Source organism: Podarcis cretensis (genome assembly GCF_951804945.1).
Source record: "Podarcis cretensis genome assembly, chromosome: 6".
Classification (NCBI taxonomy): Eukaryota; Metazoa; Chordata; class Lepidosauria; order Squamata; family Lacertidae; genus Podarcis; species Podarcis cretensis.
This window is the reverse complement of record NC_137175.1, coordinates 42,642,353-42,760,708: the sequence shown is the minus strand read 5'-3', so window position 1 is coordinate 42,760,708 and position 118,356 is coordinate 42,642,353. Positions and strand designations below refer to the sequence as shown.

The window sequence follows — 118,356 nt, the reverse complement described above, 5'->3', positions numbered from 1 at the left end:
CCCATTACCTTCAGTAGCTTAGGGCCCCATCAAACCTAAATCCACCCCGGACGGTGGGCTTGCAGGGTTGGCAATGCCTCCAGTTAAATGCAAATGGCATATATGGGGGGGGGGGCACGACGACACTGAATAGGAATGTTGAAAAAGTAACGTTTGAAGCCATAAGATACTGCTTTGGGGTGGTTTTAGAAACACTTCGCTTGTCACAGTAAATGCTAAAAAAACAAACCTACTGTTATGTACTGAGTTGAATAGGATCCAAACTGCAGCAGTCTGATTGGTCCTAGAACAATAGGATCCAAATTGCAGCAGTCTGATTGGTCCTAGAGCAATGCAGCAGTATGATTGGTTGTCAGGAACCACCCAATCATGCTCCAGATATAAGTGAATCCACAACCTGATTGGCTTACAGTAGAATTCCAGAATTAGCCAATCATGTGCAGCCCATTGTGTAAATAATGTATATAAAGCAGATACTTTGAGGGGACATCCATTCATTCCTCCTCACCACTATGAGCTGAATAAAGAGCATGAAATCACTTTGCAACTCTGGGTATATTTCACCTACAATCTAAGACCAGAGGTCAGCAAACTTTTTCAGCAGGGGACCAGTGCACTGTCTCTCAGACCTTGTGGGGGGGGGACTATATTTTTTGGGAAAAGAATGAACAAATTCCTATGCCCCACAAATAACCCAGAGATGCATTTTAAATAAAAGGACACATTCCACTCATGTAAAAGCACACAGATTCCTGAACCGTCTGTGGGCCGGATTTAGGAGGCAATTGGGCCAGATCCGGCCCCTGGGCCTTAGTTTGCCTACCCATGATCAAAGAAATTTGCCTCCATGAGGAGAACAAACCTTTCCGTGCAGAGCAAAGCTAACCATAATTGCTTGAAAGTATATCCTACTGAATTCAAAAGAGTTTACGCCCAGGTATGCGATATTAGGATTGCAGCAGTAACCTCCTTCCCTTTAGAGTTGCTCCTAGAAAGAGAAACAAGGCATCTTGTGACATCTTGAAGAATAACATATTTGTTGTGATATGAGCTTTTGTGGGCTCTTTCATCTTTTGCTGCAACAGACTTAATACGCCTTGTCTTCTGAAGTTGTCATTGTAAGGATGAGCCCATTTATATTGAGACCCTACCTGCCCATGGATGGGGCGCAGGTGGTGCTGTGGGTTAAACCACAGAGCCTAGGACTTGCCAATGAAAAGGTTGGCGGTTCGAATCCCCGTGACGGGGTGAGCTCCCGTTGCTCGGTCCCAGCTCCTGCCCACCTATCAGTTCGAAAGCACGTCAAAGTGCAAGTAGATAAATAGCATTTCCGTGCACTGCTCTGGTTCGCCAGAAGTGGCTTAGTCATGCTGGCCACATGAACCAGAAGCTGTACGCCGGCTCCCTCGGCCAATAAAGCGAGATGAGCGCCGCAACCCCAGAGTTGGTCACGACTGGACCTAATGGTCAGGGGTCCCTTTACCTCACCTGCCCATGGACTCTCTCGCCCGAGTGGTGCATGCTCTGGTTATCTCCCGCTTGGACTACTGCAATGCGCTCTATGTCACCTTTGAAGGTAACTCGGAAAATACAACTAATCCAGAATGTGGCAGCTAGGCTGGTGACCGGGATCAGCCGCCAAAACCATATAATACCGGTCCTGAAAGACCTACATTGGCTCCCAATACATTTCTAAACACAATTCAAAGTGTTGGTGCTGACCTTTAAAACCCTAAATAGCCCATACCTGAAGGAGCATCTCCACTCCCATTGTTCTCACTGAGATCCAGCACCGAGGACTGACCCCTGCCCAAACACATAACAATACTAACCTTCATTTAATGTGGAGAGTTATTTTTCTGTTTGCCTGAGGATCTGTGTAATGTGGTGGGCTTGAATGTTCTATTCTATCTCCAAAGTTCTTACAGCAAAATACTTCTTACATTTTAAAACTTATTAGGGATCAACCGGAGAAGAGTTTTCTGTAACAAACTGAGCCTGACCAATTACAGGGAATTCTTACTTGTAGTCCTTAAATAATTTCATTGCTCTACTTGGTAATTCATATTATTAATTATCTGAAACATTTTGAAAAGCTACTTAAAATAAGGTTACCAGACGTCCCCGTTTCCCGGAGACAGTCCCCAGATTTACAAATCAGTCCCCATACAAAATCCATTGAGGTTGAAAAGTGTCCCCGGATTCATTGAAAAAAATCTGGTAACCTTAACTTAAAAGCTATTATAAAAAGTTTACTATAGTAATGAATAGCTCTCAGAATGATTTCTTACTTCCTGCATTTAGACCTGGATAAAATCCAAAAAGCACTTCAAGTATGAGAAAAGGAAAATGCAAACATTCAGTTATCTCAAAATATAAAACTGAATGTTTGGAGAGTCCTGCAATGTAAATAGAAACTCTAGTTACAAGTAATTGATTCATGGCAAATCACAACATAATTCTCAAAATTCATAGACTAATAAGGAAACCATCTCCTTTGTTTAATTAGAGCAATTGCTTTCAGCAGTCCTAGATGACAGATGCAGACAAATTCCGTACAATTCTCTAACCAACTGAGCCATCCTGTCAGGTCTCCCCTTTATATTTGTGAAAAAAATACTACAGAGGATCCCATATTTTTCAACTCTTTTATTTTTGGAAGTCGACATGTATGTCACTTTATATGAAGTTGTTCTGATTTGCAAAACAACTTTGAAACAGAAATGTAGTACAGCAAACAGCTGTATTTCTTACCATGTTAACAAAAAAACAATAAGCAAATGTATTTTTATATGCATGTGACAGATTATCTGGTAAAATTAATCCTTTTTGGATTCTTGTTCTCTGGACAAATTGATTTATACTGGATGTAAAAATGAAAACCAATTGTAACTGGAATTTTGTAATCTGGAAACATCTCCCCCCCCCCTTTTTTTTTTTTTTTTACTGGTATGCCTTTATTGGTTAATTGTATTTCAGTTAATGGCCAAACAAATAAACTTTGATTGATTGATGAGACAAATTTAACCTCCAAATGATTTAAGTTCTTTGATTCTCCCTTCAAAGGCTGAAGTAGCTAGGAACATGATGCTTCTTGTAAATTGCTATTTAAAGAAAAATGAAGAAAAATCCACATATTAGTTAAACCAGATCCTTTCTCATCCTTGCTGACCAAATGCATGCTAATTTGGAAATTAAAAAGGTAAAGGGACCCCTGACCATTTGGTTCAGTCATGGCCGACTCTGGGGTTGCGGCGCTCATCTCGCTTTATTGGCCGAGGGAGCCAGCGTACAGCTTCCGGGTCATGTGGCCAACATGACTAAGCCGCTTCTGGTGAACCAGAGCAGCGCACGGAAATGCTGTTTACCTTCCCGCTGGAGCGGTACCTACCGTATTTATCTACTTGCACTTTGATGTGCTTTCGAACTACTAGGTGGGCAGGAAATTTGGAAGTTAGCTGGGTTCATATTTCAACAGCTGTCTAGAAAAATGGAACAAACTGCAAGATGGAACTTGAAAAATCCTAACTGCCTTCATTATTAACACATGATGCACATACAGCACCAAGAGGCTTCCCCACTCTCACATTTTTGATGAAAATCACAACACAATATAGGAGGGAAGGTAGATGCAAAGGAAAATATCACATAAGAAGAGCTTTGCTGGATTGGACCAAAGGCTTATCTGTATAATTCAGCATCCTGAGTGCAGAAGCATTCTTCCTACTTGTGATTCCCAGCAATGATTATTCAGATTTCTCCTGATTTGTAGGAGAAATATGGCTGTCAAGGGAAGAACAGGCTTTGCATAGCAAGGATTGTGAGATGGTACAAAACAATAAGACACATTATTCATTACATTTATCTCACCTCTGATCCTAGTGCTCAAATTCAGATTATTATAAAATGAACCTCATATTTCTCTGTGTTTTTCTTTAAAAAAGCAGCAATAGTAAAACTAATCATAGTCACTGAGACAAGCTTTGTGAAAAAATGCAACATTATTGAACCGAGGGAGTCTATTCGGATCCCCGTGAATATGCATTCTGGATAATTTGGTTTATAAAAGCAATATTATCTGCCTAGACACATACCCATCTTCTGGGTAGAGGATGTGGCTCTTCACATTTCCCATACAATAAAAAATGACCTCCTTTATTCCTGCTCCTTTTTTAATGACCTTCAGTGCCCTTTGGCCATTATGATCTCACATGAGCTGAAAGGATGATTTGTGCAAAAATTACCCACACCGTTAAATTGGATTTTTGTGTGACAGCTCAAGTTTTCTTATTTCCTGCAGGGAATTTAGAGGCAACGTCTTATTTCTCCCAGTCGTAAGTCATAAGATCATCTCAACTCATTGGTTCAAATGCTGCAACCAATTCACACAAACAAAGCCCAACCCTATGTATGTTTACTCAGAAGTAAGGCACACTGATTTCAGCAGGATCACAGCTTTATGCACCATAATGTACTTCTTGTGCATGATGCCCAACTGAATCATTTGAATGTGTAGAGACGTGTTCTCAGAAGTTCTTTTTCAAAAGAACAGAAATTGGACTATTCGTCTGCGGATGTGTTTTTCTGCTTGTTGAAGAAATGGTAAGCAGTTTGTGCAGGGAGCTGGTTACTGGATGAATATACAACCCAGCACTGAGCATGTACATCACCAATTTTGCAATTTATCTATATTGCTGTTTGGTGCAACACTGTACCCAATACATGAAAATTAATGGAAGAGAGATCTAGTCACAACTGTGAGCTATGATATCTAAAAATCACTTTTGTGTTTCAAAGGCAATATACCTCTGAATAGTAGGAGTGGGTGTGTGGAAACCATGGATAAGAGCTGTTGCCTTTGTTCCTTGTTTGTGGGCTTCCCAGAAGGATCTGTTGGAAAAAGGATGCTGCACTAGGTCAGATCTGGCAGAAATATTATATTCTTATGATGTACTGAATCCTGCTTATTGAAATAATAGCTTCTTGGTATTCATGTTCACCAGGTCACTGTGTGAGCCAGAAGCGGTAAGGCCTCAAGGGGGAGCCACTATTACTTTTGTCCTTCTCTTCTGTTGGATTGTAGAGGTTCAAGCCCCCATTTTCTTTCTAAGCAAGAAGATGAAAACTGCCACCTCACCATTGCAGCACACTCAGCTTGCATAGCCAGGATCGGTCCGGGTCCCCGGTTCTTAATCTCCAAATGCTATGTACAGAACAAAGATCCAGTCATTGTCATCTCAGAGTTATTTCAGGGTTGTCGTCCTGAGACAACAACCACTGACTACACAGGCATGGAATTCATTGAGCCTTTCTTACGTCAATAGATGTCTTTATGGCAGCACATCCCCTACCACCCTGCACACACCAGAGATAAACCAGAGATTGCTTAGGTATTTACTAAATCCTAGAGGAAAGTGAGATAAGCTATTGGACAATGATCTTGCCAGAGGCTGTGGACTTTCTTTCAGCTTGTTCTAGTTCTCTGATTCACTGTGTAAACATGTTTAGAACCACTAGGGGCTGATGTGAGTTCAGGGGTTAGTAGCCCAGAATATGAGATGCTGGTGGCGCTGTGGTCTAAACCAGTGTTTCCCAACCTTAGGCCTCCAGCTGTTTTTGGACTACAACTCCCATCATCCCTAGCTAGCAAGACCAGTGGTTAGAGATGATGGGAATTGTAGTTCAAAAACAGCTGGAGGCCCAAGGTTGGGAAACACTGGTCTAAACCACTGAGCATCTTGGGCTTGCTGATCGGAAGGTTGGTGGTTCAAATCCCCGCTACAGGGTGAGCTCCCGTTGCTCAGTCCCAGCTCCTGCCAACCTAGCAGTTCAGAAAGTGCAAGTAGATAAATAGGTACCGCTCCAGCAGGAAGGTAAACTGCGTTTCTGTACACTGCTCTGGTTTCGGTGTTCCGTTGTGCCAGAAGCGGCTTAGTCATGCTGGCCACATGACCCAGAAAAACAGTCTGCAGACAAACGCCGGCTCCCTCGGCCTGTAAAGCGAGATGAGTGGTGCAACTCCAGAGTCATCTGCGACTGGACTTAACTGTCAGGGGTCCTTTACCTTTACAGTACCTTTAGCCCAAGATAACTGGATGTGTTGGTGACTGGTTGGAAACCCAGGATAACTGATCTTATGTTGCTTTTGCTACCTTCTTCATATGCTCTCATCTATAGCTGTAGTTTCTTTCAGCCTTTCAGACATTGCTCATGGCCAGCCCATCCCCCTCATCAGTCTTCTTGCGCCCCTGGGAATCCCTGTGGCAAGATGTTGAAAAATAAACAAAGAAAAAGACCTGCATATTAGTGCATGCTCATTATGAAAGTATGATCCATTTGAGCATTCATTCAGCATGGTGATAGCTCTTAGAGGCAAAGGAAGTAGAACTTATTCCATCAGATGACAATAAGGCTGTGGGCACGCTATACCTTTAAAGCACATTGTTTCTCTCAAAGCATGCTGGGCACTGTAATTTGTTAAGAGTAGCTGGGAATTGTAACTCTGTGGGAAGTAAACTACACTGTCCAGAATTCTTTGAGGGGAAGAATGTGTTTTGAATGTGCTTTGAATGTATAGTTTGTACACAGCCTTTAAGAAATATCAGTATTTTGTTTCCTTTGCGTTCCCATTTAAGTAGCTAGTGATACTTGGTATAAATACTCTCAGTAAGAGGCACTTATTGTTCAATGCTTTTTATCATATTGTTTGTGAAGCCTCTACATTATAATCTAAAAGCACATTTTTTCTCTCTGAGACCTAAAGAGCAGACAATGGGTAGAATTTTGCCTCTGTCTGGAAAGCTATTATCATATGAAGGTACTGAATAAAACCATTTAAAATGCAACATGAGTTAAGAACACTTGGGCCCATTGATTTAAGATTTAAATCCGAAAAACATTTAGTAGTAATTCCTATTGAACTCAGAGGGACTTACCTCTGAGTAAGTATGCTTAAGATTTCACTGTATAAGTGCTTAACTCTCTGTTGAATTGAGAGCTCTTGTTTGGACCTCAGAGTGCTTCACCCAAGGGCATGCATGGTTTGGAGCTGTTTAGCTAAGACTCCTTAGATACGTGTCCTCTTGAAAACAGACATGCTTGCAACCCCTAGACTCTCTTGGTGGTGGATATGTCTCATTTGCCCATCTGCTCCTCCTGTTAAATTTATGGCATGTAGGAAAGGAATCCAGACACAAGTTTAGGAAACCCTGCTACAGTATGTGGAACAGATTTGGCAGTTCCCAAATGATTACATAATATAAACTTAAGAAACACTATCTCCCTGAATCTTTATATGTATGGAGATGGAAAGAAAATGGGTATGTCGGAATAGAAGAGGTGGGATCTAAATTTTGGGTTTTACCTACTGGGACAGCTGCATGATCTGAAAGAGAATGTTCTGTTGAGTGATATTGCCCTCAAATGTATTTGGTCATAGGGCTGGGAGAGGGTAAAATCGCATTCTATAACACCCTACCTCTTCCCCATAGCTGATCATTTAGACTAATAACAACTAGTTAATCCTCAGTGGGGCACCTTAGATCAGTTTTATGGGATATGAAAATAGTTTCTCATTGGCAAACATGGATGTAGGTGAGGTCAAGCACTCCAGAAAAACAAAACAAAACAGGAGGCCAGGTATTATCGACACTTGCCTGTACAATTGCCCTAGATTTTTCCTGTATAACAAAATCAATGCTAAGGAGCTCCAAGCAGGAGCCTTTTGTATTAAATTTAATGAAGTGAATGTCCCCAAGGCCCTTTCATAGGAGGTTATCTCTGTCAACCTGGTAAAGTACCCTGCTGTCTCAATGCCTTAAATTTAAAAGTGAATTATGCAGCAGGCACATTAAGGCTTCAGCCTTCATGCAGACTAATGAATATGCTTATAAAGCTATATTAGAGCTATGCATGTAAAAATAACTCTTTACAGAAATAGTCAAGCCAATGAGACCACCTACTAGAACACATCTGTTCTGTGCTGACATAACTTGCACTACTCAGAAACAGGAAATGCTTTAAAATAAGATGAGAGGAGCTTATGTATCCATCATGGTTCATTTTCATCAGAGCTCTTTCCTTTGGATGAAACAGGTCATTCTGCGGTCTGTTGAAGCAGTTTTCTCAGTGAATCAATCAATTTATGTGAAAGCACTGAAACCTCATATTATGGCCACAGGATGATATGAAGCCCTTAATTAGTTTTCCCCTGATCAAATTGCTGCCAAAAGCACTTGGGCTTCCACTTCAGGGGAAAAATAAGTAAGATAAGCTGAGAATTTCCCAGCTGGTATGACTGACGCTCCTGCTGAAGCCCTGGCCAACTGCTGGAGCATTTGGATGGCTCAGGCCATTGATATGATCGCTGCTAAGCACCCTCTCCTGCTTCATGGAGCCCACTTGGCTCCCTGATATACTCCAGAGCTAAGACAAGGAAATAAGCTAGAAGATGGCTTAAATGTGAGTGAAGGAAAACTAGTCGAGTGCAACAAAACACTGGTGAGGGCTCATCATTGGGCCTACCTAGTGGCAGTTGAAGGCACCAAAGAAGATATTCTCCATTGAATTGTCATTGTGCCAACTGAGTTGTAAATTGTTTTACTCTGTCTCTGCTGCTTTTATGTCATTTTTACTGACATATTTTTAATTATTTTATTTTAATATATTGCATTTTGCACACTGCCTAGGCAATTATATTGATGGGCAGCCAAATACAATCGAATAATTATGATAATAAAAATACATCTTTTAATTGCAAAATGTTTTGCTACCCTATCCAGACATTCCTCCCTTTATCTCTTTTGATTCTCTGCTGAAACAACCTGCTTCTCCTTGGTGCACGGTGGGACCAGCCCTGATTGAATCACTTTACAGTGATGGCCGTTCACAGACCAATTAAATTTGTTTCAATGACTTTCACGGGACTAAGATGGCTTATATCAAAGCAGTCTGATTTAAATTATTTATGCATTAGGCTTTTTTGTGTGGTTTGTTCTGTGGAGCCAATATGGCACAGTACCATTGCAAAGAAATAAAAATAAATACATGACCATATTTACACAACTAGGATCCCATGGATTTAGCATTTAATGGTTTTTATGGTGAAGGTTCAGATCTTCTGAAAATATTAGCAGTCTATCTACCTGTATGGACTACAATAAGGGTGGAAACCTCACATACGCAGATCAGAGGTAGTCAGACATTCTGATGCAGTGATGGCCAGAGTGACTGCACTGGGCAGAGCCACAGATGTATTGCATTTGATAAGTGAGTGCGGCAAGTCCATTCAGCTATTTTTCTTTTCAGTTACACTCCTATAATAAATGTTTATTTTTCCAAATCTTGGATAAGTAAGTTTACACTAACACATTTGACATTGCAGTGGTCAAAATGCCACTATACCATATTTGGTCAAAATGGCTGTTTTCAGTATAGCGTTAGTATTGAACTACTACAGTGGTGTGGTGACCTGAACAGCTAATTATGCAATTACATACCATGGTGGGTCACGACTCTGCAAGGAAATGGAATTTATTGCCAATGCCACATCATAAATGCCCTTCACCCCAGTTCTGCACAGTGGCTCATCACATAATCAAGGCTATGGTTCTCAAGCCACCTTCTCTAAACTTACTTCATTGAATTATATTGCATTTTTCTAGAATGTGTAGTTTAGCACAGCAGCCCATGGGGCTTAATCAAAATTAAAAAGATAGTGTGGGAGTACTAGACTTGGTCTTCTGTTCTGAACTCATCATCAGCCTCAAACAATAGTCTGAAGTTATTGATTATAATGTGCTACCATTTTCTGCCTGGACCACAAAGCTTGTGAGCATTTTAAAAGGCAGATCTATAGTTATAGCAATTCACAAATTTAGGGTCAGCAAAGGTTATCATCATGCTTAGGAGCAGAACAAGACTGCCTGGTACCCAAGGTTTTTGTTGCCGAAGCAGCAAATGCCTCTGTCATCACTGGATTCAGGTGTAGCCTTTGATGTCCTACAAATGTATCACAATATGCAAATGGAGTATCATTGTGTTTCAAATTATATACACCAACAAACACTGATATATGTCAAATAACAAAGAGGCAAATGAAAGGGTAACACAATTCCAAGAGGATGTTACTTACAGACAGAACACTGAGTCACATATTGCTGACACCTGCTTTTTTATTTTAGGCCTCCTTTGCATATGACCTTTTTCTTTTAGGATTGTATAGAGTAGGCTGGATCAGAGACAAAGTGGGAGATTGTAGGAAGTACATCATAGAGAGCCTACAATACATCACAGACTGCCCAGCTTTTAAAGAAAGGAATACCCACCCTTGTCCACTAGTGGGAGGAAACCCATGTATGCTGCCTTGAGCTTCTTGTTGGTGGGGGTGAGCACAGGATACAAATAAGATTTTCCCTTTTTTCCTTTTGCAAAGGCCAAATATTGTGTGGTTTTGACAAAGTCTGGGGACGAGTCTCTATTCTGCACAGATTCTGGTACATCGCAGTCTGACAGAGAGGGAGAGAGAGAGATTTCGAAAGCGGCAGTCTCGAGACAAAATGAAAGAGTGCGAGTTAGAGGCCTGTGTAAGGCTGAAAAACAAGTTTAGAAAATAGACTTCCGTCCTTTCCTAAAGGAGGAAAAGACGAAGAAGAAAAGAAAGGGGGAAGAAAGAGAAAACGCTTGGAATCTGTGCGTCCTCAGGAATCGAAAACATCGATGATGTCTGCGTGTCAGAAATGCACAGGCACAACAACAACGGTAATAAAGGCAATTGTGATGATGATAATAATAATAATAATAGTAGGAAGGAAATCAAGTTGATGAGGCTGCAACGTAGTCCTTGGGTGGAACCTGCTGACGGATTAAATGCAAAACCAGCCCCCGGCCCGGAGCGAGGTGGTGGGAGGAGTTCCCATGGCAATGGGAGAGGTGGCGCTTCTCCTCCTCCTGATGCATCACGGAGACCGTTCGCCACGTTCCCACAAGCAGCGCCGGGCGGGGGTCCTGCGAGGAGTCCCTACGCACGGCGGAAGCGCCTCGCCGATACAGCCACCGGCTCCTCGGCCTCCCGCTCCCCCCCACTCCCAGCCTCCGCAAGGCTGCGAGGACGGCGGCTGCCTGCACTGCAAAGCCGCAGCCCTGTGCAGCACCATTCCCCCATCGACAGCTCCCGGGAAGCGGGCGGGGGCCGGCACGGGGGCGAGGCGGGGAAAGCGGAGGGGCACCGGCCAACCAAGCCTGGAAAGTGCCCGGCGGGGACTGCCTCCTGCCGCTCTCCAGATCGGGCTCGGGCTCTGATTGGCCCTGCCCGGCTGTCAGTCAGACTATCAAGCCGGCTGGCTTAGATGGGTGGGTTAGGCTGAGGGATTTGCTCTTGAGCCTGGGCAGGAGCGGCGTGAAGTGGGTTCTCAGGGTGAGAGAGGGAGAGGGTGGGTCGGCCGGCGGCTGGCTGGCTGGCTGGCTGGCTGGCTGGCTGGGGAGATAGCAAGGCAGACAGAGAGCAGCTGTCCGGGACATTGAATGAAAGGGAGAAGACATGCACTCATCGGATGGGAATTTGCAGCCCTGCAAGGCGGCGCGGAGAGCCGAGGCTCTCGTTTGCTTTCCTAAACAGTGAGTAGCATTGCCAGGAGGGAGAGAAGGAGGGAGGGGGTGAGTATCAATCCATGGCATCTGCACACGCACCCCATCAAATTCCAGCCACTGCCTTTTGCAGATGTGGCTGCAGCCAAAGTTTTAATTTGGGGGAGGGGGTAGTGGTGCTAGTGGTAATGGTGGTGGTTCCACTCCTGCTTCTACCCAATGCAGTGAGTTTGGATGGAGGCATCTTCTCCCCAGCTCCTCCTCCCTATGGCCTGTCTGGCTCCCTGCATCTCACAGGTGAAATGAACTTCAGTCTTCAGTGGTGATCAAGCCTGTCTGGTCCTCTCCTCTCCTCTCTCTCTCCCCCCCTTCCCCATCTCTTTCCCTCTGTTTTTCATCTGTAAATGCTTTCAAGAAGCAGAAGGGCAAGCCCGACCTCTCACCCAGCATGAAGAGGTGCAAATCGGATGAGCTGCAGCAATCAGACGAAGACTCTGCTGGGGCTGAAGATGCCCCTGTCCTGTCCACCATGGATGCCAAGGCTGGGGATTCAGCTGCCGCCCTGTCAGATTTGGCTGCCTCCAATCCAAACCCTCCGCCCCATCCTGTTACCCGGAGTAAGCCTCCTGATTTAAAGGTAAGCTTTGGTAGGTCCATCTCCCTATTGAAAGAAAAAGAAAAGAAGGCATATTTTCATTTGTTTTGTTTTATTGCTGCTTGGAAGGCACATTCCAGTTTCCAACTGGCAGACATTTAAATTATTGACAGCTGCAAAAATATTACAGGTGCCACATTTATGAGCTGTCTTTTTGAAGGCATGTCAGTCAACCCAATGTTTACCAAATGGTAAAACTAGCCAACTTGCCTGGCAAGTTCCTGGTGTGAGAATTCCTTACACTCATATAAATAATATTGGTCCACCTTTAAGTCATCTTTGCCATATTCCTATTATACAGATAATTTTTTTTGTAATGCATCCCAGCACTGGTGCAGACAGTGTTGATTCAATCAGATTCAATGTTTTTTGAATACCTGTGTTGCACAATCATTTTTATTATAAATGTATTTGGACTCCAGGCCTAGAAGTGAGTCCTGTTGAATTCAGTTGGACTTACTCTTTGGTTGACAGATTGTGCTCTTAATAGTATCTAGCACATTTGATTGCGCTCTTAATAGTATCTAGTTTCAGATTTTGCCCAGTGGCTGTTCCATAAGAACTATGACTTACTGTTATTTGTTCTCTCTTTGTGTCAATTTATGCCCAGTTGTATGCCTTTGGCATAATGCCGTGAGGTGTCGTAACAGCCAATAGCATAACAGGGACATTTCACATGTTTATTTCTTTGCCAAAATGGTTCAGGCATGCAGCTTCGTCTCAGGCTTGCTAGAAGCCAAGTGTGAATGTCAGGAAATCGTTCATTCTGTTATAATTGTTGTATCTTGTTCTTTGGTTTCTCCCAAACCTTTAATATTGTACGTGGTCACAGGTAGGATGCTGGATCTTAAAGGGCCATTGGGGTGAACCAACACTTATATATATATATATATCCATTGCACGATACAATTCAAAGCTTCCTTTTACCTTACAATGTAGCCATGTAAATCTTTATGTGGTCGCAAAATGCATCTGAAGAAATCTTTATCAGTGATAAAATAGAACTTTTATACACAGCTATGACACAGACACATTATGCAAAATAGCTCTTCTGAGCAGTACTATGCGTTAAGGGTTGTGTGATGAGTATAATCTGTATGAATGGTTTATTGGCTTGCGGTTCAGGAATTTCCCAGCATTCACAGCTGCCTCCTCGTGTGTGTGCTGTTGAGTCACTTTGCTTCTGTAAAAATAGAGTGATATTTATTAACCTGTTTGGTAAAGCAGTTTAAAGTGTATAGACAAAGTGTGCAAAAGATTACACTCAAGTGGAAGTTCTAATGCTATGTTTTTGTAGACTTCTACATAGTGATTTAGTCACCTTTGGAAAGTAAGACTCCCCTCCAGACAACCAAGCAGGAAAAAAACATTTATATAGTGGGAGAAAGTTGTTCCTGTCGCTTTTCGATTTGGTCACTATTATGTCACAATGTTAGGCAACCTTCACCAGCCAGGTAACCTCCAAGTATTTTGGATTACCTATGTTGACATGTTTATGAGAGTTGTAGTCCAAAACATCTGGAAGGCATCAGTGAAGGCTGATCTTAGATATGCTTGTAATATCTGTGGACTTTTCTTCTAAAATTGCATGGCTGCAAGCTTTTTTTTGCTTGACCTCAACAGGAGATCCTTGCTGCTGTTCTAATAGAAATAATTCTGCAGAGGCAGCTTTGGAAGGCAATGGGAAGAATTGCTTATTTATTTAGTGATCAAATGTTTAATAGAAAAAGTAGTCTTCAAGTTGTTCACTTAAAATATAACTTTCAAAAATCAACAGAAATGAATATAAATATACAACAATCGAATGCAACCTTTAAGTAGCTGACTAAAACTATATCTCATAGGTAAAACTAAACTGTGCATAAAAAGTAGAAAGTTGCAAAATTAGGTAACAAAGTCCAGGAAAGTTTGGGTAAACATATTTGTATTTAAAAAACATTTAAAACTAGTTACTGCTGCCTCTGGAGAAAGTGTGAGTGTGACCACTGAGAAAGCCCTCTTCCATGTTGTCACCAGGTGACAATTTGTTGGTTGTAGAACAACCAGCAGGGTTTCCTTGGAGATGCTTAAATTTTGACTTGGTCTGTACCACGGAATACAGTTCGCTAAGCCCACTGATCCCAAATCATTTAGGGCTTTAAAATGTCAACAGCAAAATCATGAACCTGGCTTGGTAGCTAATAGCCAGCCAGTGCACACCTTGCATCACTGTTGTAACACGTGCAGAGGTGAATTCCCCCTTGAGCCTTCTAGCAGCTACATTTTGCACTAGCTGCAGCTTCCAAATTGGATGCAAGGGCAGAACACCTGCTCTGAGTGCAGAAAGCCCCTGGTTCAGTTCCTTGCACCTGCAGTTAAAAGGATCAAGCAGCAGGTAATGGGAAAGGCCTCTCTCCCTGAGACCCTAGAGAGCCACTGCCAGCCAGAGCTGTGGACAGGAGGGGCAAATAGATTGACCGGTATAATGTCAGTCCTGCTTAATATACAACCACACTTACCATAGTTTGCGTCAGTGTAATTCTCCTTGTGTTAGGCTGATCAGTAGAGGCCTCTCTTACTATTCAGGCTGCGGCAACTGAAGCAATTTGGCTACAGTGGGTCTTTGTTGAGCTGAAGCAGGACTTAGTGCCCTGAACATAACCTGTTGAATACACAGCAGTCACCCATTGCAGCAGCCACTAAGGAGATCAACAAGGAATGTTCATCTCCTCTGATAGGATTAAACACATTTACAGTCAGAAAATGGCCCCTGCTCACTCCCCTGGGATGCTTTTTCTTTGGCTGTACTAAGTCCAGAGAGCAAGAGCATCCACAGGTGATGCAATATATAGATTAGAGTTGGCTGCTGTTTAGGAGGCTATTTAGTAAGTTTCACTGCAGACCTTTTATTGCTTCTTGGAATGGGAGAGGCACAAATGGCATTTTAGGGAGTATCAGGAAATTTCAAATAGTGCTGTGCTAGACTTAATGTACTAGGAATAGCAGTGGCATCAAAGAAAAACAAAAGGAACAATTTCCTTCCAATTCCAGTATTTAACTGGAACATGGAACAAACTATGACCAGAAGGGATATGGAATGCTAATTATTTATTATGCCTTTTTCTTGAAAAGAACAAGATAAGAGACCAAAATGAGTGTGTTTTTTCAGAATCCCATTATATGCTAATGCATGAAAAAATGTTCTCCTCCGTTGATAACATAATGGTCAGTAATAACAATTAGCACTTAGCAATAATTGCACTTAGTATGTGTGGTGTTTTCCTTTTCCTTTCTTTTTTTTTGCCATGCTTTGCAAAAATGAAGAAGCATCTGGGTTCTCCATTTTATAGTATGAAACAATAATGTAGTGAAGCAGGAAACACAGATGGCTGTAACTCATTGTCTTCAGAAGAACTGTGTTAGTTTACACAAGCTAAAAAGTAGAGCTGAATTACCAAAAGTGCAGCCATTCACCCAGGCCCAATTTTTAATATCAGGGTAGCCAATCTATTAATGATTGAATATTGATTATATTTGATTTTGCAATTTTTCATAATTTCATGGTTCGAATGCCTGATGGAACTAAAAAGGAATGCTGTTTGCATTTTTATTTCAAGCAAACATAAAACAATAAATAAGCAATATATTTTACAATACAGAGCAGAGTAAGAAAAGCAAAGACATATGTAAATATCAAAATATAATAATAAATAATTATCTCCCTGGCTGAGACTAGGGTTACCGTATATGTCGTAACCAAATACTTGAATACACTGGAAGAACAGGTTGGTTATATTCTGTTTTGTTTGTATAAGAGATAGAACCATACTGTATTGTGAAAAATGCATCATGTGTGCTTTGTCCTCTGGCTACCTTAAATTCGTGTTACTCCTCACCCCCCCAATAGGGTTAAGTGTCCTACTTTACTATACAAAAAAGAAAGATTGCATAAATTAAAAGTTTTCCAAAATGTAATACTGGTAGCAGAGGACCTACTAAGAATTGTGTGATGAGTTCCTGATTTGTAATATCTAAAAACATTTTAGAAAGGTAGCTATGGAGATAATGGGACCAGCTGATCAGTAAGGAGAACAATTTCAGCAAAACCTGTCACCCCCCAAACTGCCCCCAAATTTGGGGCAGTTCCACCACAGGTGTTGATAGGAGCCTATAATTCCACACCCCTTCTAACACAGAGGGGACAAATCTTGCACACAAAAGAGAACTGTCTTGAGATTTTGGAACTCTGTCTTTTGATATCAAGCAAGTACCTTCACTGTATTTTCTTCGGCGCATGCTGAAAACATTCTTGTTTAGACAACCCTACCCAGATGCTCACAAAGTTGTAAATTTTAATCTGTTTTATGATTTTAACTATTTGTATGTTTTAAAATATTTTTCAAAAGTTTTTTTGTTTTGTTTTATCTTTTTGTATACTTTGTTGAGGTTTTGGTTTACAGTCAATTTTATGAAATAAATAAATTAAGTACCAGCCATGGACCAATTTCAAATACAGCTTCCTAATTTGCACAGATAAGGACTTTAAGGTACCGGTAGCTTTGGACTAGTTTTTCCTCCAAATTTCATCATTGGTTACCATATCCTAATTCTGCTCTCACCAAGTTTATTGAGCCAGATTGCACTTAAATGAAGCCAGGGGCATACTTTGGTATTTCAGTTTTCAGTGGCGCCCTGTGTAAGGCCAAAATTCAGTGCTCCCCCCACCCCTCACCTTCTGTTTTGCTCAGTTCACTGCGTCAGAGTTGCAGCCCCGTGCAGCGTGCCATAGGCTTGGCAGTGGAACTAGTAGTGCTGCCCTGAAACCTGAGGAAGCTTCAAGCCAGATTTTGTATATAGTTGAAATGAATCCTTGAACCAAACCAAACATAGACGTTATAAAGCAGCCAGTTATCACCTGTAGTCTCCTTTCTATAGCTCCGAGCGCAGACAAATACAAAATGCCTTTTTAACGCTTTATTCTCTCCTATGTTAATACAACTCTTATAATCAATACTTCACTAAGTATTAAGCACAGAACTTCTTCCAATAATAATCTAACACCTTGAGCGAATAGTTGGTATACTATCCCAGCACAGCATCAATCCTAGTAACTGGTTGATAAACCAGTTAGTAGGTAGGAATGTTACCAAGGCAGGAGTTACAGTGCTTGGATTAGATGTAGTCCCTTTTTACATGTGTGCTATGTGTACACTAAAGATTTATCACTGGAGCTTTGTATGATTTTTCTCAGAATTACTCTCCTGGGCAGATATCATCATCATCATCATCATCATCATCAAATTTGTATATAAATTTGAAGTTTCTGAACTTGAGATATTGGATAACTGCTACCCAGTTGTGAATGTTCCTTTCATAGGCAAGGTAATAGAGAGGATGGTGAATGGCCAGCTGAATACATATCTGTATGAAGCCAATCATCTGGACTCATTTCCATCTAGTTTGAGGCTTGAATTTGATACTGAAACAGCCTTGGTTGGCCTTATTGATTAACTTTATTGAGAGGCAGGAGGAATGCTACCCTGTTGATTCTCCTAGACCAGCTCGGTGACTTTTAATACCATTCACTATGGTATCCATCTGGAGGGGCTCAGTTGATTGGGACATTGGGTGGGGGGGGCAAGTTTCGGTGGTTTGACTCCTACCTTCAATACTTCAACCAGAGGGTGCATTGTGGGACTTCTGCTCTGTCCCCCTGTGTCCCACAGGGTACTGTCTTGTTGCCCATGTTATTTATCATCTATTTCAGGGGTTCTCAGACCACAGCCCATAGATCACCAGTGGTCCAAGAGCTTCACTCAGGTGATCCATGTCTGTAGATTTGTGGTTGAAGATGGGAGAGAGCACATCCATTACACTGAATATCCATATTGGTTTTTAATTAATTCAAACCGTAATACAACATAAGAAATAAAACAAGCAATAAGAATACACTTAAAAACCATGCAGCGTTTAGCATGGTGGATTATAAATGCTAAGATAGGCAGAAAAATCGTTAAGTGGTTATTCTGCATCTTTCAAGTGGTCTGTGGGGGAGAAAGTTTGAGAACCACTTGGATCAGAATAGGTAACAGTGGGAAAGAATGGAAAGAAGTCTGACACACGGCTGTTTAACACTTTATAACAGGGATGGAGAAACCATACCTCTCCAGATGTTGTTCAGCTCCAATCAGCCAGAATAGCCAAAGGTCAGTGATGATGGTGATGGTACTCCAGCAACATTTGGAGGGCCATAGGTTCCCCATCCCTGTTTTACAGCTCACAATGATGAGAGTGAACAAGTAAGTCTGCATTCCTACTTTCTGCTGCAAGTTGTAGCTTGCATTTTGAGATGCATGTGCTGCAGAAGTGGACAGGACTGACAAGTCTCCCTCCATGCAGCCAGCTCCAGGGGGTGGCAGGATCAGGCATTTGCCAAAAGCTCATGACCAGCAAAGCACTTAAAATCCACATGTCAGCATTCAAGAGATGCATAGGTCTGCTTTCAGCATATTAAACTTTGCTCTGGAAAGCAGAAGCATGGGACTATTCATGCATCCATTTTCTCCAAAAGTGGAATCCCACGGAGGCTCATTCATACAACTCCTTTTGTTAAATTCTGCCCAGGGTGCCCTTTTAACTGACATATTGGGAACTGAGCCTGGACCTTCATTCATAGATCTCTCTATTTCAGCATTGTATCAATAGCTCCACATTCACCTCCTTGGTTAAAGCTGGGTTTGATCTGTTAATTTAATAACAAAGGTGCTGTTGTAAAAATATGCACCCTCTTTGTTGCAAAACATTCAGACTTTAATTGATCTGCTGGATCCTTAGCAGGAAAGAATCTGTTCTCCTGTGATTGGGGAGGAGAGAGTACAGGGTTGCGTACATACCTTTATCCAAATAAAAGTTCAAATCATCTGGTGATGAGCAAGCCTTTTAGAGCAGAAATGGACTAGGAAAAAGTCCTGGCAAGCCACAACAGCAGATGGATGACCTAATTCTGCCTAAGATTGGATGGGCAGCAGTTATAAGCTCAGCAACAGGATGCCTGAGTTCATAATAAATTCAGTGTCATAAATAAATGCACACCCCTTCACTTTACTAAAGGGAGAATTGAAAGTCCTATGGAGAATTGGTTTCTAACTGCTGGCCAAGCTTTTACTGATCTGCTGTCAATATAATTTTTTGGCAACCTTCTCCCAGATGTTGTGACATATCCCAATTTTTCCCAGTAGCATCTCCCAGAGATTAAAAAACACATTGCTAATAGCAGGCCACAAGTTCATTTGGGATTTCTGCAACTAAAAATATGCACCTTGCAGAATCCTTAGAGTGAAGATCTGGGCATGAAGCATTGAGTGATTCCACAAAGTGAACCTTTGTTGCCAGCTTGAGGCAAAGTGCTTCTAGAAAGCAAACAAATATTCCCATTTTTACATGCCTGCTAATTTTGCTAGGAGTGGGGATAGTTTAAAGAAAAGATGGAGGACCTTTTTCCTATGAAGGTCCATTTAACTCACTGGAAAAGGCAACCAGGAGTTAGAACTGCAGGTGGGCACACATCTGATGGAGAGTGGAGCGGCAGCCAAAAATAGTAGAAGTGCACAATATTGCATTACTCTCTCTGTTATCCCTTGATCTTCCTCTGTGTCACCCCATCTCTCTCTGCTTCCTCACCCGCTTCCATTACTCTGAAGAGCTGGAGGATGCTATGGGTTGCATGATGTTTGGTTGTGGATTTCCTGAAGTTTGGTTGTGGGCTGCAGGCTCCTGTTGACATAGCAGCCCCTGAGTCTCTGTAACCTTGTGTTTCCTTCTGTTATGGTCCTCCTTCCTCTTGACTGCTGCCCAGTGGCAGTGACCGTCTTAATTTTCATAGGAAGCTGCCTTATACCAGGCCAGACTGTCCATCTATCCAGCCCAGCACTGTCTCCTCTGGCCACCAGCATCATTCCCCCAGCATCTCACACCAGAGCCTTTCTTGCCACCTGCTCTCTGATCTGCTTGAATAGGAAATGCCAGAGGTTGTACATGGGACCTTCTGCAGTAGCAGCTGGCGGGGTGGCACAGGTTGGGACCCAATGCTCTCCTCACTTCCAATGGTCATAAATAGAGTTGTATTCCAGAAACATTTGGAGGGAGACTGGTTCCCTACCTCTGCCTTATGCAGTCACTGCCCAAACTCTAACACACCAACCATCACTCTATTTTTTCTTTATAAAGATTGAGTGCAGTCTTCTGAGTGAAAACTTAGTAAATGACAGCCTTGGGTCTCATTTTTCTTTTTCTTGTGTTTACAGGCATTCTGTCTTTGTAATAAATGAAGACCTGAATGTTTTAAGCTAGCAGATTTTTTTGGTGTGTTTTGGGTGTATTCTTCTCTTGCACATTTTGCTGAGTGTAACAGAATATAATTTAGTCCTTGGTGAAGTGCAAGTCAGGCTCCCTCCAAGCCCAGAGTGAGAACAGCGTTGCTTTCCTCATCTAAGCGTGACTGTACAGGTCCTGTTCTTTTACATAACTATGAATGTTTTGCATTGTAAGGTGCTGTCATAATTCTTTGCAAGCTGAGCACTTAAACTTTGTGCTGGGAAAATCTCCCCTGCAGTTAAATCATGGGCTCAGACAACTCTCCAGCATAGTAGCAGTATAGCTGTTCACCCTGTTTCCTGACACTGTTAAGGTGGGAACTGAGAGCCACATTAGACAGGATGCTAAATGCACCATTAGCAAGTCCCATTGGCACCAATGGAAGCTTTTTTTCTGGGCCTAATAGAAGCATTGGCGAGCGGGGGTGGGATTTTTGTTGGGATGGCGGTGAAGCAGGATGTCATGCTCCAGGAAATACCCTCAGGTGCTAGGGTCCCAATTGCAGGAGATACGAACCTTCACCAAAGGACTCACCAATGAGGGCAGGGTTGCAGATGCAGTATGTTTCAAACACATTAAGCTCAAACACAGAGGTTTAGTCTAGGTTCAAACATGACAGAATCATGCAAGAGTCCAATGTCAACATCACAGGAAGTTCAAGCAAGGTTCAACACTGCATAGCAGGAAGACTAGAATCAGGAACTAGAAGCCAAATAACAAGGATCCACAAATGTGTTGTTGCTCCTTGGCCTGGAGCCAAAGCTTTTCAACATAATTACATATATAAGTATTTTGTTTTGCACCCCACAAGAAGCCCAACTTCCATTTGGAAACAAAAGTAGCAAGTTTCTATTCCTATTGTTGCAGCAATAAACATATAAACCAGATGGTAAAAACTAAAATGCTGAAGGGCTTGCAGTGGACTAAAAGGGAACTCAATGTATCATTATACATTTTCAGTTTCCACAAATATTTTGCAGAAGCTGACTTAACCTTTTTCACATTTGAGTGGTTTGATTTTGGAATAGAATGTTGCAGAAATGCAGTCTTTTCACCATCTGCAATTTGGCATCTGCCATGTTGGTTAAAATAATGTGCCGGTTATGTTAATTATCAGCAGTCCATCAACTTGCAAATATATTGTGAATTTGGCACAAATGTGCAAACAAATTTCCTAACCTTGCTTTGTGAAAATAGGTGATCTCCTTTCCTTGCTTCGCTGTGCACTTCAAAACCTGAAGGGATAGCAAAGGAAAATCATCCCCAGAATGGTACTTGGATAGCTCTAAATTAAAATGCAGCATTGAATACCTATAGTTAACTGTGTTCAGCTTAGTTTTAAAACCATTTACCGTCTTTGTCTCTGGCACCATTCTGGAGATACTGTTTCAGGGTTCGACGTCTCTGAAGATTAGAAGCCTACTTCTGTCAGGAGACATTAACGTCTCGCCTTGTGGGATAGCTGGAGTGGGTGGATGTGACATTTGCCCTTTTTTACCCGTGAAGATTAGTATGTCCAGTGTCAGAGCTCTTGCATAGTATGCTTGAAATGTGTGTCCTGCGGGAGAATAAGCTATTGCCTTTCAGTCTTAGAAGGTCATTGTCAAGGTGAGCCAAGTCCCCTACGGGTTACCTGAATATATTTGCTGTCAGGCAGCATGAACAGTACCAGCTTGGGCTCTGGAATGACATGATTAGTGACCGCCCTGTAAAATCATTTATCAGCCACTGTCTGGTTTGCTATTGTGGGTTTCAGTCCTTTTCTTGCATGCTCAAACATTTGGTGCATGGAGTGTTGTGCTCTATAACTTATGCTAAATGTTAACTTTATCATTCTGCCGCCCTTATGATAACACAATGTTTGTAAGTGGACCCTTTGCAACACTTCATGCTTGCTGGCAACTCTTTCTTCTTGCCTCCTGCACTTGTTGTGGTGCTCACACAGAATTGTGCCATAATCACGATTATGATACTGTGTTGTACCGGATGCTAGTTTGATGGTCTTTTCTATTCATGTTATGGTTTAATATTTTACTACACCCTGCCTTGGGGTCACTTTCATGAGATCATGAGGGCAAAAATTACATTACATAAATAATCTTTAAACAATACTTTGCTAAACCTGTATGTGGGATTTCAAGACATGTAAATGTTCAGTGATGTTTAATAACCTTTCAGGAGGAATAGCACATGGATCTTGAAGAACCAGTTTTTCCAAGTGGATTTGTGTGAGTTAAACAAGTAAATTAATTAGATATAAAGGTCACAATTCCTCAGGACTTCAGATGGCAGATGTGTGCAGTTTCTTTCATTTCTGTTTGAGGTGACATTTAAGGAGGATAAAGGAAGGCATGCGTGCGAGCGTAGACACACGCACCATTTCAGGTCACATTTGATTTTGCTTCAAGAACTGTGGCCAACCTCATACTGGTTATAAACTGTTCAGTTGGCCTGAAGTCTGGCTTAAAGAAAGAGAATCACTGCATGGAGAGCGAGCAGAGGCCCTGAAGTTCCCCATCTACAGTGAGCACATGGAGGGCCGACTGAGCAAGCACACAGGTCATCTGCTCACAGTCTACCCCACTATGGTGAAATGTATTGCATTAGTGTTTAAATTGTAGTGTTTGTTGCATCTAGGCATATAAATTAGCTTATGGAAATTTTATTCAGATCTATGTCCTCTTTTTTGATTAATCATTTCTTCTTTTTTTGGTGATGTGTAAGGGACGCAGGTGGTGCTGTGGGTTAAACCACAGAGCCTAGGACTTGCCGATCAGAAGGTCGGGTCGGCGGTTCGAATCCCTGCGACGGGATGAGCTCCTGTTGCTCGGTCCCTGCTCCTGCCCACCTAGCAGTTCGAAAGCACGTCAAAGTGCAAGTAGATAAATAGGTACCGCTCCGGCGGGAAGGTAAACGGTGTTTCCATGTGCTGCTCTGGTTCGGCAGAAGTGGCTTCGTCATGCTGGCCACATGACCCGGAAGCTGTACGCCGGCTCCCTTGGCCAATAAAGCGAGATGAGCGCCGCAACCCCAGAGTCGGCCACGACTGGACCTAATGGTCAGGGGTCCCTTTACCTTATTAAATGTATCACACTGGTCCAAAGCAGGCGCCAGCGTGTAGACTTCAAGCCAAATGGAGGAGTTATCCATGAGAAGCAATAACCAACAAGAGAACATACAAACTGGGATAGGCTTGCCATTCCTAGCTGGTGGTGCTACACATCCTTTTCCACATTGAATTACATGGGCAGTTGTGTGTATGTGTGCTTTCATGGTTCTGCAGCTTGCAGCTATGGTGTGGTGCCTCTCTCCCCTCCAGAGGAGATTTGGGTGAGGTGTAGGGGGCATGCAGCGGGAGGAGAAGGGGGAGCCCTGTTGTGAAGGCTAGAGCCCTTTCCCTGGCGGAATGGGTTTGCTGAATAAGATAATATTCTCAGACTGCATTTGTAACACATATGAATCTGTGCCCTCTTCTGCAGCATAACTTCACTTTAGCTTCTGTCTGTCTTGGATTTGAGCAACAGTCATTCTATGCCAGCCATCTGCCATTTGCAAAGCAAATGTTGGATGATTCCAATAATAATAATAATAATAATAATAATAATAATAATAATAATACTTCAACAGTGAGTGCCCAAATGACATCACCTGTGCACAAAAAGGAGGTATCAGTAGGTTCAGGGGGGAAAACAAGGGAGCAACCCCCCCCCCAAAGCCCAGTGAGAATTTATCGTTTTCAGGGAGCATAGAATGCTAATGCTATCTGTAGGGGAGAGAACTGGAAAACTTAGTTGTTGGTGTAATGGAGTATCCTGGAAGAAGATGAAGACACGGCTGGCTAGCTGGCTGGCACTTTGAACAGGAGCACTCCACAATGAAACATTTTGTGACAGGTCCCACTTGTCTTGACTAGTTCCATTGGAAGCAGTGGGTCTTGAGTTAGTTGCAACTGACTTGTCACATTGGGTTCGGTGGGACTTATCTAGGACTCACGTTAGCTACATTTGGGCCCAGTGTGGTGTAGTGGTTAAAGTGCTGGACTAGAAGTTGGGAGGCCAGGGTTCAAATCTCCATGAAGCTTGCTGTGTGACTTTGGACCAACCACAATCTCTACCTCTATCTCTACTGATCTACCTCATAGGGTTGTTGTTGATAAAAAAAAGGATAATTATGAAAAATGTTGGTCAGAAGTTAAAAAGGATCTGGAAATATGGTCAAGGCTGAAACTTTCCTTGTTAGGCCGAATCGCTACTATTAAGATGAATGTATTGCCTAGAATGCTGTTTTTATTCCAGACGCTGCAGATTGTGGACAAGATGGACTGTTTCAAGAAGTGGCAGAAAGACATATCAAAATTTGTCTGGCAGGGCAAAAAGCCCAGAATTAAATTTAAGATTTTAACTGATGCAAAGGATAGAGGGGGGTTTGCCCTGCCGGACTTAAGACTCTACTATGAATCAGCAGCTTTTTGCTGGTTGAAACACTGGCTACTTCTTGAGAATACTGACATTTTGGATCTGGAAGGGTATGACAATAGTTTTGGTTGGCATGCATATTTATGGTACGACAAGGTAAAGGTGTATAAAAGTTTTAAAAACCATATTGTAAGGAAAGCATTGTATAACGTTTGGACTAGATACAAAGATTTGTTGGAAAGTAAAACCCCTAGGTGGGTGTCACCAATGGAAGCTAGGGAAGTAAAAAAGCTCAACATGGATTCTAAATGGCCAAAATATCATGAGATTATAGAATACGATGGTGAAAGGGTGAAACTTCAGAGTTATGAGAAACTAAAACCTAAGGTTCGAGATTGGTTGCATTACCATCAGATAAATGAGACGTTTAAACAGGACAGGAAAATAGGATTTCAGAAAGAGAAGTCAAAATTAGAAACAGAATTGTTGGAACCCAATACTAAGAATTTATCAAGAATGTATAACTTGCTGTTAAAATGGAATACACAGGATGAAACGGTGAAATCAGCTATGATTAAATGGGCACAAGATATAGGTCATGATATTATGTTTGCTGACTGGGAACAGTTATGGACCACCGGTATCAAATTTACTGCATGTAATGCTTTAAAAGAAAATATTATGAAAATGATCTACCGGTGGTACATGACCCCAGTCAAGCTAGCAAAGATTTATCATTTGCCTAATAATAAGTGTTGGAAATGTAATGAGACTGAAGGCACCTTCTACCACCTTTGGTGGACCTGCCCAAAGGTTAAAGCTTTCTGGGAAATGATCTATAATGAAATTAAGAAGGTCCTTAAGTGGACTTTTCCTAAGAAACCAGAGGCTTTCCTCTTGGGTATGGTGGGCCAAGTGGTGTTAAGGAAGGATAGGACTTTCTTTATGTATGCCACTACAGCAGCAAGAATTCTACTGGCAAAGTATTGGAAGACGCAAGAACTACCGACTCTGGAAGAATGGCAAACAAAGGTGATTGACTTTATGGGACTGGCTGAGATGACGGGCAGAATCCGGGACCAGGGGAAAGAGACAGTGGAAGAGGACTGGAAGAATTTCAAAATATATCTTAAAAATAACTGTAAAATTGAAGAATGTTAAGATGTCAGGGGGTAAGAAGTAAAGAATTGCAGCAGTAAACAAAAAAAACTTAAGAAATATTTACGAAAAGGAACTAAGACAATGGACTTAAGGGTTGCTAAAGAATTTTTAAACAAGGATGCAGGGATGGGGAGGTATGGGGAAGTCAAAGAAAAAAGGCTATGAACCGATGAGTATGAAGTTATATTGTGTTACACTGTTCTTTATTTTATGTGTGGAAAATTAATAAAAATTATTATAAAAAAAAAAAAAAATAAAGTGCTGGACTAGAAGTTGGGAGGCCAGGGTTCAAATCTCCATGAAGCTTGCTGTGTGACTTTGGACCAACCACAATCTCTACCTCTATCTCTACTGATCTACCTCATAGGGTTGTTGTTGATAAAAAAAAGGAAAAAAGGACAGCTTTGGGGTGAAAGATGGGTTATTAATTTAATAATAAACACACACACACACTTCATTTCTTTTCAACCAAGACTCTCGTTTGTACAGGAACGGCAAAGTGCTTTCACCTTTAAGTCATGGGGGAGGGGCTTACTGAAACAGTGATTTTTTTGAACTGAAGGTTGTATCTATGGCCGGAATCTTTCTTTTGATCTGGTAATTACCCAGAGCAAACACCACCACCACCTTTATCATTATTTACCAATGTTGGTTTCATGTCATAAATACAATATTTTGTTTGTCTGCCCCCCAGTGGTAAAAATCAGTATTTACTAGGTTGGGTCAAATTCTGCGTTTTGAATTTTTTCTGCTTTGCCATTATAATTATTTACTGTTGTTACATGAGAGTGTACATACATAAACCATGAAATTGCTGCCATAAGATCACTTCACGGCGACTTTACCGTGTCAAAAGTTATCATGAGTTTGGGCCTTGAGAGCAAGCCCTGTAAGCTGTTCCAATAAAAACACATTTAAATATGTACCTTGAAGTCCATTTTACAATTATTATTTTTAATTAGGTCAGTTATTTAGCCAGAACAATAAATTAGATTATCCAAAGGGACAGAAGGTTTAGGTGTCTGCCTCTACATATATGTAAAATATCTCTGTATATGTGTGCAATACACAGAAACAGACTCCTGCACTTTTGTCACTAGCAGTATGCATTGGTAATTTGTCTAAAATTTTCATTTGCATTGTTTGGAAATTGAGTCACGTTTCATACTTTGAAGGCTGTTATTGACTCACTCATGATTGAATAGGATGCAGTTTTATTATATATCAAGGCTTGGGGTTAATTATATTAACACAAAAAGTGCTGTGCTAGATCAGGTCAAAAGCCTATCTAGTCCTGCCCTCTGTTCTTCACAGTGGCTAAACAGATGCTTCTGGGAGGCCCATAAGTAAGTTCTTTGTGCAATAGCACTCTTGCCGCATGGGATTCAGAGGCATACTATCATTATCATGTCCTCCTTGTAATGTGTGGCATGTAATTATTGTTTTGAGGTGATGGGTGGTGGTTTTTATTTTATTTTAAATCATTGCTTTAATTAGGTTGCATCCAACAAAGTCATTGCACTCGCAAAGCAACTTTGGATCATGCAGTTGGACTTCCTCTTACTCTCCTCGCCACTACTCCTCTAAATCTGTTCCATTCATGCAGTGACTGTATTAGAGTCAACCAACGGTATTGCACTTTTGTATGTTCTGGCGAAGAGCAGGTCTTTTATTTATTTCTATACCTATTACATTTATATTCCCACTTTTCCTTCAAGGAGCTTCAAGGTGACCATGCATGACTTTCTCCCTCCCCATTTTATCCTTACAACCACCCTGTAAATTAAATTCTGCTGAGAGGCAATGACTGGCCCAAGGTCACCCAGTGAGCTTTGTGGTTGAGTGGAGATTTGAACCTTGGTCTCCCAGATCTTAGTCCAACACCTTAGCCACCACGCCAGTGGAACCAATCGGCAGGTTCTGGTGCTGCTCTGCTGATCTCCCAGAGCCTCTAGGTTCAGAAGCAGTATGCCACGAAATATCAGTTGCTGGGAACGAACGTCAGGGGAGGCCTGCTGCCTTCGTGGTCTACTTATGAGCTTCCGAGTAATAGTTAGCTGGCCACTTTGGGAAGCAGTAGGATGACCACTCATGCTTGTCAAACAAACAGACAAAAACAGAGAAAGGAAAAAAGAGGTCACAGATCTGCATACAATCCCCTATCCTAATTTATAAAAGGTAAAGGGACCCCTGACCATTATGTCCAGTCACGGACAACTCTGGGGTTGTGGCGCTCATCTCGCTCTATAGGCCGAGGGAGCCAGTGTTTGTCCGCAGACAGCTTTCGGATCATGCGGCCAGCATGACTAAGCTGCTTCTGGCGAACCAGAGTAGCACATGGAAACGCCGTTTACCTTCCCGCCAGAGTGGTACCTATTTATCTACTTGTACTTTGACGTGCTTTCGAACTGCTAGGTTGGCAGGAAGGTAAAGGGACCCCTGACCATTAGGTCCAGTCGTGACTGACTCTGGGGTTGTGCAAAAACAGAGAAAGGAAAAAAGAGGTCACAGATCTGCATACAATCCCCTATCCTAATTTATATGTATGTGCAAATGTGGAAAAAATGGCCATCATTTAAACAGAAATACTATATATCTCAGGGTTGTGGGTTCGAGTTCCACATTGGGCAAAAGGATTCTTGCATTGCAAGGGGTTGGACTAGATAGCCCTTGGGATCCCTTCCAACTCTACAGTTCTACGATTGGATATCTCACTATGGTAGAGAAGACTAAAGCCAATGCCCTCTTCGTGCCTACTCAGTTTTGCTGTCCATGTGTTGTCAGTGAGCAGCTTCAAAGCTCCTGCTCCTCTCTCTTTTTATGGAGGAAGATAACTGGACTTTGGGCGCATTTGGATGTGGGGAATCTGGCGCTAGTTTTCCTGATTATAATGCTAGGACTTATGTCCTATTTTCTGACATCCCTTTCACACTGCAGTACCTGTTATGCTATGGAAGTGGGGGGGGGGGTTGACTGACATGTTGCCCTATATTTTGTTCATACCAGTGGGCGTGGCTTGACACAGCAATAGATGTCATTGGGCAATGCTCCACATGTGCCTGATTCTGTTTCCACATAAAAACAGCAGGAATTAACTGTCTGCTGGTATACTGTTCCAAATTCCATCACTTTACTACCACAGTTTTCTAGGCTAAGGGGGCTACACATGGATTTGTCCCTGGAATCAAATAGCACAGAAATGAAGGCTAAACATGCACTATATTGCGTTCGTTTTTTGGGAGTGGCTTTTACATTGTGTGAAAGCTCAAATCTAATGTGGAAATTACCTGCTTGGGAAATGTCAGGGAAATGAAATAAATTGCTGTGTGAATGCAGCCTTGGACCAGACAGAGAACTGTTTCAAAAAGAAGACTATCCTCTGTGAAGTAGGACACACAGCCTCCCTAGAAACATGATGTTAGGCTTGGTAGACATTTGGCCTGACTGTGCAGGGCTTTTCTTACTTTCTTTTGAGAAATCCATAGATCAGAATAATTTGCCAGCGTACATTTGCATGATCTGGTTATGTCAGTTGTCATCTGTCCATTTTCTCCCAAAAGGAAACACGGAGAGAACGCAAGGCATGGCGTGATGCTGTGAAAATAGCCTATTTTTCCTTCCAGCCACTTTTTTCAAAAAATGTTTTTTTTAATGGTTATTTTTAAAATGTGGGAACCAGGCATTTTGGTTCCCATGAGCCTTTTTTTAAAGGGCAAACGAAGAATCTAAATCCATTCTGTACCATGATGCAGAAATCTGTGGGTTTTATAGTTCTTTTCTACCTTACGTGTGCTCCGTTTCCATAGAGACTCTATAAATAGAATAAACTTTAAATCATGATGGCCCAAAGCAGCAATTCAATACAGTAGGGTTTTTTCCCTTTTCTTTCTGGTAATCCTTTTCACAGGTGAAAATTGGTAAGATGTTCTGATTCTTAAAGTCAATTGGCTGATGAGGAAAGCTTGAGCCTCTTTGCCCTTCCCCTGTGCAACTTTAGTGGCTAGTAAATTATTCCTAACTTTTAATGAGAAGAAAGGAGGCCTAATGATTTGGGTACTGGTGGGAGTTGAGTGACTTGAGGCTAGTTTGCAGAAAACTACACATTAAATGTTCTTCACTTTTGATTAAACCATGGGCTACTGATGTGAGGCTTCCAGGAACCATGAGATCAAGTTGATGTCTGGGAAATGAATGTTTCTGCCCCTTCTCTGATACTTCAGTGGAGCTCAAACTAGGGTTCAGGCATAGAGAATGTGAATTGCATGGAAGGTTCAAGGTTCTTGTGTTGGTATACAAAGGGCTGAAAAACGAGTCCTGGCTCTTAAGCACTTCCTGAGCCCTTATTTCCCAGCAGAATTCTTGAGATCATCCAGAGGAGTGCTGTTAGTTGTGCCGTGTGTTCCAGAAGCCCAACTGGCCTCAAGTGGCTATCAGGCATGTGGTGTCACTAGTTCCCTGCTGTGGAATACTCCTCCTTCAGACATTTGGCAGGCATTCTCACTTTTGGCTTTCAGGCATCTCTTGAAGACTTTTAAAAAAGCAGACAGGCCTATTCAGTTGTTTAAAATGCCTCTTGATTAGCCAGTCATTTTAATGATTGCCCTACTGATGTTTTGTATAAATGCTTTTATTAACAAATAGATAAGCGCCCCCCCCAAAAAAAAAACAGTTCCAAGGAGGGAGAGGTTCCTGAGAGAGGAATTCCCTGGTTGCGACCGTGCAGAAAGGACTGACCCAGACTTAACATGTCTATTTAGGAGGACCACGTAGCTGGTCATTAGAAAAGACCTCTGTCTGAGACTGTGGAGAGCTACTGCCAGCCAGAATAAGCATAACTAGGCAAGATGGACCAATAGTCTGATCTGCTATATGGTGGATAGCTGTGTGGCAAGATGAGTTTTGCATTCGTAGGCAAACCAGAACACAGGTGGGCTGAAGATCCTCTGTGGTCTGCTTTGGGATTTATTAGATATTTGTTCCCTACCGCTTGCCCCATGTCGTGCCCATGTTGTGACATGGAGCACACAAGCCTTGAAAAAGCAATGTGATGTCCAGAGGTGCAATTTTCTTCAACAGTGCCTTGACATCTAAATCCACCCCTTTTTTGAAAGTTAGTAAAGGTAAAGGGACCCCTGACCATTAAGTCCAGTTGCGGATGACTCTGGGGTTGCGGCGCTCATCTAGCTTTACTGGCCGAGGGAGCCGGCATACAGCTTCCGGGTCATGTGGCCAGCATGACTAAGCTGCTTCTGTGAACCAGAGCTGTGCACAGAAATGCCGTTTACCTTCCCGCCAGAGCGGTACCTATTTATCTACTTGCACTTTGACGTGCTTTCGAACTGCTAGGTTAGCAGGAGCAGGGACTGAGCAACGGGAGCTCACCCCATCACGGGGATTTGAACCGCCAGTCTTCTGATCAGCAAGCCCTAGGCTCTGTGGTTTAAAAGGCTTTGAAAGGGAAGGCCTCTGGCCTGGAGCCTGACATCTCTCCAAGAGTTTTTTTAACCAGTGCATAGGCTGCACTGAGTGTGAGATCCTTGGAGGTAAATATGCTGCTCTTTTATTAGAATTGGGCCCAGTTGCTTTTGCTTCAGGGACTCCTGCCTTGGCTTCATTCTGTTTGCTTTGATGGAATGTGATGGAAGCTTGCACTTCTCATGCCAAGATTCACCTGCATGGTGGCCCTGATCCCACAAGAAAGCCCTGGTCTCAGGTCAGCTGCTATTCTTGCACCAGCAGTGGACTTTTGAGTCTTCAGCTGTTTTCCCAATACAAAATCATTAATTTAATTAGATGAGAGTGCTGATGCAGACTCCTTGTCAGTGGGCTGCTTAGATCACTTTTCTAAATGCTCTTCAAACTGCAGCTCCTGTAGGGTCACCGTTTGTCAGGTTTTTCAAAAGAACTCAGCATTGTTGGGCTTGTTACATATTAATGATTTCACATAACCAAGCTCAGCCTGGTTTATTAATAATGAAAGAGCATTACAGGTTAATCTTTCTGCGAGAAAAATAAAACAAGATATGAAGTAATGTATGGCCAAATACCATGTTCTCCTGGGAGAGGAGAATGTACAGAATGTCCTTGTTGTCATCCTTTAGAAGATCTGATCCCATAATTAGAGATGCATACAAATGAAATTAGAAAATTTCCCACATAGTGTATTCATGAAAAAAATAATCTTTAACTATGTTTGCATCCACTAACATTAGCTAAATCCTTTCTTTTATGGCCATGGACAACATGTAACATGGATTGGAAATCCCTTTTATTTCATCGCCTAGGGATCCTTGATCAATACATAGGAAAAACTTTTATCTACATTCCATGCATAACCAAACCATGCCCCATAAGCACCACAGACTAATGAATGGATTCGAAGCAGGCCAGGTTCAGGGAGTTGCAGGCTGTTAACTTTATCATTCTGCCGCCCTTATGATAACACAATGTTTGTAAGTGGACCCTTTGCAACACTTCATGCTTGCTGGCAACTCTTTCTTCTTGCCTCCTGCACTTGTTGTGGTGCTCACACAGAATTGTGCCATAATCACGATTATGATACTGTGTTGTACCGGATGCTAGTTTGATGGTCTTTTCTATTCATGTTATGGTTTAATATTTTACTACACCCTGTCTTGGGGTCACTTTCGTGAGATCATGAGGGAGTTGCAGGCTGGGAGCAGGCTCCACCACACACTTCTCTTCCACAGATCCACTTCTTTGGCACGTGCATTAAACACTCACAGATATGGGATGATATGGTGGGAAATTTGTCCTCTGCTCCAAAAATAGCAACAAGCTCATTTGAAATGGCAACTGACACAAGTTGCCACCCAGCAGTCTTTCTGGGGGACAATCTGTTGTTTAATTGCTTTGATATGTTGCAAGATATGGCAGGAGCAGGAAAATGTCCCAATCTTGAAGCAATGTCCCAAAAAGAAGTTTGTTCTGCTTATAAGCAAACTTTTATACGCATAAATATATATATATGTATACATATATATATGTATACACCCACCCACACATATATACATTTTTACTGCATAGGCGATAAATGCCTTAGACTTTTGTAGCCTATATTTTAATACAGTACAGTGGTTCCTCGGGATGCGAACGTGATCCATTCCGGAGCCCCGTTCGCATCCCGAAGTGAACGTAACCCGTGTCCGCGCATCTGCAGGTCACATTTCGGTGCTTTTGCGCATGCACGTGACGTCATTTTGATGGTCTGCGCATGCACACACGGCGAAACCTGGAAGTAATGCGCTCCATTACTTCCGGGTCGCCATGGAGCACAACTCGAATTTGCCTAACCAGAAGCGTATTCATCCCAAGGTATGACTGTAATAGCCAAATCTGATTCTCTCAAGATGTTGTTAGGCCACAACTCCCATCAGCCTCAGCCAGTCCGATGGTCAGGGATGATGGGAGCTGCAGTCCAACAACATCTGCAGGACACCACATTGGCTATCCAGGATGTAAGACCAGCATTTTGTCCCTTGTTCTGGCATTCTTTCCTGCCTCATATTACTTGGATTGTGGAGGAAACCCGAGCGGGCCACAACCAAGACTTTTAGCTGCTAAAGCCACATAAACTCTGAAGAAAGGAAAATCTCCTATTCAGTTTTCAATGATGATTTAATGAAGGAAGCTATGGTTTGCTTTTGCACTTACACATGAAATTTGGTTACATTGCCTGTAGCTTCTATAAGATGCATCTGGTTAGGCTTGACTTGAGTAACTGTAACCATAGCTTGCCTTGTGGTTTGGCAAAAGCAGCAGAGCACCCAACTCTCTTCTAGACTTTCTTCTCTGTCCCCCTCAGTCTAGTGAAGCTGTGACTTTGGCAAAAGCTTGTGCCAACTCATGGGACTCCTTAAAGCAGAGTTTGCAGGACAAATGGACAGGAGTTAATATCTATAGCTGGCAGGTTCAGTTGGGAGGGAGTATATCTTGTTAAAGCATATTTAAAAGGCCAGGAAGAAAAGCACCTGATATGGAGAATGCTTTTGCAAATTGAAGAGTTGTCAGCAAAAAGTGTGGCAACGACCATAGGACACCTGCCATACCAGTTACAGTTAGGGTGCAGATCAGGGGCAAAGAACCTGTGGCCCTCCAGATGATGCTGTACTCCCATGAGCCCCTGCTAGCATGGCCAGTGTTTGGGGATAGTGAGAATTGTAGCCCAGCAACATTTGGAGGGCCACAAAACTTCCCCACCTCTGCTGCAGATCTTAATGCAATATAGTGATCTCCTTTAAAACATCCAGTTGTGACAATGGATAGGGCATACTATGCCAGGCTTTTATTGTTGCCTAGGAATGATGAATAATCCTGATGTTTAGCACCCTTTCCACCCTTTAAGAAATATGTCTCGGGGCGGGGGGCACACACGACATTATCACCATTGTCACTGTGCTATTAAATGGTATCAGTGTGATTTCTCAGCCTTCCAGTTGCTTGGTATTGTATAATCATTGTAATCATTACCCCACATTGCTCACATCCATTGCCTCCTGCCCTGGCAAAAGTGCTCTGATAATGGTTCTTGCTGGATGCTAGCTGATGTAGGATCTTTTGGGAGGCCTGGGGAAGCAGTAAGTGTGTATAAGTGTGTACTGGTGGTGAATTGTGATAGTTCAACACACGGTGGTGGTGGTGGAACCTAGAGGTTAATCAGTGCTGAGATTGCTGGATCCCTAGGTTCATGGTCACAAAATGCAAAATATTGTACTCCAGATTGTTTTGTGTGGGCGAGCCTGGTCTTCAAAAATGCTACACCAGTTCGTAACAACAGAAGATGCAGCTGCAGGATTGTGGCAATATTGCGAGCTAATTTTTCCATCTGTGTTCTGTGCCGTCTGTGTTATGTAAGAGAAGCCCTGTGTAGCCCCTGTGCTTCCAACGCTTTTGTCTCTCTTCTCCATGCAGAAGATACAACAGCTGTCTGAGGGATCTATGTTTGGCCATGGCCTTAAGCATCTTTTCCATAGCCGCAGACGGTCCCGGGAACGGGAGCACCAGAATTCCCAGGAGTCATCGCAGCAGCAGCAGCAGCAGCAGCAGCACCATGGCATGTCTGACCACGACTCCCCAGATGAAAAAGAACGTTCCCCTGAGATGCACCGTGTCTCCTATGCCATGTCTCTCCACGACCTTCCAGCTCGGCCCACTGCCTTCAACAGGGTGTTGCAGCAGATCCGCTCCCGTCCTTCCATCAAGAGGGGGACCAGCTTGCACAGCGGCAGTCGGCGAGCCAAGAGTGGCTCCCTGGAACCCCAGAAAATCAGCCCGCACCTTGTCCGCAAAGCCCCCCAAGATAGCAGCCTGACAGCAATACTGCACCAACACCAAGGCCGGCCAAGATCTTCATCCACCACTGACACCGCTCTCCTTATGGCCGAGGGTGGTACCGTATACCTCCTGGCGGAAGAGTCAGACTGCCTCGCTGACAAGGTAAGACTGAAGGTCCAGAAACATGAGGTGTCCAGTAGTATTCTATGTTCCTGTTGCCTGCCTCTTTGATAGGGAATTCAAGGCCCTGGAATCTACTGAGTTTCAACATCTGTCTTTATCTAACAAGGTAAAGCAACTTGGCAGGGTTGCTTGGTGCCACCTGTAGGGTTTGTGAGAAGCACATAGGAATGGGTGACTCTGTCAATTTTAGGTTCTCTTGGTTTTCGTTTTTCTAATTTTTAGTTCATACTTCCACATCAGTTTGTGATTTTTTTTTGTCTTCATGAAAATTCAGCAGCATTTTTGTGTGAATTTCTCCAAACATACACATTTTCGTGTGTGCAGTTTTGCCTAATATACCCAGTTTTGCTGGGCAATTTTACCTCATAGAATGCATTTTGTATATGTTTCTTGGCTGGAGAGCTGCATGACATACTTTGGAGAACTGCAAATTTTGAAGGATGGTGGTGTTTTGGTTTTCATGTTGTTTTAGCAAGTGGAAAGTACGTAGGTCCAGCTTTAAATGAAAACTAAATAAAATTTATCACCAGAAGCACCTCCATGCTAAAGAGAGATACAGCATCCATCAGTTGCACCTAAAACAAATTGGGTGGAATTCATATCAAAAGGCTAAACCTTAGCTGAGCTTGGCCAGCATTGCTACAAATTAGCCTTCTGAAATTATTACAGTATTGCCAATTATCTCCATATGTCTGCTTGCCTGTCCTTTCATTAACAGAGTGTGAAAAGTTCTGTCATTCCCTAGATTAGGGTGGGCAGAGTTCAGGGTTGTAGGATGAGCTTTCTTTTTTAGCCAAACCCCACAATTTACTAGTCAGAACCAGCTGCAAAAGACATAGTTGGAATTCTATGCCTCTGAGCGCCTCCTGAGACTAGGAATTTATTTTTGGTACCAGATCTGAATTGAGCTCACAGTCCTTTAGGGCAAAATCCACTTTTGCTTATTAGCGGTTTTCATTGCAGCAGCTCAATTTAGGTAGGAAAAGTTGATTTGTTGTTAAACAGTTGGGAGTCATAAATGTTTTTTCTCAATCTACTACAGATCACCTAGAAAACTACCAGTAGATCCCAATCTACCTTCTGCCGGTACCTACTGTAGATTATCTAAAAAAGACTGGATTCTAGTCTGCATAGCTCTTTAGACCTCTCCCTGCAAAATTCACATTTATTGTGACCACAGAATTTTAGATTTCTATCTTGAGTATTCCACTAAGACAGGGATGGGGACCATTTGGCCCTCCAGATGTTGTTGCATTCCATCTCCCATCAGCCCCAGTTGGGGTGGTCAATGGTCAGGGATGATGGGAGTTGTAGTCCAACAACAGTTGCAGACCCAAGTTTGAGAAACATTGAATTCTAGAGGGCCACAGATTCTCCATCCTGGCACCAAGGCTGCTTTGACAGTGAGTCCCTGAATGCAGAGTCTCACCTTCATTGAATGAAAAAAGAACAGCTGAGAACGGTGAACAGTTGACTTGGATTCTGAGTGTAGGCAGTTGTCCTATATCTAGACTGCACCACTTAATGCTAATTCCTTGCACATAGAAAAATAGCATGTTAGGGAGAAGGGTAAACTAGAATCCTCCATGATACCTAGCTTTCTACGTGGTGGAGGGCATTGTAATGCATGGGCATTCATTTATGTGAGCCTGTTTCTGTATTTCCACATAGATTGGGCTGGCCTTTATCAGGAAGGTTGTAGCTATCACAGACTGCCCACTCTTGTAGCACATTGTGACTACACTGTTAATGTCAGACATCAGGGCAACTGCTTAATCTATGGGTGTGGATTTGCAGGGCTACAAAGGCAACATTGCATGTCCTACATTGTTTCCTACTTGCTGGTTTTCATGTTGTCTATTTTTAGCATTATGCTTCCTTCCTTGCTTGCCGTAGACTTGCTTTATGAATGACCTCACTAGTTGGCATCATGGTCAGTCATGCTGCCATTTGATGAGCTAGAACGCTATCCAGTAAGTCCATGAAATCTTTGTCATCTGCTGAAAGTGGATGATATCATTAGCTGTGGGTTTTCAGAATCTAGTCATTTAATGAAAATTCAAGTCAAGAGCAACTTGGAGTGGGAGCAACAACTTTAGCAGTTGTTCTACGCCATTGGTAGGCAAACTAAGGCCTGGGGGCTGGATCCAGCCCAACTGCCTTCGAAATCTGGTCCGTGGACGGGAATCAGCGTGTTTTTACATGAGTAGAATGTGTGTTTTTATTTAAAATGCATCTCTGGGTTATTTGTGGGGCATAGGAATTCGTTCATTCCTCCCCCCCCAAAAAATAGTATGCCCCCCCCAAGGTCTGAGGGACATTGGTCCGATCCCCTGCTGAAAAAGTTTGCTGACCCCTGCACACACACACACACACACACACACACACAGAGAGAGAGAGAGAGAGAGAGAGAGAGAGATCTCAAAAGTTTTCTGCCTGGCCTTGACAGCTGTTGTTGCAGGTAGTGCCTGATTCTGATTCTTTCAGCAGGTTTTTTTTTGTGATTGCTGCAAGCTCACAAATTCAGGAAGCTTTGCTCTCCCTCTGGATCATCTTAATTTTGCCTTAGTGATGATTTCATGTAGTTAAAACTGATTGGCTGAATAGTTCTGCCGCATCATCCCTCTCATTATGTGATCCCTGATTGGCTGTGATTGCCCATATGACTTTTTTGAGGGGCGGGGATAACTATGAAGCAGTAGCAGAAACAATGGAAGGCACAGGATTTTTAAAAACTGAATATTTGAACCATTTGCAGAGTTTTTTCTGTCCCTGTGAAAGCAGTTTCCAAGCCAGTAATCATGAAACATTTGGCACTGCTCTAATTAACTTCCCCCTTTATATAGATGTTGACAACATTACCACTACCACTGAACGCTATGATTAAAATAAAGTAAAAATATTTAAAATATGCAATTACAGAATTAATTGAATTAACAATGTATCGTGTCAGCCCATTGTGATATGTAACCTGGTACTAAAAGACAAACCCCCTAAAACAGAGTGCACCAGAAAGCCCTAGCTCTTTCTTGTCCCATTTTATGTGCATAAGACGAAGACTCCAAATTTTTTCTGCAGGTTCAGGAACAGAAATCTCAAAATGTTTACCATTTCTAACAGTAGCAAAATTATCTCCTGTCCTTATCTTCCTGCCTAAGAATCACAGTATTAAATAATGTTGCGCATGACCTTACTGAGAATCTGGTTAGACATGGTCTTGCTCTGGGGCTTAGAGCTTGGAGCTGTGCTCTTGTCATGGAGTTAGTTGAGAACTTCCAAAGGGACAAGCTTAACCACCAGGCCCATGCATAGCTTGCCTGTGATCCAGAGTTGGAGTCTTGTTAGAATAAAGTCATAAACTCAAACAAAAAGGCACCCAGTCCCTGGCAGGGCCCCCCAATCAGCTTGGCCCTCCAAGTCCCAGGGCAAGTGTACCTGGCTGAGTCCCCCTCTGACTTCTGCATGGGCTCGACAGCCATAAAGCCAAGCTATCCTGAGCATCTTTGTAAAGTTTCTCTTTTGGCCACAACAATACTGAGAGATATGAAACAGCAATTACCCATACCTGTGAGCTGAATTTTAATGCTGCGTAAGCAGCCCATCTTTACTGAGCAAACGTGTTGCTTTGGGTGCCTGGAAGATGCCTGGGCACGTCTCTGGGTGAAATGAAGGTGGCGGATGTGACTGTGAATATTTTCAGTGAGGGGATTTGGGGGAGTTTGTGAGGAGCTTTGCAAATCCTAAGTAAGGGCTTTTGCAGCTGCTAAGACCTTTCCACTAGGAGAACAATAAATTGCCTGGTTCCTTTGGGGTCAGCAGGATCAGGCTAATTCCATACTGAAGTCTTGGTATTTTCTTGTCGTTCTGTACATGCACTGTTTGTTGCTCTGTAGAAAACGTTTCCTATCAAGCAACTGCAAGTAGTAATCAAAGTGGAGGTCATGGGTACAGCTGCTTCTCATAAGAGAGGATCTTGAACGTTCCTTGGAAGATCATGCAGGCATTGCCCCTTGCACATTTGCCAGATGGAAATGTACATTGAAGGGGGGCTGGGATAGTGTTGGGTGAATTCCAATCCCTCACATTATTTTTAGCCCATTCTGAAGTCTGGGTCCTGTTGCTGTACCTGTGACATATGAGAACTCTGCTGTTGAGACTTGGCTTCTTTTTTAAAATGATGGCAGTATCAAGAGTGCCTCACCCCCCAAACACTCCTCTGGCATCCCAAATCCCCTTCTGCTGCTCACTCTGATTTATAGTGTATAAATTTCTTGTGTGTATGTGTGGGTGTCTGTACACATTAGTGTATGGTGGGGTAACTGGCTGCTGCTTATATGCTTACCTGACATACGCTTAGACCTTTCTCATTGTTTTGAACATATCTACATAGTTACAGCACCTGCACTGTGCAAAAGAGGTACAATCACATGTGTACTGATGTGTGCGCATGCACAAATGCACCCACACACAATCAAATGAGAGACAATATTTCATAGGTGGCAGGGGAACTACCTTTTCATAAATAGGCCGAAAAGTAGATGCCTTGGGTGAGAGCATTGGATCACACAGCCATCAGTACTTCATTGTGACTTGTTAGTAAGGACAGTGGGTGGAATACTCAGGGGTTTTCTTTTTCAGCCTCCCAAAGGTATTGGATCATTGGAACAAAGTTAATGCCAAGTGGTACAGTTTTAAGGTTTCTTTTTTAAAAAATTGATTTTGGCCAGCAAGCTAGCCATCTTGCAGGCAGCTACCTTCTCCATTTGGCAGCTCCCTTCTTCCTTCTGTCTTTGACTATGAGTGCTGTCATTTCAAAATGATAAGGGGCTTCTCTGGATATTTCTCTCACTAACTATGGGATCCCAGGTTTTAAGTCCCCCTTCTCCGAAGACAACATCCTCCAAATTGTTTAGCAGAGGTATCCTGATACCTTTTCCCCGCCCCTCTTTGGGCTGCCAGAGAACATATCCCTTCTCAGTGTCAGAAACAGAACCGATAAAGTCTTGATCCTCAATTCTCTCTTGCTTTGTATCTTACAAAACCAACAGCTGTGTCTCCTTGTAGACTGAGAGAGTGAGTATCGGGACTGGAGAGCTGCAGGCTCCTGCCAAAATGAATCTGAGCTTGGAATGACATCAAGGGTGCCAGCTTGCTTATTTGCCTGGGAGGGTTAGAGATAAGTGAGAGCTGCAATTTTAGCTGATTGCTTTAAAGATGGAAAGCCAGTTGCCTGGCAGAGAGAAACACACACACCAGGATTATTACTGTTGTTGCTGCCGCTGTCGCTGATTGCTATTGATGCATTAGGCAGGCATTCCAGACAGGCTCAGAGACTTAATGTGTGATGCTCCTGTGTTCCAGTAGTGTCTTGTCATGGTTACAGTGCCTTGTACAGGCTTATAGGCACATGGGTGCTTTTTAATGACCTATGGAGGGATATTCCCTTCCCCTCAATGACTTATGGTCTATCCTCTATGCAGAGCAATTGTGGAAGTATTTGGTACTTGCTAGGTTGACTGACTGACTGATTACATTTATATTCTACCTTTTTTCCAAGGAGCTCAAGGTGGCATGTATAGTTCTCCTCATTTTAACCTTACAACAGTCCTGTGAGGGAGGTGAGGCTGAGAGGCAGTGACTGGCCTCAGTGTAATAAAAACGTACCACTGAGCTATGGTCCTGGCCCTCTAAAACATAGTCCCATCATTTCTGCATATTGAGATTCCCGGCTGCATTGAGCCAAAGTTATTCAGTACTAAACTTAGCCAAGGGAGCTAGTTAGACAAGGAAAGAGACCTTAAATTGCAAATGTCTGTTATTTGGAATTAATTGCACAATTGCTTTTGCATGTTGCTCACAGAGAGACTGAAATTGAGCCATGCTGATTATTATTATTTTTGTCCACTTCATCTGTCTCGACCTCCCCCAGCCTGGTGCCCTCCAGATGTTTTGGACCACAACTCCCAGCCAGCACAGCCATGCTGTTGGGGGACTGCATTAGTAGTCCAAAACATAGGGGGGCACCAAGTTGGGGAAGGCTGTTGTACATGATACAGTGATGTGGACCCCAAGTAGTGAGCCAGCACCTTTCCTTGTGACCTCTCTTTTTCCAGCAGCCACACAGGAATAGCCGACAGCTCTCTTCACATTCTCATCTTTCTACATGTGGTCATCATGTGAACCATCAGGAGGAATTTGACGGTGTGCACTCGCTGCTGCAGTTGGGCGGCTGCTCTTGAGCATCAGCTGAAGGGTGGAGTGACGCAAACTCTGCACCATAAGGTTATGGCAGAGCAGCATTAAAGAGGCTGCTCCCAGCCGGCAGTGCCTTGCATCAGCCACTGACGTTATGGCTGAAGCCTCTGAACCTCTGAATGCTGAGTGCTGGGACTCGCAAGTGAGGAGAGAGCTCCCATAGGCATCTAGTTGGCTATTGTGAGAACAGAATGCTGGACTAGATGAAGCATCGGCCCCATCTAGCAGGTCCTTCTTACGCCTTACCTTTCCCATGCCTGAGATCTTTTCTCTGGAGATGCTGAGGGTCTGAATTGGGGCTTTTCTTTTGATGCCTGCAAAGCTGAAAAGGCCATTGAACTGCAGCCCATCCTACTTTCATCAGGATGGGCTTTTTTTTGTAGCTTCAGCTGCAGATGCCAAATACTTCCAAACTTCTATCAGCCTGACCTTCTGGAAGCCTTGGCTTATTAGAATTGTTTAGACATGCTGGCTTTCATGTTTATCTCACCTGAGTCCAAGAGCTGAGGGCAAGCTAACAAAAGAGAATTGATAAAGCCAATCGAGAAAGTAATTGCTGTCAACTTAACAAGAGCAGTGGAAACTACCACAAGGGGCAGTATTTAACCTGGATGAAAATAAGCTTTTCTCCAGTTGACTGGGAACAAATTGGTAGGCATCTGTGCACTCTCTCTCTCTCTCTGACACACTAAAGCTTTCTGGAATGGTAGCTATCTTGGTCTGTTCTACTTAAAAACAAGCAACTCCTCCCAATCCCTGTGTATGTTTATCTGACAATAACCCCATCAAACCCAGCAGGGCTTACTTCTGAGAGATCTGCATAGGATTGAGAATTCTAATCTGAGGTGAAGATTGAAGTCCAGTGGGTGGGGGAGACTTTGTTCTAGATTAGTTCATCCGGAGCACTTTTGTCTCTGCTCATCATCAGATATGGCTCCATCAACTATTGGAACATGGCCCCCAATGGATTACTCTAGAGGGAATGTGGCTCTCAGCAGAATAAAAGGTTGCCTAGCCCTAATATAAAGGATGAGGCAGGCTATACGTTTGAAAATAAAAATCCCGAATAGCAGTAAATTGTAAGGGAGATTCAGAAGTCTACAATGAAATTCTTGGGCAAGGTTCTTGAGCGGGTAGTTATGAACCAGATTCAGGCGTTTTTGGAGGAAACTGATTTACTAGAACCATTTCATCTGGGGGTTCAGCCCAGTTTGGAGACAGAAACTGCTTTGGTTGTCCCATCTGATTACCTGTGTTGGGAGAGAAACAGAGGAAATGTGTCCCTCTTAATTCTTCTTGACCTCTCAGTGGCTTTCAGTACCATCTACCATGGTATCATTCTGGAACGGCAGTCCAAGTTAGGGATGGGTGGCATTGCTTGCAATACATCAAGGACCAGCTCTTCTCATATGAACTGACCCGGACCCTGTGATAATTGGCTTGCTTTGCTCTTGCTTTTTTTTATTATGTATTTTGTGTTTTCACTTTGTATTTTTATGTTGTGAACCGTCCTGAGATCTTCAGATGAAGGGCAGTATACAAATTTAATTAATAATAATAATAATAATAATAATAATAATTGCACTGTATGTTGTTGTGAAGGCTCTTCATTTATAGTCTTGCTTGCAATAACATGTTTCTGGTTGTTTAAGCAGAAGTTTTGTTTTATATCGTCTGTGTTTGCATGGTTTTGTAATAACCTTTGGCTAGCACAATAAACTTATTGAACTTGAAAATAAATAAATTAATACAAATAAATAAATAAATAAATAAATAAATAAATAAATAAGTAAATGAGATAATACACTTCAAACAAACAAACTTCATTAGGAAGGCTGCCAGTATGCAGCTTCCATACAGTCATCTATATTACATCTTTAGGTGTGCACCTGTTGTTGTTGTGTGAATGGGATGTCCATATTTGTAGTTGGGTGTACCATGTTTTTAGAAACTAGTCAGGGAGATATAGCTGTCCATAGGTCTCTGCTGACTGTGATCTGAGGGTTGTTTCTGCAGTAAATGGGGGGGGGGGGGTTTCCTAAGCCTGAATCTGACATGATTCAAACAAGCAAGTTTCCCATTGTGTAAGCATCTGTTTAGCCACATTCACATGTTTGTAAGCTGCAATGCAGAGCAGCTTCCAAAGTCTTGTAAAAACACATTTAACAAATGAAACTATGCAGTCAGTCAGGCTGTGAGGCTCTGGAACAAGCAGCTGTTTTTCCCAGTTATGTTAGCTCTAGCAACTCTAAGGCTCATATGCACCAAGCTGTCCTGTGGTGGCTTCTCTGCACCCTCTGTGGCCTTGGCAAAGTTATCCCCAACCAAACATTAAAAGCTCACGGAAACCATTTGATTAGTGGTAGAAGAGACAGGGCTTGCTTTATTTGATCCCAATTTAATTTCATAACTGAAAACGAAATGTGGAAGCCACTGCAGATTTCAGTTTCAACATCTGAGGCTGACATTTGGGTCTGAAGCAGAAGGATATCCTAAACCACATATTGAATATTTATTTCTTTAAAAACAACTAACTGTTCAAAAACTTTTAAAGTTAGCCCAAGATTTATTTATTTTTTTAAAGCTTTCTACAAATTGAAATTGAAAACATTTACCCCATACTTACATTAATTTCAGCAAAAGCCTATTTAGGCCGTGAAAAACAAGGGGGAAATAGCCTCTTGGCTCCCGTTCCAAAGGCTTTTATGCCTGCTGCGACTGAGGTGCCCTGTATGATGGGTACCACCAACAGAGCTTTTCTTGCTTGAAAGGAAATGAAAGGTCTCGGGTGACAGGCTCCTGTTCCACGCTGATACCATTCAGCAGCACAGCGACCTCCTGGCATCCTGATTTATAGATTCAGAAGAAAAGGATCCAGAGGAGAGACACAGATGGATCATGACAAACCACAATTGCCCCTTGAGCGGCTGAAATGAATGTCTTTCTGCATTACTCTAAAGAATGAAATGTGATCTTGATCCTTTTGTTGCATGATGAGCAGGCAATGGAAAAGCGGCACCGGCATTTTTCTTCTCTTATTTCAATTGCCGTTTGGCACGTAGCAACAGCAGACACGCATGAGCACATAATGCACCCAGCCATAAGGACCCAAGCAAAAGCCTAGTTGTTGTTGTTGGCTTAAAAAACACACACCTACGAACCATCCATCTAGCTGTTATTGTGCCTGTGGCAACGGCCCTTTCTGATTTTTTTAGGAAAAGGTCCTGAATTTTTCACCAAGTTGGAGATAGAATTTTGTACTCACAGAAATTGCAAAGAAAGAACAGCATGGAAGCTATATTGTTGTTTGTAGAATTTGATGGGCGATCCACACTGGGATTGGTTTGGGCTTCCTGTAGAGCATTGTTTATACTTTACCTTTGGGCAGCGTCATGTCTGCAAGTACATTTGATTATGTATTGCCACAGTAAATTTTTCTGTTATAGTCAAGAATTTTAATTGGTAATTGTTTCTTTCCTTTGCCCTGGTGCATTGTGAGGGCAGTAATGATGTTTTCTTCTGGGGTTTCATTGCAGACTTGCCAGGTATCATTCTTATGACACCCTGGTAATAGTTTCACCAATTTCGAACTGCTAGGTTGGCAGAAGCTGGGGCAGAGCAATGGGAGCTCACCCCATCATGTGAATTTGAACCACGACCTTCTGATGGACAAGCCCAAGAGGCTCAGTGGTTTAGACCACAGCACCACCTGCATCCCAGTGCAAGTAAATAAATAGGTACTGCTGCAGCAGGAAGGTAAATGGCGTTTCTGTGTGCTCTGGTTTCCATCACTGTGTTCCGTTGTGCCAGAAGCAGTTTAGTCATGCTGGCCACATGGCCCAGAAAGCTGTCTGTGGATAAACACTGGCTCCCTCAGCCAGAAAGCAAGATGAGTGTCACACCCCATAGTCACCTTTGACAGGACTTAACCACCCAGGGATCCTTTACCTTACCTTTTAGTTTCACCACTACATATTTTAATGGTTTGGAAGATAGTCCAAGCCCTCATTACACTGGGCTGGTGTGTGTGTGTTTGGATTAGGTGGAAGGATTCGTCCACTCTTCTCAGCCAGCTTCCTACTGACTGCTGAGTAGGCATGTGGATAGTCCACGGTGGTATCTCTGCTAGCATGGGCAAGAAGAAAGCTCCCAAATGGGGCATTCCAAGTGTGAGGAGGAATAGGGTTGAGCCAACCCTGGATTTGTTGGATCCCAAGTTGGTGTCACAGCTGTTGCACATTAGCATTGGGCGAAAACCTCCTGTCCCCACATTGCTTCAATTGCTGTATATGTCAGGGCTGTGGTGGTACTTTGGTGGGTAGGTTGGATCTGATCTTGCTTTGGGCAAAGTTGCTCACCATATTTGGGGCCAATGAGGAATTTTCCCACCAAGTCTATTGACCCTACTGACCCTGGCGGGTTTCTCCTGCCTCGTAACAATTGTCACAACTTTGGCGGAGAAGACATTGGGTAAAACCTAGTCATGGTCGGAGGGGAGGTTGTAAGCCCCTGCCTGCCCCTCCAAGGGAATGGGGCATCCCACTAAATGGATCCTGGAGGAGGTGCTTCTGTCCAGATGCTCAAGTGGAGGCTAGACTCATAGCACTATTCGAGTTGTCAATCCTGGAGAGGTGGCTCCTATTTGGTGTATGCCATAGGGCCTCCTCGATATTGGTTTGATCCCTTGGTTGATCATCTAGCAGGCAGGTTGGCTGATATTGGTTGACCCAGTGCCTATGCCACACCCATTGCACGTATAATCAATAAAGCTGTGGCCTAATTTGAACCCTATAATGTTGTTGTAAATGGTTTTTTGGATTGCAGTGCCAAATGGGGCAGTGAGCTCATGGCACCTGGGCATGCAAAATCCCACTGGGGCAGGGAGTAGGAGTCAGAATTGTGTCCTTTAACTATAAAACTGAATTGAGACAAACCCAACCATATGGCAAGATTGAGAACTGCCATTTTTGTTTTGTTTTTAAATCAGCTGAAATCAACATGTATTAATTTTTTTCTTGTGGATTTGGGGGCATTGAACCAAGCTTATGAAACCACAATTTACCACACTGGGATTCAGTACAGTTTTCAAATACTACTCAGTGTATGGGTTAGGATTTGGATGTAATGCAGAAAATCATCATGATTTGGTTCAGTATTCCAAAATCCCATTTAAGAGTCAACTTGTTTTGTCTACAAGAAACTACTGCTCAGAACCGTTGCTTTCCTGCTATGGGCTTTTGACAAGGTTCCACCATGGCTCTCATGCTCTTCAATATCTACATGAAACCACATAGTGAGGTCATTTGGAGTTCTGAAATGAAGTGTTAACCAAAAGGCTGACAACACCATGCTCAACTTCTCCTTTTCACGTGAGTGAGGCAGAGGAAGTGCTGGGTTGAAATACAGGACCGCAGATGAGAAGCTGCTGCTCATTTGCGACAAGGCAGAAATGCTTTTGATTAGCCGCTTGTCTGACATAGATCTGGTGCTCACCCTGTTTTGGGTGGGGTTGCTGTTTCCCCAAATAATCGTGCTTGCTGTCTAAAGGATTGGTCCTTTTTTTCCAATGGATGTCCAAATGGCTTCTGTTACACGAAGTGTTTTTCACCAAGTGGTGTCCTAGCTGTGACCTCTCCTGACCACAGTTCGTCACAGTTTGGTAATTTCTAGAGTAGATGACTATAATGTGTAGTACATGCACATTACATCTTGAGGACTACAGTTAGTACAAAATATACAACTGCTAGACTCTGAACTGGGAGTGGCTCAAGAGAAATTGCCTTGCTATTTTTTAAAAAAACACATGCACAGTCTATTTCTGAGCTCAATTCAAAGTGGTGATGCTTACCTTTTAGAGCCCTGGGTAGTTGAAGGACCACCTTTCCCCACACAAACATGCCCCTATGCATAGGTCATTGTTGGGGCATCTTCTATGGGTGTCCTAACCTAGTCAGGCTATGGCACCTAGTGATGTTAAATTCTCGAGAATAATCTTTCGGAGAATATTCTCGATTAATGAGAACTTAGAGAATCTTCATTTAAAATAGGAGAATATTCATTTTAATGCATTGAAAATGATATAATTTTAATGCATTGAAAATGATATAATTAGTTAATATACATGTTTATTCGTGGGTAAACTTGTTCAGATGGCAACCCAAAACTGTACAGATACTTTTATTCAGTGGGGCAATGCAGTGAATTCGCATTCTTTGATTTTTTTTTTGCACCAAACTTGAAATTGAAAATTCAACGTTTGTGGAGAATATTCTCCAGAGAATTTTCTAGCAGAGAATATTCTCACTTCACATCACTAGTGGCACCCCATCTTCAGAATGTTCCTCCCACTCTCAGCCTTTTGAAACGGTTTTATTTTGCTATTTAATTGCTTTTGCTGTTCTAATGTCTTTCATTTCTTATTTTGATAAGCTGTATTTTTCTATTTGTTAACTGATAGCTGCCCTAAGAGTAGAATACCAAAGGGCAGGACATATATTTTTTCAAAATTTAAAAATAAACAAATTATCATTCATTCAATTTCTTTCTCTCTCTTTTTGGAAAAGCAATAAGAATTACTTGGCATTTATTTGATTTCTTACCTACACTTCACCACAAGGTTCCACAGTGGGTTACAGCCAGTGTTGTTGTTTTTTCGTGGGGTACACATACCCCTAAACATTTTGTGAATCTTTGTCCATTTACTGTATTTATTTTCCACCAATTTGAACTATAAAATGGTGATTTTCTTGAGTCAGGGGTATGAGAGTACCCCTAAACATTTTTTTTTTAAAAAAAAGCACTGGTAACAGCAATTTAAATTGCCATATTAAAAACCATTTAAGACAAATCACTGTTACAAGAATAAAGTGGGTGCGAAAATATATATAGCTCAAGTGTCCAGGATAAAGAGGTGTGCCCTCAGCAAATAGCAGGAACTATGCAATGAAGGTGACAGACTCACCTCTGAGGGGAAGGAATTGCACAGCTTAATGGCTGCCACAGAGAATGTCCTTTCCTGCCCCCGTTGCTGATCTTAGCACGTGAGAGGGCGTTAGGAAAGGAGGCAGTCTTTCAATATTTGAGGGGCTAAATCCTTTATGGCTTTAAACACTGATGTGAGCACCTTGAATTGGGCCGGGAAAGCAGCCAGCAACTAGGTAAAAGATTAAAAATGGATTGTGTGAAGTGGCTTTAGCTGAGATTATAAAGTGGGCCCTCTTTATCTTCAGTGCAGAGTAGGATTGCCACCATTTTCATTTCTTAGGCCCTGTGTATCTTGAATAGCTCTGCATCATAAGCAAAAATTTAGGGCATGTGTCCTCCTGACAACACAGGACCTGTCCTAGAAAAAACTGGCAAGTCCATGTTTTGATGGTTCTTTTTGTTCTGTTATTCACCTGTTAATAGAATAGTAGGATGTTTATAAACAGAGACTTACTCAAAAGGCTCTAGTATTAAAGACAATATCTTGTTCTCCTACTTGTTAGCATGCATTTATGTTTTAGTTTTCTAAAAGCTGAGACAAAACTGGTGCCCCATTAAATATATATATACTGTAGTTAACATGAGAGTTTAAAGGTCAGGGCTTGCATGCCATTAGAGTGATTGTAATATTCCTGTATCACATACACTTATTTCCAGTTATTTAATCACTCTTCAGGGCCAAAGCAATGTATGGCAATAAATAAAATTGTAGAATTGCAGGTGGGATATGAAGCGCTGGGTGGATACAGTCAAGCAGACTAATGAAAGATACTGAATTAATCATGAAAATTCTCTTCCGGAAAGGCAATCATAAAAACACAAACTTTCTTGAATACCAGAACTGAATGGGCCAAACTAATGCTAACTCGAATTCCACAAAAGAAGGGTGAAATGAATCCCCTAGAAAAGGAATATAGCAAAACAGAAGTCCTAACATGGAAAAAATTAATCTGAGTTCACTAAACATTTGTGCTTTAAATAGTGCTAGTTAATCTTAATTGAGTTTACGTCTGGTTTTAACAAGATTAATTTAGGTGCGTGCAGATAAGCCTTTGTCTAGTCAACAGGTTTGTACTGCCGCTCTTCATGATCTGCCAGAAACTGACTTGACACTAAAGGGTGCTTGGAGAGTCTAATTCCTCCCATTGCGACAGTGCCAAATTGTGTGCATTAAGCAAAAGCATTGGTAAGAAAGCTTAAATGAACATAACCACCGCACAATGAATAATTAAGCATGCCACAGGAATGAAAGTTAAGGGTTTTGTTGCTGAGGGGCCTTCTTAGAGCAATGGAAAAACAACAACAACACCACAGTTTGTTCTGAAAAGACAGTAACTCTAACCTGTACTGTGTCATATATTTTTTCCATGTCCCGTGAAACAAAAGCCACCTTCTTTGTTCAGTGATTCCTATTATGTATGTTTTTGTGTGTGCGCACACATGCATGGATGAATGGGCTCATGTGATAACCATGTGTGTGTACAAATGGAGGTTATGTCCTGACATCTCAGTGACTCTAGTGCCATTCCAACCCCAGCAGCAGTGTGGCCTAATTAATGCTGTAAAAACCATACATATGCATGCTCATGCATTCTTGTGCTTGTATATGCACACTGTGTGTTTTAACAATACATCAAATGTCCAAACCTATGAACCAAAGAGCATTCTAAAACATACACACCCATGTACCATATAACAGTTTGAATGACTACGATTAGTCTCTTGATGCCATAAAGAAATGGCTGTGTTATTCCTCTACTCCTCCTCTGTGCCACACTTGAAGGACTATGCTTCCCATTCTCTGTGCAGCATGCAGTGATCTTGGCTGACCTAGCCAACCGTGAAGAGGTTGCAACAGTAAAGGTATCTGACTCTACCTTTTTCTCTTTCCCTGAGAGGGATTTCTTACATGTGCCTCTTACAGCTTTCATCCACCTGCTGGCACTTAAACTTAAGCCTCCAGAACAAATGGCCTCTTAGGGACATGGGGCATGATTTCTAGGAGGGGTCATTTGCCGGTGTGCTTTTAGGGCATGAAAGTCAAAGCTGTTCACGAAAAGTTGGGAGCTTGCATTTAGCACTAAGCGTGTATGTCTCGTGAAACAAGTTTGTTGCTTTCATGCAAGCCTGTTAATAAATCGCGCAATGCAGGAGGAGCACAAATCAGGAAGTGATCAAGGAAAATCATCAGGCATATATTAATCCAGTCACTGACGAAGTTACCATGGGACTGCAGAGCTGAAGGGCAGCATGTTCTGGCCTCTGCTATTGGCCAAGTGCCCAAAGGCTAGGGGGGTGGAGGGGCCTGCTCCTCCTGCCCTGCCTCTCAGGAACCACATCGTGGCAAAGGGGAGGCCAACTTTGGCCCCATCCATCAGCCACAAAAGGAGCAGCTGCAGCAAGCTTGCTTCCCACCTCCTTGCCCCGGAACTGTAGAACCAAAGGGAAAAGAAAACCTTGGCCCCATCCATCAGCCAAAGGAACACGAGTCATTAGCTGCTATTCAAGCAAGAACAGCAACAAGGTAAGATCAGCCCTGCCCAAAATGGATATAAATTTGAATTGCTTAGGATTTTGTTTTGGCCTGAAAGGACTGCTCTCCTTCATCTACATTATTCCTCCACTCATTTTGTCTTTTTCTCTTGGCATCTCCCCCCCTTTTTTCTGTATTGATGTGAGCCACTTTCCGAGACAATAATTCTCCCAAAAGCAGACTCAAAACATAATAAACAGATATCCCCTTAGCTCTATCTCTTTTGCAAATGCAATCCAGTTTAATTATAATGGCTTCAACTCCAGGAACCTGGGTCTTGTCATTTTATGACAGCACCAAGTCTCCTTCGTTAGCAGCAAATGTTTGGAAAAGCACAGCCAACATGATCAAGGGGATGGATCATCTATAAGGAAAGACTGCAACATTTGGGGTATGTATATTTAGAGAAAAGATGAGTAAGAGGGGCCATGATAGAGGGGCATAATGTTATAGGAGGAGTAGAAGAAGTGGCTAGAGAAAAGTTTTTTCTTCCTCTCACATAATAGGATTTGGGGAAAATCCAAGGAAGCAGAATGTTGGAAGATTCAAGACAGAGAATAAAAAGAACTTACGCAAACAGTGCATAGCTAAATCCCAGAATTTGCTTCCACAAAAGGTAGTTATGGCCATCAACTTGGATGGCTGTAAAAGAGAACTAGACAAATTCATGGAGGACCATGCTCTCAATGACTTCTTTTCACAGTGACTATGCAGGGGTTCCACTGAAGCTGGTAATGGGAGCTGTGGCTTTAGTATAGGGAAAGCATGTATGAGTCAAAGGAGGAGTATTCCAAGGGTGTCTTGCTTTCAAGCTCACAAACTGATCGAGAGAGCCTAGCTCTGGATAGTTTTGTTATGTTCAGAGACAAGGAGATTTCCTTTTGCTTTTTAAGGCAAGCAGGACAGAGCTATTCCGTTTTGTCCTGTTTTGCTTGGGCAGAATGCCACAGCAGCTGCAGCAGTGATGGTCACTGCTATAAGATGGAATGGGACAGAGCAGTTGTTTTGTAGACCTATCCACAGAGTAGATGGAATCATATCATTTTGTTGGCGCATGTTTTGGGCTCATTGCATCCTATTGCCTCAGAACTTTTATCAGTAAAGGAGGAATCTTCATTTGCAACATGACCCATTGTGTTTTGGAAACTTTTTTAAATAACTGCAAGCTTTCCAGTGGGCACTGGGTAATAATAATAATAATAATATTTGATTTTGCACTTGTATGCATGTGAAATTATTGTTTGACCATTCCTTGATCTCTACATGTTTCCTTGTGGTTGGCCTTCAGGGCCTTTGTTCATTTCTACCAGTTGTTATTACTGGTAGTGGGTATGTGGTGTCTGAGTCCCATATTAGTTAATTTTTGAAATAATACAGTTAATAATAGCATGTATGTTGAAAGCCCAAAGTATTGCTTGGCACAGTTGCTTTAACAACATTTTCCTTTCATGGATTCTAGTTTCCCTGTTCTCCCTGTGGGAATCTTTTGGAACCTTCCCAACACCTGTCCCAGTTGGGCTAAGTTCTGTGGTGTTTGAGACTTTAGCTAATTGAAGCCAAATTTGTGACAATCTGAAACCAGCTGCTGTCCATTTAATTAAATCTCTGGTGTCTGTTATCTGGACAATGGGAATAGCCAGTGCATTTTCTCAGCCTTGCAAGTAGGTCATGAGAAGCTTTGATCTTATGGCTGTGGACAGGCAGTATCTTTTCCTGATTTGTAGCTTTTTGCAGTGTTACCAAAATAATAGCTACTGCCACAAAGGTGAATGTCGAGGAGACACTGTCTGAGATTGTAGGTCTGCTGTGAGTGGAACCCGTATCATGTTAGAACTTCAAATCAGTCTAAAGTTGATATCTTTTAGTTAGGAGAAATCCCCTACAATCAAGAACTTTTCAGTATAATTGAAATCGTTTGGTGCTTTCAGACAATTGAAAACCAGTGATGACACAGCATTTTTTAAAGCAACAACTTTGCTTGCTATACTTAAGAACACACACACACACACACACACACACACACACACACACACACCTTGACTTCATTTATTTTAAAGCCCTTCATAATTGTGCTGCTTTGGGCTGAGTAAGTAAAATCACTTACCAGTCCAATAAAGGAAACTGGTGCTTCACGGTTAGGATTATTTCCTTATGGCATTAATCATCTGCCTTGGCCTGCTTTCTGGAACCGATTCACTCACATTTTAATGAATGGTTCCAGTGCCTCATTATTACAGCCTTCATTCAGGTGAAGAGATCAGTAGACGGGGCTCAAGCGAAGGGTCCATGTAGAATTTCCAGAAGGTGTGCTGGGACCCGTCAATGGGTCTGGGGACATTTCAGATGAGCTGCGAGGCTACCAACAATGGGTAAGGGGATCCAAATGATCCCCTTGCACTCATTAAAAGAATGTGTGACAGGGTGTGTGTGTGTGTTGTGAAGCACTCCAGTTGGAGAACAGCCTTTACCAAAGGTGTTGTGGACTTTGAAGAAGCTTGAACTCAGGACGAAAGGGAGAAACGTGCTAAGAAGGAGGCACGTTTGGCAAACCCTCACCATGATCAACTCTTGCCCGGAAACCTATGTTCCCAGAACTGGTGTCCACAGTCACCTATGGACACACTTTAAGACCGTGTTCATGGAAGACAATCTTAATTGGCTCTGAGTGATCACCAAATAAGAAGGGTAGGCCTGCCCCTGCTGCTGACACACCTATGGTCATGCCTCTTCCTCACTTAGTATGCTTGAAAAAGGGTTGTGTACACTTATCAACATATGCATGTAAAGCTCAACCATCAAGGGAGATCCTGAGTAACCCAGGATCTCCCCTTGGATGGTAGAGCCTCCACTTACATAGGGCACCTTCTTATTCTCATACATAGTGAATGCACAACTAGTAGGGTGTGTGGTTTCTGAGCAAGTCAATAGCTGGGCATGGAGGGGCAGGAGCAGCCTTATAGCCATGTGACACACACATTCCGGCATTCTTTGAGCACATGGGATAGGGGTTTATCAGTCCCCCTACCAACAGTGCAGCAGCAGGGGCTAATGGCTGAGAAAGTTCTGGCTTAAGGGACAGGACTGACAAGTGAGTTCTGAACAAAGTCATAATTTAATTGATGGACAGTGCTCAAAAAACAGGAGCAACAAAACTCAGCCCCCTTATATTTTGTGATAGCTTGCTTAGCTACTCTTTTATTGAAGGGAAGGGGGAGCAGGGTATGATCTGGGTAAAATTAGGAGGAGGCAGGGTGGGTCTTGGGGTTTTTATCAAGAATCGTCCTGCCTTTATCCCACTTTAATTTCAAGACTTGATGGTCCCACATTGTTAAAGTTTGAGGACCTTCAAAATACACAGGCATAACAGAGCAGCATAAAGCTTCTGTCTAATTCTGTAGGGTGGCACACGAGAGACTTTGCCTATCTACTTATAGAAGGCATTTAGAGAAAAATCTAACAAAATGTATGTGGCAACATAATCTTTATTTTATTTATTGAATTTATATACCGCCCTATACCCAGAGATCTTAGGGCGGATCACAGAATAAAATATTGGCTTTGTAAGGACCTTGGTGGCAATAAATAGCACTTATGTGCAGCCTGTTTGAAAGTTAAAACATTATGGGAGAATGTTTTTTAAAGTTGTGTCAGATGCTCGAAGGATATGTTCTTCCAACATCTTCATGAGGAGCGAATGCGTGGAGAGGGGAGTTGTACACGTGCTCAGTTGTATGTCAGCAAGTTCTCCTTTTGAATTTAAGTGCATGCACACAAATGGTGCTTCCAGATGGGGGCTTAATATTGTAACTGGTCAATGAGATGGCAAACAAGTTGTTGGCAACATTAGAAAACAAAAACAAACTTCTAGTCAATTTCTGCAAGAAAGGAAAAAAATATAGATTAAACAGGCATTAAATTGGGGGGGGGGGATTGTGGACTGGCTAGGACTGATGGAAGTTGTAGCCAAAAAGCATCTGAAGAGCACCAGTGATGGTTTGTTTAAATGCATACCTTTAGCTAAGTTCTATGATGAAAAAGAATCAGTCTATTTCTAGATAAATGGATTTATGATTTACTAACATTTTAGCTACAAACAGAATGTCAATCCCTATCTTTTTGTCCTTTCTTTGTGAAGGTCTGTAGGGACTCGTATGTGCTGAATATTTGTAAAATAGTAAGAACACACCAGGTAAAACATAGTGATAACAGAACAGAAAAGAAATAGGGAGTTCATTGCATAATATCTTAAGCGTAAGAGCTAGATTATTTATCTCTTATATAATTGCTCTGCATCAGCAAGAGCTTTTCATTGCTATTGATACGTGCAATTAAGTCTCTGCTGTCTGCCATGTCAAACACAGTTTTGACTCACCATCTCCTCTCCAAGGCCACTCTATCCCAAGACGCCCCAGACAACTCCATTCTTCTGCTCCACTTCTGCTAATCCAGATCTCCCTCTGCTGGCAGCAAAATAAAATGATACAAAGTTAGAATTTCACAAAAATCATGCTGGGCAGGAGACATTCGGGAATCAGGTGATTGACTGGACTGCTGAGTAAATCAACCCAGTATTTAATTATTTCAGGAACTGCTTCAAGGCATATTAATCTTTTTATGTCCCTTGGAATAACAGGGTGAGATTAAGAAATCCGGAAGCTCTCATTGTGGAATTTATTCCAGTGGATCTATAAGCTTCTCAGATGGAATATACACAGGAAAACACACTTAACTTCAGACTAGGATGGCCAGGGAAAAGGAAAATAGAGTTTGTGTATTGTTTCAGAAATTGTGTTATTTAAGAAATTTGTGTGAGTTAGGCAGCTTTGCTTTTAGATTAAAACCAAATTGAATCTTCCACCTTCCCTAAAATACTCCTATTAAAATGTGTATATCATGGCAGCCTAATGTAACCACCACACAAGTAGTTTCCTATACAGTATAATATTGCTGCAGCAGGAGCCTGATTTGGTGCTGAGGCCCTTAATGAGATAGTATGAATATATCAGTGGCGAAAGGGAGGGTGGGCTCTGATCCCCAAGGCCCCCTTCCCCCACCATCCAGAATGATCAAACCAGCCAGAAGAATAAACGAGTCTTGAGGCACCTTAAAACCTACAGTGGTACCTTGGTTTACAAACTTAATCCATTCTGGAAGTCCATTCTTAAACCGAAACCGTTCTTAAACCAAGGCACGCTTTCCCTAATGAGGCCTCCTGCCATCGGGGCCCTGCCACCATTTGGATTCCGTTCTTAGACCGAGGTAAAGTATGCAAACTGGGACACTACTTCCAGTTTTGCGGAGTTCGTAAACCGAATCATTCATAAACAGAGCTGTTCTTAAACCGAGGGACCAGTGTAATTGACTTAGTGGATCACAGCGTACTTCATCAGATTCATGAAGTATAATACAGATGGTGTTGCTGGTGGAAAAGGAGGGAATGTAGAGGTGTGTGTTCAAAGGGAAAGGAAATGCAAAACAAGAACCAGGCCCAAATGGATATGCCATAAAATTGTAAAGTTGGAAGGGATTATGAGGGTCATCTAGTCCAATCCTCTGCAGTGCAGGAATCTTTTGCCCAGTGTGGGGTTTTAAGGTGCCACAAGGCTCTTTGTTGTTTTGTAGCAACAGACTTAACACAGCTACTCTTCTGATATCTGCCATATTCTGCTCATTGCTACCCCTTTTTTGCCTTATTTTCTTTTTACCCTGGACTAAGCATATCCAGGACCACAGCTTCCAGGCTGTTTGGCGTGAAATTCACTGCAAGTAGTATAGCCCTTTCCCTTACCCCATTCAGAGCTTTGCAAGCTTATTCCTCCCCAGACAGGCAGTGTGAAAAGAGCTGCCAGTCCATATTTCCACTGAAACTTGGCAAAGTCTGTTAGTTTTTAGAGTTCCCTAGCCTGCAATCCTGCACATACTTTTGAATATGTCTATTGCACAGAGTGAGACTTAGTTCTGAGTAAATATGGAGGGATTGTGTTGCATGTATAATATGACTGCCAGATCTTGCCATCTGACATGTTTGCTGCTAATTACTGCAGATTAAGCTTCCTGTTTCAATTTCAGTTCAAGATGGGGTTAGTTGAGATGAGAGATTCCATGACTACTAGCATGACTGTTATTACCACAAGTACTGTTTATTTGGGGGAAATGCAGGGCCATACCTTTTAGCCAGCATAAGTAAGGAAAAGGCTTGTATCTATAGATGCCTAGGAGAAAGGGACAGGTCTGAAAGCAAGGCAGTAAGAATGAACAGGGTTAAGTAGTATTAGATAGAATCATAGAGTTGGAAAATACACTGAGGATCATTTCGCCCACCTCCCTGCAATGCAGGAATATTCAGCGGTCCCATACGGGGATCGAACCTGCAAAAGTGCAGTGATGATCCAGAAAGTGGAGAAATACGGGGGGCGGGGGAGAGAGGGAAAGAGAGAGCATGGAATAGAAGTATTTATTTATTTCATAAAAATTACATCATGGAATCATAGAGCTGAACAGTTGGAAGGGACCCCAAGGGTCATCTAGTCCAACCCCTTCAATGCAGGAATCTCAGCTAAAGCATCCATGACAGGTGGCCATCCTATCTCTCCTTAAAAACCTCCAGTGAAGGAGTGTCTACCACCTTCCGAGGGAGTCTGTTCCAGTGGCGTAGCGTGGGGGGTGCAGGGGGGGCCGGCCGCACCGGGCGCAACGTCTGGGGGTTAGGGTTAGGGGGCGCAAATTACTTGCCTTGCCCCGGGTGCTGACAACCCACGCTACGCCACTGGTCTGTTCCACTTGATTTTAAGAAAAGAAAAAGCTTGATTCTAAGGAAAAACTTCATCCCCAGTTAGCTCTCTCTGTGTTGTTTATAACATATAAAATAATAAGTAGCTGAGTCAATCCGTAATTCCCACCCCCAAACCACAGTAAAAACTTGAAAGCTTGTTCCCTATTTTGCAACATTTTATTTGGTCTAAAAAAAGACATTAAATGCCCTACTATAATATATTTGTTGTTTGTTAGCCATGTATCTCCCTGTTATTTATTATAAATCATTTATGTTGTATGTTGGGGCAGAGACCGATCTTTTTTGCTTATGCAAAACACCTTGTGCATTGATGACACTATATAAATACTAACATGGGTTATTATTTTTCACAGCAACATTGATTTTATTTAAGAAACATTATGTCCAGCTTTTTTCAGCACAATAGTTCTCAGTGTAGATTTTCCACTGTATTGAAATCAACTACAATTTTTATTATGGGATCTGCCATTTGAGATTTAGCGCGCAATTAGTATTTAATTATTTAATTAGCATGGGTGTTTAATTAATTAGCATTAGTATTTAATTAAGGATACATTGCTATTACCACTTCCACAAATGATGTGCAAGCAGGATGTGGAGCATAGGATTAACCTGCAGCAGCTCAGATCACGAGTCTGTGAAATCAAATATCTTGTATTTCAGAGTGCCTGATACCTACACTTGGACAATAAGGCACAAATCCTGTGTTAATGCATTTCTTCCTTTGAACGTTCTTGCACATAGGGTGGGTTTCATGCTTGTACGATAATGCACACTGCCGAGTAGGAGGAGGAGGAGGAGGAGGAAGATGCGAGTTTCAGCATCAGCTGTCTTGCTGATGAGGCTGTTTTCTTTGTAGTGAGAGAAGGTAGCACAGCATTTCTGTCTGAAGCCAGCTGGTGATGCTGCAGCCTTGCAAGAAGGATTTGCATGGTGGTGGGGAATACAGATTTCCCATCCGCGCATCAAACCACTGCTGGGTGACTGAAGCATCTGCCTCGCCTGGAGAGGGTGATGGTGCTGTGCAGACCCCAGCAATGGAGGTAGGAGTGCTCCAAGGGGGGCATTTTCATTATCTCACTAATCTCCCCTTTGGTGACCTGCCAGACTTCCCTGGAAGAGAGTGAGACAGAAGGGGATTACTGGAATCACCCATCTCGCTGAGCAGCCGCAGGGGGAGGTGGGAGGGATGGGAATGATTGGTGTTCCACCCGCAGGCCTTAATCCCCACTGGCTGTCGCTCAAGCAGGATGGTTTGCAGGCGCTGTCGGATTAAAGCAGAATGGAAGGGTTCTGTAGGGTTGGAGCCTTCCTGCATGGCTGAAGTAAGATTTTACCTTCCAACCCTCCGCCTTGCCAAGAAGGGCTGCTGCACGCTGGGACCCCAAGCAGGATTTGTACATGGTGCCACAGGAGAGAGGGGCAGAAGGTCACCTGGGATTATACCCCCTGCCTGATTCCACGAGATGGTTCATACCCAGGTGAGATGGTTCATACCCAAGTTGGAGGCTTTGAAGTGCATTGTTCTACCTTTGGAATGTGAATGACGGGAGAGAGGGGAGGGGTGCCTGATAGGCAACAATGGAGCAGGCTGTTGAAAGGTGGAACAAAGAGGTAACTGATCACTCTCAGTTTGAAATTCAATAGCATAAGGATACATTGGTTGAAATCCAGGGTCGGAGGCTTGTAGCATCAACAGTGGAAGACGCTTGTTGCAGCATTAATTTTTTTCGTTTTTAACAGAAACAATTCAGTGTGAATCCAATGTCACTTCTAAAGCACAATGTGCCCCCAGCCGTGTTTGCCAGCAAATACAGAGCTCTAGAGGTGGTGGGACAGTTGAAATGGAGGCAGATTGGCCTCTTGCTGTGATTTTTGCAACCCAGCGAGAGAGAGTGGGAAGTGTGTGTTTTGGGTATGTGCTGGGAGTGTAGGATGGTTGCACCTGTGATGAAGCAGGCTGACTGTACTCTCATGCGGGTGGAGGAGGCAGAGCAGCTGTGCTGATCTATTTACAGTATTTGCCTGGCTCCAGCGGGAGATCTGTGCCTTCATGTCCTAGATAAAAACCTTTCTTTTGCTCCTGCTCAAACAGATATGGCACACTGGAAACCTTCTAATGTAAAGTGCTCTGTGCTACAGCGTTCCAGGAACCTCTTGAATCCATTGATGAGAGTTTTAAGGCGATTCTGATAAATAGGGCAGTATCTGTATAAATATAATTGCTATGCTGTGCCAGAACAAAGATCTCCCTAGCACAGCATTCTGTCCCCGACTAGAGCCACTCATATGCCCAAAGGAAGCTTGCAAACAGGGCAAGTCTGCAGTAGCTATCCTTCTTCTTTGTTCCTAGCATTGTGTAATTATCAGCAAACTGCCTCTGAATGTGGAGGCTCCATTGCTAGCTATTATGGCTTTCAGCCACTGATGTCCCTGTCCTCCATCTAATCTGATTATTGATTGCTGGTGGGTGGACAATGTATTTTTTTATTGCTTTGGGCTATTTTATAGTATCTTTGCATTTTTACAATGTAAGTCACTTTGAGATTCTCTTTTTTCATAGGAACATAGGAAGCAGTCTTATATTAAGTCAGACTTTTGGTCCATCTGTCCCAATATTGTCTACAATGAGTGGCAGTACCTTCTCCAGAGTTTCAGACCAGAGTCTCTCCCAAGCTTAACTGGAAATGACAGAGATTGAACCTGGGACCTTCTGCATGCAACTCAGATAAAAAAGCAGTTAATAAATTGAATAAATCATCATCATCATCATAGTCAATCCACTTCACTAATGCTCATCTCAGCAATCTCTGCAAATGATTTCCACAGTATGATATGGTATGATGAGTAATGATAAATTAATTGTGATATTTCTCTCCCTCCCCGAGTCTGGATTTAGACTAGTGACATTCTCTGTGTGGCCTGGCTACTGCAATAGCTTTGCTGGTTCTTTAAGTTTATTCCAGTTTCTTCTAGTAGCAGAAGACATGCTGGGACTAATTAAATCAGAAATTGGCCAACATATTTCTAAAACAAACATGTGCACACAAGTCTCTGTGTAATTAGGATTTGGGGGGTACAGTCCCCCCCCCCCGAACAAATCCAAACACTTTTTTAGTTTCATCTTTGGCTGTTTGTAGCCATATTGATCAGACAAACACAGGAATGTGCCTTATGTTGTGTCAGATCCATCTAGCTCACTGTTGTCCACACTGGACAGAGCCCATCTATATATACTAGTAACAGTAAGAGCTCCCCATAACCTGTTTGAAGATCTCCCATTCCCACAGCTTTGTTTGTTTGTTTGTTTGGTTATTACATTTCTATATTGCCTTTCGTTCTTAGGAGCTTAGGACAAGGTGCTTGGGGTCTTCTTTGATCCAACATTGACAGCTGAGACATAAATGGCCTCAGTGACCTCAAACACCTTTTACCAGTTTCTGCTAGTTTGTCAGCTGCGGCCTTTCCTGCATAGGGATAGCCTGGCCACAGTGATCCTCCAGATCTGATAACCTCCAGATTGGATTGCAATAAGTGCATGATGGGTATCTTGAGAATGGTTCAGAAGCTCCAGTCTGACTGCTAAAATTCTGGCTGGTTTACCGAGGAGATGTATTAATGTCAGTTCATAACAAACTACATTGGCTTCCAGTTCACTACTGAGTGCAATTCCTGTGTTCAAGGGTTTGGGTTCCAAATATCTGAGGGAGAGCACCTCCACCCATATCAGCTCGCCTGTGCATTAAGATAATTAAAAAAAGCCCCTTCTCCATGTTTCCTCTTTAGAAGAAGCACATTACAAATGCATAATAGAGAGGACTTCTCTGTGGTGGCACCACCACTATGGGCTTGTCCTCCTCAAGAGAGGAGGTGCCAACATTTGTTTTTGTTTTTTGATACCAGGTTAATGCCTTGTTTGTTTGTTTTGCCAGGCATTTTAGATTATGGTGTTTCGAACTGGTTGAATGTTTTTATTCCTCTGAATTGTATTGCATTGTTTATTATATTTGATTCTGCATTTTCAAGTCTCCTTGTATATCATGGTGTGATTAATTTTTGGGTATAGGATGGCTTTATTTTTATTTTTTAAAAATTAAATACATATATGTAAATAAATTCATGCAGTTACTCAAGTTTATCATCATAGCAACCATTGGGGGTAAGCTAATTTTAGAACCATCAGGAATCTGAATGTATTCTTCCTAGTTTGGATCTAGTACTTTACCCATTGCACACACATGGGCTGTACACACCACGTGCAGTCTCTAGAGACTCTGGATTTAGATCAGCTGTAGATTATCCAGATTCCATAGGTTCAATTAAGGATTGTTGTTATAATGCCCATTGTTTGCGTTTCTTCATAAGAGCTGGTAGTCAAAGATCCCTTCTGGCATATTTTTACTCTGGTACATGAGATGTACCGGGAAAACTGCTGTTCTGCCAAATATTGTGGTGTAGCTGGTTGCATTTACACTTCCTGCATCATGCCTTTTTCCTGATTCTGTGTGAGACTGAGATTGATTCCTGGCTGGCAACAGATAGTTCATATTTCATAAGCTGTTCATTGAATTTGTTCTTTCAGTAAAGGTCTGTAGTGGTGTTACCTCTATAAAAGATTCTACACATCCTGAGTAGCTATAGACCGATGATTACTCTTTCGGAATGGAGAAGGTTGGTGACCAGCAATTGCACTTTCAGAGTGCTGTGTTACCCAGAGGGAAGTTTCTGGATCTGAGAAGGAAGCCCGCTTTAGTTCATTATGACCAGGAAGCAACAGTATACAGAAGGATCTGAGGCTTGTCAGTTTGAAAGTCACAGATACTCCTTTGGCAGGGGGAGCATTGGAATTAGGTTTGTGACATCCTTCCATTTAGCTGTCACACAGATACACCACCCTAACATTATGTTCAAAGTTCATGCTCTAAAACAATGGCTCTTTAAAAAATGTAATCTTGTAGGATGTCACTTAATTGTTAGAAAAAGTATAATCTTCCCTCTGCTTCTGCTTAGTGTGAGGGTTGGGCTCAAAGATAGAGCTCCATTGTCAACCTACCCTAGGCCCTCAGTAGCAAGTGCCTGGTATTATGTACTTTGAAATTGCAGTATAGAAGCCACTGCTTTTGGTCTGGTGATATGAATCTAAGTCTGCAATTGTCATGTACACACTGTGGGGTGGGGAAGAGCTCTCTGGGTTTAGAAGGTCCAAACTTGATGACATGTGGAATAAGTCAATGCATTTCATGTTATCTGTTTTGTTAAACAACAACAACAACAACACAGAGGGGATGAGGAATGGGACTGTAGCTTGCTGAAGGAGAGATTTAATTGTTGATGTCAATGGCTTCTTCCCCACCATGGCAAAGAGTTGCTTCAGTGGGAGGGGGGCAGTTTTAATTGCAACCGTGGCACAGGAAGAAAGGGTTAAACTCTACCTCCCTGTTCATGATGGTCCCTATCCTGATCCCCCCCCCCAAAAAAAAACCCACATACACAAACGCTCAATGCATTCAGACATTTAATGTGTCATCTGGCTGGGTCATTCTGAAATGCTTGAGTTTGTTTTCAGAGTTAACCCTGGCTCTCTGGGTCACAGTTTGCTCTAGCAAACATGACAGCAGCAGCTGTGCCCTGCCTGCTCCCTTTCCTTAAAGCATTGTCATCATGCTTTAGACATTCCAGGGCCTCAGTTAGAGAACTGCTTGAAGCCTGCGTGGCTTGATGGTAATGGGCCAGATTTAAAACTCTGCAGCTGGGTGGGTGTATGTCATCTAAGTTACCTCATAGGGAAGAAAAGCTGGCCTGATTTTGCGTGTGGCTTTCTTTCCACCATGCTTCACAAAGGCACGCTGTGATTGCCACATACATGTCTCCTGTCATCCAGCAATGAAATACAATCACATCGCCTCTAGGGTGAAGCATGCTGTTTTATTTTGGTCAGAGAAAGCAGGAGAGTGTATGATCATGTTGCACTCTTTTGTTCGTGCCAACCAAGTCTGTTTGCGAAGTCCTGTATAAGGAAAGTGGGATAGAAATCATATATATATATATATATATATATATATATATATATATATGCGCATAAATAAATAAGACAGTGGCTGTTCCTTCTACTTTCTCTGTTATTTGCTTTGCCTATAGCCGTCATTTACCCTTACTATGTTTATGTAGCCTCAGCTAGAACTGAAACATGAAAAGTCATGTTCTGTGTCTCCCCCGCCACCCCAAGTTCTTGTGCAAATGAAATCAGCAGTTGGCCATAGAACTCCTGGCTTCTTTGGGTTCCCTGGAGCACAAGGCATTTGGATGCCCATCTGCTAAGCATTTTCCCAGACTTTCCATTTCGCTCAAAACTTCCCTATCTGTGACAGTGTCTTGAAATAGATGTCCTTGTAATCCAGCCTTCCTCAAAATGATACCTTCCAGACATTTGGGACTGCGGTTGTTATGCTCCCTGGCCATAGGCCATGCAGGCCAAAGGTGATGGGAGCTGGAATCCAAAACATCTGGAGGACACTAACTTGGGGATGGCTATTTTAATCGTAATACTTAGATATCAGAAACTCTAGGAAGTAGAACTATTCCTTTGCCTCTACGGTTTCACTCCAAATTTGGTGCTTCATTAAGATGGACTTGTGAGAATGTTATTGATTCCTAGTTTTCCATAGTGCCATATATTGAATTATGGTCTACTCCTTAAAGCGATTGATGTGGAAATCTGAGGTAGTGGTGCTTGATGGTGTGTGCATCTATATTGTTGCACGCCACCCCAGTCTCTAAGTGGTGCGAGATTCCAGGGGTTCCAGACTCTTACTCAGGGTTCATGTTTCTTTTGGAATGATGCACAGCGGAGACTGTGGTGTCTTTATGAAATATGGTTTATTTACAGATATATTCAACCTGAGCCTATGGTGGAGGTGTTCACAGCATCAACACCCAAAGAGGATCTTGCTTTTCCTGTAGGCCACAGCCTTGGATTCCAGCATAAATCAGGCATGGCTCTGTCTCCCAGCTGCCCAGCCTGGAGCCTTCCCATTTCCACGTTTTAGATCACATAAGTCAACTCTGGCCTTTGTCTTTCTAACTACCAGGGAATTGAGGACGGGTGGGGGACTACCCATTTGCTGTCTGGCACAAAGCCACTTCCTTTGTTACCTTAATGGCCCGTACCTAGAGGACCATTCCCTCACTAGGAAGCTAGCCTGTCTATTCCTGGAATTGAATCTATGCTGGATCCAGGAATTAGAAGGAGGTTCAAGCAATGCAGTCTACCCCACAAAAAACGCATAACAATATGTTTTAAATAGAAAAAGATGAGAGTGTTTCCAGAACTTTTCAAGGACTGGGTGCTTCTAACCTTTGCAAATCCTGGCATGCCATCAGTGAGCTGCCTGCTCTTCTGACTGGGACCCATCACTCCAGAAGGTCTGTCCAAGTTTGTCACTTCTGACAAGGCATTTTCCTGTTGGCTGGGACTTGGGTGCAGCAGCTATGACTCCTTCCTCCATGCCAGCTGGCCTCTGACCGTGTTCGGTTTCGGGACTTTGCCTCCCTTTGCCCTTTTAAAGATTGGGTTACTTAAAGAGTCGACAACTGTCTGGGGCATGAAAAACTGCCTCGGAGAGCTGGAGAGTTTGGACGGTTCCAGAGAAACTCTTCAGAGACCAAAGCAAGTAAACTAGAGGAGAGGAGTATTTTCTGGCTGGAAAGAAAGACAATGGTAAAGGCAAAGGACTATCCTTGGGAGACGTTTTGAGGAACGAATAGAACTGACCTAGCACAGTGACCTTTTGGTCAAAAGGAAGCTGGAGATCAAGATTGGCTTCTCAGCAGAGGAGATTGGCTTCCAGAGTATCCTTTGTGTTTTCTAGCTGCATAGCATGGAGATGGAATGTTATGTTTTTCTACATTACTGTGATCTCTTGATTTTCGCGCTCTCTGTGTAATGTAGAGGGGATTTCCCAGGCTTTCCTTAATGGTGAGGAGTTATGTGATTGGGATGCAATTTTTGTAAGCAGATGTATGTACACGCTTCCTAGAAGTCTTACTATCCCATTTTCTGATTGCTTCTAATCTTTGGGGTTCATTTAGTTTCAGGTCATCTGGGTGTGTTAGCTCACAGAAGGCACTTGTTTTTCGTTCAGTTTTGGATGTTGACCCAGGTATACTAATGTTATACAGTAATCACAGTTAACAATAATGCTTTATAGTAAAACTGTAAAATGTTCAGTGTTTTATTAATGAAGAGGGTTACTCTTTTCCTGAATGAATCCTTTGCCAAGAGAGTTAACACAGCCCTGAATTCAGTGGATGGAATCGTAGTAACATGAGCTCTCCTTCCTTAGGTAAGACCTCTGGTTCCTTAATGCAGAATGACTGAGCACAGAAGCAAAGGAAGAAAAAAATTAGGAACATTCCACTAATTTATTTTTCTGTGCAGAAACACATCCCTAGGTTAATGGAAGTGGGTTGTGTTTACATTTAATACATGCTGTTACTACTACTACTACTACTACTACTACTACTACTTTATTTAGTGCATTTCGAAATTGCAAGGTGCATTATATCCATTGAATGGTCTTTTTTTCCTATGTGTACATAGATTTTTTTTTATCACCACTGTACACTCAGTACAAAGATCTCCTTCAAAAGGTAAAAGATATAAGTCTGGGTGGGATGAAAAAAACAACAACACACCTCCCAGCAGCCATAAAGCATCATATTCCAGTAATCTTTACAGCAACCCTGTGAGGTAGTCTAGCAGTATTATCCCCATATAACAGATGGGGAAGCAGAGTGAGTGAGTGGGGGTGGTGGAGACTGAGGCTGAGTACAATCTTCTGCATGTCTGCTCAGAAGTAAACCCCACATAACTGAATGGGGCTGGCTACCAAGTACGTTGGAGCTACAGTTCTGTACCCAGTAACCTGGGAATAAGCCCCACTGAATTCATGCTTTTGAGTAGACACTGAGTAGAAGATTGCACTGTGAGTTACCTAGTGACTGCGTGACATTGAAATGAGGGAGTTTCCAGCTCCCTATGCTGTGCCAGCTCTAAAGCCGTTTGAAAAATATAAACAAAATCAAACTTTAGAAAATGCAGTTTTCCTGTTTCTTTCCTCCCTCTTTGTCTTTTGTTGGTACAGAAAGCAGTGAAGTCAGCGGAACTGAACCGCATGTCATATAGTGCCCAATGAAAAAAATTGAGTAAGACTTTCCTAACCAATTCCTTTGATGCCATAAGCATGCTTGGAATTGTACTAGTAAGCCTGTGGCCAACCAGATTTTGTTGGATTACAAGTCCCATCATCCCTCACCACTAACTTTGCTGGCTGGACTAGATGTGATTCGGAGTCAGAAACATATGGAGAACCACAGGGTCCCCACCCCCCACCCCCGATCTGGACACTCACAAGTCCTGCTGAACTCAGCTCCAAGTAGGGCGGCCAGATTCAAAAGAAGGCAGGACTCTGCACCTTTAATAGTTGTGTAGATGGGAGGATTTCACCAGGTGCATTGTGTGTGATGCTGAAATTTCTTCTGCACATCTGTTAAAGGTGCAGGAGTCTGATTCCTCCTTCTCTTGGCCACCCTAACTTCAACACTTCTTCAAATCTGACCCCCCCCCTTAATTTGGACCTCATCTAAAGCAAAGGAGTTAGTTTTTTAATTTTGTACTGAGGCTGGTTTGATAAATAAAACATGTCATGTATGATTTGGTCAGAAATAATACAGACTTTGACTCTTAAGGTTGTAAGAACATAGGAAGCACCTGCTGGATCAGGCCAATCATCCTGTTTTCACAGTGGTCAGCCAGATGTGTATTCTTAATTTGGTGGAGGACTTCACATATTGTAGTTTAATTCTTTTTCCAAGTTCAGTTGACTGCATGGGAAGAGTTCTAGGTCTGTTGGTCAGGAATTCTAGAGTTTTTAAGTTTTTAAACTTAAGTGAAACACTGGTTCTTTGGATGGAGGTGGTAAAATTGTCACTGATTTACAAGGGGGCAAAAAGAGTCAGGGACCTGGTTTTATGTTAGTTTATTCTTTTTAAATTGTGAGAGCTTGGGAGCAGTGAGAACTTATTTACAGATGTGTATACTTGGTGTGTATTTTTGCAAACAGGAGGACCAGATATAATGAATATAATGCAGCCTTTACATCTTATATTACAACTCCGCTTTAAAAGTCTCTTCAACTTGGAGAAGGCGAGGAGGTTGCAGTTGGGCATTGGTTAAATGTGGGCAAGAGTGCTTTCAAAGCAGCCGTAGTAACATGGTACCCTCCACCTCCCCTAAGTCTCAGCTAGCATGGTGAATTGTCAGGAATGATGGGGATGGGAGTCCAACATCTGGAGGTCACCTTGTTGGCTGCCTCTGTTCTGGAGGGGGGGGGGGAACCCTGGTCACATTTTGCAGCTGTTATACTGAAATAAAGAATCCTTATAAATTTTGCAAGAAAAAGCCCGAGCAAGATATGGATTCCTATGACCTTCTGGTATATCCTTTCTGTGCTCTTCCATGTGGGATCAGTAGATGCAAATGGAGTAGGAAATGGATGAATTATAGATTAAAAACAGTAATCTCAAAATGCTGGCTGTTCTTGGATATGTTGATCAAAAGCCTAGTCTCCACAAGAAGAAAGAGGAAGGTTGACCACCAGTGGCAGCTTCAGGATTCATTTCTTCAGTTCAGGGGTTTGTATAAACCACTTTATGACCAAAATTGGAGACTTAACTTAAGGATTGTGGTAGGAGGCAGCCTTTATCTCTCTTTAGCAAGAATATGTACTCTAGATTAGTTACCCTTTTACACACAGGAGCTAGACAGGAATTCAACTAAAAGCAAGCTTGTAAATAGGCAGTCACTTGCTCACCTGTGGCTAGTCAGAATTGCCACCAGGTGAGCAAATAGGGAGATTTTTTAAATATAAATTTGAGTTTGTGCCCTCCCCCCATCTCCCAGGCTATAGATGTGCTTTATCAATGACTTATACTGGTATGCATGCACAGGTGAGCATAGAAAAGTGTGGGCTGGCAACTTATTTGTGAGGCTGGTTAAAAGTAACAATGCTAGTGGTGTTACAAGAAACAATGCAGTTAGTTGGTAGTGAAAAACTGAGAGGGAGTTGTTCTTGGGGACTTTTCTCCCTGACTCTCTTTTTGACTGTGACTAAATAGCTTTGAAATGTGTTATTAAACCTGATCTCTGGCTCTCAGTGTCCCATCTGGTAGCACCCTCATGTTGCCATTTCATAATTTCAATTCTTGTGAAAGCTGTCATTACGCAATACCTCTGAACAGCTACAGCAGACGTGTACACAAGGTATCTCATAATATGTGTGGGTAGCCTTTCCGGCTTTCTTGACAACTTTGCTTTGTTTTTGCCTTATTTTTGTACTTATGAACTGATCTTGGGTGTCTGAAGTAGGGCCAAACAAGATGAGATGGTGACACATAAATGCTGCTTTTTACATGTCTGCCCCACTCATATATAAATCTGGGGTGTTTCAGGAGGAAGGGAGGTATATTTAGACTGAAAACAGTGAGAGGGCTTCTGAAAGAGCCTTGCTGCTGTTAAGAGTTGTGTGCCTTCACTACCAGTCTTGAAGGTGCCATGACAGGCTGCCATGATTGTACTGCTAGAATTGGGCCACCAGGATATCACTGTACCTCTGATTGTTGGAAATAGGGAGTGAATAAGTGAATGAGGTTGAATCGCTCCGTGTATTGTTCTGTGGTGCCACAGGAAAATAGAAATTAGCTGTGGATGGGTGGAGGTGATACAAGGCTTGACTGACCATATCCAGACAGATCTTCAGATACCCAGCATTTCTTGTTCACATTTATCAGTTTGCATGCAACCAGCATGGGCCAGGCAGAGTACAGAGTGGCTTCCCATGCCGAGTGACAATATCATGTGCTCCCATTTCTGTATTATGGCGCCAAACCACAGGAAGCTGTCTGGCAGTATCCTTAATTAACTGAGATAATTAGGCTGCAGATAAGAATTTCAGAGAGAGTATGCAGTGACATTTCAACCTGTTGCAGTCGCTCTGTAATCTAACTCTCTTCAAAGCAAGCTTTGTTGAGTTGCCAGCAGGCCCAGGCATGTGCTGTCATCCATAACAGCACTGGGTTGGACCCCAGCAGTGATCATGAAACTTTTGGAACTTTCCCTAGCAAATGAAAGTCCTTAAATAGCCTTCTCCTGGATTCCAACCAGAGGGCAGCAAATCTGCCTGCTTACTGGATGGTGGTAAATTTGCAGAGGTGAGTCAATGTTTTTTCACCACAGAGCTATTTGTTGAACAGCGCAGTCCTGCATGCTTACTCAGAAGAAAGCAATATTGTGTTCAACATTATGAATGATTCCCATTGAATAGGATTGCAGCCTCTGTTTAACCATAACATCTGTGCCCCAAACCCAAGTTTTGTACTCAATTGCTGTTTTTTTGTTTTTTTTTTAAAAAAGCATACAAAACTAAAGTCAAATCTGGGGCCATTTGTTAGAATATCCCTTAAAAACCCACAGGATTTTGGTGTGTGTTTTTTTGCTGAATTAAGCCATGTAATTACCCTGTTTTAAACGACCATTGTTTAAGGGGCATTTTAATGATCAAGAGGATGGAGCAACTTCCCTATGAGGAAAGCTTACGCAGTGGTTCTCAACCTGTGGGTCCCCAGATGTTGTTGGACTACAACTCCCATCATCCCTGAGCTCTGGCCTTGCTAGCTAGGGGTGATGGGAGTTTTAGTTCAACAACATCTGGGGACCCACAGGTTGAGAAAGGCTGGCTTACTGCATCTGAGACTTTTTAGTTTAGAGAAACGGTGAGTAAGAGGTGACATGATAAAAGTTTATAAAAATTATGCATAGCATGGAGGAATTGGAGAGAGAAAAGTTTCTCATAACACTAGAACTCATGGAGATAGAATGAATCTGCAGGCTGAAAGATACAGGACAGATAAAATAAAGTACTTATTCACACAGTGCATAAATTGTGGAACTTGCTCCCATAGCAGATAGTGATGGCCACCAACCTAGATGGCTTTAAAAGAGGATTAGACAAATTCATGGAGGATCTGGTTACTGGTGGCTGTTAGGCACGATGGCTGTGTTTTATCTCCACTCTGCTTGCCAGTTGATGAGTATCACAGGTGGGCAGAGTGCTGTTGTGCTCAAGTCCTGCTTGTGGGCTTCCCATAGGCTTCTGCTTGGCTACTGTCAGAGCAGGATGCTGGACTAGATGGGCCATTGGCTTGATTTAGCAGGCTATTCTTAACAAATGGCTTCAAGATTTGACTTCCATCTTTTTTTCATCAAAGAGTTTCTACCGCCCTCAAAGCCTATAAAAACTTGAAAAAATAAAAATTGTATTGAAACTATACAGAAAGTACAGTGACAATAAGAAACCATGCTATGAATGCTGCCTTTTATCCTTCAGCCGTTATTAGTGGTGTTTCGCACTGTAGCAACACTGAGGTGTTCCATTATGCTAGGAGCTGTATGGCTACCTACCAAGATGCATATTTCACAATCAGCATGGGAAGAGAATGTTGTTTCCATTCTCCTAATGAAGAACTAAGAGACTAATTAAAATAGCCTGCTCAAGGTCACTCCTTTCTTCTTCGCATACAGTTTTGTTGAATCTGTGCCTTCCGCATTGCAACCTTGCATTTTTATGGCAAGATGTAATCCCACAAGAAAAACTCCCAGAATGAGCACAACAGAAGAACAATCTGTGGGAAGCTGCAGAGATATATTTATAAATCAGAAAACAGATGAAGATTGGATTTGATATCCCGCTTTATCACTACCCTAAGGAGTCTCAAAGTGGCTAACATTCTCCTTTCCCTTCCTCCCCCACAACAAACACTCTGTGAGGTGAGTGGGGCTGAAAGACTTCAAAGAAGTGTGACTAGCCCAAGGTCACCCAGCAGCTGCATGTGGAGGAGCGGAGACACGAACCCGGTTCCCCAGATTACAGATCTACCGCTCTTAACCACTACACCACACTGGGAGAGGCTATAGGTGTCAAAATGCTAACCTGTTTGGAGACTCTGCTTCTTGATAGGAAGCTTTCATGCTTGATCAGTTTTTAAGCTTTGCATACTCTAGTTCAAAGGCCTCTGAATTTAGTCCACATGCAATGAATGGGAGATAGCCACCTAATAAACAGGTTGGCCTATGGGAGAGCAGGTCTTCTCTCAAGTATCCAGGTCCCCATTTGTGTATAAAGCTCTGAACAAGTATCAAATCTTTGAAGTGGTTTCAGTGGTGTATTGACAGCCAGTGCAGTTCCTTCAGAATATGTTCGCAGTCAGCCACTTCCTACAGGAGCCTAGCTGCAGTTTCCAGACAAGCTTCTTGGACAGTTCTACATGGGGGTGTCCTATCACTGGGCCTGATACTAGCACCCAAAGCAGATTTGCAGGAGCCTGTGCTCATATGAAGCTCTGGCCAAGGAAAAGTTTCACTCTCAAAAGCAGGAGACTTAACAGACTTCATAAAGCACCTGACACGATAGTCTTAAACACATTTAGTAGGGAGTAAGGCCTCTTGAGCTTGGCGTAATTTACCTTTGAGTAAACATGCTTAGGATTTAATTGTTAGTCATTTTTTGTTGTCCGTGCATGCACAAGGCCAGATAATCTGTTGCTGTCATGAGCATTGAGTGCTTGGTAGGCCCCGGCTTGTTGATGAAATTGGCATGGCAGAAGGGATCTGCCATAAGATCTCTTTTGTGGCTAACTTGTTCTGTACCACAGGATTTTCTTCTGAATTGCTCTCTTCAAAGAGCACACTGCTTATTCAAACAGGGCTGATTGGTAGTGTTTGTTCTCTGAATGCTTTGGGGAGGAGGGGGGGCGGTGCGGGAAGCAAGCACCAAGGAGACAGAAAAGCTTCCCCCTGCATCTTGCATGTTCCTTCTGCCTCCGGGTTCACTCTGTTCTCCATGGCACTAGCCAGGGCTTATTGTACTTGGCTGCTGATTCAGAAGCTTCAGTTCCCCAGCGAGCAGCCGAAACACACATGCCTTCCTCTTTTCCTCCCCCCCCCCATCCGTGGTTCGTATGCTCCCACCAGTACCCAGGTCTCCAATCCTTAACTCAACTCATGACAGGAGGAGGAGAATTTCCCTGTGGAAGGATCACACAGCCGGGCTCGTTACCAACACTGCTGCTCATGCCAGAAATGCACCCTTCTGAATCTGACCCCTGCCCTGGGAAAAAGATATTGCTGCTCAACTCTTTATTAGGAGTCTTTGTAAGTACAGCCTTCTTTCTTCTGCATTTTCAGGAGCATGGGCTCATCGGAGGGCAGATGGTAGCATGCAGGACCAGCCCAATATGTCTCGCTCCCTAGGATGGACAAGATTTCTCTCCCACCCCAGGTCCATGAACAGAAGCTGATCAGATTGGCAGTTGAATTGAACTTGAGTGCTGGCTGCCTCCACCACAACAGAGGGCAGCAGGTTGCTTACAGAGTGCAGGGCAAGCTGGGCGGCAAACACAGTTCTATCCTCCAAGTCTTTACCACCTGAGGCAGATGCCTTACTATGCCTAATGGTGGGGCCTGTCCTGGTTGCAGGACATTTGGGGGCACCTTGAGTGGGGTGATGAATCTACTGGGTTTATACTGGTTCTACTAGACTGCAGGATTCCTTATCATACTATATCTCCTAAAACCAGCCAGCTGGAGAAGAGGGCAGAAGAAGTAGGAGGTGCTGTTGCCAGAAGCTCCCATATGGTCCCTGTCTCTCTGCCTCTTCCATGATAAGCAGAAACATTTTGAGTGGTTGCAGTGCTAAACCTCTGCTGCTGGAAGGTTTTTGATGTTCCAGATGTTGCTGATCTTCAACTCCCGTCATCTCTGACCATTGGATATACTGGCTGCGTCTAATGGGAGCCCAGCAACATTTGGTGGACCACAGTTTATCCACCCCTGTTTTAGGTCTGTTTGCTGCAGGATCCTCTCCTACCCTGGAACTTTGCACCCTCTTCCCAAAAAGGAGAAGGCTATCAGTGGCTGGTAGCCATGATGGCTGTGTAGTACCTCCAGCCTCTGAATACTGGTTGCTGGGGAACACAAGTAGGGAGAACACTTTTGAGCTCACGTCTTTCTTACAGTCTTCCTATAAGTGTCTGCTTGATCACTGTGGCGGATGCTGGCCTAGATTGACCTCTTGGCCTTGCTACAGAAGGGTTCTTACGTTCTTATGCTTTTGGATAGAATACAGTTGTGATGCTCTGCTTCCCCTTTTGTGGGGAAGAATATCATCGTGATGGAGGTGGTTGGAATGTGCAGATTTTCATATTTATTCTGATTGTGTTCTTGAATCTTAGGAAATTGCTTTCTCAGGGTTTTTTTGTTTGTTTGTTTTTGCAAAAGTAGGCTGCTGTTCCCACTGCAGCACAGTTCTCCTGCTTACCTTACTAAATGTGAGGTGGCTTGGCAGCTGCTATGGTTAAATGAAACAACTTTGTCGTTTTTTGCTCAAGAAGTTGCGTCAGCTCAGGTCTTTAGGAGAAAGTTGTGCCCATTCCAGACAGTGTTCTGTTCTAGCACTGCCAGTCTGCAGATCAAATTGAATTTTAACACACACATACACACCGCTGTGCATTTGTAAGGTGACCCTTAGCTTATTTTAGACACTTAGGACTGAAATTTTTGAAACTCCGATGAATTTAGGCCAAGTTTCCTCCGCCTCCTTCCAAAAGACCTCAGTGTTCTGAGCAAGCCAATAGAGCTCCTTTTTCTTGTAATTGGCAGTGTCTAGGAAAACATGCCTTGTGCTTACTATTTTGAGCATAGGTTGCTTAGCCCTTTTCTTCCTCTGCTCTGTTTCTGAGCAAACTGGTTATCACTGAGCTGAATTTTATTCAGCATAGACTTTCCATTACCCAGCTTACAGAGGGCTGGCACTGCCGTTGCAGAATATGGCTCACTGGCCACATTCAGTACATAGAACTGAACACATAGTGTGTTTTCTCCTTCTGTGAAGCTGCTCATTTAAGGTGGCCTCCTACCACCCAAAAGAGATGAAATATACTGCTAAAGAAGAAGCTGATCTACATAAAATTTGGATATGCTAATTGATGTGTATGGATGCCAGTTTAAAAATAATCATTGGAATTTACATAGAAATTTACATAGAAAGACTTGTGACTGGGTGACCTGAGTGACTTCTCAGTCTGCTGTCCAGGTGCTGATTTCAAGGTCCCCAACTCTTTCTTGTGGTTCTTTATATGGAAATAAGACTTGGGGCTGTTCAGCCCTTCAGATAAAGAGTGTCTCTAAACAAAGTTCTCCTCAGTTTGGCTGCCTCTCAGCTCAAGGAAACTGGATTTGTGCTAGAGTTTTGTTTGCTGTTTAGATTTCTCTCCTACCTGTCCATTTGCTTAAGATGGAGGTTGTGTCTGTAGACTCCCGGCTCTGTAGACTCCCGGCCCCTGGACAGGGGTAATCTGGTTTAAATTGCCTTTGACGTGATAGCTTCTAAGTGCCCTCTTTGGTCATATGGGGCTCAGGAGGGTGGGGGTTATGTGAGGTTGGTGAGCTGTGCAAGTAGTAGCAGCATACTCTAGTACAAAAACATTTGTTATTATCTGAAAATAGAAAATCTGTAGCACTACCCAGTTTGTGGCTGATCCCTGAAAGTTTAAAAGAGCTTTATCCTGAAAATCCCATTACCCTGCTGTGGTTTTAGTACTATTCCCTTTAGTCTGATTATGTAACTAATGTTTCCATTTCCACATCCAGTGTGCATTCCTGTGTTCAAAATGAACCCAGTTTTCATCACCTTTAGGCAGCCAAGGCTTTCCTGGGTTTTTAATTTTGTCCAAAGAGCCTGGGAGAGGAAGTTCCTATAGCTTTATAAGGCATGAGACACCCGCTACACACCCACACATGCTTCCTCCTCTGGAAAAGCAGGCTGCAGGGCCCCCATCAGAGTCAAGAGAGCCTGGCTCATTCAAGCCAGCTGGGTTCCTGAACTCTGCTGCCTAAGTGGGAAAGAAAAGGTTCTCTTGGACTGTACAGATTGACTTTGCCCAAAGGCGTTTACACAGGCAGCCTAGAGTGCTGAGAGTGCCCTAACCTCCTCCTGATGTTAACGGGGAGCTAAAGGCGCTTTGCACCTTGTAGGATCAAGGCAGTTGAAAAAGCTGCCTCAGCGCTCCTGTAACCTCTGCGCTGAAGGCTGGCTGAAGCTCTCCTCCTCCTCCAAAGTAAAGTGCTCTGCAGCTTTCCATCTTGTGGTGTTTAATGGCAATGGCAGCCAATCCCCACCATCACACAGAAAAGTTATGGGCAACCCACCAACCCTTCTCCCAAACATCTATACGTACCACGCAACTATATACATGCTCCCCTTACATGCACAATCTCATGTCACTCTTTTCACCTTAGGATTTCATATTGCTTCTTTGTTTTTCTTCCTTTCCACTTCTTTCCCCCTCTGAACTATCTCCTTCCAAACCCCATTTCTCTCTTATTCCATGCTTCATCCCATTTCTCGCTCTGTTTGTTTTCTGCAGCCTCTGCTCCACCTTTTCCCTCTTAAACTCCAATTGTTTCATCTATGCTTAGTCCCCACTCATGGTTTACAAGCTTGATTCAAGTGGTCTGTGAAGTGTCCGTGGATTTATAGTTGAAGATGGGAGAAGGCACATCCACCGTATTAAATATTTATATTGATTTTTAATTGTATTTTATTGCTTTTATCTCTCATATGTTGGTATTTGTATTACAGACTAAATTCTGTGGAATTCACCTGTAATACAATCAAATGCAATATATAAGAAATAAAGGAAGCACTAAAAAATACAATTAAAAATCATGTCACGTCTAACGGAGCATTACAGTTTCAACAAGGGGCAGAAAAATCATTCAGCAGTCTGCCAAGACCTGCAGCAACTTTTCAAATGGTTTGGGGTGGGAGAGGTTTTGGGAAATACTGCCCTAGTGCATGAAAGCATATTACATAATGAAAATTTGTTGATTCATAAGATGCTACGAGACACTCTGGGTTGTGTCCAATGCTAGTGCTACTTAGAGTATATCCACTGAAATTAACCAAACTAAGTTGGTTGTGTTCATTTGGTTCAGTGCATCTTCTTTGAGTAGAATCAATGTTGGGTGCAACCCTTGGTTTTTTCTGCAGCAGACTGACATGGCTGCCCCTCTGAAAATTGCCTCTGTTTCAGTCAATCACCCAAGTTGGCTTGGTTTTCCTCAGGCACTATGACCTCACTGCTACTGTCAGCAAGATTGCTTGCCTCCTCTTGTCACGCTGCCTGCCTTTTGAGTGCAACCCTTCTCTCAGAGATGGCTTGCTCCAGGATCGCACAAGGCTCCTGCTGAGATTTCAAACATTCTGTGCCCCTTCAATATCATTATCCAGTCAGGCTGAGGAAATTGCTTCTTTTGTGTGCATTAATTGAGGAAGCATATAACCTCCCTGTGGGACTTTTGTCTACATAGTAGGCAAGGGAAATGTATTTTTGGCTGTTTCCAAGGTCTTGTCACTAATTTGCGTATTGATATTCAAAGCACTTGGTCAGTCATGCTCTTCCTTCCTTCAAACAATTACTTTCTCCCTCTTTCCTATGTTGATAGTATTCTTTTTCTTTTGAGGTAGCTTTTATACTCCGTAACACAATATAAAAAGCACACTGTGCTGGTTGCTATGCTAACCCAGAATTTGGTCCTCTCTTAATAGGTATGCTGTGGTCACTATGACATACAGTTCTGTGAGTCATTCTGGGGACTGGGTTTTTTAAAAAAAAGAAATAGAAGAGCATCACAAAAGGCTAGCAGTTTCTTACCTCTTTTCTGTCAGGTAATTCCCCCATCAAAGATCTTCCCTGGTCCCTAGCTGCTTTTATTCCTGTTATGAAAGAAGATAATTTCCTATCTTTTGCACAGTTGGAGTAAAAGCAGTGGGGAATGGGGATTTGGGGCAGGAAAATAGCCTCAATGGGAAAGGATTTGGAATATTTTCCCCTGTCCAGTTAAATGGCAGTTTCATTGCTTGCATTTTGTAAAACAAAAGTGTAACATGTAGTTCCACCCTACATTGATGTTACTGGGGAGTTTCACATATTCTGCAGGGAAAATTTGATGCTTGATGGGGAACCTCCATTTTGTATCTTGTGTTTTGACACCCTTAGGCAAATAGGAAGAAACCTCTTTCAAGAAACCTCTTTCAACAATTGTGGCTTCCCGCAAAGAGTCCATAGCTTGTTGAAGGTGCTGAAAGTTATTAGGAGACCCCACACAGAGTTATAATTCACACCACCATCAACTAGCTACAGTTTCCAGGATTTTGTTAAAGTGCTATAAGAGTGCTTTAAATGTATGGCCTGGGTGTGCCCTTGGACAAGGTGGCATATGATAAACCTCCTGTTCTGCCAATCACTTTCTTTGGTGCTTCATGCAAGGGGAGAATAGGTGTGCAGTTGGGGCATTAGATCCCTGCCAGTCTTGAAGGCTTGCTATTTTATGAAACAGCTCTGCATGCTTGTAGCTTCCAGACTTTGTAGCTTCCAGGTTAGGCTGAGAGGCAGTGTCTGACTCAAGGTCACCCAGATTTGAACCCTGGTCTCCTAATCCCAATCTGTCATTTTGACCACTATCCCACACTGAACCCCATCAACAGAAGCCCTATGCAAGGATTTGTACTTCCACAACAGGGTCTCCCTCCTGCTCCCCCTGCATGCCCCCAAAATTGGCCTTGAGGGGGCATCAAGAGAACTCCAGAGCAATGCACGAGGGGAACAGGGAATTGATCCATCTAATAAGCTGTTATGCTTGCACAGACAGAATGTTTTAATAGCATAGTGCTGAATTCCACCACACACATGGTGATATTCAGTGCTGGTCCTACTCAGAGTAGACCCACTAAAGTTAATGGCCATGATTAATATAGCTTTATTAATTTTAATTGGTCTACCCTGAGTAGGATTTGGTTGAATATAACCCATATATATATATATATATATATATATATATATATATATATATGTGTGTGTGTGTGTATATATATATATATATATATATATATATATATATATATATATATGAATGAGAGATAGCAGCTAGTTGGTCAATTAAAAATTCAGCATAAAACGGGACAAAAAAAGGCAGGTTTCCCCTAGTGCCATAAAGAAAATAGAGAGAGTGCAAGGTGAGTCTCTCTAAGAAGGGAGTTCCTTTAATGAGGCACAGCAACTGGAAGACTCTGTCTCTGGTTACCACCTGCCTTACTTTATATGGCATGGGGATGTGGAGCAGGGTCTATGAGGTTGGTCTTAATGACTTGGCAGATTTAAGGTAGAGAAACAGTCCTTTTGGTACCCTGGTCCTAAGACATTCAGAGGTTTGTAGGTTAAAATTAGCACTTAACATTTTGCTCAGAAATGACCTAATAACCAATGTAGTTGTGCCAGAACTAACGTTTAGATGCTTTGTATGACTCACCCCAGTGAACAATTGTGCTGCTGCAGGTACAGTGAGTTGCAATAGCCTGAATGAGATGTTATCAGTGCATCGATAACTGTTCAAAAGAGTGCACCTGGTTTTGTTTTGACCCAGACTGGTCACTGTCACGCATGCTACAACTGGGTTAAAGTCAGTTGGACAGGACGAGGGAAGTGGAGGTGTACAGCACAGGCAATAACCATTTTGCACGTGTTAAAAGCTTGCGTGATAGTGCACATGCACACATCACCGTGAACCCAGAAGAGGTAAGAAAATAGGGTGGATTGAGGGTGGAATGGGGTGTGGCAGGACACGCTCCACCATCACACGCAATGAGCCTGAATGCAAACCCCACGGAAACTGGGGGTTGCCTGCATTTCTAATTCCTAAAGCCTAGTTTCACCAATAATTCAGAACCTGACCTTGGCACAGGCCTGGGATTAGAAACATGTTTCTTGTGTTCCAGAAAGTTATGTAAGCAGTTGTGCCGCAGAGGGACAGGTTCATTTTTGATAATCAGGAGTTTTGATTGTCACATTGCCACACTTCCTTCTATTGTATCTGCACAGCTGGTGTTGGCTATTTGGGAATCTGATATAATTTATCGAGTAGAGCTCTGGGGACAGCAATGCTTTCCCCTACCTCTATCTCCTTGAATCATACTTACCTATGTCCTATTTTCAGCTTCTTCTATAAAGGAGTTTAGCATAAAATCAGGAAGAGGCTGCCAACACAGGTTCCTTAAAACAAAAACAAAAAACCTATCTTGGCTTTGGAACTTGAAATTACCTCTTGTGCAAGTCTGATTCACAAGACAGCCTGCCAGCGTTGCTGTGACGTTTGAAGGCCAAAACAGACATGTTGCAGGAGAGCCATGATTAGATCTCTTCTGCTCCCCATTTTAAAAGATGCTGCAAATTCTGATACTGATTGGAACAGCAACATTAGGGCAGGTAGGAGATGATTAACTGTTTTCCATCTACCCTCCCCCCCCCCATCAAAAATAACCACTCATGAAGCTGCTAGTAGTTCTAAAGTGGAAAAGGGGAAGGTACCCACATCATGTCTCTCTTTCTTCCCACTGCAGTGCTAAAACCAGCTTTGAGGATGGGGAGGAACATTTAAATAGGGGAAATGACACATTGGGAAAGAGTTAAAAGAGCCTTTCCCACAGTACCGATAATCTCCTCACGATCCAAGACCCATCTCCACAAATGTTGGGATATCCAATCTCCTGTTTTGATGTCCCTACCTTAGTTGATGATAGAGAAATAGTTTTACCTAATGTCTAATTGAGTTGAATGGAAGTTGTACTCAGTCTTAATTTTGGGCTGAGGCTGGATAAGTTTACAATGGGTGGGGAGCCTGTGATATTTCATATACTGTTGGACTTCCAGTGCCCATCAGGCTCAGTCAGCGTGGCCAACATTCAGTGAAGACGGGAGTTGGAGTCCAGCAGCATCTAAAGCAGCCTTTCTCAACCTGTGGGTTGCCAGATGTTGTTGAACTACAACTCCCATCACCCCTAGCTAGCTCAGGGATGATAAGAGTTGTAGTCCAACAACATCTGGGGACCCACAGAATATGGCTAATCTGATCCAAAACACCCACCCACCCCACTCACACATGAAAACAAAGATCATAACAGCCAATCACAAAAAAACTACACCCTAGGCCAACCCCAACCCCTCTCACCACCAAAGAAACACAAGTGACTATCTGGAGACCCACAGGTTGAGAACCACTGATCTAAAGGGTTGCAGATTCCCTACTTTATACCAGCGGCTGACCATTCAGCTTCTGACAGTTAACCCTAAAGAAAGCCCCTGTTGGTAAATTTTCTGCAGATATATTTACTACCATGTCTAAGAACTATTTTCTAGAATACATCCAAAAGGGGTGCCTTGGGTTTGTTCCTCCTCTGTTGTTTCCTAGTAGCGGTTTCTCCATCTCCACATGGGTTTTGCCCTGCCTTACTTTAAAAAAAGGGGAACTGAGTGACGTAGTCTTTGCAATAATTGCACACTTCATGGAAACAGAAGTTGAGCAACTTCTCTAATAAATTGACTTGGTTTCCTCTTTCAGCTTCACCGGGCTTGCTTTTATCTTGACCGTACACAAAATAGTTCTTTAAAAAAAAAAGAATCTATATCTTGAAGGTTTCAGTTCAATTCCTGTGAGTCGATAAGAGAGAAGGAGAAACTCCTCACTGTGTTCTGGGTCCTGGAAAGCCCCCAGAGCAGCTCAGGAGCTAAGAATAGACCATTGGTCAGTGTTTGTAAAGTCTGCAGCTCCTTGTTGTTTTTTTCCAAAAAAAAGTGCTGATCTTATAAGGTTGAGGCAAGTTTGTGGCTGCTCTGAATGATGTTGTGTGTGGGTTGTGTTTTCCCCGCCTGCTTGCCTCTGTCACCCAGCAAAACAGATCAGTAGGATGTCTGAAGCAGAAAGATAACAGTAGCCTGGGCAAGACTCCGGTAGCTTTTGGATAGCTTTGTCGGTGCTTCCCTCATGGTTTTTCCTTTGCCAAGGATCTTCTTTTGCTCAGCAGTGAAGCTTAGACTACTATGAGAAAGAAGAGAGTGCTGGAACCAGATGAACACTGGAAGGTATGGTACAATGATTGGTGCAAACTGGCCTTTCTTGGGGCACAGCTGTATGAGATACCTCTGTAGAATCAACAGGATTTTTAGCTTTCATAAGTTTTGAGCTGGAACTTCTAACACTTAAAGAGATAGCTTAAGAGCTATTTCACTCCTGCATGAAAGTGGGAGTGATACAGTGAGATAGGAAGGCTAACCTCGTGATGAATACACAGTGGAATCAGTGTTCAATGTATACTAAGTCATTGGTTTAGAAGTAAGGAAACAGGGTTGTGGCAAGTGCCAGTACCAAGCAAAATTGGGCAGCCGCCCAGGTGCATGGATGATAAATGGGCCCCTTAAGCTGAGTCCAAGACCTGGCACAGTCCTTATTTAACCACCTCCTTGCTTTCCCAGCACTAGTAGAGGAGTGGAGATCTGCAGTGATCCAGATACTGTGACCTTGGACAGGTATTTTAAGACAGTGCCTCCCAATTTATGGAAAACTAACATACCACAGCTGCAACATCATTCTAATATAGGGGTGCTAAAAATTGGGGTTCTGTTTTCCCACTTAAAGCAACTTGTCTGAAAATGGTTATTGTGGGTGTTACTAACAACTTTCACTTTTAGTTCTGGTGAAATTACACGTTTCTTTCGAAGAATATTTTGACTGGAAGCAAGGGGAGTAGAACTTTGTTCTATTCTGTTATGTCTAGTACCTTCTGTAATACGACTCCTAACATTGCCTCATTTTTTAAGCTACTCCTGCACAGTATTATATCATTTGGAAAGGGAGACTTGTTGTAGTCTGTAGAAGTATATTACGCAGTGCCTATCCATTCATGGTTGTTGCTTAATCCTCTGTGTGTGTGCTTGTATATATAATTTATTTAAGATAAGCAAATATGTATGTATAATATAATCTCATTTATTTAAGGAAAACAGAGTCAAACTCCTTCATGGCAAACATCAGTAATCTCCATTCAGCCCCACGCCTGTCAAGGCTTGTTTTGATTTGGATATGAATTTCAGTTGCCACATCTTTTAAAGGCAAAACGGATGAAGTCCTTTTGTTACTATGCTGAAAAATTATGAGAATTGAAAAGGCACTGAATTGTACTACTTCAGTTTACAACTCAGGAAGATTTTTACAGGCAGGTATAATATCTGCCATTAAACTGCAGCTATCACATGTCTGAATGAAATAGCTCCTGGGGTTCAGCTGACCTGGTCCTCAAGCTGGGTAGAAAACTTTGTAAGGAGAAAAACTAGAGAAGCCTTTTCTCTTTGTTTGATGGGAGTTATAGTCTAAAACATCTGGTGTGATCTCAATCTCCTGTCGAACCATTCATTTTGAGCGCCTACATGATGAAGTAGACTCTAGTTCATGAAAACTTATGCTGTAATAACTTTGTTTGTCTTTAAGGTGTCATGAGACACAACTGTTGTGTTTGCTGCAACCATGACACCATGATAATGGGAACAGATGATGGCTATAATAATAATAATAGTAAGAATTTTATTATTTATACCCCACCCACTTGGCTCGGTTTCCCCAGCCACCCTGGGCAGCTTACAGAATGTATAAAGGTAAAGGGATCCCTGACCGTTAGGTCCAGTTGCGGACGACTCTGGGGTTGTGGCGCTTATCACGCTTTACTGACCAAGTGTACAGCTTCCAGGTCATGTGGGCAGCATGACTAAGTCGCTTCTAGTGAACCAGAGCAGCGCACGGAAACGCCGTTTACCTTCCTGCCGGAGCAGTACCTATTTGTCTATTTGCACTGTGTGCTTTTGAACTGTTAGGTTGGCGGCAGCAGCAGGGACCGAGCAACGGGAGCTCACTCCGTCATGGGGATTCAAACTGCTGACCTTCTGACCAGCAAGCCCTAGGCTCTGTGGTTTAACCCACAGCGCCACCCGCGTCTTCTACAGAATATATGTAAAACATAATAAAGCATCAAGCATTAAAAACCTCCCGATACAGGGCTGCCTTCAGATGTCTTCTAAAAGTTGTATAGTTCTTTAACTCCTTGACATCTGAAGGGAGGGTGTTCCATAGTGCGGGTGCCACTATCAAGAATGCCCTCTGCCTGGTTCCCTGTAACTTCCCTTCTTGCAGTGAGGGAACTAGCAGAAGACCCTTGGAGGAGGACCTCAGTGTCTGGGCTGAGTGATAGGGGTGAAGATGTTCCTTCAGGTATACTGGACTGTATGTATCTCTGATCAGGCAAACCAGACATTGCATTTGTCTGTAGGAACAAATCTGGGATGGCTGGGACTGCTGTTGTGGACAAAACATTTATGAGTTAAGTCTCCACTTCTTCTACGTTGAAAGCCTTTCTGTCACTGTAGTCTAGTAACAATGGTTCATGGGCACCAGAGGCTCTTCCATGAAAGCAGTATGAAAATTACTTACACAGAGTCTACAGAATACATTTAACTTTTGCCATTTCCAAACTGCAAGTCCCATGCCTCGGATGCACCACTTCAATCTGCATAATATTTTGCATAGAAAACTCAGTGAGGGGCAAGTATTTGGTAGTGTCCTTTGTTACAAATGAGAGACAAATATGCTTTAGGGGCTTTATTCTGGCAATTAGGCAGAGTTCCTGGCTTCTGAAGCAGCTTCCTAAGAACATCAGGCAAATGTTAAGCAGGCTTTACAAAACCCATTAACTACAGCCCATATGTAATTATCAGCTTTTTGTCATTCTAGTCTCAGGGATGGCCTGCAGAGTTACATTTCTGCTGAGCAAAATCAGGAGACCGGGGAGCATTATTAACCAAACCCTGAAGAATATCCTGAGGATATTTCTGGTCCTTTCACCTCTACTTATGACATGGTACAAAGTTTGGCTCTTGCCTTTGCTTTCTCATTTCCCTTACTCAAGTGGTATGATAGGCTGATTCTCAAAGGGCCATGAGTCAGGATTCCTGAGTTCTGTTTTGTTCCGATGCCCCGAGGAGGAAAAATAAGTCAAGGGCACAATTCACAAATTTATCAACACAACATCAGTGGAAATATACTATGAAAGTCCTTAAGGCAGGGTGGACAACCTGTATGCAGAAGGGTACATGTAGCCCTTAGCCTAAGTTCATGCTGGGGAAATGAGGGAAATGGGGTGGCAGAAGGAGAGGAAGAAAGGGGGGTGCCATGCTCAGATTTTGCTCAGGCCCTGCCCACCACCAGCATGCGTCTCCTGACAGATTACTCCCAAGGGAATGAGACTACAGACTGAAAAAATGTTCCCAGCTTCCCATTAAGGCTTCCAGATTTTGTGTACAAAGATAACAGGCATTCCACTGTAAGACCACCATTCCATTCCTTCCATCAGTAGGAACCACAGACAACTGAGGATGGAAGTCTCAAACTGAAAAAATGGGTTGTTGTTTTTACCTGAATCTTCAATAATTCTGATGGGATTTGAACTAGTTTTACTCTTTTTTAAAAAGCCATATGGCTCTGTTGTCTTGCTGTAATACAAAAATATTTTATATTCCATACAGTGGTACCCCGGGTTACATACGCTTCATGTTATATACGCTTCAGGTTACAGACTCCGCTAACCCAGAAATAGTGCTTCAGGTTAAGAACTTTGCTTCACGATGAAAACAGAAATCGTGCTCCGGCGGTGCGGTGGCAGCAGGAGGCCCCATTAGCTAAAGTGGTGCTTCAGGTTAAGAACAGTTTCAGGTTAAGAATGGACCTCCGGAACGAATTAAGTACTTAACCCGAGGTACCACTGTATTTCCAAATGCATGAAAAAGGGAAATATGATAGAATTCAGGATATGCCCTTCCGTCAGATAACTTCAAAATGGCATCTGTATTGAGAGTTTGGTAGCAGGCATATTTAAATCCATTTTACCAATGAATTGGTAATTGAAAGCTGGATGATCAGTTAAAACTCTGTGATACGGTGACCGTCACCTGAGTTCTCATATCTTTTTCTTCTAGCAGTTTTTGGTAGTACATCACCATTCCTCTCTCTCATACCATCATGTGTTGTCTTGGGGAATGACATTATTTAACAGAGCCTTTTAACTCAAGTCTCTTTCTGTGCTCTTTCTCCTCTCCCACAGTTGGATAAAGGGGATGTGAGCCAAATCAGCCTGCCTTCCAATACAAGCCACGGTGATGCTGATGGCAACTTCTGCCTTGACGTTCCAGATGGCAACCCAGACCCGCAGAGGACAAAGGCTGCCATTGACCACCTGCACCAGAAGATCCTCAAGATCACCGAGCAGATCAGGGTTGAGCAAGAGGCACGAGATGACAATGTGGCTGAGTACCTGAAGCTAGCTAACAACGCTGACAAGCAGCAGGCCTCTCGTATCAAACAGGTCTTTGAGAAGAAGAACCAGAAGTCAGCCCAGACCATTGCACAGTTGCACAAGAAGCTTGAACATTATCACAAAAAGCTAAAGGAGATTGAACAAAATGGGCCCTCTCGACAGCCCAAAGACGTCTTCCGGGACATGCACCAGGGCCTCAAGGACGTAGGGGCCAATGTCCGCTCCAGCATCAGTGGCTTTGGAGGCGGAGTGGTGGAGGGTGTCAAAGGTGGACTCTCAGGCCTTTCTCAAGCCACCCACACAGCTGTGGTCTCCAAACCCCGAGAGTTTGCAAGCTTGATCCGCAACAAATTTGGCAGCGCGGATAACATTGCCCACTTGAAGGACACGCTGGAGGATGGGCACCCTGAGGAGGCCTCACGGACTCTGAGTGGCAGTGCCACTTTGGTTTCAAGTCCCAAATACGGCAGTGATGATGAGTGCTCCAGTGCCACTTCTGGCTCAGCAGCAGGTAGCAACTCGGGGGCGGGTGCTGGTGGCTTGGGCAGCCCCAAGTCTAACACCTTGGACAGTCACCACTATAATTTTGAGACCATCATAGAAGAACTGAGGGAGATTAAGGACATTCAGTCCCACCTTGAGGACTCCATGGAAGACCTCAAGGCCCAGCTGCAGCGAGACTATACATATATGACTCAGTGCTTACAGGAAGAGCGTTATAGGTAAGGCTTGTTGGGTGTGCTGCTGTTAATTACCAGTGGGAAACTGTCACACTTAACCACCATATTTAATTGTTGTTGACTTGTGGAACTGGGCATGCTGGCCAGTCTTTATGTTGTGACTCTTGAAGGGTCATGCTGTGGGGTACAATAGATGAAGATGCTGGCAAATAATGTAATTAGGCTTTATGTTCCTATGCAAAGAAACAAATTGACAGTGAGTTTCCCTTTAGAAGAGGCTGTGGCAGAGAAGGGAAGATGAGATGCTACAAAGCAAATGGCAATGAGGGAGGAATTCAGCTTATGACCTCAATCCAGTCAGTTATTTAGCAGCCACATAGGATTCTGGGATATCAGAACCAGCCATGCAGCATGGACACTTGCTTTCCATTTCCTAATTTCCCCCAGTCACTGCTATTCCTTTCTCCTGAAAAGTTCTGTTTGCTTTGGCCACAGTCCTGTGCACAATTACCTGGAAGTAAGCTCCACTGAGAACAGTACGAATTTCTTTATTTTTAAAAATAGCTATCCACTTTTCTTTATAAATCCAAAGTGGCAACTTACAGGATAACACAAACCAAACAACAACCTAGCACCAGAAACCGTATAGAAACAACAATAGATAACACCTAACACAATTATATGCATGTGATAACACTTGTTATCCTTCAAGAAAGTAATTTTGCTTGTTATCCTTGCATGTTTACGTAGAGAGAGAGCCAAACAGAAATCTGTCTCCTTTTTTCTAAGCCAATAATAATTTTGCGGTGGAAGGCCAAAGCTTTTGGATTTATGTTCTTTAGTTGAATTTAGGCTCCCATTTAGTTGCAAATCAATATGCCTTAATTGCTATAGCAACCATGAGTATGCATGCTTGTTCAGGAAATGTCTGAATTTCAAATGGCGGGGGGGGGGAGTTGAATTTTAAATAAGTGATTCAAATAAGTCCTTTTTCCTGGTGATTTAAATCATGATTTAAATCCTGCCTAGCTGTCACTAGCTTTGAAGATGTTTGCTGGAATTTCCTGTGCTGTAAGTTCTCCTCAAGAAGAAAGACACTGCACTATTAACTGCTTCTATTTATAAGACACAAGAGGAAATGCATTCCTGGTTGAATGCTCAATGCCAGCTTCTTGCTTCTCTCCCACCGGTGGAAAAATAAGGACCAAGAACTCTTTTGCCCGTGGGCTTCATTAAAATTGTAGGCAGTGAGGAAAGAATTATGTTTCCATTTTTTTGTGAGAGAAGGGTCATAGGCTCAGTCCTGGGATGACACTTGCGTGCAGTTGCTATGTTTATGGTTCTCACAGATGTGGGGAGCAGAAGTCTCTTGCAGGCTTATGGTCCCAACCAGTTCTCGTGTCTAGGGCTGGTTAGGGCGGGGGTGGAGAAACCATGGTCCTCCCAGATGTTGCTGGACTCCAGCTCCCATTACTTCCTGCCACCTTAGCCAATGGCGAGGGATGATGAGAAAGGTACTCGAGCAACATCTATGGAACCACTCATTCTGCATCCCTGGTCTAGGGGTATGGCTCTTCCTCAGTGTCAGAGGTCTCTGTTTCAAAGCCCAGACAATTGTGCTGGGGGCATGGAGAGGAGAAGGAGGATGGTTGGACTTTTGGGGAGATGATGTAGGTCAGTGACTGAGCACTTGCCTTGCAAGCAGAAGGTTCCAAGGTCAATCTCTGGTATCTCTACTAAGTAGCAGAGCTGGGGAAGACCGTGAGTCCTTGGTGAGCTGCTGCCAGCCAGAGTAGACAATTCTGGAGTAAATGGACATATAGCCAGACTTTGTATAAGGCATCTTCCTACATAGTCCAGGCACCATAGAATAAATAGCACACAGTCTCTGTGAGTGCTTTCTCAGTGAAGCATCTCCCAATTTTCTGAGAAGTGTCTCATACGGCCAGTTTCCTATTAGGATCAGCCAAGGCTGCATGCACTCATCCCAGATGGCCATAACAAATCTGCAGGCAGGTTGCTGTATGCATCAGTTTTCCACATTGGTCCAATCCTACTGCTGAAGATCACACTTACCTTTTGCCCCACTACTTCCAGGCAGATGTCCACACTTTAACATTACATGTCCGATGAATTTTTATTTTTATTTTGCCCTGAGCTTTTCCCGTGAAAACCTGCTCTTTAAAGCCAAATTGGAGCAAACAGCAATTCAGGTTTTCTGCAGGTTGATGTTTGTTCCAACTGAGCTTTAAAGAGCAAGTTTTCACACAGAAAGCTCTGCAGCAAAAAAAGAAAAGAAAAGAAAAATGGTGCTCGGACACAAAGCTTTAGATTGCAGACCATGCCTGGAAAGAGTCGAAGAAAGGTAAGTGTGGATAAGCCTTCAGTGTGAACACAGTGCGTTTCACGCAATCAACTGTGCATACAGTGAACGGGCCCAGGGAAAGCAAGGTTGCAGTGGCAAATCCTACCTCAGTTCGCTGGACCTTACAATCTTCATGTGCATACAAAGTGTATGCTTACAGTTTTCCTGCATGCAGTTGGGGCTGTGCAGTGCCCCATACCACACTTGTGTTCCCTTTGTATATTCATAGAGATTGTACAGACAGTCTAGTGCAGTGTTCCTCAACCTCAGATTCCTCGTATTTATTAGACAACATCTCCCATCACCCCCTGACTATTGGCTAAGTTAGCTGGGGATGCTGAGAGCTTGTAGCCCAACATCTGAGGACCCAAAGCTGAAGAACACTAGTCTAGTGAGTAGGTCAGGGAGGGGCTCATCACCACAAACCCTCTTCTCCCCACATGCATTCACTAGATGCCTGTTTGATTGTTTGAAGTTCTTATCTGTGTCCTCATTTATTTTGGATGTCCATTTTGTCCTACCCTGGTGTTTGATGCTCCCCACCCCCTGCCGTTTGGGGTTTTTTTCCCAGAAGCTGGAAAATATCTCAAAATATCCTGGAAGGCAATTATCAGTGACAGCAGGGATGGAAACAAAACTCATTGTTCTCAAAGGCAGGCTTTTTTCAGAAGAGACACCCCCCTTCTCATTTGTTTTCCACTCACCCACATGTATCCCATTTGAAGGGCTGAGAAAAACCTTTAGATTGCAATTGAATAGTGACCACCAAACCAGGAAAGAGGTGGGGAGAAAAGAGGAAGGAACTGCAGGTGCTCCAGAGAGGGAGATATTTATTTCAGGCCTGACAAGTTCTGAAATAATCCTTCGTCCAAGCTACATTTTCAATGGCAGCTTCCACCAAATGCATAAACCACTAATGCAGGTGTGCAGAACCGTTGGCCTCCAGATGTTGCTGACGTACAACTACCACCCCTGCCCATTGGCACTGCTTACTGGCATTGACAGAAGCTGTAATTCAGCAACATCTGGAGGGCCAAAGGTTCCCTCACACCTACACTACAGTAGCTATTCTAGAATAGGTTATCCACTTGATAGAAATTGCTGTTCAAAACATGCCTTCCAGGGAAAGAATTATTCTGAAATACGTTAGACGTGAAATATTTTTTTTCTTTAAGCCCCATGACTTTTTTCCTCATCTCCTCCTCACCCCCAAAGTTGAATGACATTTATTAGGAAATCAGCTCCACTAAATGCATTGGGACATTTCTTTCTTTCTCTATCTCTCTCTCTCTATCTATCTATCTATCTATCTATCATCTGTTATAAGTTTTTTTAATACAACACTTCAAAAATATTTCCTGCTTTGTTTACCAAAAGAAAATAACGCAATAAAATGTGAGTAACAAAGGCATAATAAGGCCAGTAAAATCCTTATTAGTTCCTCAATAACTAATGGAGTTGGGTGGTGTACAGCATAATAATAAAAACTCTGAAACCTTAAATACAAAATAACAGTTCTAAAAAGCAACATTAAAACCATCTATATCAGGGGTCAGCAACCTAAGGCCCATGGGCCGGAAGCGGCCTGTGGAGGTCGTTTGACTGGCCCACGAGCCGCCCCCAAACCGAGCTGCCCACTTGTGCGCTGCACTAAACCGGCGCAGCATGGGGACTTGCTTCCGTGGCGCTGAAAATTGCATCAGCGCACGTGCAGATGCTGAAAATCGTAGGCATGCGCACTCACACACATACGCGATCTGGCCCACGGAGAGATCTCCGTGGGACCAATCCGGCCCAGGCAAGATAAACCTTGCTGACCCCTGATCTATATGAAACTTATTGGAAACCAGAACTCTACCAGCAGCACACGATTGCAGCTTAGAGCAGCCTGCATCAACCTGGTGCCCTGGTGCCCTCCAGATGCATTGGATTGTGCTGAAGACAACTCATATATATATATAAGAGCACATAACCTTAGGCAGTGCCCTAGAAACAGTCCTCCTTGCTTCAGGTAGTTAAACCATGTCCATCTACCCATCAGCTGATATCACTGGCGGCATCAACTGATGGTTGAGAAGGCAGGGTTAAATCTCATACTGACTGCACACACCTGTTTCCAGGACAGAACAGGCTCCTGCAGCCAAAGCAGCAAGATTTAATCCCCACTCATCAGCTGATGGTAGGGGTTAAATCCTGCACAGTTTTAAGCAGTCCAGCAATCTGGTTTGAGCCTCTGATTTTCAGCAGCTCAAAGAAGAGAGGAGGGGGCTGCCTGAAAGGCCTTTACAAAGGGTCTCATATTCAGCAGGGGAGCTGCAGGTTGCTGTTTGTGACAAACACCATGTGTAGGATTGATGCCCTCTGCTTTCAAATGATAGAACCACTGATAGAAATTTGGCCACCACCAACTGAGAATGACAGGAGTTGTAGTCCAAAATATTTTGAGGTTCCCTGGATGGGGAAGGCTGCCTTAAAGCATACTGCATGGGGCACAGAGACAAGATGTTAAGAAAAAAAGCATAGCAAGTAATCATTTAGTTGTACTTAGGACAATAAGCCTAACAAAATGTTCAATGCAATCTGATGTCTTCTTAGATGGCCTCCTCAATAAAATGAGGTGATGGGATATGGTTCCGTGAGTATCAATGTAACATTCAGCACATGTAGCCCTTTGGCTGGTTTACCCAAAAGTAATCATCACAATAGCTCTTCAGAGGGGCATCCACTATCAAATTGGTTCTTCTCACAGCTGTCTGACAGCCAAATATGAAACACAATCCAATTCCTTGTCGACATCTTCCTCTGTTGCAGGAATGTAGGAAGCTACCTTCTTGCCCTAGGCCAGACTGTATGTCCATTGATTCCAGTATTTCCTCTGGCTAGCAGCATCCCATGCCACCTGATCTTTGCCCCTCCCAACCCCCTCCAATCCTGGAGATGTAAGGGACTGGACAAAGCATGTGCTCTACCACCAAGCGGTTGCCCCTCCCTTGTATTTCATAGTTCTGCTCAGTATTCTAAAGAAAAGTTATTATGAAGAGCCAAGCCGCTCATGCAATGATTTTATTCAGTTCCTTTTTTTTGTTGCTGCTATTTTTAACTTGCCATTTGCTTTTGAGTTCTGCTGTTTCTTTTTCTTTTATTTTCCATTTCAGTGCAATAGACAAGTCACTGGCTTGGTTTAATGCTATATAAGGTTAAGTGGTGGAAATGGGAACATGTTTTGAAGCATAGTTTTCCGTGGTGATCCAGGGGTAGCCCAAGATGTTTTGTTGCTTTAGGTGAGGAGCAGGACTTCATCTTCCACTCCCACATTCCATGTACAGAACTCAACTGGACTGGCTGCTGATAGAATCTCAGGGTAGTTCGCAACATAAAAGTACAATATAAAAGTACAAAATCCTTTATAAAAATCAAGAAGAAGAAGAAACATGAACCAGTAATGCCCCCTCCCACAAACACATTTATCTGTTATTTTCAGTTACTTCCTATTTTGAGTGGCCAGATATCACTGTGCTTATTCATTTAAGCTTTATATATAGAATTGTCCAGAGTGCACTTTCATGTTTCCTGTCCATTTGATACTACTGTTTACATTTTCTTTCCTCTGAATCCATGTAGACATATATATTCCAGTCTACAAAGACTGATGCCATAACACATAGAGTGCCAGAAGGTTCCTTTTTACTTGCTAAAGGACCCCCCACCCCATTTGGGGGGGGGGGGGTTGCACTTAAAATTTAAGTGGAGGAGGAGCAGAAATATTGCCAGTGCCACGTATCACTATTGGCTCTCAGTAGAGGGAAAGACGAGGCAGAGAGGAGCCCATTGCAGGCCCAGCAGCTGAGCCAATCTGATGCACCTGTTTCTGTGCCCACACTGAGCTGCCCACTGCCTACCTCCCCCACTTGGGTAAGTGGTAGAGGTAAGTGGCATTGGGTAGGCTACTCTGCCCTACTTTCCCTGCCAGCTGCTCCTGCTTGTACAGATGACAGCCAGTCATCCTGGGGCACAGCCTTGCTCTGCGGAGGCTGTTTTCTGATCTAACACGAGGGTTGGCCAACTAGCATTGTGCAAATCTGACCTCGGACAGTCCCAGGGAAGGGGCTATAATTGGGTTGCAGTTGCAGTGAGTTTGCTTCCACAGTGGTTTAATTGTTCACAGTGAAATGACACTTCCCTTTCTATTCTGCTTGACTGTCAAGGATATAGCAACATCCTGAAGGAATGAGGCAGGGACGTTTCATAGGGATATAAGAAGAAATCCAGTCTCTTGGAAAGTAGAGAAAATATATCATTAAATGCTTTCATCATGTAGAGTACTCCCTGGAGCGGCTGCTTCTGTGGACTGGCGTTACCTTCCGCCATCCCCTGAGACCATCTATAGCTCCTGCTGGCTTTTTACTCGAGAGGGAAGAGACTGGAACATGGATTGTTACATCAGCTGCTAAGGACAAAAAGACTCTGGCATACATACTCTATATCTAAGTGCATTCTAATAATCTTTGTGAACCTGTCAAGGCTGAAAAGCAGGATATTATTTAGTCAACTGTTGGTGTTCTTAACTGGTTGTTCAGCTCCAAGGAAAGTTAAAGTTGAGTGTTGTTTGTGGGCTTGTGTTTTCATTAGCACTGGCATGTTCATCGCCAATGAACTCAGAACATCCTTCCCTTCCTCTTCTCCTTGACGATTTATCAGCCAGTAGCAGTGGCACATGAGAAAATGGGAGAAGTGAACTCTGTCTCTTCTCGCCTATCTCTCTGGAACTTGAAAGGTCTGATGGTCCATGAGAGATGTAGCACTGCTGTCATTGCTACTCAGGAGGGGAATAGACACAGATCCCTCGTTCCTACTTCCTGGATGCCTCGTGCTAATTCTAGCTGGTGAGTCTTGAGGGGAGAGGGGAGTTTGGGAACTGGGAAGCATTGGTGTAGGAGATTAAGGAAATTTCAGCCAGAGGAAAAATTAAGGGATTTGAAAAGTTCATGTTTTCTTTGACACCAGCATTATAAGCCCCCAAAGCTCATACCCACACCTGAATACAATGAGCTTCCCTGACTTCTCCGGCTCCAAATTCTCACCCACTGCATGTGTTTCTCCCTCTCCTGCTACACAGATATGAACGCTTGGAAGAGCAGCTGAATGACCTGACGGAGCTCCACCAGAATGAAATGACCAATCTCAAACAGGAACTGGCCAGCATGGAGGAGAAGGTGGCTTACCAGTCCTATGAGAGGGCCAGAGACATTCAGGTATGGGAATGCATAGGGATGCTTGTGCAGCTGGCCTGACATCTTCCCCTCCCTATTCTTTCCACATATTCAGTCTCCCTCCTAAAAACATAGAACGGCTTACATATAAATACAAATTCTAGGTGATCTGCTATACAGGCAGAGCTCAGGACCAGACCTGCAACACTAGAACTGTGGTATATTCCTTCAGATCATTCTCTGAGCATGGATGTTTGGCACTGATAAGTCTAGAGAACTGAAAAGAGGCAGGAGGAGAGGAATGAGACTTGCATCTGAAGAACTGAGAATTTGTCTATGGATCTTAGCTTTAGTTTGCTAGTCTGCAATCTGTTCCCTCTTGTCCCTAGATCATAGAAGGGCTCAAGCTCAGTAGATGTGCCACAGCTTTCATAGGAACCTTGGAATCTGCCATATAATAAGTCACACTGTATGTCTATCTAGGCTAGTTATTGTTTGCTCCAACTCATAGCCCTTCTCCAGGATCTCAGAAGAGAGTATCTTTCACCTTGTCAGCTTCCTGGACGTGTCTGTGCAGATGTTCTAACACAGCTGCGATCCCTCATCCCTCAGCTAAGCTAACACTGGTCTTTTTTCTCTTTCCCCTGCAGGAGGCTGTGGAATCCTGCCTGACTCGTGTCACCAAGCTGGAACTTCAGCAGCAGCAGCAACAGGTGGTGCAGCTGGAAGGGGTGGAGAATGCCAATGCCCGGGCCCTGCTAGGCAAATTCATCAACGTCATATTGGCCTTGATGGCTGTGCTGCTGGTCTTTGTCTCCACCATTGCCAGTTTCATCACGCCCTTGATGAAGACCCGCATGCGTCTCCTGAGCACCACCCTGCTAGTGCTTTTTCTCTTCCTCCTCTGGAAGCACTGGGACTCCATCACTTATCTTCTGGAACACGTGCTGCTCCCTAGCTGATTCTCCTGGCAGCCAGGTATTGGGGCTGCAGGGTGTTTCGGGTTTTTTCTTCATGTAGAGAAGAGAGAGAGAACGAGGAGACCTTCCAACTCAGTTCCTTTGTCTATACAGAGTATGTAATCCTCACTCACTCTTCCCCTGCACAGCCAACTTTATTCACGTCCAACACCATCTCTCAGCCGTAGGGAGTGTAGCTGCATCTGAGCTTGTGAGAGGCTGAATAAGTCCCTCTTCCAGGATGCCTTTGCAAGGGGTTGTGGGAAAGCAAATGAAGTCCGGAAGAATCTTTAGCTGCAACACCTTAGCCTTTTCTTTCAAAGCAAACAAAGGAAGTGAGGGCGATTGCAAAGCTTTGTGTGCAGAGCTGCAGAATGCCAGTCTCCAGAAAGCGTTTTTTGCGGGGTGTTTTTCTACCTGAGAAGGATGATAAAAGGCTTATTTCTACATATGAAGACAACGGTTCAACACTGAAGATGAACTTTTTTCTTTTTCTTAAAACTGATGCCCCTTAGAAACATGCACAGATTTCATGGAGCAGAATGATGTACATATCACACCAGTTTATCCAAGTCACATGGCTACTTTACTTTCCATTCCTGCAGAACAGCTGATGTGCCAGAAGCGCACCTGGGCATCTTTCTTATGATGGACTTGATGTGATTATGGATTTGGCTGGGTTGTTTCACCTGTTCAGTTTTGCCCAGTGGAGACAAGATCAAAGGGGGGAAAGAATCTACCACTCTGGTGCAAGTTCAGCATTTTTGGTGGGCTTTGTTTTATTTATTTATTTTTGCTTTTGTTTGATATCTTCAGGGACTAAATGAGAAATTCTGACAGTGCACCTGCGAATCTTACAATCTTTGCAAATGTGTATGTGTGCGTGTGTGTGTGTTAATTTATTGATTTACAGATGGGTTCCTTTTTCTAAATCGAGTATTGTGTGAAAATTCAGCTGCCTTCACATCTCCTGTGTACCTAGTGAAAATAGAACATGGTTTTAAAATGGTTGGATAGTCCATGCAAAATTAGTGTGTCTCTATTTGAATTTGGCAACGCTTCATCAAATTTCACCAGTAGAAATTTTGCTCATTACTTGCTCCAAGAGACAATCCTCCATCTTCATATTGAAGCAATTCTATTAATAGTACATTATTGTAGTTCTTTTAAAGCAGACAAAGAAGCAGCCATCGTATGCAGTATCAGGCCCTTAGTGGAGGTTTCCTCACAAAAGAAGAAAAAGCAACTAGCTGATCACTTCTGCTCTTAAGCTCCTGACATATTTCTACAATATTTATTCCAACTGCTTATTTATTCACACCTGCTATTGTCCGAAGCATTTTATTTTACAGCAAAACTGTATGGCACGTTTTAAAGCACATTTTAAAAGGTTTAAGATGAAATGATCTGGGTGAGGAGTTATTAATATAATATCTGCAAAAATATAATTGCTGTTGCTGGCAAAAGAGAAGCTGATTGTAAGTTGAATTCAGGTGGTTATTTAAGGGAAGCTGTAAGTCATGGGTAGAGACGCTCTCCCTCCCCAAGGTAAATTCTAGTTAGGCCTGCAGTCACCCCCCACGTTTGCACCCACTTGCCCTCTATCAACCCCCCATTTACCCCACACTTCCTCTCTTTCATCCACACTCCCCCTACATACATAGACTCTCCATTCTCTCTTGCTCCCTTTTCTCTCCTCTCTCATCCTGCCCTCCTTCCACAAAAAAAAATCTATGGGGGGAGGACAGAGAGAGTAAGATTTAAGCCTTCACTCCCCAGTTGTCACCTCCCACAAATACCCCCCACATGACAATTAGGCTTGGGGGGGGGAGTCTCAGTTGCATGTGGATGTAATTTTTTAAAAAAAACTTCTAAGACTAATTGAAAAATAATGGGGGTGGGGAAAGAAGGAGAGGCTGTAGGCTGGATTCAAAGGTGCCACAGATGATGCCCCCCCCTTGCAGTAAAGATAGTGTGTAATCAATGGACTAGAATCAAGGTTTTCGGTTCAAAACTCAAGCTTGATTTATATGTGTCGCAAAGTGAAGTGGCAGAGTCTTAAGGTGGTGGAATGGCCTCTTCTCAACTCAGTGTCATGGGTGGTGTGTCTAAGTGTAGGGTTATATTTTTGATTGCTTGTTTATGTTAAAAACAACATTCCTGAAATCAGAAACTCAGGATAGCAGACAGAAGGCTGTCTAGAAGAGGCTCCCTTCTATGCCTTGCTAGGTTTCTGCTTGCAAGAGTCATTTTTACATAGGATTTTCAAAAACGTGATTCACCTGCAGCCTAAGTTATACAATCTGCTGTACTTCACAGGACTTCACCACCTTATTCTGTTGCATGTGTAAATTTAGCCTTAGATGTGATTAAGGTCAAGCTTGCGCAAGTTTTGCTTCGGTGAGAACTTTGGGCGGATGCCAAATGGTTTTGTAGAAAGAGAAAAGGAATGTGTTTTGTTACGATACAATATCTGATCTATTCTGATATTGCTCAAACCCACGAGGATATGCACTTTATGATGCTTTCATCTATGGCCAATGGCTGTGGTCTAAGATCTTAGGATCCAAGAGCTGTCAATTACAGTACAGGACAAGAAGAGAGAATTTCAGCAGGTCGGCTCCCACCCCAGTGACACTACAACAAGAACAGCTTCATCTGCTGAAATGTTCCTTCTTATGACTGTTAAATGAAAAAGAGCCTGGCAGAGTGGTTATCTACTCCCTTTATTCTGGTTCTGCCTGCAGATCTCCTCATTATTACATGAAACATTTTTATTTTATTTTTGCTTCTCTGTTTGAGGATGCTGTCCATAAGGCATAATCATAGTCTAGGTGACAGGTTTTCCAACCCAAACACCTGATCTTGGCTCTTGAGAGCCTACATGTTACTCGCCCTGGCACCTAAAATGGAATGGTGGCTTGAGGCATAACCTCTAGAATGTATCCCCCTCTTTGCTAAGGAAGCCTCTGGTGTCAAAATTCCATCATATGTAAGTAACATTTGTGATCTGCCTTTAATAACCCCAGGAGATGTGAAGGCTCTCAACTTTTCTTGTATACAGCTATTTATTTTGTATATTTTCATGAGTCAGAAAATCAACTTCGCTTCCCTGCCCAGTTATAGGAGGAGCTGGTTTTCTAGTGCAATGTGCATGGATAATTTATTTAATGATGTCAGGATGAATGTTGTATGAGTTGGAAAAGAGCGTTCAATAACAAACACAAAACTGTTCCAGAATATAAAATGAAACAGATTTTGGCCAAAATCCACAGTGAAAGTGTAACTGAGGTGCAGGATTTGTGCTTTCCTTTTTAGTTCTGACCTTGCACTATTCCTGACCCAGCCCCTGTCACCAAGTAATGAATAAGAGATGCACCTCGCTGCAGCAGGTTAGACTTGCAGTGGAGAGCTAAAGAGGATGCTGTTGTGCTCAGCTTCTAAAACTTATAAATGGGGCTAGATGAGGGTTCCCATGCAGGCTTTGCAGAGCAAGAGGAGAGCATAGTCAGCTAGGATTTTTGTTTTTATTACTGGCCTATTTATGCTCATGGGTTACACACACACACACACACACACACACACACACACACACACACACACAAAACACCAGACGCTTGTGTTTTGATGTAATCAGTTGAATAGTCCTTGCGAACGTTGACTGGTGTAAGAACAGCTACATTTTCCCATGCTTGTGTGCACCAGAAGCAAACAATTGCAATAGTCCTTTGTGGCCTTAGAATCATGACTGCATGATTTATTTACTGATCTAAATTCAACTGATATAGTATCTTTGCCCCACCCCTCCTGCCTTATTGAGAATAGGTGTGGCATGTGGCCACATACTGTGTTTTCATGGGAAGCCTAAATCAAAATTAGTTTAGGACTGTTTGATGCCATTGGTCATGCCTATCGTATCCATATAAATGTAATGGATTAGTTAAAGCAACATTTGACACTTGATAGGGCAATGTTGTCACTTGCAGCGCTGCCCTAGCAGAAGGAGGGCTTGATTTATCCAATGAACTTGTGAATGGAAAATTGTGGTTGGCATTTTCACATGATTGTTGCAATCATATAGTTTGGCATGAAAGGTGTTCCTTGTGAATTGGGTGCTAGTGGTTCCATAAGGTTTTAGAGTGCTAAGTTTCTAGCCCTCGTGACAGGCTTGAATCAGCAAGGTTTGTGGTCTTCTGTCACAGAGGGCACCCAAGCCCGCTCCATGGCATAACCCTCTTCTTATACTGTTTGACTGTATTTATTACGTATGCTTGAATCTTGTCCTGCCCCTTACCCCTTGATATTATGTTTGTTTTCCATTGGGAAGCCCATTCAAAGGAAGCTCTGATTTCATTTCACTATATTTTTCCATTCTTTCTTTTTTTTCAAATAAAGAATTTTAAAACACTGGCATAAGAAAAGTCCTTTATTCTTAACTCCTGCAGTGGCACAATGAAGCAGCAGCAGCAGCTGTTCAGAGAGGTGCATTCTATCAGATGATGGATGGCAAGAGTCTACTAACATGCAGACAGTGAGGGCAGGCCTGTGGATTCTAGGCTTCTGTGATGATACTGCCAAAATGCAACATTTTGAAATGCAGTTCCCTGCTATTAAAAAAAAAACAAAACTACCAGCATGTGCACACCTAGACATACATTGAGATAAAATACGTATTTAAATATGAATTTTCACATGGACTTTAAATCAGAGACTAATTCACGAACAGGAGGGCCTTGCAGAGAAATGTGTGTGAAATTGACACCAGTTAGAAATAGGACTGATTCATGCAATGAGACTTAGTCATGCATATGATTGTGCTGAGAGAGATTTTCCTGGTATTTCTAACCTGATCAATGCTCCCAGTGCAAATCTGCACCCTAGCTGCCCGCTCTTGGTATACACCTGCCCTTTGATATGTCTGTCCCCGCTATTTATTCCCCAGCAGCCTTGTCACTTGTCCAGAAGGAATCAACTCTTTGCAACTTCTGAAGAATGATCAACTTCCCAGATGCATTGAATTCCTTCATTTTACATTAATGGCTGGGGTACAGGAAGCCACACATTTCCCTCGTCAGTCCCACTGATGAGCCTTCATATATCTCTGAAAATAAGTTGAATACAATAGCACAGAAGATTAATGGGAGCCTTTGGTAAGGCCAGCTTCTTTCAAGGAGGTTGGGAATTTTGGGGTTAGGGCTGGCGTTTAGCTGCAATAGGAGTGTGGCCTATTTATAAGGCACCAGAAAGTGATAGGCTTTCCTAATGCTCAGGTTAGATTTCACTGTTCTTCATTTGACCTAGTAGGACATTATATATCATTCTGAAATACAAGCCCAAAGAAGAGCAGTGACTTGGACATGAATGGCTCTAGGCAGCTTATAGGCTTTGGAGACACGGCTGGTTGCATGCTATAGATATCTTCAAAACTACTGATCATATTAATTCAATTAATTTACAAGCATGAGCTTAGAATACCATTCTCAGCAACACTGGTGAGGCCAGTATGGAGCTATAGCACCTGCAGTGCCAGCTGCTCATCAGAAAGCATGATTTTTTAATTTTTGTTATTTTTTAAATGGCCCGTATCCTAGCAGGATATCCAGCCGCTGCTTAGTATATGGGCTGGAAAGCTGTGGCCCTTCAGATGTTGCTCCCACCATCTCTGAACATTGGCCCTGCTGGTTGGGGCTGCTGGGAGTTGGAGCTCAAACAGGAGTGACCATGTGCCATGTTCTACAGACAACAACCCCTAATTTTGAAATTGCCCTCCATTTGAATGCTATCCAGGTCTGGCGTAAAGATAAAGAACCATACACAGGGAGAGCAGGAGACTTGAAGTTGCCTGTCAACAGCAGCTCCTGACCAGCATACTGAGCATGCTCACAATTCACCTGGTGTCTTTCCCTCTGTGGTGCAATGTATTGTATTTCTATTTTAACTATACAGGCAACACCCAATTTGTGTGAGGGTTGTGTTCCAGGTGATTGTGCACATTGATGGAGTGCTGTGCCCTGTTCTGCCCCTGTTCCACCCTTTTCTGAGTCCAAAAGGACCTGCACATCAGCAGTCATGCGTCAATTGTTGTTGTTTAGTCATTTAGTCGTGTCCAACTCTTCGTGACCCGATGGACCAGAGCATGCCAGGCACTCCTGTCTTCCACTGCCTCCTGCAGTTTGGTCAAACTCATGCTGGTAGCTTCGAGAACACTGTCCAACCATCTCATCCTCTGTCTCCCCGTTCTCCTTGTGCCCTCCATCTTTCCCAACATCAGGGTCTTCTCCAGGGAGTCTTCTCTTCTCATGAGGTGGCCAAAGTATTGGAGCCTCAGTTTCAGGATCTGTCCTTCCAGTGAGCACTCAGGGCTGATTTCCTTAGGAATGGAGAGGTTTGATCTTCTTGCAGTCCATGGGACTCTCAAGAGTCTCCTCCAGCACCATAATTCAAAAGCATCAATTCTTCGGCAATCAGCCTTCTTTATGGTCCAGCTCTCACTTCCATACATCACTACTGGGAAAACCATAGCTTTAACTATACAGACCTTTGTTGGCAAGGTGATGTCAACTGGACGTGCCTAAAATGGTTGCTGCCTGTAGTACTAAGTTTTCAATATGAGCCTGTACATAAAAATTACGGTATGCCACATTTATGCAGATTGGTGCCCTGGTTTGTCCTCTTTCCTGGTTCTCTTGATCAAGCCACACCTGGAGGGTCAAAGGTTCCCCAGCCCCAGCATAGGATGTGGTTGCCAGTCACCATCTATCAGGAAGTTCTCCACAAGCCCTACTGAAATGCAAGAGAGCTGCCCAAGACCAAAGAGGACACACTGGAGTTTGCCCTTTATTGCTCCAGTCCCCTGATCCATGGCTAGATGGGAAAAGTGCAAATGGAGACTATGTTGTGTTGTCATACATGGGGAATCTCCAACGGGCTTGCTCAACACGCCCAGTCACTGTGTTTCCAGACATGGTTATTTCATTTTATTTGTTCTGTATCTCTTTGATGTTTAGCTGGTGACTGTCTTTCAGGTAAGGCAAGGTTGCAACATATATTTTAAAGCAAAAAAAGGAATTTTAAACAGCAGTTAAAAGTCCAACAGAAGACCTGCACATGATTCAGCACAGATTAAAAATCTCAAAATGATTTTGCCACCAACGCTACTGTGACACCATTAACAGCTAATCTTATTAAAATGGAAGTTTCTGAGATGGTAGTAACTAAATATACTGAGTCCAACAATGGCTGCACAGGTTTTTGAGGCAATCATGTGAATCAGCTGTGATTCACAACAGTCGTGGGAGGGTCTCTCTTTGAAGCTGGGCGTGATATGGAAGATACCACTTCAAAGTTTTGTTTAGCTCCTGAGTTTACAGAGCTAAGAATAACAGCAGCACAGGGAACTCAAACCCTCCATGTTTGGAAAGCGGCTTCTGCTGAAAAGCAGGAGCACAAGGCAATCATTTGTACACATGGCCTTCGCAGGAATCTGACCTGTTCCCCTGTCCAGCATTCATTCTTTCCTTTTGAAAGTACATTTTGTGGTTGTGATTTTCCACAGCAAGTTGGCTAGCCTGGTCAGCAGAAAGCACCAGGAAAATCTGTGTTTGCGTCTTCATGGAACATCGCAAACTTTGTCCCATCATGGACAGCATTTCATAGGCTCAGTTCCTGTGTAACATGTTATAGAGACAAGCTGTAGCAAACCTTGAGCTCACCAACTCCTCTTCCTGTCTCCTTAGGCATGGCTGTGAAGAGGAGAGCAAACATTTCTGCTTCCATTTTTAGATTAGCTGCAGTTTATCCTTATGTCATCAAAGTGCAAGTAGATAAAAAGGTACCACTCCAGCGGGAAGATAAACGGTGTTTCCATGCACTGCTCTGGTTCGCCAGAAGCGGCTTAGTCATGCTGGCCACATGACCCAGAAGCTGTATGCCGGCTCCCTCAGCCAGTAAAGCGAGATGAGCGCCGCAACCCCAGAGTCGGTCACGACTGGACCTAATGGTCAGGGGTCCCTTTACCTTTGTTATCCTTATGCATAGGCGCTGACTCCATGGGGCCTGCCCCCCCAATAATTTAAGAAAATTATTAGTTATATTATGCTTTGTAAAATCACAAAATTATGTTGGTATTTTTTATTTTCCTTGTTTGACGATAGTTACCTTTTAAAATACATTCAGTAATGAGTTAAAACAAATAATTATTACGGTAGTAAAAGAGGCGGCGCGAGTAGTTTTGCTCGGTGCGTGCGATTGGCCCAGCCCCTCTTTCCTTTTCCTCTCTTCTGCTCTCCCGCCGGGCGCCTGAGGGAGAGTTACTTAGCGGTTCTGAGGAGCCGCTGTTGTTTCAGCAGGGGAAAAACCACCGCCCGCAAACCGCCGAGCTCCCTCTCTCTTTCCAGCCTCTCTCTCTCTCTCTCTCTCTCTCGCTATGGCCAAGGAGGAGAAGAAGCCCTTCAGCCAGTCTATGGCCGAGTGGCGGAGGTTCATCTACAACCGCCAACAGCGGCGAGTTCCTGGGGCGAACGGCCAAGAGCTGGGGTGAGGAGGGCGAGCGAGCGAGCAAGCGCGCACGCGGGGAAGGGAGGGTAGGGGGCGGCCGGCACGAGGGGCGGTGGGAGGCGAGGCACGGCGGGCACTTGCCTTGCCCACCACGCATCTCTCTCCTTCTCGGTCTCTCTCCCTCCCTCAGCTGGCGAGGGGGCCACGAGGCGGGCGGCAGCAGCAGCAACGGGCCGGGAGCGGCTCTTAGAAAACTTCCCGGGGCAGGACCCCGGTATGGGCCCCCCCCAATATTTTTTATAAGTTGGCGCCCCTGTCCTTATGTCAGAGCCCTAAACTGTTCATTCTTAACCATGGCTTTTTGGATCGAGCCTTCTTTTAAAACTTTTGAAGTTTTGAAGTTGGCTTGTGTCAGCTAACTATGGCTAAAGATTAACCACAGTTTGTTGGGTTTGGACAACCTAGTAAACTGTGGATAATCTAAAATGGAAGTGAAAGTTTATGGGCTTTTCCTTGCAACTGTGCTTGAGGAAAAGGGGGAGCCCCTGAGCCAAGGCTTATGTAAACTCAGTCTCAAAACACTGAATGTGGCTTATTGCCTCATCCAAACCTGCCTGATCTAAGAAATCATCATTACACGGCAATAATTCAGGTGGCATTTGATAGGAAAGCAAAAAGAGTAGTGTACAAAGCCAAAACAGCACAGTAATAGAACCTTTTATTGATTTCAAATCAATTGAGGAAAGAGCTGGAAGCATAGTGCGCCCAAAGCCACCTTTCCCAACCTGGTGCCCAAACCTGAGGGCAAAAAGCTGGGTCTTCTTACTGATTTATGCTTTTGCTTCTACTTTAAATATTGAACATACAATATGTGCTTCAGCCTTTCACATACTTGGGAAGAAAGAAAGATAAGCATTAACTGTGTGTCAGCAGCACTGACCTCGCAGAGCCATAAACAATCCAGATCTGGCATCTTTTCCAGCATGCACACGGCTCCTGCTGGTTGAGAAAATAGCAAGTGATGAAATTATTCTCAAGTTACGACTTTGGACGGCCAAGACCTACATATAAGAAAGCTACTTCTCAGCCAGTGCAGAGATCCTGTTTTGTGGCTCCATTTACTCAGATGTTCAGTGAGGCTTATTCACATGTGCGCTGGACTGCAGCCCAAAATCTATCACAGAGAGTTGGCAGGTGTGGGGGCGGCACATTTTGCTGCCAAATAAGATGCAAATAATCAATCTGGAAATGGTGTGTTTTAATATCAGACTCCCAAAGTGCTTTTAAAAGAGTTGCGAGAACTTGCATGGAGGGATAGGTGAGCTAGTGTAGAATTCAGGGTGGTCCAATGCACAGCCCAAGGGCTGCATGTGGCCCCCAAGGTCTTTCTTGCCGGCCCTTGGCAACATTTGACACACACACCAGCCTTCCCAAAGCCGAGTAAGCCAGGCGCTGGGCTTTGGGGAGGAGTTGTGAAGACTGACAGTGTCGTAGAGTCTTCCAGCCTCCTTACCAATGCCTAGTTAGCAGTTTCTCTGCTTTGGGAAGGAGGTGGGAGGGCTCTAGGATCCTGCCAGAACCTCGTGTCTCCTTCCCAAAGCCTCATTTACCTGGCTTTGGAAAGGCAGCATGAGGGCTGGGCAGTAGGGAGGGAGTGTCAAATTTTGGCTTCGCTTCCCCCTCCACATAACAAGGCAGTGTGTGGCTCATGGGTTCCATGTCAAAGTACAGTCATACCTCAGGATGAATACGCTTCAAGTTGAGCGTTTTCGGGTTGCACTCCGTGGTGACCTAGAAGTAACGTAATGTGTTACTTCCAGATTTCGCCACTTGTGCATGCGCAGACGCTCAAAATGACATCACACGCATGCGCAGAAGCGGCAAAACGCGACCCACAGACATGCAGTAGCATCTTACGTTCCTTTCAGGATGTGAACGGGGCTCCGGAACGGATCCTGTTCGCATCCAGAGGTACCACTGTACTATGGCAGTCTACTTTGTATGAAAAGTTGGACCGCCATGGCTGTAGATGACCTCTAGGGCCCCATTCTAATCTAAATTATTTGAATCCAGAGCCCTTTTCAGGCATTCTTCCTGACAATGTGGAGGGAAAAAGTGGGGAGGGGATGTGCATGTCAGCCTGCCCCGAAAGTCACCATGTGTATTGGCTCCATCGCCTCCATTGGCAACTTTTGCATGAAGGTCTGAACCACTCTTGTAAGCATTTACAGGCTTCGTTGTGATGGGAACCCTGCCTTATCTGTGCATTCAGCATTCAATATCTTATGACTGGTTCAGGTTTATGGTTTCATACATGTGTCAGGAAACAAACATCCTTAAGTGTCTTTTGGTACACTTAAGGAGGTGAATGCACAGCCATTATTTATTTGATTTAGGTGCATATTTTCTTACACAGGTATGAATCGCCATACAGTGGTACCTCTAGTTATGGACCATTCTGAACCTGAAACTATTCTTCACTAGAAGTGTGCTTTTGCTAATGAGGCCTCTTGCTGCCGCTGCACCACCAGCACACAATTTCCATTCTCATCCTGGGGCAAAGTTTTCAACTCGAGGGAACTCTTCCAGGTTAGCGGAGTTTGTAACCTGAGGCATTTGTAACTCAAGGTACCACTGTATACAGAAAAGGGACACAAAGGCCTAGAGTTGCCCTAAGGTATGGGCACACTTTTTTCAAGGATCAGATGCAGTCTGTTTGTACACATCTCCTATTTGTAAAAACAAATAGCTGTCGGTAGAGCTGTCGCCCAGCTGGGACTTCAGCTAGTATGTCCAACTTTCTGAAATGGCATAGGAGAAAAGTTGCCTGACTTTTCAAGGACACCTCTAGGGTTACTTTACTCCAGAAAGTTCTGACAAATGGTGCTTCTGCTACAAAGTGCTGTATAAACTGAAATGGTTCCAATTTAAGATGGTGATTAGTGAGTAATACCCCCTACGCACCTTTGCTAAAGTACTGAAACAAGGAGAAAGACAGTTTGGCTTTGATTCATTGATGTTTTCTACCACTAGGGAGCAGGGCAGTTGTTGAACACAGGTTCCAGAAAAGTAGGCATGCCAGAGGTTATTGTAAGAACACAGCAAGACCCTGGCTGGGTCAGACCAAAGCCCACCCCCAGGGCCAGCATTAGTCTGCTGTACCAAAAGGAGAAACTTCGCTTGGCCTTTGTATGGTTAAAAACACAGCAAACCTTATTTGCTTCCATTTAGTTTTTAAGCAGTTTTCTTCTACTGATCTGGAAACTGGACTCAGACCTCTCTCAGACTCAAACCTAATGTTTACATTGTAAAGTGCGATATAAGGAGCCAGGGCGATGCAAAACAACCAGGATGGCTAATCTGGTATAAGGAGGAGCCTTACTTTCTGGCATTTTTATAAGCCTTTTCAAAGTTGCAAACTAATTTCAATGTTGTCCGCTAGAGGCCGCCCTTTTTCCAATTTTCAACATGGTGACTGTCCTCAAATCTTTGCAAACCTGACACTGTGCATTTTTGTTTTAGCATTTAATTGCATTCTTTTCTGTTCTTGCGGTTTAATTTTTATTAGCCGTCTTTTATTTTCTGAGCTGGCCTGTGGACACGCTATACCTTAATTTTGCAAACTTCTTTGCAGCCATTATTGTGTATCGCCTCACAACAGTCTTGTGAAACAGCAACAAACCAGTTGGGTGGGAAACCTAGGTGGGTGTTGGGTGGGCTGGTGAAAAACAGAACATTGCACCAAGGAAGTTTCCACACCTTGCTCCCTATTGTCTCTGCATTGCCTGGCAGAGCTCTGCAGGGTTTCAGACTGAGCACAATTCTAGCCCTACCTGGAGATGCCAGGGATCAAACCTGAGACCTTCAGCATGCAAAGCCCTCCCTCTGAGTTGTGGTCCTTCCCCCAAGGGCTCCTGCATCTTTAATCATCATGCAGAACAGGGGAACATTCTGCAGAACTATGGAAGCTTCAAGAACCCTGCCTTCTTTGTCACGTGGGCACCTACCAAAAACCTGTCCATATAAGGCAAACAGGTGTGTTGCTTTAACCCCATGGCATGCAGCCCCAGCCCCCTAATTTTCCCTCCCTCTCCAGTCCCCCAACTGTCTTCACCATTTCACAGGCCCTGGAAGCAAGAGTAGAAGGAGAAGAAGAAGAGTTTGGATTTGATATCCCGCTTTATCACTACCTGAAGAAGTCTCAAAGCGGCTAACATTCTCCTTTCCCTTCCTCCCCCACAACAAACACTCTGTGAGGTGAGTGGGGCTGAGAGACTTCAAAGAAGTGTGACTAGCCCAAGGTCACCCATGTGCATGTGCTGCATGTGGAGGAGCGGAGACGCAAACCTGGTTCACCAGATTATGAGTCTACCACTCTTAACCACTACACCACACTGGTGTACCAACTTGAATAAAATATGGGGAGGGGGGCAGATAAAACCCAGCCCACATAACTGATCACAAGATGGGGCACATGTCAACCCAGACCAGGGTCCTTTGGACCTCCAGGTCTGGGTAAAGCGTCCCCTCCCTCTCCACTCATCTATGCTTGGGATGCAATAATTGAGATGAGGTAATTTGTGGAATTCTTGGGTAGGGGGATCTTGACAGAATGAGCAGTACTGGGAGCGATGGGCCTTGGATTCTCTTCTGAAATTGTATGTTGATAGTCCTATTGGACAGCATTCAATTAATGATGCCACGTTGTTCTGACGGTTCTGCGCTGAAATTCTTATCATATTTTTTAAAGTCTTTGGGGGAAAAGAAAGGGGAGATTTCCAATGTGTTACGGTCAACAATGAAAATAATCTTGTCCCCATGAGTTTGACTGTCTCACTTTGATCTTTTGGACACACTCAATTTTTGTCTCTGATTTTCCCGCTTTGAAAATGGAAGAGGATGCTTCTCGAGTCCTGAAACCTGCATACAGTGGTACCTCGGGTTACATACGCTTCAGGTTACATACGCTTCAGGTTACAGACTCCGCTAACCCAGAAATAGTACCTCGGGTTAAGAACTTTGCTTCAGGATGAAAACAAAAATCGCACGACGGCGGCGTGGCGGCAGCAGGAGGCCCCATTAGCTAAAGTGGTGCTTCAGGTTAAGAACAGTTTCAGGTTAAGAACAGACCTCCGGAATGAATTAAGTATGTAACCAGAGGTACCACTGTATTAATGTGAGCTTAAGGTAAAAGGTAAAGGTACCCCTGCCCGTACGGGCCAGTCTTGACAGACTCTGGGGTTGTGCGCCCATCTCACTTAAGAGGCCAGGGGCCAGCGCTGTCCGGAGACACTTCCGGGTCACGTGGCCAGCGTGACATCGCTGCTCTGGCCAGAGCCAGAGCCAGAGCCGCACACGGAAACGCCGTTTACCTTCCCGCTGGTAAGCGGTCCCTATTTATCTACTTGCACCCGGAGGTGCTTTCGAACTGCTAGGTTGGCAGGCGCTGGGACCGAGCAGCGGGAGCGCACCCCGCCGCAGGGATTCGAACCGCCGACCTTTCGATCGGCAAGCCCTAGGCGCTGAGGCTTTAACCCACAGCGCCACCTGCGTCCTAATGTGAGCTTAGTAGCCCATTAAAATTATTCACATCCACTCACCTGCACTACTAGAGACATTCAGGTATAATAAATCATGATTTAGTTACAGAGAAATTACAGATGTTCACAACAGCAAGTGGATCAGCTTTACTAAAGGAAACTCGCAAAGGATTGCAGAATGTTTTGCTGAGCAAGCCCTCCACCTTCATGATACCACATTATGGATGTGACGCTCCCTCTGGTGGAAACTCAGCAGCAGTTCAACGTAGGCTTTGCCTTGGTGGACATTTTTACTTATCGGTTCAGTTAATCTAGTAGTCCATATTCCCAAGCGCCTATTATCAGAGGAAGTGAAATACTTCCAGTGAGGCCTACCTAGTCGACTGTCAGACTGTCAACCAACGTTCCGGCTCAGAAACTCCTTCCTGAAGTTTCACATCTGTACACTTTTGGATTTGTTAGCACTTGTACTGAAGAGTGATTTTTTTTCAAGTGCACAATAATTAAAAATTGAATCCTGTACAGATGAACAGTGCCTAGGCCTTGAAATTTTGTGAGGCAGAACTGAAACAAAAGGGAAACAGTTCTTTTCTGTCCTACTGCCCTGGATTGCTTAAAGAGAGGTGAGGAACCTGTGGTCCATCTAATAATGTTCAACTCCCATCAGTACTAGCTAGCATGGTCCAGAGGTTTATGGAGTTGTAGGTCAGTTGCAACTGGTGGACGACGAGTTCCTCGTTCCTGGTTTAGAGGTAGACGTCATCTCTGGGCAAGGATCTAGCAATCTCACCTGCAGACATGGAGGACGGGAAGTTGGACTCCTGCAAGGCCCAGAGGAAAGGAAATGCTTACTTTTTGTGCAATGCAACTCTTGCTGACAAATCCTATGCACGCCTGCAGACCCATCCAATGCACACTTACTCAGAAAGAGAATCTGATGAAACTTTTACCCAAAGTGTGGGCAATTCAGTTCTGGGCCCATTGTTCAGTGACAACCAGGAAGAAACAGACTTTGCCTTCCTCCAGGCTCACCTTTCTCTTTGAGTGACCAGTGACGAAAGCTTTGTTCCTGGTATATGTACAAGACATTCCCCAGCATTCCTTAGGAGGAGAGGGGAGAAGACTTTGTCTTGGTTTATGTAACAATGCAGGTTGGCAAATGAGGACAGGTTCTGCGTAACTGTGTGTTTGCTTACTGCATAGTAAAAGCAGTAACTTCCACATGGGTCATTGGGTAACCAGATCTGCCAGGTTGCTGCTTCTGGGCATAATTAGAAATATAGGTGTGGTGTGAATTGGTAGCTCACCTTACTTCAGGAGCAACAGGTAGCAACTGAAGCATAATACAGAACATCAGTGACTGCTTGGGTCAAGCAAGGCCTAAATAAGGTTGCTGTAGATTTCCCAACATTCACAATAAAGAGTATTTTTAAGATGTGCCTAAAATAAGTGGCATCCATTATGTTTAAAGAAAGGGTGCTATAGTTATCAGTGATGTCTGCTATGTAATATGATGTGATGGTCTCTGCCAATAAGCCTCAGACAGGCCTGTAGGGAGGGGTGAAGGACTATAATCTTTTTTTTTGGGGGGGTGACAGTTTTGCAGAGCAGCCTCACAACATTAGTACTGGTAGCTAAATGAAAGTTTCTTTACTGGCATTTCTTCCTGGTGAGCAATTGGAGAGGATATTACCTGCATGCATTTCGGTATATTTATACAAGCGAGTGAGCTAAAGTCTTAGGCTCCATCTGCACTATAGATTTAAAGCAGCATCATTCCACTTCAAACACGCTGAAGCATTTCCAATTTCTTTGGTTGACACCTAACAAGAGAAAGAGAGAGAATTTTTGAGGAGATGTGTTGTGAGAAGGCCTTAGTTTGAGAAACGGGTCACTGTAGAAGTCTCAAAATGTGATAAGAGGAATAACAAAGAAAGATGGGTTTGACTCTGTATGGCCTCAATTCATATCATTTATTAACAATAGCACAGTAATCTCCCTTCTTTCTCAATCACAGCAGCCACTATTGAGAAATTATCTTGAATCTTCAACTGAAGTACACCCTGTGGATGTGAGGTTAATTTATAATGTGAAAGACTTTCCAAGTCTGCTTTGATGCCCTGTGGATGACTCCATACAACACTGGATGACAGCACTTGATGCTTGCAATTGTTTTAAAACTTTTAAATAGAGTTTGTTAAAAAAAAAGAGAGCCTTTGGTGACGTGGCTACCTGTCTGTTAACCCTCCCCTGTGATGTCTCACAGATGGGCATTGAGCAGATGGCACACACAGGAGACGGGATCTGACTGGGCGTACAATGAAGAGCAGGAGGGAGCCTCCTGCGCCCTTGAAAAGCTGGTGTCCTTGCTTATTGTTCTGATTCCACTGCCCCCTCCCCTCCCCAAGAGCAATCCCTTCTCCTCCTGGGTCTTGGGCCTTCTTAATGGCTTACATTCCCAGTGGCTGGAATAGGCTCAGCGGGACACCCTGGCTCATAACACAGTGCCCCCTCCCCCTTTGTCTTTGTGGCACGAGGAGAAGGGAGGCTTTTACGTCACCCAGGGTGGAATTCCTTAATGCTATTCAGGCCTGCCTTCGCTAATTGCGCCTTATGTAATAGCTGCAGCTGGGTGCCCATTGCTCTATTGAAAGAGGGATAAGTCAGAGTGACAGGGGCCAGGCTCTCTCAGCAAGGAAGCAGGGGCTGCTGGGAAGCGGCAGGCAAGGCTCCCTCACCACGCCACTGAATGGGAAGGTGGGGGCAAGGATGCCCTACAAGGTCCCAGTCAGCCCAGCCCATTTAGCAATGCTGGGGCTACACACACACACACACACACACCCCTTCTTTCACGCTTGGGCATTTGGCCTCGAGGCTCCAAGGTGGCTGGAAAAGCCACAACAGAGCCCAGCCCCTTCTTTGCGACAGCAGTGGCTGACAACTGCAGCTGGCTAAGAATGCAAATCTCCGAGGGAGGGTCGGACAGGAGGGCGGCCTATGCTCCTCACCCGCTGCGGAGAGCTTTGCAGGGGTGCTAGCAGAGGGGTTGACACAGCAGTTTCCCAGGGACCTTTTCCTCCCTGCCCCCCCAAAACAGTTTGGTGGAAGCAGGAGCATTCAAGAGGAGCTCAATGGGAAAGGCACATTCCAGGGTCTCTCAACACAATGGAGAGAGCTCTGGGAAGATAGCAGGAGAGGAGCCAGAGGGCCGGGGAAATGTGGAGAACAGTCAGGATGAAGGAGAGCTGTCCAATTTGTGATATCCCTGCTTCTTCTCTGGGTTTAATTTTTCCTCTTCCGCTTCCACGAGTCTCCTAAGGTAAAATAAAGTAGGAGGGGGTTGTCACAGTGCAGTTCATCTCTTACTCTAAAACTGCACCAGATATTCTGCAGATTTGCTTTTCAGGTAGATCAGGTAGATTTACACTGTAATAATTCATCCTCAGCCTTGGAATCTTCCCATCCTGGTTCACTTTTATCGCTTTATTTGACATCATTTCCTCCTTGCTGTTGATACATTGGGTTGTCACTGCTTTCTTCTCTTCTGGAATAATCAGATAGCTGACCTGACCCCCATCATGCGTCACGCAATAAACAGGACAGTGTCACAACACCACGCAGACAATCAAATTTGATTTCATGATGACATCATTAAAGGCAATTGGGGGCATGGGTGAAGTGAATGAATAAGTTAATGTTTTCACAAGTCATAATGAAAAATCACTGGGAAAAAGAGGTATTTTTGAGCACAGCTGACAATATTCACACACACCCCTGTCTCCCCCCCAAAAAAAACCACTAGTAATTGAAGCACAGTTATATCCAAAAGGCACCATAGACAACAGAGCATCAAACATACTTTGTGGAAGGTTTTGATATTTTTGGAATTTAACAGTTTGTAAACAAGTGTGCCCATTGTCTTATATGAAGGTGGGTGATGTTCATAGGGCTGGGGGTTATTCTCCTGAATAATAGAATCACAGAGTCAAAGAATTGTAGAACTGGAACGGACCCCAACTCTAGTCCAATCCCCTGCATGCAGGAATCACAACTAAAGCATCCATGATAGATGGCCATTCAACCTCTACTTAAAAAGCTCCAAGGATGGAGAATCCACTACTTTCTGGGGAAGTCCACTCCATGGTTGAACAATTCTTCCTGTCAGAAAGTTCTTCCTGATGTTTAGTAAGAATCTTCCTTCTTCTAACTTGAATTCATTGGTTCATGTCCTACCCTCCAGAGCAGGAGAAAACAAGCTTGCTCCATCTTCCATGGGACAGCCCTTTAGAAAATAAGCATAATAATAAGTTCTTTGCATTATGCCTGTATCTAGAAAGCTCAGTTTTGAATTCTTTGTTGCGTGTACTCAGAAGGGCTGTGCCCTAAAGAGGCTATGAGTTCTAACTAGCCATGAATTATCCTAACAGTTGTTATGGAACTGTACAATTTTCTGCACAAAGAAAACTCAAACTGTGTTCTCAGATTAAATAAATATAATTAATATTATTAGTATTCATTTTATTCTGCAGTATACAGTATTCAACACTAACTTCCCATCAAATAGTTCCTAACAAAGTATAAGGCTGCATTGTCTCAGAACTTGTTCTTCCAGTACATAATATATATTTCCAGTATATATTCTTCCAGTACATAATATATACTCAAATAAATATGGAACGTCTGCATAAAGCTGCATAAAGGTGGTCGGTTTGTCTGCCTTATTCTGAATCAGAAAGCAATAATGCCATAGCATCATGGAAGGACGGCAGTAGAATTAATATCATAGAATGATGTGTGGATACTCCAGCGTAAATTCACTAGTAATGCACTATGTGTCAATAACATGTTGCATACAACACCTGCACACAAAACCTCTCTGCTGGGCCCGTGCTTGCTGGTTGGAACTATATGCCCTCTTCTCCTCCTGCAGGCTGTTCCAGGGGTTATCTGGAACACCCCGTAAGCCAATTTTGTGAGCATTTAGGGGGAGGAGATGGGAAGCTCTGTGGTGCGAGCAGAAGTCCTTATGCAAACTTCTGTTGTTGGGGCTCATTAGTTGCATCCTCCCCTTTGGTTTGCATGAGTAAAGGGCCTGGAAAAGTCATGTCCAAGGTTTTTCATGAGACCCAGCGTGCTCCAATCCAGCTTTCTACAGAGACCTCAATTAGTTCTCTATCAGCTCCCACAAGCAACAGATGAGCTTAGCCAAAGCTGGCTGTGCTCTGCTTAGTAACTCATGTCAAGAGCATTAAGCCCACACTCTCAGAAATGTGCCATATAACAGGAGTCATGCTACAAAACCAGTTCCAGCCTTGCCGGGGGACAGGTGTCACCTCAAACGCAGGCAGCTCTGGCTTACCATAGCTAAGCATGTTGGACACACTCCTCCATGAGGCCAACCCAACCTGTTCTGTTTTGCTTTCACAAAAGCATGTTTTTGGTTCAGCAGAATGTGCACAGTGTGCAAGGGGTAATGTATATGCCACAAATTAATAGCTAGTGCTCACTTTCTGAAATGCAATGTGAATTGTGGGGTGGGAGACCTTGATATTCTTTGAACCTTTCTTCTAACACGGTAGAGACGGAAGCATCTTTTAAGCATCTTGATGCCTATGAAACCTAAATGATTATGAGAGCCCCTGGTACAAGGCAAGGTTTGGCAAGGCAAGAATGTATCATTTATCTGTAAATTCCACGAAATCTAATTGGATAGGCCTTGAAGAGGAGGCTCACACCTGCACAGGATTTGAGACTTTGCATCTAACAAAGCTTTTACCGTGGTTGTTGCTTTCATAGACAGTTCCCCTTTTCTGGGGGACTGCATTGTGGGAGGGGCTTTAGGACCTTGCAGTGACCCAGGAGTGAGGGGAGGGATGCTGCCCACATCACTAGGGCACCCAGCCATGTCACGCCCCCCCGCTGACCAATCAGGTTGGCCAGGGGGCATGGTCATGGGCCGTTTAAACTGCGGCGCAGCTGAGTGGGCAGCCACCACTCGTCTCCTCCATCACATCTCCCAGCCCACCCACCCTCTTTTCTTGTGATGCTTGACTATGGCCTTGCTGTGACTAATGTCGGTCGCCTGGTTGTTGGGGCCGGGTAGGAATTTTTCCACTTGGCAAATTGGCACCAGCTATTTGGTTTTCGCCTACCTAGTAGCAATCGTCTTGCTTCACCCAATTGCCTAAGCCAAACTGTTCACATCTGTAACCAATAAAGTTGTGGCCTTATTTATCCCATTAACCCAACATATTCATGTCTGTGTGTTTATTTCTGTGGGAACTGCAGGGCCCAGGGCTTTGCCACGCAAGTCAGTTATTGGGACATAATTTAATGGTGATTCCTACATACAGAGATCTCACACAGCTTCAAAGGAAGCATTGTTTCATCCAGAAAGTTAGTACCATAAGCAATTTATTACTCTTGAAGATGTCTCAGGATACTTTATTCATTTTGCTACAGTAGATTGCTCTTTTGGAATTTGTCCCAAAGCACTTCAGGGGGTGGTAAAGGCTGTTTAAATCCATAGCAAGGATCTGCACGCTGGGGTGTGGCCCTGTGGTATGTTACCATGGGGTGGAGAGGCAACAGAGTTGATATGCTCCTTCAAGGCTTAGCTGAATGCTGGCAGTTGTGTCCTCCCATACTTAGGCTGTGTTCTGGGAAGATATTTTGTTTATGTAAATTCGCTTCAGGGCAGCAAAGCTGTTAAATGCAAGATAAGTGCTTTTAATGTAGGTGAGGGCACCTACAATTCATCTTGATAAGGTGAGGCTCTCAGTTTTCCAGACTGGAATTAGGTCAAACTGTAAGATAAGCAACTGCTATTTAGTTCTCAGCAAGGGCAAGCCAATTACTAGGTAGGTGTTGACACAGTGTTGGGGAGCTATTTGTCTGTCATCATCAACATACAGTACTTCTGTGGAGTAAAAACCAGCCCAAAAGCAGAAGGTTGAGGAAATTATTGGATTATAGTGGTGCAATTGGATTATAAGGGTGCAATTGCACCATGGGCCATGCCTTCAAGGAACACAGACTCTCAGCTTTCATTCCGAAATTTCTAGCCCACCTAGGCAGAAAGTAAATTCTTGACTGGTGGGAAACTCAACCCCTCCAAGTGTCCCTATTTTCCAGGGGCAGTCCTGGATTTACAGAAGCCGTCCCAGTTTCTGATTTGATCCTGGAACGTCCCACTCTTCCTTAGGATGTCCCTATTTTCATCAGAGAAACCTTGGAGGGCATGGAGTTATATCACCCCCGGCCAAGGTGATAGGTAAGTATACAAATTTTAGAAGACATCTGAAGACTTTTTAATGTTTAATGTATGTTGGAAGCAGCCCAGAGCAGCTGGGGCAACACAATCAGATGTGCAGGATACAAATAAATTATTATTATAATTATTATTAAAAAGAGTAAGGGCAAGATGCTGCTTAAAATTTCACTGTACACTGGAGTATGAAGCTGAGTATACATGACATTATTATTTTTTTAAATAATATTTATTAACATTTTAAAAACTGCAAAAGAAAGACAAAGAATTAAACAAAGCAAAACAATGCAATACAAAAACAAAAACACCACACACCACCAACCCCCAAACATTAAATTAACAAAACCAAACAAACACAATTTAAAAAACATCTAATAAGTTCAGTATCTTAACTTTCATTTACTTGTTTCAACGACCTCCTCACACCTCCCTTTTTGTATTCCACTTTAATTAACTGTTTCAGCAATTCCTTTCCATCTTCCTCTATTTTCTGTCCTGTAATTTTTCTTAACATATTCTAACCTTATTTTTCCCTTTAATATATAATTGTCTTAACATATTTTAACTTTATTTTCCCTTTAATACTCTAATAATCTATTTATACTTAATTCCTTGTAACATTTCTACTAAAGCCATATAGCTCCTTTCCAACATTTTTCTAAAACTCATTAATTTTACAATATTTTTATAAATAGTCTTTAAACTTTTTCCAATCTTCTTCCACCGACTCTTCTCCCTGGTCCCGGATTCTGCCAGTCATATCCGCCAATTCCCTATAGTCCATCAACCTGGTGATCTTCTGTCTGATGCTCTTAACTCTTTTCCAAGTCCCTTCTGCGGGTCTTCTTCATATTTATACATGAACTTTACTTTGTCTTCCACTGATCTTATTTTCATTTTCCTTCCTTTGAGGCTAAAGAGTAGATCTCAGGGAAACTCCCACCTAAAGATGATTTTATTCCTTCTCGACAGGGCAACCAAATCTCCGTAGTTGAATCTAAGATCCGAAAAGTATTTCAGGACATCTTTCAAAATTTCCACTCTTGACTGTTGTTCTTCTAAGTTCCTCTGGTAGTTCCAACAGTCTCTTATTTTGTTCTTCTCTTTTTTCCCTCCTCTTCCAAGTCTGAGAGCCCTCACAGTTTTAATCTCTTCTTGACCCAAGTCCCGGTCCCAAAAGTCATCAAATTCCTGTGTAAGGAAATCTATCAAACGTTCCTTCTCCAGTTCAGGTAGGGCTCTGATCCTCAAAATCTGTTTTTCTTTA

The 118,356-nt window shown here is 43.2% G+C and overlaps 1 protein-coding gene and 1 long non-coding RNA gene across 12 annotated transcripts; one reads left to right on the top strand and one right to left on the bottom strand.

Moving 5' to 3' along the window:
- The first annotated feature begins 11,473 nt into the window (after window positions 1-11,473).
- Window positions 11,474-99,375, top strand: TMCC2 (transmembrane and coiled-coil domain family 2). Of its 11 annotated transcripts, none has more exons than XM_079979235.1 (6): window positions 11,474-11,613; window positions 11,999-12,220; window positions 35,098-35,622; window positions 86,357-87,291; window positions 94,731-94,866; window positions 95,475-99,375. In XM_079979235.1, the coding sequence occupies exons 2-6, from the start codon at window positions 12,032-12,034 to the stop codon at window positions 95,784-95,786; spliced, it is 2,097 nt and encodes a 698-aa protein (XP_079835361.1). In that variant the 5' UTR covers window positions 11,474-11,613; window positions 11,999-12,031; the 3' UTR covers window positions 95,787-99,375. The 11 variants fall into 11 exon arrangements, with proteins under 11 accessions (XP_079835361.1, XP_079835365.1, XP_079835364.1 ...); XM_079979238.1 differs by having other exon boundaries at window positions 11,482-11,613; window positions 12,002-12,220; XM_079979239.1 differs by lacking the exon at window positions 35,098-35,622 and having other exon boundaries at window positions 11,475-11,613.
- LOC307218081 lies at window positions 97,670-100,196 on the bottom strand. The gene is made up of 2 exons (XR_013839746.1): window positions 99,365-100,196; window positions 97,670-99,321 (listed from the first exon to the last, which is right to left on the bottom strand). It is a non-coding gene; the product is annotated as an uncharacterized lncRNA (long non-coding RNA).
- Between the last annotated feature and the right edge of the window lie 18,160 nt (window positions 100,197-118,356).

Excerpts from the sequence above, each read along its gene's own strand:
- TMCC2 (XM_079979235.1), top strand. The coding sequence starts at position 12,032 with ATGAAGAGGTGCAAATCGGATGAGCTGCAGCAATCAGACGAAGACTCT. Across the intron at positions 12,221-35,097 it reads GTAAGCCTCCTGATTTAAAG|AAGATACAACAGCTGTCTGA; the intron begins GTAAGCTTTGGT and ends TTCTCCATGCAG. Across the intron at positions 94,867-95,474 it reads AGAGGGCCAGAGACATTCAG|GAGGCTGTGGAATCCTGCCT; the intron begins GTATGGGAATGC and ends TTTCCCCTGCAG.